Below are 144,179 nucleotides of genomic sequence, written 5' to 3'. Positions count from 1 at the left end.
GCATTTTCGCCGCGAAACATTCGCGGTCGGTGTGAAAGGACCCGTGATGAAAACCGGGGTTCGAAAAAAAATATTGATGCGCGAATTATTCGCACGAAAAATACGTCTCCGGTGTGAAAGGGCCTTTACTTCCAAATTAAATCTTACATTTGTGTCGTTCCATATATATGTTCAAATATGAGAACGTATTATATAAAAGTATACACATCCACATACATACCTCACACATATACTAATGATACAAACATACAGTTACTGAAAATGAATGCACTTTTACATGGGCAAAGCATATTTTCAATTGTTGCTATTTCAGATACAACAACATCGGCAAACAGACTGATTTTCATGTAAATATGGAGTGTGTTTTGTTGACATGTGTCTTTTGTAAAGAATAATACTCACATCTCCCTTCATCATGCGAACTTTAGCCAGCCACCAACCACAAGGCTCCTGATCATTGGCTCTGGAGAGGATCTACCAGGAGGGCACGCCGGCGTTAACACACAAGGAAGGAAAAGACGAAAGATTTTACCCATTACATTTTTACACCTGTATTGATACCTTCCTTTGTACATGTGTGAATATTTTTTTAATATATTCTTGGGGTTGTATAGGTACAGTCGTGTGCTTGGTTTTGCATTTCACTGCACTATATACAGTATCTATCTATCTAAAACAAAAAAGACAACATGATTGTCCTCCTCCTCCTCCTCTTTCTTCTCCTCACCTCCACCTCCTCGCCCTCTCCGATCTCCTTCTTGGCGTCGGCGGGCGGTGGCAACCTGACATCACTGAAGGGCACCTGGCGTTCTGGCTGCCAACTACAAAAACACAAATAAAAAAGGAGTCATTTCATTTGCAACCTTGTTAAAACATGTTTGTGTTTTTGAACGTGACATGTTTTATGACTGCAGAACTGGTGGAAGAGAAACGTACTTGTTCTCAAAGGCAATGGTGAGAGAGTCATCGTGGATATCTTTGACAAAGCCCTGCGGGACAGACGGAGGCACAGACACAGTGGTTAGCACTTATAATGAGCTACTTATTCAAGTTACACCGACTACACAGGACAGACAGGATACATAACGAGCTGACTTTTGTTCTTGAAGGAAAATATTATCTTCGTGGAGGACTTGCATACAAAACAACAACAATAATTTGCACACATACAGTGTGTGAGGTACAGAGCGGTGAGAGCTTCGAGTCCTCAGACTTAAATCTCAAAAATGTTGCACAACTGTTCCCCAGTATACCGAGCTATATTCATCTCAACATATGTTCTTGGCAATCTTGCTGTCGTCAGTTTCCTTATACGCACAATATCATATTCACTTTCACGTTACGTAGTTGACACAGAGACTTGTACACAAGACTGGGATGATTTTGTATCGTGTTGTTGATGATCAATTCATTTGATATTTGCCTGAAAAATAACTTTAAACATTCAACAGTTTGACATCTTTGTGTTTTGTAAATCTGACTTTTCAAAATGTGAGTACAGCAAAACTGTAATGAGTCTATAAAGTCCCTAATTATGAGAAAACCGGAAAATCCAAGACGCCGCCCTGATGATACACTGATGATACAATGTGTTTTAATTATCAAGAATATGAAAATATCTGAAAACATGTTCACTGGAGGAACAGAGCAGCAGCTAATGCAAGCATCGAGAGCACGTTTCAGTGCTGCAATGTAAAGTGCAGGCGACATATTGTCTCTTACTATACATTAATATTTGATAGTGGTCTGGGCCGATGTTTTACTTGTGGTAGACAACTAATTCTGTTGATTGAGTAACACAGATCATCATTTATCAATGGTTAGAGCAGCAAAAGTTAAGTCCCTATAAGAGACTTTAGAGGTAATGAAGTGCAAGCTACATGTAACATGTAGAAAGTGACTGAGCTGGTATTTCCAAAGTGATAGATAGATAGATAGATAGATAGATAGATAGATAGATAGATAGATAGATAGATAGATAGATAGATAGATAGATAGATAGATAGATAGATAGACAGGCTGAAAAGTGCGGAATAAAAACATAGGTTAAAATAATTAGTTAAAATAAAAACATTGCACAGGAGACAAGAAACCAGGACAGGCAGTCCAGTAATTCATCTTAACTAAAATCCACACACACACTTCTCATCAAACCACGGGTGAAAATAAAAACACAACAACCACTAAAAGTCAGTATTAACGTCATGCAAAAGTTTGGGCGCCCCTGGTCAAACTTTCTGTTAATGTGAAAAGTTAATCAAGTGGAAGATGAAACGATCTCCAAAAGGCATAAAGTTAAACATGAAACACTCCTTTTGCAATATTTTAATCAATATCTGTGTATTGTTTTAGTTTTCTACAACTTTACAGTGAAACGGGAAACAAAGCATAAGAATAGGAAACCCAGGAGACTTGAGCTCTCAGATAACTTTGACCAAGGTATCAGACAAGATATTTAGTATTTACACACTGTGATAGTTTCCAAAGGGGGGTTGGGTACACTGTGCAAACTATACTTCATGTCATTTTTGAATGTAAAAGATGAAAATAAAACATATACTATTTATTGCTAAAATGTAAAGGGAATGTGTCATCTGTAACTTTATGCCTTTTGGAGATCATTTCAACTTCCACTCCCTGAACTGTTCACATGAACAGACATATTATACCAGGGCAGGGTGCCCAAACTTTTGCCTGATGCCACCGTGTAACTCCGGCGTTTCAGCTCTGGGCAAGTGGCGGCCAGAGTTGTGGACAAAGTGACTCATGAGGGCTGAACTGACACAGAAAGAGGCAGGGAGGAGAGCAGCAGCAGAGGGGTGAGAAGCAGAGAGGAGGGAGAGGGAAGGGAAGGGAGGAAAGAAAAGGGGGGTGAAGCAAAGTGAATAGAAAGATGAAGAGGGGAAAAAAGAGACGGGGGGACTATTACCGTAGTTTAGGCAGCAAGTCTAGAAATAGCCCCTAAAGTGTGCGGTATCAGTGACCCTACCCTGACATGCCAGCTGGTCAGAGATTGACAAGGAACAGCTGGCTCACACACACATACACATACACATAGCTCAGGCATGATGAAGTATCAAATAATAGACAGCGACAGGCAGACGAACACGGTGCAGTTCAACAAGAAATCACTTATTATGTCCTATTTCTGTTCATTTATTTCATTCTTTTATCTATTTATTTGATTGGTCCTGTTATTTCATGTATCCGTGTTCCTTTACTCGATGTGTGTGTGTGTTATAAAAGCCCAATAAAAAAAACAACAAGGAATCACTGTCACAACTGACCACAGAGCCTCATAAACATAACATACTTTAACCAGACAGCTACACGGGTCAACGTCCAGAGTTATATAACACCGTAAAATGACAGCTACACCCCGCTCCTATCTATATCCACATAATGATGCACTTTGTTTTTATTTTCAGTTTCACTGTTTTCACTTTTAGCACCACATCTTTTTCTGACGTCACCTAGCAACTTAGCAACTGCTAACTTTTAGCTCGGACCGAGGTAAAAGCGAGACCAATAACAGCTTATATCGGTTATATATTCGGTTATCTCAGATCAGATCGTGTGTTTTCCACCCTGGGTGTACATTTAAAAGGCAGAAAGAAAAGAAAGAAAGTGGCACAAGGAGGCGAAGACTGGTCAGCGGTGCTAACTTAGCTTAGCTTAGCATGCTAACTCTGAGCTAACGGTGCTAATGCAGGCTGAAAGACAGACGGTTCACGGGTTTCGGAGCAAGTCTGAACATGTGGCCGGAGTCAGTGAGACTTCACCTAACCTACTTGATCTTACGGCAGCGTATCGAGTGTGATAAGCCGGTATTTACCTTGTAATAAGCCCCGTTGGAGCCACGGACCTCCACCGCCAGTTCTTCCATATTGGGACACGCAAAGGATGCTGGGACGACAGGTGCTCCTTAAAGCATCAGAGAGGCAGAGAGGAGTCTATAGGCAGGTGACAGGTGAGAGCTTAGGGGATCCCGTTACAATAGAAACGGGCTTAACTCTTATAAACAAAAAGTCAAAATGTTTCTTTTCTTTTTTTTGCTTTGTCAGTTAAAATAAGCATTAATCAATCTACTGGAGAGTTTGTTGGAAAAAGTGACTGTGTAGGTTTAGTGGAGTGAGGACACAGAAAGGGCTTGGAATTAAACATCTATTTTTATTATTTAAGTTCAACACATACTGCATACAGTTTGTGTAGAACCATACATTTTTCCTGTACTGTAGCTTCAGCTACATAAAGATAAATAAACATAAACCAGTCCCAGTCTGGTCAGATGCGTACATGAACTGATGAAGCCTCTTGGATGAGAGGTGAAACGTCTTCCTAGACAAATAACCAAGTCCAGTTGCCTTCGATTTAAAATTTCTTTGAGACATAAACATAAAATAGCAGGCAACACTACATGCAAACACACCACCAGAATGACATCCATATCCCAGGCCATGTCAGAGCCAAAACTGGCTGGAATTAAACATTTATAAGGTTATATTATATCATGTTACAGTTAGCATTAAATAGTTAGACATTGCCTATAAGTTTTCTGACTTTTTAACATTTCATCCTCTCAGTGTTTAGATCTGATAGAATCTAAATAACCTTTATTAGTAGAATACTTTTTTTTTTTTTTTTTAATCAAGTTACAGCATGCTACAGCAAGGCCCACAAGTACCATGAAAATGTAGGCTACATAGGAAACGGACATTGCTTCAGGCTCTGTGAAGAGTTCAGGTCGCTCTGCTCTGTTTTACAGGTGTGTGTGTGTGTGTGTGTGTGTGTGTGTGTGTGTGTGTGTGTGTGTGTGTGTGTGTGTGTGTGTGTGTGTGTGTGTGTGTGTGTGTGTGTGTGTGTGTGTGTGGATCCAGTCCAATGAATCCATTCTCTGTCACCGTGTGGTCGCTGTAAAATGCAGGTGAGCGCAAAGTCAAACAGAGTGATGACATTTGTCCTACGGTGAAGCGTTTCTGTCCTGATGAGAGTTCAGTCTTCCAGAATAATAACAGCAGGAACAGTATGGGTCCCTGAATGGACTGATGGGCATGAAAACAGTGGGAGAAGCATGTTGCATGGACATCCTGGTCACCTGATGCACCTGAACAGAAATCAAACTAAAACACAGAATAACAGTAATAATGATAGTATGAAACTTGTCTCAATAACCAACATCAAACACAATATCAAAACTCAAAGTTATGTTAAGTACCAACAACAAATGTAAAGTAAAAATACTTGACTATTATTTACAACTAAACAGCCTTGCAGAGAAAACGTTACTTATCAAAAGTAAAGAGAGAATAGAGTATCTGTGGGTGTTATAGTGCACTATTATGTCACATTAATGTTTTTTTATTATACAAGAATTCATGTTTATATAGTTGGGTGACCAATGATGGATTCTAATGTTTAGTTCCCTTATCCTTATCAATCTATAAACTGTTAATGGTAAGAGAACCTCATCAGGATTAGCTCAAATTGATGTCCTCAAATGTCTAAACCTCTAAATTACTATTCGAATTTGGTTAGTATTCTGACATTACACACACTATTAAGCTAATAAACAGTTGAGCTCACATTTTATTAAGCTACCAATGGGTGTTTTTTCTTTTCTTTTCTTTGTTTTGTAGTGAAAAAAAAAACTTAATTTGTAAAATTAGGTTTCTGTCAAATGAACTAAATCAAGTATAAAGTACGATATACTTCAGATGCTAGTAGCACACAGACCTGTATTAACTGTCCTGGATGCACTAATGCAATACAATGAAGAATCACCATGCTCACCTTTGTTAGCACAGCTGATGCACTGAAAGCAGTCAAATCTGCAGCTGGATGGATCTGACAGTAGTAAACTGGTCGCCGCTGCTCTGCAGGTCACGTTTTCTGTACTTTTAATCTTTTGTGACTTGGAAGAGCAACATATCACCACAAACATATCAACTGATGCCGTCTTTAATGTGCAGATTAGAGTTCTGTAACATGCTGCATGCATGCTAATGTTACTGTAGGGCCTATTTCTGTCTCAATTTACATTTTAAAACATATTGTAAAGTTGCACATCAGACTCTATTATTTTTTACCTGTTCAGAGGCGGAAAAATAACGTGATGCAGTGTGAAGGCTGTAAATGACAACAATAAGATTTGACATCCATCCTCGTACCTTTTAATATCAAATGTACTCTTATGTCTATAGTATAGTGTGCACTGCAGGAGATGGATGACTGAGGCCTTCATGCACCCTGTGATCCAGAGCTTTGTTACTGCTGAGCTTCAGGAGACAAACACATGCGCTGTGCAGTGTAGTAGTAAGTCAGTCAGTCAGACACGGAGCGGCTTTTAGAAACAGCCACTGTGACACCTAGTGGTCAACAGTTACTCTCCAGGGGGCTGCTCTATCTATCTGCTTCACTGAAGACATTTACTCCCATCTGGCACCACCATAAGACATCACTACAGCAAAGATTCATGTTGAAATAAACTGGGTATTCATTTTATCTTTATTTCTAAGGTTTAAATCAAATTCAGATCATTTTCATCAGCATCTTTCTTTGGTTACAAGAAATGTCTGAAGCAACATTCAATTTAGTCATTAATGGGTTAAAAAAAGAGTAGGGTTATGTCAGGTCAGAGTCAAATGCAAAAACTCATCACATCAATGGACTGTCAGTTTAAAAAAAAGTTTCCCTTTGTCCTTCAGAGTCGAAGTAGATTAGGATTGATCGATCCTCTCCTAGAGAAAAGCTCACGACAAATGAACACAAACATTTACATACAGTATGACTCCAGATTCATTTGACAGGTCTTTGGATTTCAAGATTGTTGCATGGCATTTACTAAATCTATAATGTTATTAATAGTATATTAATTGTGATAAGATGTCGACAGTTAACATTTACATTTCTACTGTAGTTATGATAAACTAAAACAACTTATTTCCCATCAATAACTCAAACCCTCTTAAACTGAATACACCTGTATCGCATTGTAATGTTGTTTAAGAGATCAACAGGTAAAGCATGTGTATTTCATCGTATTATTTTTATTAAAGGTACACTTGCTGTTGAGATATAATACGTGTTGTCTACATCAGATATCATTGTTTGCCACTGTCTCCATTATCACAGAGTTTTCTCAGACTTTATTCCACGATGACTTTTCACAGAGCTTCATGGTGTTGTGTCACACATTTAAGAAAATAAAACATAAACTGAGATCAAATAAACTGAGAGTGACATTTGCTGTCTCTGAATGTAATTAAATTAAATTACAATTAAGCAACAGAAGAAAAAGAAAGAGTACTCTGGTTATTATTTAATACCAAGAATACACTCTTACCAGAAGCATCGTGTAAAATAAAGACATTATTATGACAAGAATAAATAAATCAGTGACAATACAGGAGCAGCATGTGAGACGTTTCAGGCGTTCAGATTTACTGCAGTGGCTCCAGATGATAAATGTAATGAAAAAAATGAAACAATGCAAACAGCTGCACAATTAAATAAAGATAAATTATTGCACACAATAAAAAATACAAGACTTTCTGCGTGTTGAAGGACGTTTACAGGCGTTGTTGTTTGATGTTTTCTGACACTGTGATGAAGCAGAGATGCAGACGGCGCCGTGTGGTCTGTTGGCTGTGTGTGTGTGTGTGTGTGTAAGTGTGTGTGTGTGTAAGTGTGTGTGAAGCTCAGTGGTGAAAATATTCTGCTTGGTCTGAAGACATTACCACAGACCCTCACAGTCTGCCTGATAGTCCGTCCTCACGTTCTGATTTAAACCAGTTTACCAATTCCATTATGCTAAGCCCGAACACTGGTTGGGAAAATGATGAACGATTATGTGAAACACATAATCTCCCTGCTGCACCATCATTGCAATATGACAGCCAAATTTCATTCATCCTATCCAATTTCTTCCTTATTTAAGGAAAGAAAATTACTGGTCCCAGTAATCAGATATGTAGCGAGGCTGTGTGCAAGAGTTAAGCCCACTCCCATTAGGCTTTCTGCCTTTGCTCCTGCTGTACTCACACACACACACACACACATATACACACACAGGAAGACAGATACACATGTTCCACACGCCTGACCCTCCTCAGTTCTCACATCCCCTTTCACCCGTTTCAAGGACTATTATTTGGCCTTGATATATTCTCTACAACATCATGCGTTAGCGATGCCAGTTTGAAACACAGTGTCCCTTAAGTGGTTTAGAGAGCTGCAGACAGGCAGTAGTTCTCTCACACACACACACACATACATACACACACACTTCAAACTCTCCCCTCCTCATCTCTCTCTCTCTCGCTCTCTCTCTTTCCTGCGCAAATGTTCTTTCTCCAAACAACAACATCATTTTTTTTCTTTCTTTCAAAATTAGGCTGCATTTGATAAGAATGCAATTTTTGTCTCTCTGTCCGTGATTATCCCTCTAACAAAAATCAAACGTAATGATGAGACATTAGTTGGCACCGATATTCATTCATTCATTCATTCATTCGCCTTCTTTTCTCTCTGTGTATCTATCTACCAGCGAGTTGCTGCTGCTGCTGCTGCTGCTGCTTCTATATTAAACACCATGTAATTTATTGCTAATACACTCTTAGGAGGCTGCGGTGTCACAAACAGAGAGAGAGAGGTGTATTGAGCCTATGACTGTTTGTTCTCCTCTCCACACATGCCTCCTTTCTCTCTCCAATCGGGAATGCATTATAGGTGTAATTGAAAATTAGTAGTACATCTTTTTTTTTTTTTGTCGGGGGGTAATTTATGAGGCCTCATTGTTCCTGTGTGACACCTCCAGGGCCTGTTTCTAACAAGGAGCCTGGAGAGCAGCGAGAGGCTTTCTGCTTGCCCAGGCCCTGCAGCAGCACTCTTTTCCTGCTTTGTCACTAATTGTGGCCTCCCCTCTCCACTGAATTGTGATTTGGGTAAAAGAGCTTGTTGGCTCGATGCAATGAAGCTGCCAGTGACGCTCTCGCCATTATCAAAGATACTCTTGATCTTTTCAAAAGCAGGAAATAGATTTTTTTTTTTTTTTCCCCAAGCCCCTGTTCAATCACACGGAGGGGTTTGGGGGAGGAGGTGGAGGAGGGTGGTGGTGGTGGTGGTGAGAGGGGGGGGAGTAATTTGCAATGCGTCCATTAGTTCTTCATTAAAGCAAGATTAAATTGCACCTCAAATCACATCTGCCTTTTCTAGAGTAAAGGGTGACAGTTTTAGGGCCAAAACTAATTACTAGTGCCAATGAATGAGAGAGGAAAACAGGGCTGTTTTTACATGAGATAGTGTGGCCTGTCATTATATTCAGACTAATTCCACTCTGCCTGCTCTCTTAATGAGACCAGAACGTCCTCACATCTCTCGCTCCCTCTCTCCTTTCTCTCTCTCTTTCTCTGTATCTGCATGCGCTCCAAATGTATAATTTTGATAGCACTTGGAGTTTGCATTAATGAATTTTTCTGCGAAACCTGCTACAAGTGCCAAATCTGTGATGTTCTGCATTATCATTTAGAGAGAAAGAAAAAAGGGGCGAGAGGGAGAGACGGACAGACAGAGAGAGAGAGACAGAGAGACAGCGAGGGGCGAAGAGAGAGAAAGAGAGAGAGAGACAGTTTGGAGAATAAAAAGAGAGACAGGCTGCAAATGGACCAACTTTATATCAGCTCCAGTTCTGCATGTTGAATTAGAGCTGTAAATACGAGTTAGATATGAACGCACTGTTTCTTGTCTTGTATAGGCTAATAAACAGATACAGATCATAAAAATCATCATTTTGCTTTGTCCTTTGTGTGATTTTAGGATTTTTTTTTTGACTGTGGTGTAAAACTGTTGGAGGAAAATCTCAGGCCTCTTCTATGGAAACGTCATTATTACTTATTTGTTTAATAATGACAAGATCATTTTAAGATTCAGAGATGAAGACACAAGTGTTGTGATGCCCTGATAAACTTAATATCCTCTTACATAAAGTTATTTCTCTTTGCTTTCTGTAAGTTTGATGTGTGTTTCTGCATTTTGCACATGTACAGAGTCTCTCTTTTGAAAACCGAGCAGAGAAAATGATAAAATATTAATGATTGATTATTAGGCTGTAAACAGACAATTAATTCATACGTAATCAGATAATGTTTAGGTGTGGGTTTCAAAATGTACCTTTGTAATTGTTGTTTGTGTTATGATTCACTGATTGAACAGAAAAGAGTCTGCATATTAATCAGACAGTGAAAATAGTATAATACAGTGTTGTTTATAGAAAAGGCGACATGCAGGCGTCCTACAATAGCGACGACATCTTCTTTACCATAAGTCATGAAAGCCTCCAACAGCTGCATTCATGTCAGTTTCTTTCTTCTTTTTCTTCTGTTCGTTAGTGTGGTGACATTAACAACAGGTAACGCTCACAACACAGTCAATCATATCAATTACATCCGGATTGCCTGTCCACCTGCTGGCTTATACCAACATCCCTTTCTCTTTCTTTTATTTTTTAGTATGTTTTTATTTAAACTTGTATTATAAGTATTTTATTCTATTTATTGCACCCCACACTTTCTTTCTTTCTTCTTTCTTCTCTTGGATATGTTTGCCTTTGTTACTGTTTTATTGTATATTATGTACTGAGTATGGATGTTTTACATGTACTGTACATGGCAGCTGTTACAACTCCCTTCTCTGCCCAAGACAAATTTCCCCTGGTGGGACAAATAAAGTTTATTTGATTTTGATTTTGATTCGAACACAACACGTCAGGACTTTCTCACTGCAGAACAACTGTTGTGTTGTGTTGAAAGAGTGGAGTCAGTGGAAGAATCTGTGGATACATATTTTGTCATCATCTATTTTTCTTTTAGAGGATTTATTCTGCAAGACACACAGGTTATCATCTTAAAAACAGTTGTAAGTGCCCTTTTTGTAGTTGTTTGTTTTGTCAAGCTGCTTTATTTCAACTCGACGAAACATGGAAAGTATCACCGCACTTTTCTTTTGCTGTTCTCTTAAACTGATGGTTAAAAATCTGAACGGATCAACATCCCAGCTCCTTCCTTCCTCCTCCTTCCTCCTCTCCGATCGACAGACGCTCCTCTCCTCTCCTCTCCTTTCCTCTCCTCTGCTCTCCGGTGCTCGGAGGTTGAGGGTGGTTAGATTAGTCTAAGAGCTGAGAGCAGCCAAGTCTCACAAACAGGATTTAGCATGTTGTCTCACAGTGGCAGCACTGCCTGGGATCACATGGTACTGATGAGCCCTGGGGCATAACATGCTTATGGCAGATACACTGCGATTTAGGGAGACAGGAGAAGTGCAGAGTACACCAACTTAACATGTGTGCATTTGTTAACAGTGCACAAAGTTGAGATGTTGGCATCTTTAAATGAGTCAACAATGTTGCGAGGCTTTACCTCTGCGCTGTGTATAAATCTCTTAATGCACATTACAGGCTTTTCAGAGTTGCCAGCTGATTAGCCCCTCTCAAGACGATTTTTGCCATCCTTAAAATATTTTTTTTCTTACATACAGTGCATTTTTTTTCTCCTCACAAGGTACCAAACCTCCTTTCCTTGCAAAAAAATATATATGCACTAGCACTAATTTTTTAAGCAGAGGAATCACCCCACTGGTTTCTGCTGAAGTGAGATTTGGCTGCAGAGACCGCGTTGGTTCCAGAAATTCAAACCTCATACCATTCCAGCCCGGGCTTATCCTAAGCTTGTTAGTATGTGTGATGCCGGGACCGATAGGGACCTCTACATTACCATAACGCTGCTGAATTAACTATGATCTTCCTCTGCACCGGGAGAGAGAAAAAACTGGCCCACAGAAGTTTTTTTTTTTTGCAATATGCTGTGCAGGATATTATGATAACATGCTATAATAAATGTTTATAATCTACTTAGTGGAGGACCAGGGTTCAAATATGTTTCTATATTAGGCTTATTAATGCTCCCACAGATTTCCCCGTTCCACCGAGTGAAATATGCACACTTAACCAGAAAACGGAGAAATAAAAGGTCTCGGAGCGATGATTAATTAAAGCCTGAGATCGTGCGGAAAGTGCTTGCACCAAATACTGAGGACAGGTCCACGTTATTGTCTCTGAGTTTTACATCATCACACCTGGATTTACACCCATTCATATTATTTACAATAAATGAATCTTCCTTCTTCTGGCCGTGCCACACACTAGGCCAGCTGCTGAAGAAAATAAAGACAAACATGCAGATGTTTGTAAAGAAGCTGCACAAACAGGACGATGGTGTGTCACTGTTTCTAAAGTTGAACCGGAAACAAAAAAGTTTCTCTTTGTTGTTTTGTGGTTAGTTCCTCAACATTAAGTCTGTTCCCTCTTACGCAGCTTTAAGGTTACAGGGAATAAAAAAAACCCATCATGTATAATCTGTGTTGGTTTGTTCCATCTCTATAAAAAAAACTTTTAGAGGTTTCGTGCATCACTTTCTAGTATACTGTAGATTTTCCCCAAATCCAGTCGATCTTGCTCAATGATTTTTTGAAAGTGTTGGGATCTCCTCAAGAGTTTAGAATAAAACTTCTGCTCAGTTTGGATGAAGTTTGTGATGTTTAAAGGGACAGGTTGACTTTTTTTTCAAGTATTTTTGGGGACTTTTAGGCCTTTAATTGATACAACAGCTGTAGAGAGACAGGAAATGGGGAGACAGGGAGAGTGGGAATGTCATGCAGCAAGGGGCCGCTGGTGGAATCGAACCAGGGCCGCTGCAGCAAGGACTACAGCCTCTTTTATGGGGCACCAACTGGGTTGACTAGTTAGGAATCGATTTGCTACGTGAAGACATGAAGGTGGACTCTGAGGCTAACAGTTTCCATCTGTTTCCAGTGTTTGTGCTAAGCTACGCTAACTGGCTTCTTTGGTTCAGAATCAAACTGTGGCACTTATCTGAAACATCCCTTTGACTTTTCATCGCAAAGAGTCTCACTTTACCTCAGGATGTTTTTGTTTTGTCACCTGTAAATAAATGAAAAATCAATCACAACAGCAGCAGCGGCGGCGGCGGCTCAGCGTCGTCGTCCTCTGACCTGCTCTCTGTTAATCTGACTGCTGAATGTTTCTGTGGAAACACACCAAGCGGCTTCTCCAACTCACTGGAGACGCATTAGAGGATACGCACTCCTAAAGTATCCTTATTATGCCGCTCGTCTTATTTTTGATAAACAGTAATTTGGTGTCATGGAGGACAGCGAGGAGTGAATGGGACTTGTCTGTCTATCTGCCTCGGTGCCATTCACACCATTCCTCTGTTGGGTTAAGACTCCCCTCTCTCTCACTCTCTCTCTGCCTCTCTCTCTCTTTCTCTGTGTTGACACATATACATATCACACACCGGGATTAGCATGACGGTGACTGTAACAAACCTCTTTTTTGAAAAAAAAAAAAAAAAAAAAAAAAAGAAAGGGGGGAAAAAGCAGCCTATTCTATAGTGGAGGTGCCCAGCCAGAAAATAGCATACTTAGACAACAATGGCGTGGTAAGTACCTTAGCAAGGATCAGCGCTGGCAGAGTGAAACACATTACAAAACAATGGCTGACTGCCTGCCTGCTTGGCTGCTTGGCTGCCTGTCAGGAGCTGTGGAGCTGCCATGAGCTGCCATGCTGTTATTTGTCAGGGGAGAGAAAAGGAGACAGAGACACACATCATCATCTTGCTCCTCATCGCCATAAACACTGGTGTGAATGACTGGTCACAGCGAGTATAATCCCGCCTGCAGACATATCTCCCATGATCCCCCCCCTCCACCACCCCCCCAGCACACACACACACATTCTGCAAAGTGTGTGATGTTGTTCCACTACATGACAACAACATGGATGTGGATATGGAGGTGACGAGTGTAAGGATATAAAAGTGTGTCTCACTTGATCCTTGAGCTCAATATCCTGTTTGTCTGTTTTTTTTTTATTATACACGTGAGGTGAGTGATGATAATCTTGACCCCGTGGGTTTAAAAACATACACATTATTATATAATAAAGACTAAAATAGATGACAAACATGTGCAGATATTCATCGGTTAATCCGACTGACTCATTTAAATAATTTTCTCAGCGAGAAAATATCAAAATTTCAGCTAAAATTTAAAAATCTGCTGCTTTTCTTAGTTTTAAATCATTTAAAACTGAGTGTATTTTGGCTTTCTCATTCACCTGTGATGTTTTCCCCGCTTCGCTTACATCAAAGAATCCATTAATCGAAAGATTAATCAGAAAATAATCAATAACAAGAGCTAAATATGAATATATAAGACAAGAGTAATGTATATTTATTTTACAAATGGACAGAAACTGTTCAACTACGCTGAAGACACAGGTCTGGAAAAATGCTGACCATAAAAGATTAATAATCCAAAACAAATTAAAAATCACAATCCTAATTTAAAGAAGAGGAAGAAGAAGAAAAAAAGACAAATAATCCTGCCTGCTGTTAAATAATGCGAAAATAACACCGAGAATATCAAGCAATTATTAACCTCCATATCATAACGTTCAGAATTACACATTTACATTCCAATATTTTGATAGGATCTAAATCAGGAAGTCAAATATATTCCAGTTTTATTATTGGGCCAATAATGAGTAGAGATTGTTTAATGCCAGTTAAAAGAGGAAAAGGGCTTCTGTAAGTAGAAGAAGGAGGGGGTGGAGGGGGGCAGGGGGGGCGTTACTAATGATATAAGAGCGAATGTTGGAGCATCTCCTGGAAATCTGGCAGAAATCCTAATGTCGCTCCTGTCCCCCCTTTTAATGCAAACCAAATGAGCCTGCACTGTAATAAGAAGCTTCCCAGAATTAGTTTCCGTTTGCAGAAAATTGCAAGAAAAAAAAAAAACCCTAGTACTTTTATCTATGAATTTCACTCTAGCACAAGCAAAAAAAAAAAAAAGGCAGACCCTCCTCCGACATTATTTGGATGACGTTCCATCAGTAGCAGCAGCAAGAAATAACATTGTGCAAATTCTATGCATGTTAATGATAAATAGGAATCCACCTGCTCACAGATAAAATGAGTTTAATTTCCCCCCACCTCCCCGCTCCCCGCTCCTCCTCCTCCGACACCCTCGCCCATGTGCCTGCCTGGCCTTTTAGAAATTACTTATGCACAGCTATTATTAAAATAGGGCCAGAGCAAATGAGAAAGAAGTGCTATCTCTGGAGAGAGTGGCTGGGTTTAGACTCTTGCTGCTGCTGCTGCTGCTGCTGCTGCCAGGACTCTGCTTCACACAGTCAGCATTTCCTCCTCACACACACACATACACACATACATGCATGTGCACGTATGCAAACACACACCGGACAGGCGCTTGTGTGTGCACACACACCTCACACCACCTCCTCGCAGCTCCTGTGGCAGCTCTGACCCTGTGTTTACTAAATTAATCCAAATCCTTTTTTTTTTTTTTTTTGGTGGGAGTTTTACACTGTAATGGAATTTGCAAGCTTTGTGAGAACATCAATGTGTGTGTGTGTGTGTGTGTGCGTGTGCTAACATGCACGTGTCCATGTGTGTGTGTGTTCCAGTTTGTACACTTTGGGTGTGCACGCTTGTTTTGTATCCAAGCGTAATTTTGTTGTTGGAGGGAAATTTCCTTCGGGTGTACAATGTGCTTGTCCCTGCATCTTCAGAGTCGCTGAGGATGTAACAATTGAATGCTGAAGGCTTGGAAAGTATCAGTCATAAGTGGTGACTAGAATATTTAAATATGCATGGAGGGATGGAGGGGAAAATAAGAAGAAAAAGAAAAACTGGGGGAAGGAGAGAAAGAACACAGGCCTGGGATAAGACAGAGAAAAGGTCAGAGGAAGTGAGTGTTTTTGCAGACAGGACCGTGTGTGTGCTGCCTGTACCTCTGCTCCATTAGCAAATCAACAGATTCCCTCTCGTCTCTCTCACTTCGGCCATGAACACTTCCAGGACATTCATCCTTTTCATCCACACAAGCTGAAGGATGTTCTGATGTGGTGCTGCCTGCCTGCCTGCCTCTCTCCAAACCTGAACTCAATAATGAGTGTAGCAGGGAGAAAAAAAAAGGGTTACAACATCGCAAACTAGAACTCATTAGTGGAAAAAAAAAAATCCAAATTAGAAGTGAATTGAACACTCAAAGGTGGCGTCCTGACATTGTGTGAAATTAAAAGCTGCCTAGCTGCTGGGGAAAGACAGAAGACAGGGTCACACGCTGATAATAAGGCCGTCAAAACCATATGGCAAAATCAATGTTTTAAGCTTTACGCATTTTAGATTTAAAAAAAAAGAAGAAGAAAGAAACATCAGTACAGTGCATTCAGAGTGAGCGGCGGTGGTGAACACCAAATGCCCCCTCGTGAAATGAATAGAATTACACCAAACATTATGCCATTAGGCTGTGAGGAATAACTCAGAGGACACACGGAACAATGATGTGCAGACTTGTTTGCATTTTGTCTTGGGGCTCCCCCGCTGTGTGTGTGCTTTCTAATGACTGCTCGCTGGGAAGGGGAGAAAAAAAAAAAAGGCCCCCAGGGGATGTTAAGACTCTTAATAAATGAGGTTCGCTCTCCACTTCACGTTCTCTCAGAGCAGCAATTATGTCAAAACAGTGTTTATAGTTGTAACAGTAAAGAATATTTCTGTCCTGTGGAAACGGGGGCTCTGACAGGTTCTCTGAGGCTAAAATTGCTATGGCGCTTTGTGATGATGTCACCACATTATGTTTCTAAATGATATGCTCTGGTTTACAAATACTACGGGTATTATTATTATTATTATCATTATTATTATTACTACTACTGCACGTGTAAGCTGAACAAAAACCTTGAAGACGTACTAATGTGTTGACACGCTTCATTTGATGTCTTACACTATGTAGTTTAAACATGAGTGACGTACGTATGCAAAATACTGCATGCGTAGAGTGATGTCAGAACTGTAACTTTAAGGCAATTAATTCAGTAGTTGATTAAAATAAAAAGTAATTTTGATAATAAATTAATATTGAGTACATTTTTAAACAAAAAAGTGAGAAAAAAAAGTGAAAAAAAATACTGTGAACGCATCACATCTGGATTCGTGGAAACTATGATCACCGTGTTTCATTATTACTGAACCAACAAAGCAACAATTAACTGGAAAATAAGTGACACATTGATGGATAATGAAAATAATTGTTAGGTGCAGCTCTAATGGATTCACCGCATAAAAGACGGTGGGAATTAATACAGATTCACTGAGGAAAAGCATCTGTTCTAATGACACTAAAGGGCTTTGGGACATTGTCCTCTCTATGGACGTGGAGGTGCTCTCACTCGAAATTTTGAAAAATGACCCTGATGTGCACGTCGTCACTAAAAGAAGAAATAAATTACACAATCTCATGAACATAAAAAGATGGGAGAGAAAATGAGAGAGAGGGTGGTGGGAAGGGGAAATAAAGGAGAGAAACAAGAGTAGACATCGCGCCTTGACTGTAAACTGCAGAGCTATGTTGGTGTTTCATGTCCTCATTTATGTCAAAATTGTTTGATTTCTATATTTCCAGACTTTAAAAGTCCCAGTATACAGTATAAAGGTAGATGTTTGTATTAAAGCTCCATACGGTAGATGTTTGTATTAAAGCTCCATACAGTATAAAGGTAGATGTTTGTATTAAAGCTCCATACAGTATATTTTTGTATTAAAGCTCCATACGGTATAAAGCTTATCCATGTGTAGTGGCAGCCTGTATTCAGAAACTGAGCCTTTAAAAACCAGGGTAACACATTAGTTAAGCATTAAATACTGAATTAATCATTTATAACACATGAATACTCATTAGTATGAGTTTATAAACACAGTTAAAAATGTTTTACTCATCATTGATAACCACTAAATGCATTTATAAACTACATACTAACGAGTATTTGTGCATTATAAATGAAGAATTCAGTATTTATTAATGCTTAACTAATGCTTAATAGTGTGTACTTATTATAAAGTGTTACCAAAACCAGCCGTCACAACTTCCTGTAACATTGTGATGTCACAAGAAAGGCAGTCACCCAAAGCCCCGCCCACCACCACCTGGACCCCTCTGCAGGATTTAGTTTCTCTAGTGTTTCACCTGAAATCTGCTCAGTTTTATTCAATCACGCAAACAAAAACAGTCAGCCAATCAGAGGAGAGTCTCAGAGCTTTCTCTTTTCTGATTGGCTCTTTTGTTTTTTAAATTGGTTTTGTAAGCATGCACTCAAGTACTGAAACAAATAGTACCACATAGCACTATTGCTATAGATTGAAGCTAACATCTGTGCAGTTTGTATCTTGGCTGTTTAGTGTGAATACATAAAATGAAATAAAATCACAATCCAGCTCCAATTCACTTCACTTTTCCTTGTTATTGGCCAAGAAGATACCTCGTTCTCATTCTCCACTGCGTCTGTTTTGATGGGTCTTGATAGCTGAAGTGCCTTTCAGTCTAAACCCATGTAATAAAAGCGTGGCCTTGATGGTTGGAGGCTGGAGGGAGAATCACTCTGCCTGGTTAGTGATCCAGCCCCGCGGTTAAAGTCACAACACCACTGTAAGATAGCTACATGTACCTAGCTGTGTGCTGGATTAGCCGCCGCTGCTGCTGCTGCTGCCGTGGACCAGTTCTGGATGACTACAGAAATAATTTCAGGAAGTTTGAGTCTCTGTGGAGTATTGTGACAGCGCCGAGACGAGGGCCAGTGACAGCGACGGAGTGAGGGTCTGATTGAATGGCAGCAGAGGACCGTACATCTTTAAATTCCTCATTATCCACTAACACACAGACACCACGTCTGCTCCTATTCCATTACTTACTCCTCCGTATTGTCATGCTCCGAGAATTCAATGTAGTACCTTTTATTGTAGAAAATGAAAAATGTCATTTTCCCCCTTCTCTCTCTCTCCCCCTCTCCTAACACTAATTTAAAATGTCTCATCTCCCTCTGCGTGTTCAACAGTCTGATTGCCTCAGTGCTGAAGAAAGAGGCCTAAGAGGAGGAATCCCCTCTCTTTGTGAAAAGGAGTCCAGGTGGGAGCAGAGGAGGAGGAGGAGGAGGAGGAGGAGGAGGAGGAAAATGGAGTGGGATGATTCATGAAGGCGAGAATCTGCAGCTTCATCAGAGTCGGTCAAGCAGGACAGCTGCTGCCGCTGACCCCCCGAACCGGCGCCGAGACCCACACACCTTCAAGGACTAAAGGTCTTCTTATTCTTTTCCCTCCAGCAGTCACACCTCTCACCCTCCTTCTGTCCGTCTTTCTTTTCTTTCTCTGCCACTTTTTCACTCTCAGCTTATTGCAACAGTGCAGGGTCAGGACTTCAGGTCCCTGAGAAATAAAGTCCTTCAGGTCTGCAGAAAAGGACTGTGATGAGGTGGTGTCTCCGCAAGCTCCAGCACCGACACACGAATATCGCGCCCGTGTTGCGAGTTTGTGAATGCACGATGGAGGTGTGGTAAACAGTGAGATGACTGTGGCCGATTCCTCCAGGAAGCAAAAAGCAGCAACAAAAACTAAATATGGTTAAGTCTCTTTTTGGGAAAAGTGTTATTTTGCTTTCCTGCGCTTCATAATTTACACATTTGTCATTTACTCACATCTAAAATGCGGATAAATTGAATTCACACTGATTTACTCACTGTTAAATTCATATACAAGATGCTTTATGGAGCTATAACTGGTTTATTTCATTAAAATGTTCTGCCAAGCCATCATTAAAGCAAATATAACAAATCTTACACGATAGTTAACTTTGTGTTGTTTGGACAAAGGAGCTGAAAATGTCACCTTTGGCTCTGAGAAAGTGTGACGTACATTTTTCCACAATACTTTGACATTTTACTGACAATACGATTAATTCACTAATCAAGAAGATAATTATTAGTTGCAGGATTTCCTTTTTCTTTGCCTATCATTATGTTCGTACCTAATGTTCCTCAACATGTTGTTTTTGTACATATTTTTCATTTCATATTTTATCCTGGTTTATAAAAAAACTAAATAAATGACTAATTAAATGGATTTTCTTTCTTTTCTTTTTTTTTTTTTGCTTCTTTACAGGATTTAGTAATGGAATATATTTCTTCTTTTGTCTGTTTGTTTTTCACAATAAGATCTAAATCGTTTTTCCATTTTGTTGCATCCCCAACTTTCTAAAACAAACCTCATGAGTTTTAAATAAATCCGGGTGTTAGTCATAGACATCATATTGACTCAGTGCAGCTGATGAACTGATGAACAGTGTGTACGACAGCTGTTACTGATCCAGGGTCCCGAGTGAAGTGAAGTCTCAGGGACACAGATCTTCTAGCGGCGTCTCTGCTGTTGAGAGAAACCACAAGATGTTTCATAGATCAAAACATGTAAAACGATGATGTTTATAAAAAAAATGCATCTGTCTGTTTCTCGGGCTCATTCACAGATAAATCTCAATATATAAATCCTAAATAAAATACTACTATCCCTGGTTCAGACAAAGACAGACAGCTGCAGCAGTCGCCTACTACCATGTTCTCTGTCCTGAAACCTGCTGCTGCTGCTGCTGCTGCTGCTGGCGTCCACACACACAGTGTCCCACTGCCCTCCAGTGCAGCTCTGCAGAACTGCAGCTCTGATGCACCTGCACACAGCGGTGAGCAGTTTCTCATTTCTTCTGTAGCTCCACCTGGACTTGGAGAAACATCTTGTGAGAAACCAAAACCAAGTATTATCCATCCAGCTTCTTCCCTAAGGCTGTGAGGTTGATGAATTCCCTTCCATCATTACCTGCAACAAAGCACTGACTTGCACTTTAGTCCACACATACACTCTCTTGCACTGACTATTTGCCATTTTTTATGAATGTACTATCTTATCTTATTTATTTCTGTTTATAGAAATGTCTGTTTTTAGTTTGTGCCTGTTTTTTTAGATTGTGCACATTCCTTGCTTTTATATTTGTTTACTTTTTATCTGGGACCTGGGTACAGATTTCGTTCTGTCATGTTTAACATGTGGAATCAATTCAATTCAATTCAAACAACTTTATTAATCCCACAGGGGGCAATTCATTTGCACACACTTTGACTTTGATCCAGGGCGACGAGGTTGACATTGTTGACACCTATAAGTATTTAGGAACGGTGTTTGACTCTAAACTGAAGTTCGATGTAAACACTGAGAATATTATGAAGAAGGGCCGACAGAGGATCTACTTGTTACACTGCAAAAAACTCAAAATCTTTCCAAGAATATTTGTCTTATTTCTTGTCAAAATGTCTAATTTCTAGTCAAAACTAATCTCTTTTCACTTAAACTAAGACTCATCACCTAAAAATTAACTTGTTTTGAGATAATTTTCACTTTTTTCAAACAAATTTTCACTTGAAATAAGTAGAAAAATCTGCCAGTGAAAGCAAGTTTTTTGTGCTTGTAATAAGGAAGAAAAACTTGCTCCACTATCAGATTTTTCTACTTATTTCAAGTGAAAATCTGCTTGAAGGAAGTAATTAGTGTCTAAAAACAAGCTACTTTTTATGTGATGAGTCTTATTTTAAGTAGAATGAGATTTGTTTTGACTAGAAATGACATTTTTGACTTGAAATGAGACAAATATTCTTGGTAAGATTTTGAGTTTTTGCAGTGATAAGAAGGCTAAACTCTTTTAATGTCTGTAAGGAGATCCTGTGTGTGTTTTATCAGTCTTTTATTGAGTATTTTAACATTTTCTTTTATTTGTTGGTTTGGTGGTCTTTCTATCAAGGACAAGAATTGCCTCTATAATATCGTGAAGATGTGCATCCGCCAGAGAGACCTGAGTTCTCAGTGGGAGAGACAGGTGATCAAAAGAGCACGGGGAATAGTTTCCCAACACCACATCCTGTCCTCTGACTTTGTTTTAATGCCATCAGGCCGTTGCCTTGTCGCACCACTTGTTGGGACCAATCGTCGGGCGAAATCCTTTATTCCCTCTGCCATCAGGTTGTTAAACCTGGATGGTATGTGAAATGAAGAAGCACTTTATATTTATGGTATTTACTGTTGCTATTTATTTATGGTGCCATGTATCACTGTGTTATATATTTATTTACTGATGTGCTGTGAGAGTCTGTGCCACATACTGATTACCTGAGATGGATTTGTTTGTCTCCCTCTTCTTCCTTTTATCTGTCTTTTAATGAAACTAAAGTCTCCTGAACTGAATTGCCCCTCGGGGATAAATAAAGTTGTCTGAATCTGAATCTGAATCTGAATCTGAATCTGAATCTGGCAGCGCCGCTCACAACTGAAAAAAAAAACCCCAAAAAGCTTCAGCATTACTTGCATCTAAGAAAAATCAAATGTAAAAAACAAATAAAACACTTCCAGTATATAAGTAGATAAAACACAAGCATGGCCAATCACATGCATTCTCAGTAAATGCATCACCTGTGAAGATGGGTTTGACAATGTGGTCATGTGGCTTTGGACCAGTGGAAACTAACGGGGAAGAGGAGATCTGAATGTTTGTGAACTGAAGAGTGGCAACAGGAGGCAGTTTTAAAAGTGACTATTTAAAAAGTCATACAGAGAGAGCAATGTTAATAAAAAAAAACAGCAAGAAGTCAGACACACAATGGATGAATGCCACATTTCTGTAACTGAGGTTGTGTCATGGATTAGTTTGTCTCCAAGCATGCATGGTTTTAAAAAATGACCAACAGGTGCTTTGTTGTAAAGATTTACACGTATGTGCAGCACAAAAGCAAAAAACAGTTTTTCCAAAATAAGTATTTGCACTTTGACTTTGAGTGATAGTCAAGTAGTTGAGCATGTTGAACAGTGTATATTCAGTTGCATGATGTCCTACACAAATAAAGCTGCCTTTCTTACTGTCAATAAAGCGTCTAATCAGTAATCACTTAAGCGTCTAATCATTAATTCCACATCATGACAACAACCCCAAACACACAGCCAGAGTCTTCATGAGACACTGAAACTAAATGCTCAGAAGAACTGTATCAGTGTGTGGGATGGTTATACTGACTTTAATTAGATCAACTGGAAAGCAAAAAACTGTTTTAAAGATTATTATTAGATAATAATCCTCACTTTACTTATAATTTGTAGAAATCTTACACAGTTCGTATTGTAAATACAACTTAAAACAAGTCCAAACAGGCCGCCGATGTATCTGTCAGTCTGAGAAATGAGGAACAGTGGCGTCATTAGGCCTATTTTTGGGGGGCTGAAGCCACCCTAAAATATTCTAAAGCCCCCCCAAATAATTTGGTGTTCTTTTATTATGTGACATTTTTTTGTATATGTGACATATAGGCCTATTCTCCTTTTAAGAACCTCAGGTGTCACCGCATTTGTCTCTTGTTATTTCTGATTTGTTTAATTTAATTAGTTAATTAGTTTGTTGTTAAAACCTAGTGACGACCCTGATGAGGAATCAATATGATCAATATGGAGAGATTCATAGACCCATGGCTGAAGTGTCCTACTCAACATGTTGCACTTATTCTAGAGTAAATGTCAAGTTCAGCAGCTTCACTTAAGCGGATGTGCAGCATAAATGATTAAAACCAGAGTTAAATATTAATTTGATGCAGGATCAATTATAAAGTTCCTGTTTTTCTTTTATATATATGCAGTATATAGTATATCTACTGTACTAGACACTTGTTCATCATGGGTTCAAGATTTGCTTTTCTTCGACTGAAGAAAATCTAACAACCTGAATTATTGAAAGTGTGAGCGTGAAATCAGACTGCAATACTTACGCCAGGACTTTGTAGGATGCACAATGGCGCCAGAATAATCCATGTGCTCAGGGGTGCGACCGAAAAGTCCTCCAGTGCTTCTTAACAGGTCTAATGATGACGACCCGCAGAGACACTGCAGCATCTCCCGGAGCCAGAATTCATACAGATTAAGACATCAGGCGCCTGAGACAGGAAGGAAGGAAGGAAGGAAGGACAGGATCAGGAGTGTGTGTGTGTGTGTAAGTGTGTGTGTGTGTGTGTGTGTGTACAGTATTAGATGAAGAGGCGTCTCTGCTGCCTCTATATTAGTGGCTCATCTGCCCTAACAAGATAGAGTGCGACGTGAAGCCTCTCTGCTGCATCACTGATGATGGGACCAGTAATGATTGAGGAGGAAAGCGAGAGGTAGTCAGCTAGCTAAGCCCAAAGTAATCTACTTTGGCACACGGATGGTCGCACGTCCACTGGAGTGTGTGTGTGTGTGTGTGTGTGTGTGTCCAGTTATTAAATCAAACATGTGACACCAAGTAGCTTAAAGCACCAACAAGCCACAAGGCCGTGTTGGTTTTAATTTGCTATAAGTTGAAGGATGAGGGGCAATGTTTCTCTGCACATCCAGGACCTAAACTCCACTGATGTTTTACCATTCAGATAAAAACATGTATCTTTAATGTGATGAAAGAGATAAAAATGATCTTATCTCAAGGCCCTCATACTGATTTTTCTGTAACTTTCCTGAAAGCACTTGAAAAAAATGAAAAATGAAAAAAAAAAAGATGGACATTTTGAAGATGCGCATCACTTTTCAGGGCAACAAAGCAAGATTCCTCTGATGATTCAGATCTTGTGCTATTACCAAGGTTACCAATGATGTTTTCCCACTCTCACATTAAAAGCCATGCCAATAACTTTGGCTTTCACATACAAAAAACATAAAATGAAAATAAAAATCAAACAAATATCTACAATACATTATTATCTAATAATAAATTCAACAGCATGAAAACACATTAAAATAATGACAGCATGCTAATGTTTGTTTATTGATTTGCAAAAAAAAAAAGTGGAGCTGAGGCTGCAGGAAAGCTCATTGGTTTTGCAGATCAATTAATTTGATTATTAGAAAGTTTGGCCCAAAGACGGTGTTGCATAAAAAGGTCAGAGGGTCAAACAAAGGTATCATCCTCATTAGTTGTTACCTTGGCAACAGTAATATGAATGTGTACAGTGTTCCAAAGTGTGATGATGACACAAAAACTATTTAAAATTTAAAAATCAACATTTTGACAACTTTGACAGCTGTTCTGGTGAGTGGCCCTTCCTTTCTCATGTGAAACTGATAAATGTAACTTACCATGATGTTCAGTTAAAGGAGCATTATCGCAAATACAGCAGTAATAGCAATTTAAAAAACTGAAATATGCAATAAATAGGTCGAGGGGAGCCATAACTACATACAAAATATAGCCAACAGTGTAGTGTCTGCAGAATTTATTTTTGTTATGAGACTAAATCCCTCCAACTTCAGGCCTACCGCAATTCGGAGGGACACAGCTCCTTGTAACACATTTATAAACAAAAAACTGTCTGTTACAATATTATGTTATGAAAAAAAAGGTCCAGGGATAAGAATTTAACAGTAGGCTACTACTTATTAAATGCAATTAAAGATATTTTTCATAATTTATAATTTAGAGACAGCAACATCCCAGTGACACAATGGTGATCCATAGGGCCGTTGCTAGGAATTCTGGGCCCCCCCTTAAAGAACACTAAAGTGGGCCCCTCCCCCTAACTTTTCCTTTTTTTTTCTTAGACTACGTATGTATTATCGTTTTTTATTTAGCCTTCTTTGTTTTGATGCTAATGCAGCATTACACTGCAAAAACTCAAGTATCTTAGTAAGAATATTTGTCTTATTTCTAGTCAAAATGTAATTTCTAGTCAAAACAAATCTCATTATACTTAAAATAAGACACATCATATTAAAAGTAGCTTGTTTTTAGACACTTTTTTTGACTTCTTTCAAGCATATTTTCACTTGGAATAAGTAGAAAAAATCTGATAGTGGAGCAAGTTTTTCTTCCTTATTACAAGCACAAAAAACTTACTTTCACTGGCAGATTTTTCTATTTATTGTGAATTTAAGTGAAAATTATCTAAAAACAAGTTAATTTTTAGGTAATGAGTCTTATTTTAAGTGGAAAGAGATTAGTTTTGACTAGAAATGAGACATTTGGACAAGAAATAAGACAAATATTCTTGGAAAGATGTTGAGTTTTTACAGTGTACTATGAGTATTAGTCAGGGTCTTACGCAGAATAAATCAGTCATACAAAGATTAGACTACTGGGGTTTTTTATGGGCCCTACTGGGCGCTGGGCCCCTAGAATTATCATCACCTTTCTCCCCTATACAACGGCCCTGGTGATCCACCAACTGTCTGTCTCGTGTCCTCTTCTTGTCCTCCCTCCAGATCATGACTAAGTGCAAAGAACAGAGTCAGGAGTGGAAAGAGCAGAAGGGAGAGCGGCTGCTCTACCCGGACGTGGTCCCGGTGGTCTGGGGTCTTAAACAGACCACAGAACCCCGGAGGTTGTGCCTAAGACTGACGTGTGGCCCATATCCTTACACTTGTCTAATTCAAGGTTCAGTGTTTATCTGTTGTCATTCTAGACATGCTCTCACATGTAGAGAATATAATGTGTGTTATACAGATGATGATTGTTATTATGCTATTGATTATTGCTCCATCTATCATTCTAGACACGCTCAAATGGAAGCTTATTAATTAGGGAAGTTTTCTATGTTAGGCATAGATATTCTCCATAAAGTGCTGAAAAATAATAATTTTCATGAGAATTTGTCAGGTGAACAGTACTTTTTTTTGTCTTTTTGGGATGTTGAGGGTGATATCTTAAAATCGAGTTGCAACAAACCCTAGAATCTTTTTTTCATGCCTCCCCCTATATGTCAAGATACTCTCTGCCAAATGTTATAGTTGTATGACTATTTATGCCATTGTAGTACCTAAATATTTGCATTTACATAATTTCGCCAGCAAAATTACCCAAGAAGAGGGGTTTTGGCCCCCTGTAGCTTTCCAGCAGCTCGTTGACCGGGTTGTCCACCCAGGTTTTAATCCTTGAAGTTCCTAGATATAATTTCTGGTGTCAAACCTTTTACATTTACAACGCTCCATGTCTGTTTTTTTGCTTTGCCCCCTGGGTACATGTAGAGAATATAATGTGTGTTATACAGATGATGATTGTTATTATGCTATTGATTATTGCTCCATCTCCTCATAAACCATATGATCGAATTAATATGTGACCTTTGACCTTAACCTCTTCTTAATCCACGTGGCTGAGGAGCTCGTCGGTGCTGGTCATTGTGCTCCATGCTGTGCTGATGTACATGTACCCACCACATCTGTACATGCCCGCCCACTTACAGGTCAAAAACTTGCATTAATTGTTGGAACAACACTTTCACTTCTGCCACTTAAACCCCATTAAACACAGTTCACACCAGTGTCTGTTCGCCAGACACCTGATGTGAGTCTGTCAAAGTCTCCATCTGTATTGTTGCATTTTGCCATTAAAAAGCATGTCATGATTTTATATTTTTGTTTCCAGATTATGCAGCAATTGAGCCGAATCAGTTTGTCCTTCTTCCTGCTGGAGATGACCATCAAGCTGCTGGCCCTGGGACTCTCCGGCCCCAACAGTTTCAGCAGCAACGACTGGAACTTGATGGACGTCGTGATATACTGTGGAGAGTCAGTACCACACTGCTGTTGTCTGCTTATGGACAACAGCAGTGTATTGTATCTATTTCTCATATATTTATTTATTAACTTTGCCTTCTACTATTTCATTATACAGGTGCATCTCAATAAATTAGAATATCATGGAAAAGTTAAATTTCCAGTAGTTCTAGTCAGGCAGCCTTAACCAAGTATTGAGTGCATATGGACATACTTTTCAGAAGGCTACATTTCTGTGTTAAAAATGCTTTTTTAAATTTGTCTTTTGTAATATTTACATTTTTTTGAGATACTGATTTTTATAGGTCTTCATTAAATGTAAATTAAATAAATAAAAGCATGAAATGTTTCATTCCATGTGTAATGGATCTATATAATGTATTAGTTTCACTTTTTGAATTGAATTACTGATATGAACTTTTCCATGATATTCCAATTTATTCAGATGCACCTGTATTTAGGGTTTTTAGGACTTCGTACTCACTCTGAAAACTGCATATTCACATTTTTTGGTGATGTCTTCCCTCTTTCCTGGCTGCAACTGTCCCTACAGGTTCATCAGTTACCTTACAACTGACGTTCTTCCTGGTGTCAACACTCCTCTCTATTGGATGTTCTGGATGTTTCGGTTGTTGGCGAGAATACCACGTACCTGTGTCATGCCAAGGTGCTTATCCCCGACAGGAAGTGTTCCCCATGAAGGTGGAACTGTAACTATGATAGATGTGCTTGATTTCATCTAAATAAAATGAAACTACGTACATTAGAGTTGTTTGATTCATCGTTTTTAGTGTTCTAGTTTTATCAGCGAGGTTTTGCAAAGTGGCTCGTCTATCAAAATAAATTATTTAATCTTTAGGATATGTGTTATTCAATGCACTATTCACTACACTGAATTGAGAACGTACTGAAAAATCGAGGCAAGCACATACTTGTGTTACTATAACTTGACATATAATGTGCTACAGTAGGCCTATGCACAATTTGTTGAATAAAATAAACTCCCCTTTTCAAAATCAAGATCGCTGTAATTATTTGCTGGCCTCAATTGGATTTGTTTCCTCTTTTCCATTCAAAGATACAGGGTTCTGACTATCAAATCATTTACTCTGTGTAGGCTATTACTCAGACCATTTTAATGAGCAAGTTTCCTCAATTCAGTGTAGTAAATAGGCCTAATGTGTTGAATAACACATACAGATTTACTTAAAATGGTCTAAGTAATAGGCTACACAAAATAAATGACTTGGTGGTCAGACTTCACCAGTCCACCACAGGGGGGGATATGTTGACAGGTGGAAAAGACAGTCTGAAATTATTTGTTTCCCCTGTAACATTGGCTGTCTAAGAGGAAACATGCTCATATTCACCAAGGTTACCTAAAATGGTCTGAGTAATACACAGAATAAATGACTTGGTGGTCAGACTTCACCAGTCCACCATGGGGAGGGATACATTTCATGGCAGGCAGAAAAGACAGTCTGAAATCATTTGTTTCCCCCTGTAACTTTGGCTGTCTAAGAGGAAACATGTTCATATTCACCAAGGTTACTTAAAATGGTAAAAAAAAGTAATACACAGAATAAATGATGCTGGACATCGACCTGCTGGGCCTCCTCCTCCACAGAGAGGAACACTGCACTTTTAAAACCTCCCTCTGTCGTTGGTTTCCTGAGGACTGACCAGATTTTTTGGCTGGCCCTAATACTACACTCCTGCAAATGGAAAAATAAATCCCCATCAATAGTGTGGTTTTTTTTTAAAGAGCTTAACACAAATATATCACTCACTTCTGCTTTAACAAATATTTTAGTTCCTTAGGTTTACTGGCAGATGGAAATGATACAATTAATGGTATGGTGGAAACTGAAATCCCAACGAGTTACAGTGCCTTCAATTTGTGTTATACCTTTTATTTCATTTATTTTCTATATTTAAAAAAAGAATGCAATGTGTTCCTACTGAGAGTGTATGTAAATTTAAAGATTTTTTTTGGGGAAAAACTGGGTCGTGGGCAAGTGGGAAATAACAATGTCGATGTTTGATACTGTAGTAGTAGCCTACGCTTGTAACGTTACTTGTTGTAACTTATTATTTTAGAGGGAAACCCCTTTTATATACAGTCTATGGGGAAAACAGGTGATTAGAAGAGTAACTTACCGTACAGTACGTGCTAGTAGCATAGACTGTAAGGCTGTGAGACATCCACGGCTCTTATTTTGAAAAGCGGAAATGGTGCCGTAAGCGGCTGATCGTGTTTGTTGTAAAAAGTTAACTGAGTCGTCTTTGTTTGAGAGACGCCTGATCAGAAACTGTTGACTAAAATGTAAAAAGAAAAAATGTAGAAAATGTTATATATTATATCGACATTAGATTCACAGTTTGTTGGGTACTGGTACTCATGGTACTGGCCTTGTGGCGGAACTGAAGTGAGGGAGCGAGACGAACACGGAGGAAATAAACGGTGACACCAGCTGAAAGTCTCTGCAGCTCCTGTCTGAGTGACCCCGAGGAGGAAAATAAAATAAACACTTTACTGGAGAATGAAGGTCTCGTCCTGAAACAGAGGTAACTGTACAGGTTATTTCATAGTGATGTGGTTTATTATATCACGAGGTTTCAAGTTGTGCGACGTTTAACGTTATCCGTTAATTTAGCAATGTATGTGTGTGTGTGTGTGTGTTTGTGTCTGTGTGAGAGAGAGCTCAGAGTGTTAACCTTAACCCATCATTTTCAAAAAATATTGCATTTTATGTACTTTGTGTTGTTTTTGTGTTATTTTCAGTAAAATGTGGCATTTACATTTTTTGCAAATCATCAAATTCTTTGTAGGCTACGTTTTACAGAACATCCCAACTTTAAAGTGAACTGGATATGTTTGGGTTTTTAACTGTTGGTCAAATAAAACAACCAACAAGTGATTTTTCACCATTTCTAACCATTTCTTAAGCAAATTATTGATTGAGAAAATAATGTGGCGATGTATCATTAATTAAAACAATCACCAGTCCATCAGTTTCTGCTTTTCATTTGTCTTTTGTTCTTTTTTTATCTTTTTTTTTATCTTAATACATTAGTCTTTATCTATCCTGCCCAACCTGACCTCTGTTTTGTTTTTCAGATGATCTCTGTCATATTTAGAAGAAGCACCTTAGCAGCCCAGAAGGTAAAGGACTAATATCCTAGCTTCCAAAGCACCAATGTTACATGTAACATCTCCAAAAAAGAAATAAAAGACAATTTATATTCTAACATCAATGTTTTTTTTGTTTTGTCCTCTCAGGTGATTCTCAGGGCAGGTCCTCCACAAAGATGCTGGACATCGACCTGCTGGGCCTCCTCCTCCTCCACAGAGAGGAACACTGCTCTTCTAAAACCTCCCTCTGTCGTCGGTTTCCTGAGGACTGAGCTCCTCCTGAGGAATCAAACCTGCGTCCAACCTCCGTTTCTAGCGAGGAACCAACATTTTCACTCCTCTGCCGTGCGGTTGAAGAAGCGTCTGCAGCCCGAGCCTCCTCCCAGAGAGCTGGACCTGCTGCGCTACGACATGAGGGACTTGTGGAAGAGTCCCAAACCCGCCTTGTACCTGGGCTTTGCGGGTTTGATCCCCTTCGCGGCGCCGACCCTGCTCATGGCCGTGTCCGACGTCTACTTCCCAGAACTGGCCTTTGCTCAGGTGGCCTACGGCGCCTCCATCGTGTCCTTCCTGGGCGGAGCGCGCTGGGGGTTCGCTCTTCCCGAGAGCAGCCCGGCCAAACCGGACTGGATAAACTTGGCCAACAGCGTGGTCCCTTCCCTGTTGGCCTGGGTTGCCATGGTGATGAGCGACAGCATCGTCCCCGCAGGCACCATGGTCATCATGGGTCTGGGAATCTCGCTGCATTATGATCTGTCTCTGCTGCCCACTTACCCCAGCTGGTTCAAAGCCCTGCGCTCCATCCTGACCGCCGTGGCGTTTTTCTCTCTCGTCGGGACGCTGGTGATGCAGGGACTCTACCCGGAGAAGAAGCTGCTTTCAGATTAAATACTGTAAACATTTTTATCCACATTAACTGTCTTAATCAGAGTCCCGTCAGGTTGAAAGTATCATGCCACAAACCGACCTCTAGAAAAACAGCACAGAAAAAATGGTTTCATGTGTCCAGCCTTCACAAATGACATCCAATGACATAGGCTAATGTTTCTTCTTTTCTCATCTGCCACATCCAGACATTATGGTAAAGCCTGAATGTGAGGTATAAATGTGAATATGAGTGTATGATCTTTCACACCATTCAGAGGGAAAGTGCTTGTCTGTAATTTTGAATCCGGCCACTAGAGGCCACCAAAGTCAAAGAATCTCAATAATAAAAACAAACAAGTCCACATTAAAGAATATAAAATAAAGCACTTGTATATCTTAGCAGATGTTCTATTCTTTGACTAAGTGACATTCTACATTCAATCAATATTATTTCAGAGTTTATCAAGTTGGTTACAAATTGATTCTTTAAATTTGGACACCCAGAAGAGTTCAGTCTACAGCAGGGATGTCAAATATCCGGCCCACCAGAGGGTCCAATCCAGCCCGCAGGATGAATTTGCCAAGAGTGATAATTACATAGAAGCCAGAAGAACAACAATATTGTTCAAATATCAAGTATTTTTCTCAAGAAATTTCAGTTTGTTCATAACATGTTTTGTAAAAGGAGGGTTCATTTGCACTAAATCAAAGGGAATATTGAGAGTTCTTGGTATTTATAGGTTATTGTACTATTATTTCACTGGTCCGGCCCACTTGAGATCAAATTGTGCTATAAAATCAGTTTGACACCCCTGGTCTACTGTCTATAAAAAAGAAACATTAAACAATTTTTAACAAGTAAACGGTTTATGGTTTAACTCAGCAATTATAATTTGGAAATTTGAGAGTTTTATCATTTTTAAGTTGTACAGCAGGATCTTTTCCAGCTGGAAAGCAATCCTTTTCTCTCAGTCCCTTTGTCAGTGTAGTATTACAAATTAGCAGCGCCACTCTCTCACTGTGTCCTTTTACATGCTTAGGATCAGACAGCTAAAGTCAGGAGCACTGACATCACAGGGGAAAAGGGTGTTACATAAGATCTGAACTGGAGTAATCTGTACTTTAAGCCTCATGGGCGACTGCACACCATCCAACGGCACAACACACACACACACACACACACACACACACACACACACACACACACACACACACACACACACACACACACACACAGCTCCAGTGAAGGCTCATGCTCACTTCAGAATAGATTAAGGTTAAAATTCACACTTTAAGATGAAAATAAATGCACTCAAATCTTACTTTTTGTGTATTCAAATGTTTTTTATTACTGTAAACACCAGAGTCTAATGAGCCAAATATTGGAAAGAAAGGCAAGAAAGAGGGAGGGAGGGGTGGGTGGGAAGTCCACAGACAACTGAGAGAAATCCAATAAGGCACATTACTCCCCTGTTCACCAACCTCACTGAAAAGGTGCCATACAGAAACACATGAGTGAAATCCATTCTCAACAAGATTAATACGTGTGTGTACATACATTATTGCACTTCAAAAGTTTCCTCAGATTTCTTATACAACTTCCAGGGGAGCTGCATGAAGCTGGAACAGTGTCTGGGATTACATGAACAATGGGACGTATCAACTTTGGACTACTTTTGATAATCACAGAGAAGAGACAGCAAAATGATCTTACTCCACTTCTCCGACAGGTGATCGCTTGGATTTCCCACCAGAATCAAAACTGGTACAATAAGGTGCTTCTTGGTCAAATATTAGAGATAAAATGTGACACATATATAGTGACGTGACATCAACAGGACCCAAACTTAAAACGAGTTATATAAAAATATTGATATTTACTTAACTACTCAAAGCAACATTTAAACCAAACAAAAAAATGTCTTTGAAATCAAAAAACATAACCTCATCAAGTGTTTTGTGTTTTCAAAAAAGTCTTGATATTCACTTCTTTGGTTGGTTGATTAAATGGAAAGTCAGTTGACCCCAACTCTCGCGCCTGAGACGCACAGTGCATCATAATCACAAGACCTGGACCAACTCCATACAGATGGAAACACTGTAGGAGTTTCATTTATCATCATCAGTGCTGCAGGACTTTTTATAAACAGCGTATTTTTTTGTGGTGGCTCGACAGTCCTGCAGTCACTTTAAAACTTCTACAGTGGCTCCACCTGCAGCTGCTGGGTCCAGATGTTGGTGACCTACAGGTAAACAAGTTCTTTACATGACAGTTTCTCCTGATACGTAAGAAAGGAAGTAGTTTTTTTTGTTTTGTTTTAGAAATACGACGTCATTTTACGCTCTGGTGGTCACAGACGACTCTGCTGCCGCTGCCTACTTCTGGATCCCGAGGCCTGAACGCATGTACTCGTACACCACGTAGCTGATGCTGACGGCCGGTATGACCTTCATGAAATTGGGCAGGATGCCACGGTAAAGTCCAAAGAATCCTTCCTTTTCCAAAATCTTCTTCACCATCAGGTTCATGGGCAGCTGCTCCGAGCCCTCCACTGAAGCTGAGAGAGAGAGAGAGTTCAAATCAGACAATAAGCTTCTCACATTTCGGTTTCTGGTCATGCTAATTTATTGTAAATACATATATTTGGACAATGATATATCTAGTTTTTGTTTATCTCCTTGTTGCAGCATAACTGAATTTAACAAACTGTCTTTCAGCTGTAGTTTTTTTTTTTTTGAAACAGGACTATTCAGATTCAGTCAGATGGATTAAATAGTCAGCTCCCATCTTATTACTTTATTACTCATTACTTTGCAAATCCAATGTTTCTAAATCAACAGAAAAAACTGTAGAAGTCTTTCGGATGAGAGGTGAAACATCTGCACTGTCCTGGAGTCTGACTGAAAAAGCACAATCTATAACTTTTATCAAAATTTATGAGCTGTCTTTGAACCCATCTTGAAGTCAAAATGTTCACATTTTTTCCTTAGCTACACCTGCTTTTCCAAGACTATTACCTGCTGTGGATGTGCTTAAAAGGATAGTTCAACATTTTGGCAAATTGGCCCATTGGCCCATTGCCATAATGCCTATAGTTTTAGAAGTAGGTTTGTTACCTTTAATTATCAGTCCAAGCTATTTTTAGAACGGAGGAGCAGAGCCGCGAGCTGCTGCAGAGGCTCATGAAATGTCTTGGTTTCCCTCATCAAACTCATCAAATACACAATCCAACAACTCCAAAACGCTCTGGTGGACAAGTTGTGACCTGCACATTCACCACGCTATGAGATAATAAGAGAACGTTACGAGACAGAGTTGTTTTCGAGGCAAATACAGAGACTGCTTGCTGAAAAACTGCCCCCGACGGGAACACGCATCAGCGGTTTTGCATGAATTTACCTCTAAAACATTTTGTTACGTTCCGTTATTATCTCATAGCGTGGTGAATATGCAGGTCACAACTTGTCCACCAGAGCATTTTGGAGTTGTTGGACTGTGCCGTTCTAAAAATAGCTTGCACTGACAATTAAAGGTAACAAACCTACTCCTAAAATCCCTATAGGATTATGGCAATGGGCTAATTTGCCAAAATGTTGAACTATCCCTTTAATAAGATGAAACATTTATACAGTATTTTATAATGTTTGTATCTTTTTAATTTTTTGTTAATATCTAGATGAAATTGTGGCAGCACTGGCTGTCTTTTAGTTTGTCGTACCTTGCGCCTGCATCCTGGTGCGAATCAGAGCCAGGGGGTAGCTGGCCAACTGGCCACACGTGCTGGACATGGTACCACAGCCGAGCAGCACCAGAATACCTGGGTTCGCTGTGTCTTTAGCGTAGTGGGACAACCAGAAGTTCTTCAAGGTCTGTGGATGGAAACACAGTATGTTGTGTGTGTAAGAAGACAGATGTGAATCAAAGGCAGATGTTTGTATCGTTCAACACCACGCACCTCGTACACAGCGAGATCTATGCCAGCGTAGGGGATGATGCCCAGAATATTGGGAACGTAGCCCTTGTAAAACGCCTTCACTCCCTCCTTCTTCAGGATTTTCTTGGCACAGTCGAACATTCCCGAATACTGTCCAGTCTTCCTCAGAGTCAGACGGGTTTTCATCACCTGAATAGACAAAAAGATCGTCAATATTCTTCACAAAGACAGCACATGAGTTTGAGAAATAAAGGCACTGGAATAATGTTTCTTCAAGGGGAAAATATCTGTATTATTTGTCAACATACAAACTTCTTTAAGCTGAATAATTATATCACAAGTCAACGGAACAGACAAATAGAAATATATAATTCTTATAAATGATGCCTCTTTGACAATGCAAACTATGCATCATACTCAATATAATGTATGTGACCCCAGACGTTTATTACTACACCAAGAATACACAGACACACAAACGCTGCCACGTGTCTCTGCTGTTTAAGCCTCATCTCCACTCACCTCCATGGGGTAGATGGCAGTTTGCGCCGAGGCTCCAGCCAGTGACCCAGCCATGAACCTCTCGTGGGTCTTGACCTTCCCTGGCTCACTGGACAGCAGCTTCTTATACTGGTGTTGATACACAGTGAACACTCAATTAGAGTCTAATCAAGATCATCTAACACGGACTTGGTAATGTTATATAAACAGACCTGAGACGTGTTCTGCCATCAGTGAAATGAATTTACCTGCTCATATGCCATAAACTTGATGGCCGTCTCGGGGGCGATCTTCAGGACATTAATGCCATTTCCTCTCCACAGGGACGCCACACCTCCTTCTTTTAACATCTGTTTGAAACCACCGGCCAGGCTGATTTTGTTGCTCTTCGTTGCATGTACCTGTAGATACATACACACACAAATAAAACATTAAACTGAATGCCATAGCTTTCAAGGGGGAAATGCCTACACAGGGATGAGAGGTTTCTACATGAATAAGGAATTTATTGTCACTTTCGTTATTTCCTTCCTTCCTTTTCCAAAGTAGTTCAGCAAATGACACAATTTAAATGCTGTAAACAACCAATAGAAAGTAAAAGTCCTATCACACACCTGCATGAAGACCTTCATCCTGTCCAGCGGGGCGGTTCCTGTTCGGGACACAGCACCGGCCACGGCTCCTGCCGACAGCTGCTTCCACCACAAACCGGTGGTCTTCTCCTCCTCTGTGAACTCATCTGGGATGGTGAGGCTGTCACCGATGTCCAGCACCTGCACACAACAACAAAACACAAGTAAATACACCTGTCAATCTATTGATATGGATAGAGGAGCCACACTAATATCAATCTGATGGTCAAAATGGACACCAAAATATACACTTACCATTTTAGCTGTCATCTCTTTCTGTACACAGTCTGAACCATCATTTTAAAATATATTCTTTAAGTGTTAACGTTACACTAAATAGCCAATTATGATTATTTGTAACTCTGTAATTCTGGCAACTTATTTTTGATTTAGTTTCATTATTTTACTGTTTTGATGAAAATATGCTTTAGACACTGTTATTTTAAATCTAGATTTCGTCAGTAACATATTCGTCAACTTTTCTCTTTTACTTTCATTTTTAAAGCTACAGCTGTCGCCATCTTGGCGCTACCATGGTTACAGTACTAGGCTCACCTCGGTAAATCCCGTTAGCATTTTAAACCCTTAGCATCCAAGCCTAGAAGGACTTTCTAAACCGCCTTTGCTAGCATCACTGTGGCTACCTGTGCGGCTGCCGCCTAAAATATTATAGATTTGCGGTTTTATTTCGAGTGGAGGCCCTGTTTGTTTAACTAACATCCAGGAGGAAGTTAAAGAGACGGGAGAGACGTGAAGCTAAAAGTTAGCCTAGCTTATCTTTTGTGGTTGTGCAGCCTGCATGTTTATATGCAGTAGTTTTCCCCAGACTTTCTCCCCTCTTGTCTAAGTAATTCCCAGGTGATTTGGGATGCAAACAGTTTCTTATTAGGTTGAGCAACAGCTCAAGCAGCTAAATCTGAAAAATGAATAGGTGATTTGTTATTTATATGAGTATCCACTTGTGTATTTAGGTGAGTATGCATGCATGTACATATTTTTTTGTATAGATACTATTTTAAATTCAATATATGTCTATATGTTTTGTTTTCAAACATATCAATTTACAATTTGTCATGTAATTATTCCTTACTGTCGTCCTCGTCTTAATAATAACATAGGCTATGTCATCTTCCAGTTTATCCTTATCCAACTGAAGGTAGGCCTAATATTTTTATGTCTCTGGATGACAAAGTCACCCATTCCTGTACATGGAAATTGTACACAGACATTGCACAAAGATTTAGACTCACAGGCTGCCTAAAAAAACTTGGGCCTTTGCTGTTGTTGAACATTTGACTGATTGTGAATTATATATCTGATGTTATAGTAGTGCACTTCAGCACAGGTGACTCACAGAATCACCTTGAATTTAAACACTACACTGGGCAGGACCAGACACACACACACACCAAGTCCTCATCCAAAATCTTGCATAACTTAGTAGTGTCCTTTCTGAGAGATTTATTACATCACTACAGGGTGTTTTAGAAAAACAGTCGTTTTGACTGTGTCATGAAACAAGTTCAAACTGAAAAATGTGTGAACAAAATCTTCTCATGAGGACACCGTTGTTGATCTAGCCTAATTCTTACATGATTTTCATGGCGAGGGAGGACAAAATAGAGAGTGGTAGGGCACCTTATACATTAGTGAGTCCAACCCAATAGCTACACTTGCATAAAGATGAACACCTTGCAACAAAATTTTAATTTCTAAATTACTTAAGAAATATCTCTGTAACACAGTTTCTTGTCATTTACTGGCTGAAACATACTCCAATACATAAACACACACACAGTATTCATGTTTAGTTATAACTATAATTGGCCGATACATTGATCCCACAGCTTTATTGTAAAGACAGTTTGCTTGGATTAACGGCCAGGTGGAAAATCAAGACTAAAGAGGTCAATACACCAACCTACCATGTCCACCTCCACTTCATAGATCGCCCCATCATCTTCAAAGTCGATGAAAAACCAGTTATTCTGGTGCTGCTGCTGCTGAGGTTGCAGCAGAGCCATGGCCATCTCACGCCTCAGGTGAAGCTGATCCAGCCCTAAATGGTCCCGGTATCGGACGGTAACCGCTCTAAACCGATCTGGACCCTGTCAGGTGTCTGGTGAGGTGCAGGGGGTCTGCAGCTCTAATCCAGCCTGAGGTGAGAAACTTTGACCATCGGCGTGAACGCTGGAGGCGATGGGAAGCTCTCACTGCCATAGATGTTTCTAACCACTGTTGCGGTGTCGCCGATGCCTCATCTCTCCCTCTCAGTTTTTTTTTTTTCCTGTTCTCGACTCCCTTCCTCTCGCGTCAACCTGTCCCAATCCCACTGACGAGCTAATCCACCCCCCACAGGTCAGACTTAAATTAGCTTATCTCGGCTAAGCTTAGCAGCCACAGGTTTATTTAACCTCTGAGGTTGTGCCAGTGAACAGAGGCAGCCAACGTCAGAGATTAGCCATTGACTAGAACTGGCATGCAACAATTGTAAATGTCACAGTATATTGATTCCACATAGCCAATGATCTACACTGGGTCTTCATGAAATGTGAAGCCATAATCATTAAAAATTAAATAAATAAAGACATAAAATGTTTCGTGGATCTATATAATGTATTATTCACTTGTTGAATTGAATTACTGACATAAATAAAGTTTTCCATGATATTCTAATTCATTGAGATGCACCTGTACATCTTAACGTGGTCACATCTGCAGTCACTGGGCAAGGCAAGGCAATTTTATTTGTATAGCCCGTTTTTACAAACAGTTTGTCTCAAAGGGCTTTACATGGCATCGTAACAACATCCTCTGTCCTTAGACCCTCACATCGACTGAGGAAAAACTCCGTGGAAAACCCTTTTAACAGGGGAAAATTGGAGAAACCTCAGGGTGAGCAACACTATTGTGTCAAAGGTCATGAAGATTTTTAAAAAATCAAGTTAAGCTTCTTCTGCAGTGTGAATCTCTTATTTCATCCCAGTAGAAACTTGGTCACATTCAGTGGATACAAACTACATGGTGCTCTTTCTCCACCTCTCTCCTCCTTTTCTCACCTCTCTCTTGGAAATGAATGGACCTAATCTTTTGACGCAGAGGTGCTGACCTGCCGCCAAAGTCCTCGGCCAAATCCTCTATCAGGTGACAACTCTCTTTCACAACTTTCCCCTTTAGTGCTGGACTGGATCTCAAAGTGAGGCCTGAGACACACAAAGGACACTGAAGGCACAGGTTGGCTGGTTTAACCACTTCACCACCTGCCCGGATTAACTTTGGCTCCTGGGCAAAACTGACTAATTTGTTTTTTCTTGGCTTTAATCACACCTATTATTCACACCTATTCATTGAAGATTATGTGTGGTTGCAAAATGGCTTGACTTGACTTGATTGTGGAACATGATACCTTTTCAACTAAAAGAAATACCTGCTCACCTGCACAACAACCATTCATGCTATCATGATCAAGACAAAGGAGATATAAACAGAAAGTCTCTCTCTGTCAATCAAACTTCCATTGGAAAGAGAATAATTTACAATTTATTTCATCTTTGCTTTTATTCAAGTGGCCGTTCTTTTTTTCTCTGTGTTTTATGGTTGTTATGTTAGGGAGTTACTGAGTCGTGCACGCCTCTTACCGTGGAGTGTTTCCAGAAGTAGATGATTTCCTGCAGGTTGGTGGCGGGGTTAAACAGGAAGTGATCCCTCCATTCATTCCAGTCCACAGACATGGTGCCGTCAATATCGATACTGTAGAAGAACAAAGATAAACAGACATTTTACATCTGGTTTAAGCTTTAGACTTTAGGCTGATAAACAGAGGTGTGTTCATCAAAAATGTTTCATTTGAAAATCTGAACTCAAGGACCAATTATTTCACACTGCTGGAGCTGGAACCAAACATGTGAAGGGAAACAATGGATTATGAGCACACAAAGCAAAACTACATTTGTAAAACTGTAAAATATTATGTAAATTTAGAGTGGAGCTGACAAGAGAGAAGACAGTTACAGCAAAGTTTCCTTGTTCTTAGATGTTGTAATTATGGTTACACCTCAAACCCTGAGGCCCCATTTTTTATTTTCTCATTAACGACATTGAATTATAAACAAACTAAGAGTTGTAAGTGACTGAAACCTCAATCCACACAGTTCAAAGTCTGCAGGAGAATCATAAAGCACAAGAAAAGTAAAGACAGGCCTTCATTTATATTTAAAAAAAACTGAGATGAAAGTGAGTTTATCTTCAAGTTTGTATGCTTCAGCTCATACCAAACACCTCTCTACTGAAGGAAACACATATACTCCATTTACATTTTACACCAGTTACGTTGCTCTTTTGCTTTCGCTCATTCATTCAAATTGGGAGAGAGAGATTTGCCTAATGCCAACAGAGCATGGTGAGAGAGCATGCAAACAGGAATTAGGCCACGAGTCGTTTAGAGCAAAGTCGTGCAAATTACCACAGAGACAAAGCGGACTCACATAAAGTCCTATTGCATAATAAACTGTCATATAAAAAGGAACAAGTCGTGTATTTCTAAACTTATTCTGTATGTTTTGAAACATAAACAAATGGAAACCGAGTCACTGCTCCACTTCTCCTTTGGTCACCGTGCTGTACCAGTGATGTCTGTCCTCAGCTGCCTCCACTGTAGATCTTTGATTTCCTTCCTCTGAGTCACTTCACATGAGTGACACAGACACACTCATCAATTACTATGTGGTTTACAGACAAATCTTTCAGACTGTCTCATCGTCACATACATCCTGCTTTACTTCTCTTTTTCACTGTGACGTGTGCAACTCTAAACTTTGTATATATGCAAATACATCAGCTCGTTTGTACATCAGCTTGCAGAGGAACAAACAGAATGAAGTTGTGAACTTTCTTGTCTGTTTCTTTACATTATTATTAGACTTTCATAAATACCCGTTTTCTTTTTTAGAAACTGATGTGGTTTTGCACAGAACTAACTGCGTGACACAGACACACTCATCAATTACTCTGTGGCTTTCAGACAAATCTTTCAGTCTGTCACGTCACATACATCCTGCCTCCTCTTTTTCACTGTGACGTGTGCAACTCCAAACTTTGTATACATGCAAATACATCAGCTCGCTGCATAAACCTGCAAACAACAAACAGAATGAAGTTGTGTACTTTCTATTATTGTCTGTTTCTTTACATTATTATTAGACTTTCATAAAAAACCTGTTTGCATTTTTGGAAACTGACGTAGTTTTGCACAGAATTAACTGATTTCAGGACGAATGGCGGCTGTCAGAGATCAAGTCTATGTTTCCCTGTGTCCACATGTAATTAAACATTATCAAGAAAACAGTTAATTCACCTTGTGGGAGAGCACATGGTTGGTCTCCCCTAAAGCAACAGGATCTGACCGACCACTTTGGTCAACAAGCCACATGATTGGATGAAGGAAACATCAGTTAAAGGAGAGCAATATTTTATCTAGCACAATTAGAAATACAGTTAGGATACTGTGAAAATACTTTAAGCCTTTATAAGCAGTCTGCAAACACTTATGACACACTGTGGCTGTAAGATACATCAGGGTCGGCCCAATAAACACAAACTTAGCTGACTGAATGACTGAGTGATGACGTTACACCATTGGTCGTTGCTCAATTTAAACACTCAATTAATGTTTAATGCCAAAAAAAGAAGTAATTCCTCTGGTTATGATGATGATGATCGATTAGCAAGTATCAATCAGTATTTATCTAAATAAATAAATAATATAAAAAGATATACGCTACATTTTGCCAATAATTCATAAACACAACTGCAGTCATTTCTAAACTGATCCCTTGACTGATGGAGGAAGTCTGTGGACGTCATCACACATTATTTGCACAAACAGCAGGGAAGTGAATTAGTATATTGACAAAAACCATGTGATTGATCACTATTAATCAAAGTGTCTTCATCAGCATTTGCAGTATTTACATATATGAGAGTTTAAGCATTCCCTGTCTGGCAGTAGTCCTGTAACATACACATCACTGAATCGTCTGCACATTAACAAACTGTCTCCAGCTCAGTCAGGCTTCTTTATCATGCACCATGTACACACTGAACCTGTTATCAGTCCTTCACACTGGTCACCACCTCAAACATTGTGAGCTCCAAACTGCTTTCTTTCACTTTTAGTGTCAGACCATGGGGTCTTTCTGCTATGATCCACAACAGACAGGAACATTATTATCAAAACCCAAGTTAAATACATTTTACCTAATTTGTAAGCACCTACAAAACAAACAGAAATACCTTTTAAGGATCTTTTCTGCATCGCCCTTGGTGATTTCTATTCCCAGATCAGCAAGCGACTGCTTTATCTCCATGAAGTCTATTCGACCTGTTGACAAATAAAAACACAGCAGCAGCTTCAAGTCATGTTTCAACATTAATTCAAATACAATTGAATGTTTATTTTTTTTTAAAAAGAAGAGGTTTTCAGGAAAACTAAATGACATCATACCATCCTTGTTTTTGTCCAAGCTCTTGAAGGTCAGCCGTAATTTCTTCTCATGCTCCTTCAGGTACTTGGTGAACTCATTAAAATCAATCCCTTCATCATTGTCTTGGTCTGCAGAGGAAATGATTTTCTGGAGAGAGAAAAAGCAGAATATATATAATAACAGTCAAGTTTCTTCACGTGATACAGTATCTCTCTACATCTGTCCACTGCTGCGTGTCCTGACCTGCTCACCGAGTGAAGGCAGAGGTTTTAATTCAGATGTGCCATGAGGCCGGTCTGCCATGTAATCCTCAAACAGCAGCTGCTCTGTTCTGCCAGTTGGTGGCAAAATAACAGAGAGAGACGCTTCTTTATTTCATCAGAACTCACTTCCTGTGTGGGAGCTCCATGACTTGGCCTAATTATCTGTCATTATCTAGCCCCTCCATGGCTTGTGTTCTGCTGCCTTAGGACTTATTTCTACTAATTTATCTCTGACTTTTGCTCTGTAAATAAAGATTGTTTGTTGACCTGGGACAATCCCAGATCAAGACAGTTTCCTTTAGTTGTCCTGCTTTGCTGTTTGTTGCACAAAAACGTGCTGATTCAGGATCAGTTCCTCAAGTGACAAGCTGAAACATTAATCTTTGTCCCTATTGAACTGTTTCACAACATTCATTAGGCAATAAGGTGATAATTATTGTGTGTAGGCTTACTACCGGCCTATCATATCACTGTGTCATAGCTGCGTGGACAGGGAGAGCTCCTGTTTTATTGCAGCTGGTCACATGCAGCTGTGACCTCCTCTTACCTTATCTCCTGAATCACAGGTAAGGTAACTTACTCACTATACTCACTAATGAGGGTGAGGAATGCAGGACTGTTTGATTAGTAAAGGTGGGACCATCCCTTCAAAGTCACGGCCCATAATAAAATAAAAAAGGTTCACCTACACATAACGGTTTGACCTTTAATACAGTTTGAGAAATTTTGCTGCACCTTTTTTTTTTTTATCACCCATTCTGCTCTGAACCAACTTACTGTTATCTTATTTATTAGGGGGAACCAGATCACTGTGATATATTCATGGTTCTGGTGATTTATTATCATGAGGGAGAAAAAATAAAGACATATGATCATGGATCGGGTCATTCCTGGGTTTATAATGGCCCTAAGTGGGTTTTTTGTTGTTGTTTCTGTTTCATCTTACAAACCTTTTTGTGTCTTTTCTATTTGCTTTATTTACAGGAAATTGACAAGAGGTTCTATAAAAACAAAAACATGAAGTGAAACAACATGTGTGAAAATAGAAGACTTGTCAGTATTCAGGGATGCAAACGGGTCAGGACCAAAAAAGAGAGGAATTGTCGTGGGGGGGGGGGGGGGGGGGGGCTCACCATTAACAATATCACAGAAAAGTCTATTTCCAGTAGTTCAACCCCAACCAAGTATTGAGTGCATATAGATGGACAGTTTTCAGAAGGCCAACATTTCTATATTAAAAATGCTTTAAAAAAATAAAAACCATTGCAATATTTCCATTTTGGAGATACTGATTTTTAGGTCTTCACTGAATGTTAGTCATAATTATTACTATTAAAATGAACTGAAGAAATAAAGACATGGGATTTAACATCCCATTCAGTGTGTAATGGACATATAGGCCTATATAATGTGTTAGTTTCACTTTAATTGAACACATTCTACATCGCGGAGGCGACGTCTCTCCTTCACCTCTGAAACGGGGCAGAGCTCCGTGGGAGACACCTGCCTGACACAGCAACGGACATGCACGGGGGGGGGGGGGGGGGGGGAAACGGCGGCGCCGTCGCACCGAATGCACGCGGATACGCGCCGCTTTGGGTAACGAGCGCGCACGTCGCGTCTACATTGGAGGTGAATAGGAAGGCTCTGGGACTGATTGACTGTGGACCACCACCAGTCTGATCAGGTCCATCACAGCACAGCAGCTGCAGCTCTGCCCCGCTGTCACATGACGCATATCAGCGCAATCTGTTTACATTAAACCGACATCAGGAGAATAATGAGAATTATGATTAAAAAAAATATATATTTGTTTCGAATTTTGGCCCCTGGATCATGATTTTTTTGGGCGCATTCTTGGTAAAAAAAAAAAATCCTCTAAAAAAAAAGACAGTTGGGATGCATAATGTGTCTCATAACAGTATACTGTGCGTCACGTTATCGCCTCAACCATGGTTGGTGAGAGCAGAAATGTTGTTGTAGGCCTGTGCATATTCTCATTTGTCCAGGTCATAGTATTTCAAAGGAGGTTAAATCGAAAGCAACTGGACTTATACTGAGTCTCCACACCAGATAGTTGGACCAGTCCCAGCCTGGTCAGATGCTACATGAACTGATGAAGCCTCTTGGATGAGAGGTGAAACGTCTTCCTATACTTTTTTTTTTCAAAGGAGGTTAAATCGAAAGCAACTGGACTTAGTTATAATAAGTAAATAACTAAGTCCAGTTGCTTTCGATTTAACCTCCTTTGAAAAAGAAAAAAAAAAAAAAAATTGTTGTAGTGAAATTTTTTTTTTGAAACGAGTGAAAACGAGCGCTAAATCGCGTATCTCGCGTATCTCGCGTTTGGTTGCGCGTAAAAGCTCGCGCGAAAAAAAAGCGTTCCTCGTGTTTGAGTGGGAAGCCCCTTTGGGTCTTCCCACCAAACACGATGAAATAGACGAAGACGCGAGGGTCCCGTCGCCATAAAAGAATCGGGTGTATTGCGTCGCAAAAAAAAAAAGTCGCGTCTACCGCGTCTCGCGCCTAATCGCGTCTTTGCGTCACGGCCTTTTACACCGCGGACGTAACGAATAAACGGTGACGGTGTGAACCAACAACATAGAACAGGACCAGACGTGGCGTTGTTTCCTCTTTTCACCGACAGCTCCACTCTCCCTTACTTACACTAACTACTGTTATTGTGGAGGCCAGAGAATTGTGGGATTTGTAGTTTTTGACCAATCGCAGGTTGTGCTCTTTCTTTTTTGTGATTTTCCTGGTTAACACATGTTTTTTTTTTTTTAGGGGCAAATGCGAGCGAAATGCTCGCCCATGGTGGGCATACGAAAATTTAAGAGCTGTCTTATTTAAGTCTTGAACACAATAATTCAACAAATTTAAGACATTTTAAGGCCTAAAAGTGTGTAATGGACATATAGGCCTATATAATGTGTTAGTTTCACTTTAATTGAACACATTCTACATCGCGGAGGCGACTTCTCTCCTTCACCCCTGAAACGGGGCAGAGCTCCGTGGGAAACACCTGCCTGACACAGCAACGGACATGCACGGGGAAAAACGACCGAATGCACGCGGATACCACGCGGATACGTCGCGCGTCAACATTGGAGGTCGGCAGTTATCAGTATAACCAGAGACAACCATGTATGAGTTCGCCTCAGTTTCACGTGATTGTCACTGTCAGCCTGTTAGAAAAACATTTTACTGACCCCAGCTGAGACCCCCCGCCCCCTCCCAAAAACAAAAACTCTTCGGATCTGAACGATTCACACAAGTCACCTAATTGGTCATGAAAAAAGCGAGTTTCGCTTTTCGGCGCGCTGTTTGCATCCCTGCAGTATGAGAACATCCTCTCATGGGTTTAGTTTATAACTGGCCGAACAAATACTCCTATAGTCTCTTTTTATTTTATTTACCTAACAACAACAGGAAATAACACAATTGCACAGTGACAAACTGAACCTGCTAGTCAGTTTGACACTATTACTGTAAGATACTTGCTGGTGCAGTTTGGGGACTAAGTGCCTTGCTCGAGGGCACAGGTCTTTAAGGTATTACTGCAGCGGGGAAAATTCCTAAACTGAGATACAATCTAATAATTGATATAACAAGCTTGACCTGCTTAAAAATGAAGACCATGTGATACAGTGGGAAAGCTCCAGAGCACATACTAAATGGATGTTCTCAATCTTAGTTTGGACATTAAAAAGCTCTCTCTTATATCTTATTCTTTAGTAGTCTGAATTAGTGACTCAGCTTTTTACTGGAAACCATATTTGGAGTAACTCAATGTGAGTGGTCAGAGTTTAGAACAACTGGGTTATTGTTTTGTTGTTCAACTAGGCTACTAGAAATAGAAAACTGAAGAGAGAGTGTGTTAATGAACTGAGGCCTGTGATTATGAGCTGGAGCTGACACTGAGGAACCAGCCTGTTCACTTCATCCAGGAATGCAGTGTTGCACTAAGTGTTTGTGTCAACTGTTTTTCTTTCTCCCGACACCACGACAGGCTTTGGCTACTGTCCACATCCGTGTCTCTCTCTGTTTCCTACCTGAGCGGCTCCTTTCTGGGTTTTGATGCCCATGGCAGCCAGACCCGCCCTCAGCTCGGACACATCCACCTTCCCATCCTTGTTGGTGTCCAGCTTGGCGAACAGATCCTCGTACAGTTTGGACGCATCTGCTGCGCACTGGCAGTCCGTGAAAAACAGCTTCCTTACGACCTGATACATGATGGTTGAAGAGGGGGAAAAACTACGCAGGCCTCCTTCTCATGCACACAAGTTGGGAAACTGGACTGGACTGCACACAGACACTCACATACACACAAACCAATTCCTGCGGTTGGCACTTCTGGTTTCAAGCAGCTGGACGGTCGCCCGGTTTGTTTCAAAGGGATTTCCGCAGCGCAGGTTGGGAAAGAAACGGTAGAAAAGTCCGGTGTGAGGAGTAATCCGGTAAATTAGCGATAAAAATGTAGGTTTCCAGGGCGCTGATGGCGGATGAGGTAGGTTAGTAGTGGTAGCTCAGAGAAAAAAGGGTGGAGAGACTCGGTCCAGGCTGCCTGAGAAGACCTCCTCCTTTACTGCGCACACACACATACACGCACACTGGGACACACCCTTCTGCAATAACACACACGGAGCTGTTACTATAAGTGTATTGTTTCATGGGGAAACTTTTATTTTGAAGTTTCCTCCTTCATGCATTGATTGAAGCTTCTACTTTCTGCCTTTTTTCTTTATTTCTTTCTTTTCTTTTTTTAAGTTGTTGTTATGGTGTTGCTACAACACACACACCCACACACATTCACGAGCGGATAAACTATACGCGGAGAGGCTTCAGATCATGTATTCGTAGTATAATCCCTGCTCCCTTAATATAAGTGGGCTGAGCTCCACGGTACAAAGTTAATGTGAGTATATCTGTTTCTGGTTCAGTGAGTCATATTCGCAGGAATCTGGCAGCTGGTCCAAAAAAAAACATGTCCAGAAGGTTTTAATTGGGGGGGACCTTTACTTTGAAGGAGAGAGATATAGAAAAGTGGATCTATTGATTGATTCAACTGGTATTTTCCCGTTAATCATCTATTTGTGCAAATCACTAAGTCTTAAAATCCTATGATGGATTTAAAAGTTTCCTAATGCAAAATTACTTATGCATATATTATGATTATGATTATGGTTATGATGATTATTATTATTATCATTTTTAATGTGCGGTGTGTGTCAGTGTCAGGAAAAGGGGTAGATAAATAAGTGACGGGTGGCTTTTGAAATAGTAGGCCTAATAAAAAACAAACACACACAATTTAAAATGTGTAAAATATTTGTCTTCACAAGTGCATCTCACAGCAGAGGCTGCATTTTACCACAAGGTGGTGACAAATGTTTGTGTGACAGCAGCTGGTTTCACTTTGTTGTTATTATTGCTGCAGAGGTCGTGACTGACCGTCAGGGGGCGATAGACGGGGGAGGCGGCGTCACTGAGCTGTTGTCAAGGCAACAGCTGACACCACGGTACATCCGGTAGATTAATGCTTTCTTCAAAATAAAAGCACATCTATGCAATAGAAAAAACAAGTCATCTTTATCTAAACTTTTTTTTTTTTGCTGTTGTTATCATTTTGTGACATGAAACATTTGTGTTTCTCAAACCTGGATCACTTGGAAGATGAAAATGTGGTAGAAGGAGGTTTTTCTTTTCTTTCTTGCATACAGTAACTCTGAGCTGAGGCGTTTGTCACAGCTGTTTATCCTGAGTCTTTACTAAACTTTTAATTTGCTCAACTTCTCACACCACAATGTAAGTAAGAGTCCTTTTACGTTTAGTTCATTATTTATGTATTTTAACTTTTTTCATCTATTTTGTCCGTGAAGGTTCTCAGTTATCCAGGTCATCTTATTCTTGTGGAGTTTTAGTGGAGTTTCATCTATTTTGTTTTCAACGTATTCACTGCTCCCTGTCATCCTAACATGTGTCACAGTTATATTACACTGGCATTTTTATGGAGTATGTATTTTCTGATTTTGAACCACAATCGGTTAGTTTGATCACTGTCCATGTCTTTGTGTCCTGTGTTGTTTAAGCGTAATTTTGTTTTGTCTTTTTTTAAAAAGGTGATGCCCTCCTTTCGCAAAACAAATCTACCTACAGGTGTTAATACAATTATCTAACCTGACCTCAAGAAGTAGGACATGAACATAATGAGGCGTCTTGTTAATTAGTCTGTCTAGAGAGCTATCTAGCTTTTAACAGGTGTCCTCCAGTTTTCATAAATTATTTTATTTTGAAAACCCCATACAGGAAGTAGCAGTCCTTCCTCGCCTCATCAACGTGACCGTTCTCAGCGGCAGCAGCAGCTTCACCATCCTCCTCCCACAACACAACACAACACTACACTTACCCTGTATCTGTGCCACCACAACACAATGGGGCTGTAATGTCAGCGGCGACGGGCGAGATCGAAGCATCTTCATCTCTACACCACCACTGAGCCCTGTGTATGGATTTAATGATGATGAAGAAAAAGAAATTCAAGTTCAAGGTGGATTTCCAGCTGGACGAGCTCTCCTCGATCCCCTTTGTCAACGGTGTCCTCTTCTGTAAAGTCAGGCTGCTGGACGGCGGCTTCTCCGAGGAGTCCTCCCGGTGAGTGAGCAGCTTTGGGGGTTTTAATAACCGGTTTATAAAAAAAAAAAAAAACCCAACAGGAGCTGTGTGCAGTTACTCAGCCATTGGGCTCAGTAACTGTTGCTAACCACGTATATAATATCTATGGTTGCTAACGACCATAGCACACGACACCATTAAACTAACGTTAACCCATCCAACGGTTGTCAGTTACCGTCTGACACTAACGTTTTTCTCTTAAACGTTTATTCAAATTCAAACAGTGGGCTACCGTTCAGTCGAAGCTATTTTAACGAGTGGAGACGTTGGATATAGGCTACTAAAATATACATTACAATACATTGACTGAATAAGATATAGGCTAACGTAAACCTTTTCTGAATGTATGAACTAATGGTCAAAAATGTCCGTTAATTAGTCGTGTTCAAGTGGACGAGACGACGTCTGGTCGTGTCGTGGTTTTTCACGAGCGAACTTCCTCGCGGGGTTGTGGAATCGATTGATTGATTGACTTGACAGTCACGTGACTGCCATGAAGCTGAATGTGACTCCTGTAACTCAATCAGTGCTGTGTCTAACAGGGCCGGTGCAAGTCTCTATGGGGACCCTAAGCAACATTTTTTATATTGGGACCCATTACTGCCAGTAAGACTTATTATTGAGCCACACCTGCTACAAACTTATTTCATTTTTTCTAATCTGTCATTACGAATCGTCATCATCATCCTAGCCTGGCATTTACCCATCTATGGTTTTCAATCTGAAATGGTACCAGTATCCCACCACCTACAGTCATCTAGGCCTAGGCTATTAAAACTAATAATAAACTAATAGACAATGCATTTTCTGTAAGCAGGTTTTAAATTAACTACAACAATTATATATGAAGGGTTTTTGTAATTATGCAGGATTTCTGTAGGGGTTGACAGAAGTTACGCACTATAGATTTTATAAAAGTGAATAGCTCTTTGGGGCTGTAAGCTAGTGCTTCGTTCGCTTCATGGACGTAGGTGGGAGAAGAAGGACGGTGTTTGCTTTATCTACCTGTTGTTGATCATAAGTGATCATGTCATGTGACATGTCAATAATGGACATGAAAGTGCATAGCTGTATAGCCCCAAAAGTAACTTACAGTAGAACAAGATGGATAGTGTAAATGAATGACAAGTGTAAAGTGCTGCAACTGACGATTGTAGTCTTTATCGATCAGGTTCTAGTAATTGTTTTGCAATACAGTACAAGATTGATAAATAAGTAAGCATGTGCATTATAATTCCCCGCTGACCGAGGTTAAATATCCTCAAACGTCAGTGCGTTTGATAAAGTCAAGAATCAGCTTCGAGAAGCAAGAAAAAGTTAATATTTAATTCAGTTTTCAGAATAAAGCAGATAGATTTTTCTCCTTATCTAATAATCAATAAATCCATACATTTTTGCAGCTCTGGTAGAGCGTGTTTCCAGCTTAGGGAGAAGTGAAACTATAAATGTATTGTCTCAGGGGCCTGCAAGGTGTTTGACATGAAATGAAATATGACTTGTACAGTGTCATCCTGGGGTTTAACAGCAGTGTCATCAACTGACTGACAACTAACACCCACAAATGACCCATTATAGATAAATATGTAGCACTGCAACAAACTATTTTCAATTTTGATACATTTACAGATTATTTTCTCAGTAAATCAGTGAATCATTTGATTTATATGTGTAAAGTGACCATTACAGATTTATAAAACCTCACAGCATAAGACACAGGAAAGCTGCAAACCCACACACAACTAAGAGGCTGAGACTGAACAATAACTATTGTCGTGAACTCCCTGCTATTTCAGGCCGGTTGTACATGATGTGTCATTTTCCTGCCAGTCAGTCACTGGAAAACTGAGACAAGTGGCAAAGTCGAGCTGGCTTCGTAAAGCTAATGCATAAAGAAACATCCAGTGTCTGATACAGTGAGTGGTTCTAGGACAAAACTAAACTAAACATGGGCAATTACAAGATCAATATGTCTTGTATGAGGAAATATAATGTGTAATTATTTGTTATTTAATGCAAAAATGAATTGTGTCCAGTTACTAATTGGTTAACAAAAAGATGACAGGTGGTGCTGAGGGTGTGTCAAACAGGAAAGATCTGTGGTGCTTCACAAACTACAGGCTATAAAAAAAGAAAAGAAAAAAGAAGAGCTGTTAATGAGAAGAGAGATAATTAGCAATGAAAGGAAATTACTATATGATAATTCAGTGTCACCCTGGGGGCAACAGCAGTGTTGTAATAATGCTATTACTGCTGTCAAGGGGAGACAAAGACGTAACAGTCCTCTCTCCTCTGTAACCTGTTGGTGCTTTGACTCAGAAATGAGACCATTTTTCTCACAGTGGACAAAGGGGAAAGCATTGTTTTGGGAGGGAGGTTGTGGGGATTAGATGGCTTCACCCCGATTATATAACAACTGGCCTTCTGTTTGGTACAGTAAGTAGCTCTTATAAAATGCCCTAAACCAGAAAGGTCCAGTGTGAGCCGGAGTCGGACCTTGTGAATCAGGATGCATCTAAGGTCATGGCATTTAAAATAGCTCTGGTTTTCTTTCTCCGTATATTTCTGTGAGCAGCCTCTGCAGCTAAATCAAATCAAGGCAGATTATAAGAGGTTCTTTTAATCCCATAACCCAGACAGTGAAGTTCAGACTCTAATGAAAACATCCTGCTCTGCCTCTGTCGTGTTTCACGCTCCAGTCTTTTGTTTTTATGTCTCTGCCTATAGATTCTGCTTTGAAGAAGAAGATCACAAATCGGAGAGTTGTTGAATCACATTTTTCTGCAGCGTTTTGATTTATTAGACACCCTGAACTAGATTTCCTCTGACACCATTTGAGTCATCCCAACTGTGAGTGTGAGGGAAGTTCAGATTGTTGTTTTATTAGCCCTTTTTTCCCTTTGGTGTGGTGGCTTGTCATCAGGGCTGTGCCATTGTTTCAGCCTCAAACACGTTTTTCTTGTTATATAAGTTTACTTCTTTGGAAATATAACATTTTATGAACAAATTCAGACTTGTTGTTTCATTGCAGCCTTGCACTTACCTCAAATCTTATCTCAAAATCACAGATTTGTTTTCTGTTTGTTGTGACAGTTAATGCTTAGTGCTACTTGCACTACCGCCTTCTTCTGGTTTTACAGTATATTTTCTTTTTCTTTCTAGTTTAGTTTTATATGCCCTGGCTATATCTAGATTTGTAGATTGTTTTAAATGTTTATTGTCTGCACCAAAGGTCTGAGAGAAACGCAATTTCGGTCCACTGACTATGACTTTGACTAATGTGTAAGTGTGACCGCAGCTGCCTTTTTTAAAAGGAAAACATCTGTATTTTAACAAGATATGTGACCCATGTAGAGAGATGAGAGTGACGACTTCAGCTTGTGCCTTAAAACTAGACTTACTCACACTCACTAATAGGATTTTGCTGTGCTGAGAAGTGCTGCGAGCTACAGTTCATGTAATCAAGCCTGAATTCCTGAAGCACAGAGTGTCCAGCTGGCTGGGAGTTCCCTCTCCGACTCTGGGAGTTCACTCTGATATTTCTCGGCCTCAGGATGAAGTCAGCGTTTGCAAAGCTATGATCACATGTCTGCTGCTTCTTTTTTTTTCTGTGTAAAATCAACCTGTATATATAACATACGGTCAATCTCAACCATCTGAACAGCATTGTTGAAGTCTTATGTCATCAACAGTCCTTGCACTATTTCTCTACATGTCTCCATCAGTTTTTTGTCTCTACTTCAGATGAATACACTTGTCAGATTTGTCCTTCTTGTATTGAAATCCAGCAGAGTCGATCAAAATGAATGGCGTGTGGGCCGTCTCAGCAGAAGGGAGATGGTTAGGTGAGTGGGAGAGAAGACGATGCCAGTGAAAGGGAGGCCATCTGGGCTATCGTAATGCTGCCCACGCACGTCTCTCTCTCCCTCTCTCTTTCTCTCTCTCTCTCTTTCACTTCATCACATCACATCTTCTCACTCAGAAAAAGCTACAGCTACATCTCACAATCATTTTAACTCCTGGCTGCCAGAGGATGATGTGCATTTGTCTATTTCCCCTTATATTAATGCCGATAGAAACCACACCCACCCACCCACCGCTATAACCTTTAGATCAGCCAGTTACATTAATCAATAGGTGAAAATGGGACCAGAGTTAATTAGATCATTTATTAAGTGGCCGGAGAAAATCTAAGGATAAGCACATAACCTTCTATTGGCAGTTTGAATCCATAGTCTTTAACAAGAGGAGCCTGAGGACGGTTAATCCGGTGGTCATTCAACTCGAGTGGTTTTCATTGTTATGTAATAGTGATATTAAATTGGAAAAATGACATTGTGTGTGGTAGTGGTAGTGGATAGTGCTGCATGAGTTAGACTGTGTGTCTCTCTTTAAACCTCCTGATACTATTGTGAATACAATACTTTTTGTTCTGGAACAGATACAAAACGTTTCTTTGAACAACCAGCTTGTAAGAACATGAACTTTTCTTTCCATTTTACAAAAGTGTGAAGAGAGTATTTAAATAAGCAGCAATATAATACTACATTTTGATACTTTCCAGCACTGAGAGTCTCAAATACCCTGTTCTATAGAGGCTTTTCAGTCACAAGCAAAAGGGTTTAAAGTTTGATTGCAGATATTAGTGTGATTTCAGGTACAATGGTTATTTTTGAATTTTATTTTACTGGAAGAAAATGTGTCCAGATAAATATGTTCATATATGTCTGCAGAAGATGATTTGTTATACACTTTTAGCTCAAACAATGCGCAACAAAGTTGTGAGATATTTTACCTTTTATCAGAAAATATTGCAGCTCCTGTGATTTGGATATTACACTTGGCTAAATTGCTTCCCGATAGCAATACACGATGCATTATGATTCTGATACTGTGCCAAACAGTTAATCAGTGGTTATAGTGGGAATTTTCCAAACCGCGAAAGGAAAGGAAGCAGTTTTTCTGTTGTACAGTGAAATGCTTTAATGACTGAGGTCCATGGAGAATGAAATCCTGTTGTTGCTCTGAGTTTGTGACTCTTTTCCATGTGTTTTTCTCAAAGCTGCTTGTCTAAAATGTGTGATATCCACACAACGCTCAATCCATGCTCTATATAATTTCACCTGAACATGTGTCGAGTGAAGTGTTTGTGATTTCCTCTTACAGGGAGCCAGTGCAGGCCAACTGTGTTCGATGGAGGAAGCAGTTCTCCTTCCCCTGCAAGATGAGCGCTAACGCGGGGACAGGTGTACTGGACCCCTGTGTGTGTCGTGTGTCTGTCAGAAAGGTACAGTATGAGGCTGCTGAGCTGTATGAGATGCAGTGAGCAAAGTTAAATCTACCAAAAAAACTGGACGTCAGTGTAAAAATAAAATTGGTGTTGGTTACATTCAGTTTTCTGTGGCAAACTGAAGGGTGAAACCTGAGCTCTGTAACTGCAGTTAGCAAGCACAGCGTTGTGAAGAAAACAGACTCATCAATGTGAAATCTTCTCCCTCTTATACCCTTCACTTCTCATAGTTTGTCCTTGACATCCTGTAAAACAGCAGTAAGATGTAGAAACAAATGAGTCTGAACAGGTTTTCCTGGTGAATTTCAATGCATATTGTTTGTCCACATTGTCTCTCAAAATGAATCAGAGTCTGTGGAGATGCATGACTAAAAACTCTGACAGAATTATGCACATAGATTATTTTTGTTTTAAAGCTGCATGTATGCCTGGTTCATTTAGTAAATCTCATGGAATCAAACACACAAGCCTCTTTTCCACCTTAAATGGACACAGAAATGCTTTTTTTGTTTTTATCGTTGTAACCGGGTCAAAATGGACCCTAACAACACAAATGTCATAATTTTAACCAGAGCACTTTAGAATTTTGTGGAAAAAGTCAAAAAGTCTTGATACAATAAACAAATGTATGTGGTACTTTTATGCATTTTAAACCTGAAAAGCCCTTCACATTTCACAAGAGGAAGGTTAATGATCCTGCTGTCACATCAGAGCAGCTCCCAACCATTGTGATTTACAGCCCTGACACCATTCATTTATCTGTCAACATCTCATTCATCACCATGATTGAAAAACACCTTAACAAAGTGTTTTACGTCACATCTATCATCTTATTCCTCATCATTTTAACCACAACTGGCTCTAGAAAACTGCATGCATGAGATATGCACACTGTCACATCCCATTATTGTTTTATAAATAACATTTCATGTGTTGAAATGTTGGTGCACATGCATTGTCTATTCTATATTCTCATCTTTTTTTTTTTTTTTAAATTTGGTGCCATAAAGTCTAACTTCCTACCAATTATTTTAGAATTAGGTTAGCTCTCAAACACATGTAACAGGAAGATGGTAATGGCTCATCGCTTTAATTAAATTTTTGATATAATGAAGTTTTAAAGTTCAGTGTTTAATATTTATCTTTCTCCTCTTCTCCAGGAGCTGAAGGGTGGGAAGGCTTATGCAAAGGTAACATGCTCACATACTCGTGCTTTCCAACCCCCATACCCGAACCCTCACCTACATTTACAGTAATCATCCATATTGATGTAGTTAGCCTTGTGAGCCCATAGCAAACAGATGGCCTTCGCTGCCTGCAGGTCGGCTCGTTATCTCATATGTTCTCTCTTTCACTGTTTGCAAGTTATTACCGTATGTTTATAATTATTATATTCCCCCAAATGTGAAAATTGCAGAATGTTTCTTCAGCTTGTCATGACATTTCTAAAGATGTGTCAAGTTGACATAGTTTCTCTCACTTTGAGTTGTGTCTTTCCACATCTCTAGATTGTCACATTGTTGACTTAGCGAAAGATCAGTCTCCTGAGAGAAAACAAAGTTCACCTCATGTCACTCTTTTCTCCTTCAGCTCGGTTTTGCAGATCTGAATTTAGCAGAGTTTGCCGGCTCAGGGAATACAACCCGCAGATGTCTGCTCGAAGGCTATGATACCAAAAATACTCGCCAGGACAACTCCATTCTCAAGGTAACATTGAGGCGCCGCCAGGAAAGCACCTGATTTGCCTTCTTCAAGAGAATACCCCGCTGTTTTGAATATAAGCATGGTATTTTTCTCAACCGGCAAGGAGGCAGGGGAAAGGTTTTTGCATAAACATCTCGCATTGCCGGTGGCCAGGTGCCCAGGTAGTCCATTTATCTGTAGCCAGAGATAAAAACGGCATAAAGAAGAGCAGTGTGATCTGTGAAAATAACTGGCAGATGTTGAATTGTGTGTGACAAACCTCTGCAGAAGAAAATACAGTCAGAAATCCTCATGTGATATTTTCAATTCTTCAATGGGTGCCGGTTTTTCTATGGCTTTTTAAGATTAGTGGAATAATGCACAGTTTTCCTGTGACTTTTGAACTATTAACAGTGTGAATTTTAACATGAATCTTTCTCTTGTCGTAGGTTATCATCAGTACACATCTCATGTCAGGAGATCCTTGTTTTAAAACGTAAGTGAAAGTCACATTTTTCTGCCCTTTTTTTTTAATATGGTGATGAACCGTCTTGGCTCAGTCGGGGTCGGTGTCATTTGTCAGACTTGTTGTTGTCTTAGTTGAAATTCTTGGACGACAACGAACCTTCCCAAATGTGGATATGTTTGGTGCCTCTGAGAAACCAGATTACTTCATGTTACTCCGTCTTTACGAGAGACCTTTTAAAAACAAATCTCTGTTTGAGGGCTGTTTATGAAGCTGTGGTTGTCATGGCTGTTAACACTGTGATGGGAACGCTTCATGTAAAACAAACAATACAGGATGATGCAAGTGTAAGTAACTGTTAGATAATCAAGATAATAACTCTTGAAAGTACCAGTTCCTCCAATAGAAACTGGTTTCAGTCAAAGTATCAGTACAGAGAGAAATGCTGCTTTATTCATTTGACCTAAAAATTATTCAGTCATCTGTTATCTGTGTCAAAACCTGAACGCTCCTCTCTTTGAATATTTTCTCCTTATTTCCCAGTTTTTGCCTTCATCTCTTGGCTTTTGCCTTTTCCCTCGGATTGATTTTAGGAACTGACACGCTGAAATACAAGAAGGCAAAATAAAGCGTCATCGTCTTTCCTCTGTCCTTTAGGCCTCCCTCCACAGCCACAGTGATCGGGATCCAGGGTGACGGAGAGAGCCTGCTGGAGGAGAGGAGAGGAGGAGACTCGCAGAAAGGCTGCTCTGGTGAGACTGGCCACAACACGTTACATTACACTGCTCTGCTCTGCTTAGTCATGCCATTTGCTTTTCCAAACATTTACAGAGAGAGACCTGGTGAAAGAGCACTGGTATAATTTAGATGTACACGGAAATGAAAAAATGAATTTCCAACCAACTTGCCTTGCAGCCTCAAAATATAAAATACTCCTCCCCCAACCACATATTGTATATAAAGACAGTTTCTTCTTCTTTATACACAGTGTATGCTCATTGCTCCTAGCGTTTTGGATTGTGTCACAAGGCTGAAATAGGATAGATCCCATCTGCACAGTCATACACTGTAGACAGGCCCAGAGTCAGCAGCACACTGTAGAGACTAGAGAGAGCTCACTGTGCAAGACTAGATTTCCCCAGCATTACATCATCGCTTAACTTCGGTTTCTGTTCTATGAAGCTGTGTAGGTGTCAGGTCTAGCCACTGATGATGAAGACATTACACTTCTTTTTTTTCTCTATATATTATATTTAATTTCTTTCTAATAATCATTATAGGACAATATGATAAAAATGACAAGGGGTAGGATTATATAAGTTTTTTACTTCTTCCTACTCCCTTTCAAGCATGTTTAGGCTGTTGATGAATATAATTAATGAATTGTATTTGTTTTCCATTACTATTTGTTTTGTTTTTTTGTTGTCTGCTTTGTCTTCTGTCAGTCTCTTTTTACACTACCTTACCTGTTTGAAATAAAGGCATAATAAATAAATAAATAAATAAACATTTCAGTCATAATTCAAGATTCAAGAGGCATAATTTACTTACGTATTACCTTCAGGGAGAAACTATTGCTTATTAATTACCTTTTAACATTAATTATAACACAACCTCTGACTCCTTGATATATTGCAGCCCATACTTGTGTTACTACCAAGTCTGGAAGCAAATTAAGTCCTTAGTGGTAATACAAACTGAGCACTACCTGCTGCTGCTGCTGCTCTACAGTATTTAAAGTTTTATATGGGTAAATGACTGGAAGGCTTTTATTGTGAAGCAGCCACAAGAGGGAAAGCCTCACTAGCTAACATTAAAATCTACATTAAATCTGATGAAAACCTTTTTTTTTTGGCAGGTATTTTAGACAATCTGCTGATATTAATCTTATAACCCATATACGTTAAGAATCTTTCCATGGGGGTGTGTGTGTGTGTGTGTGTGTGTGTGAGTGTAATGCATTTCCGGTTCATGTCACCGGCAGCCGCTCTTTATCCCCCATCCACTATTATGAAAATATTTCTCTTGCAGCTGTCCCTTTCTGCTACATTTGTCTCCCTTGTTTCACCCTCTCTCTCTCTCTTTAGCTTTTTGTGTGAGCTCATGTGTGAACGCATCAGAGTGTTGAACGCCTGCTCGTTCCTCCTGGAAGCTTCAGAGTGTAGTGCAGCTCTTTCATGTATAATTTAAACACGCTCTCTTCTAGATTAACAACAATCTGCTCTGACCCTTTAGGCTCTTACATGGTTAAAAATAGGACTTGTGTGCAAGTCTGTGTCTGCTGGGGTTGTGTGTGTGTTTGCATGTGCACACTACATGTGTATTTGTCTGCTGTACACGTTGCTCCTTCCTGTCAGCATCACCGTGTCTCTGTTGCTGCCTGTTCAGTGTGTGTGCAGGTGTACTGTGCTGTGTTGTTTCGTGTGTGATCAGATCTTAGTTTGAGATCATTTCATGTCTCCTCCTCAAACAGGAGCAAGACATTTTATTTTTTTAAATCATGCAGATGCAGAGGCTCATTTCAAATTACACTCCTCCATAAGTGGGTCAAAGATAACTCCCATTAGAATCACTATTTTTCGTAATAATAAATGTTCTCCTCATAATTTTGCATAAAATCCTTATTAAAGTCTACACAGGAGTAAATGATTCGTAAAGTTGACATAAGAGTGTGATTTAGTATTTACTTGGGGAGATGCCAAATATTTAGTTCCAACATATTGGGGGTAAATCAGTATCCTGGTCATGTTTGACCCGTCTCTGTAGACGTTTGAACTCTGAAATCTTTCTGACAGCTCAGTCTCTTGACATTAAAACGATGGCACATGTGTTCCTCTTGCTGCACATGTTTAAAAAAAAAAAAAGCAGCAGTGAAACTGAAAGCGTCCAGTCAAGTCCACTGAGCGGTTCCAACACAAGGCAACGTAACGTAATGTAAACATGTGCATTTAATGTGTTTGCTCATCGAGATGAACACTGGTGAGAACGTACAGTGATTAGTTATTTGTAACAACTGGTGAAGAACGTGAGTCAATATTGACGGCTGGTTAAGATGTCACTGACATTAAAAAAAAAAAAAAGATGTTGCTAACATTAAAGCTGCTGCGTTCATTTAATTAGTCTTCTGTTGGAGTGATTTGGCCTAAAACACACAAGAACATACACTCCTCTTTTTATACAGGCACTCTCTCTCTCTCTCTCTCTCTCTCTCTCTCTCCATTGATGGCACCAAAATCAGGTGCTTAATAAGAGTATTGGAGTTTAAGATGCACAAATACTACACAGGTATTATATTTAGTAAGCATATCAGTACATCACAATTATTGATTGTTCATTTGCAAACACGTCCTTTTAATATAGCAATTTAATACGGCAAAACACCGTATTAGATTACTCGATTAATCGATAATAAAATAATAGGTAGAATACTTGATAACAAAAATAATCAATTGCTGCAGCCCTAATACACACTGTTCCTCCTCAGCTGGCAGATACTGTGTTGTAACAGGATGAGACTATTTCCACTGTGTTGCAGGTGATTTCCTGAGCTCTTATACGTAGTCGTTATCATGGGCCAAATATCGTGTTGATGGCATCACATCAGAGTCACCCTGTGATTCCCGGCTGCTCTTCTGAATGTGATTATTTCTGCCTGAGGAGAAGTGATGTGGAGTCTACACACACATTCGCCAACTGTGGTCACTCACTCGCTCATTAAGCTCAGGGAGGTTGAACTGAGGGAAAGTGTGTGTGTGGGAGGCAGAGAGGGGAGTTTTCTCTGTTGTTCTGCCGCTGACAGCAATAAGCTGCACATAGATGAGGTCCAGGCTGCGCAGGACAGATCATCATGTTCTCCACATGAGTTTGTGTTTGTTGTTTAAATCGAAAAGTCGTCAGACCGAGACAGACAGACGGACCGGAGCGCAGCGGAGCTCATTTATATGAACAACATGCTCACAGTTTTGTTTCTGGTTGTGTCAGTCCAACTTGAAAAGTGTGTTGACACATATAATTGACATTTTGCAAACACAACACATGGTGTGAGGTGATTGGTTGTGTTTTCATGTTTTGATTGTGTTGCTGTTTTTATTTTTGCTTAGCAACAGTCGACCACAAATGTTTCACTTTAGACACGGTTTGGATCGTTTTGTTCAGCTGAGGGTCGCCAGGTTTCGTTTTTACTTTGCTCTACTTTCTCTCTGTGCAGGGAAGAGAAATTTTTGCTGAAATGATAAATTGTTTTGTACAGTAGAACAGACAGAGTGTTTATTCCCCTCTCTCTGTTTCCTCCTGTGTTCAGCAGAGAGTCGAGAAGGGAAGTGTCCGGTTGTCTCTGATGATCTGGCGGGCTGCGGCCACTCACGTACGTCCAGCTACGCCAGCCAGCAGTCCAAACTTTCAGGTAAGGAGACAAGGTGTCCGAAAAAGCAAAACATATTTAGTTAACCTTTATTTTTTAAATTGTTTTGATAAACTTAAAACTATTTGCTTCCAACTTTAGCTACATGACAAATTATTACATATATAATCACTTTTTACTGGAGGAAATGTGTGTCTAAGATCAAACTAAAGGAAACCCTTTCACTAAGCAGGAGGGAAGTGATAAAATTATTTTTCCAGTGACACTTCAGCAGAGCAGTTCAGACCCGAGGCTCGAGTTTCCATTAGAGTCAGATCAGATGACTGTAATAAAAGATCACAGGAAGTGGAGATGCAGTGAGAACAGCTCTAATGGCCCTCTAATTCTGAGTCTGAAAACCAGCTTCCTGCCTCAAGTAACTCTTGATAGATTTATCTGAACCTCGTCTCAGCGAGAGTGAAGTTTTCTCTTTCACGGCCGTGATGAACTGGTTTTCTGAGACCTGTACTTGCTCTAGACGCTTCACTGCAGACACGAAGAGCACGTGAGTGTGTGGGTGTCACCGCAGCTCCACTGAACCGCTAAATCATTAAACACACTGCAAGTTGCAGTAAGTTGCAAGGTCTACAGGACATCGAAATGGGTTTGATCTGAACTGAAAAACTTGAATTGCTGATCATTGATTCATGAAGTAGTATTTTAATTTTGTTGTTTTAGTAAATCTGTATCATTTTCTACATTTGCCGTCGATTAATGAACCAATAAGTGGACTTTTATGTGCATATGACATCAAATTTATCTTCTTTTTATCACTACAGATCTGAGTAGGGCTGCAACTAACGATTATTTTCATTATCGATGAATCTGTCGATTATTTAAGCAATTAATCGATTAGTTGTTTGGTCAATAAAATGTTATAAATGTCAATCATTGTTTCCCAAACCACAAGATGATGTCCTCATATGTCTTGTTTTGTCCTCAAACTAAAGAGATACTCAGTTTATTGTCATAAAGGAACAAAGAAACCAGAAATATTCATATTTAAGAAGCTGAAAAAAGAAAATATTGACTTTTTTTTCTTGAAAAACTACTCAAACCGATTATTCAACTATCAGAATAGTTCACGATTAATTTAATAATCGATTATTGTGAGATTAATCGGTTAATTGTTGCAGCTCTAGATCTGAGCACTGCTGCTGTTACCACATAAATGTCTTATATTACCAAAGCTACATTAAAACTACAGTTACTCAACAAAACTGACGATCAGTTTCATTAGGCTGGTGGAAGTAGCTAAAGAGGAAATGTCAGATCAGTTAAACCTGAAAATGTCAAGTCACTCCAGAAGTAAGTTTTTAATTTAAGAGAACTGCTATAAACTATATTGTTTTGTAATTCCTGTCCATCCTTCACAGGCTACAGCACAGGTCACTCCCGCTCCTCCAGCATGTCCGAGTTCAGCCACCGGAGAAACCACTCGGTGGGCAGCGCCTCAACGGGCATCGGCAGCATCCCAGAACCCAGCGAGGACCGAGACAGAGAGTCCAGACCGTGTCCTGCGCTGCCTGAACACCCGGTCTCCTCAAACACCACCAACGCCACCTCCACCACCACCACTAGCAACCCACAAGGCACACCAGTACGCAGCGCCTCATCCTGTGAACGGCTCAACAGGTTAGTTTGTCAAGTAAATTCTGCTCATTGTGGCGTTTAAAAGGGACACTGCGGTGTAAATTTAACTCATTGTCTATCGCACCGTGAGATGGAGAAGAACACCCGCCTGAAGAGATGAAGTTTACCGACCGCAAACTTCTCTAGTTAGAGCAACTTCAGCACGGACAGCCAGACAACAAAACACAGCCGTCTATGGAGCCACGAGCCCAACAGCCATCAAAAAAGCCACTAATAATGCTCAGAACGGCACCAAACTTCATCAAAAGTACAAACAGGGTCCCAGCACATAATACGAGGAATCTTTCTTTCTATTGAAAAGAGGCGAAAACAGAACTCAATCACTCTACTTCAGCCGCTTACTACGAATGCAGAAGCGCTAAGAAGTCGATTAGTAAGGAGTCCAGTGATGTTTAGATCCAAAAATGCAGCATGCTTTGTTGACTGTGATAGTTTGAACTCATCTCAACTCTGTTCATTTCCCTGTCAACACTCGCTAGTTGTTGTTAGAAAGAGATAGGGAAGACGGATAGGACCACTGATGGGTTCAGTAATCGACTTTTTAGGACTTCTGCATTAGTAGGAAGCTGCTGGAAGAGACAGTGGGTGCGTTGTGTTTTTGTTTCAAAAGAAACCAGGCAAAGCCAGCAGGTGTTTGATGCCTCGTATTATGTGCTGGGACCCTGTTTGTACTGTTGATTAAGTTTGGTGATGTTCTGAGCATTATTTGTGGCTATGAGAGACTTTTTTGATGGTGGTTGGCTCCACAGACAGCAGTGTTTTGCTATTTGGCTGTCTGTGCTGAAGTCGCTACAACCAGAGAAGTTTGCGGTCGGCAAACTTGATCTCTCAAGCAGCCAGTGAACTAATATTTGTTAAAGATAATAATCATGAGTGCAAAATGAGGGGAAGTTATTGTCAACAAGTTTAAACTATCAACATAAATCACACCTGAGGCCTGTGAGAGATTTCAGGAAGCAGCTGTCCTGCAGTGAAATGGTGCGACGCAGAGCAGCGGAAGAGTATTTGTGGTTTCATCATGCGGCGACAATAGGGCTCTTATTTATATATGAAGAAGAGAAAAAAGGTTGCTCATTGTGTTTGTGAGCAGCAGCTTCAGTGCTCACTAAGTGTCGATGTACTGGTTTCGGAGCTCTTCGGTGGCCGGGAGGTGCAAACCAACATTACAAAATGTGAAACACTTCTACAGAGCTTGAGACAAATTTACATTTTGGAAAACATTTTTACATATCATAACAGAAAATGACATTACACAGTACCAAAACACATTTACATTTCAGAAAACAACTTAACAAGATGCAAAACACTTTTACAAGTGGCAAAAAGTCCTGAAAAAAAATCCACAAATGACATCAACCGGAAAGGGAAGATACCAAATCCAGGTTTGACCCTGAAGTGATAACGAGAGCGGCCAATTCGAGTTTTTGTGGTCAATCAAGAGTGATGTTTTGCCAGTTTTATAGCAGAAACTTACTTGGGGCCACCAGATCAGATCACATCGATCGCTGTCCATCGTGTCACCATAAACTCGATTGGCAACATCAACTCTTAGTGGCTGCTGCCGATATCACTTCCTGGTCAACCACGGATTTGGTAAATTCCCTTTCCGGTTGATGTCATTTGTAAAAGTGTTTGGTGTCTTGTTTTTTGTTTTCTGAAATGTAAATGTGTTATGGTAATGTCATTTTTTATTATATGTAAAAATGTTTTCCAAAATGTGTTTGACATTTTGTGATTTTGGTTTGCACCTCCCAGCCACCGTAGAGTCCAATATACAATCATCTATGAGTGTGTAGCATGATTTAAACATGAGGAGCTATTTCACAGTTTGATTAATGTAAGTGGGAGCAGATCTGTTTCTCTAAGCATTAGCAGCACTAAGTAGATGATCTGTCAAGTGTGTGGCTGCTACCAAAGCACTTGATAACAATGGGTCAAGTTAAATATCCATCATATCATATCCAGAGTCACATGGTTCCCTGGTCGACCACTTCCCAGATTGGCATAAAAAATAAAAACGTAAATTTCAGGAAACAAAGAGAATTTCTATTTGCAGTGGAAACCATCAGTGGTCAAATTGAGTAGTTTGTTTACATGGACACAAATAATCGGAATAAAATAGGAATAAATGCTGAATCCGAACGTGATTGGAAAATTTTGACCTGAACGGGCTCATTCGGAAAGAAATTTCTCTTCCTCTGACCTTCATCCATAGGCTCCTGTTTTGTCAATGAACCGTTGCTATTATGTGAGGGTCCTGATGTAGCCAGCCCCCTCACATACTGTACATCACAGGAGAAGTAGAAACTGTTGTGCTGTTTTGCAGCACACAATATACTGTACTGTAGATCCATTTTGATTGGAGGAGGCAACAGGCACGTACGAGAGAGAAGGTAAACATGGGGAGAAGAGCGAGCGAAGGAGCAATTTGACAGTGTTTGTTTACGGAAGGAAAAGCTTCTTCTTCTACTGTTTTCAACTAATTTGACCTGCAAAACTTCACTGCGCATGTCACAGTGAATTAATTCTGATTAATTGTTTTGATGCATGTACACGCACGTTTCAATTGGATCAATTTTGTCCCTCGTGTTCCCGTCAGACACCCGGTGAAACAAGACTCCATGGAGTCTCAGCTGAAGAGGATGGACGACACGCGGGTGGATGCAGACGATGTTGTGGAAAAGATTCTTCAGAGTCAAGATTTCACGCCCAGTCTGCTGGACTCGAGCGCTGAAGGTGAATTATGAATCGCACACACACATTAAAAAAAACAAAAACGCAGACTAGAATCTTTTTATATCATCTGGAATCACCGTGTCTGTAGTTTGGTTTCATTTCGACAGTCTACTGTTACCCCATCATGAGTCAGTCTGCGCACTTTGTTTCCTATCCAAGGTCTCATCCTGCTCAAAGCTCGGGGAAAGAAAGCTGCTGTCAATATGCAATTATTTATAGATCGCCTAGCAACAGGGCTCTCCTCACGACAAGGATTATACAGGAGGAGGATGCTGGTGCTCTCTCTGTACTGACTGTGTGTTACTACAACTGCTTCTGTTTCAGAGGAAGGCCTGCGTCTGTTCGTCGGGCCCGGGGGAAGCACGGCCCTCGGAAGCCATCACCTCCCCACCAGGTGAGCCTCGCCCTCGCCTCGCAACACGAGCCTCGAGATACTCACTGACCTGGAGCCACGCTGTTACATGATCTGGGAAATGGGTCATTAGCGGTAGATCCAAATGAGAGTAAAGAGCGCTTATCTAGGGGAGTATTTTCAGCCGTGGATGATACAAATGAGTATTTGTGGCAGAACAGTGTTGAGGTTTGTCTAAAAATAAATACACACATTCATTATAATGAGAGGATAAGTCACATATTGTAAAGGTGTGGCTGTAAGATTTGTGGTTTTAATAGTTTTTGGACAAAAATGGAGCTTTGTGGCACAGGAGAAGAAGCTATAGTATATTGGGACATGAATATACAAATAATAGGATAAAATCATAGCTGGTTTTGCTCTTTGCTTTAGATAGATAGATAGATAGATAGATAGATAGATAGATAGATAGATAGATAGATAGATAGATAGATAGATAGATAGATAGATAGATAGATAGATAGATAGATAGATAGATAGATAGATAGATACATCAAAACATAGATAGATAGATAGATAGATAGATAGATAGATAGATAGATAGATAGATAGATAGATAGATAGATAGATAGATAGATAGATAGATAGATAGATAGATAAATGCATCGATAGATAGATAAGACAGACAGATAGATGCATCAAAACATAGATTGAAAGACAGATAGATAGAAAGACAGATAGATAGATAGATAGATAGATAGATAGATAGATAGATAGATAGATAGATAGATAGATAGATAGATAGATAGATAGATAGATAGATAGATAGATAGATAGATAGATAGATAGAGATAGATATAGACACAGACAGATAAATGCATCAAAAGATAGACAGATGCATCAATAGATAAATAGATAAGACAGGCGGACAGATAGATGCATCAAAAGATATATAGATAGATGCATCAAAACATAGATTGATTGATAGACAGAAAGACAGACAGATAGACACAGACAGCTAAATGCATCAAAAGATAGATAGATACAGACAGATAGATAGATAAATGCATCGATAGATAGATAATCCACCCAATGTCTGGCTGTGTAATCACATACGGCTGCTAATTGTGTCCCGTCTTGTGCTCACAGGGTCGGAGCGGGGGCGTACGAGCAGGTGGTGATGAAGCGTTAGACCTGCGGCCTCCTCCTTTTACTGACGGACTGACACCGCTCACATCCACAAACTGGAAACAGGGCTGTGTCCATTTTTAATCTCCATTCCTACAGCTCGTTACCTGATCAGCACCGTGTCCGAGACGTGATCGCTCAGTGAACCGTTGACAACAGCGCCCTCCTGTGTTCATATCCTGCTACTTGACACAGGAGCTTCCTGATTAGTAGATTTTTTTAAAAACAAGCAAAGAGGAGGATGGTTGTCATCTCAATGTCAACACATACAGCTGTGAATTCAGAAAAAAAAAAAACAAACATCATCAAACGTGTACAAGAACTGCCAACACCTCCTCGCTCTCTGGGTGTGGACTCTGTTTCTGAGGTAAAACATTGTCGCCCAGCATCCAAACCCCACGTCAAAACTGTTTTTGTGACTGGAAGAAAACGATCAACCTTTCATCTCCAATGCAGCACAGGAGGACGGGCTCTGTCTGTGTGCATCGTCTAAAAACAAACGGAAACCTACACTGAAGAGGAGTATGCCATATGTTTTCAATACATTCCTTTTGTCTCAGTGTTCGTCTTATGGACGTCCTCCAACAGGACGTTCCTCTTTTACTAATTCGCCTATAAGCTGCAGTTGTTGGTGCTCTGACGACTGTCGGTGTTTTGAAGCTGAGATTATTTTGCTACGAAGGCGCCAGAGACTCGAGCTGTTGGATGATGTGTGAACGTGGCCTGTGTGTGTGTGTTTGTTGTGTGCTGAGTCGACTTGTATTAGTAGTGACACAGTGTTTCCCCTCCTCTGACTCTAACAGCAGCTGTAACCGCAGGAGACGTGCGACAGCTCTCAGGACTTCCCTCCCTCCCCGTCATTAGCAGCAGAGCTGTTACACTGATATTTTGGCTCCCGATTTCACACGTCTGCGGGTTGACGTTTGGTTTTTAAAAAGATTTATATCAGTTGGGGAAAAAAAAGCTTTTATTGCACTTAACAAGATGTCAACCTGCATTTCTTCCACACACACACACCCAGTCGAGTCAGTGTTGGGGGAAACACTGAGTCACAGTTTTTCTGTTATCTGGATGAATGAAGAGATTTATGTTGGTACTTTGAAAGAGAGAATGGGAGATTATGACTTTTTGCTTTCTTGTCATAATAACCGAGGCCCCTGTTTGCTCTGATCCGCTGAGGACTGTTGTAGGAAAACCCTCCTGGACTAATCTGCCCAACAGAGGCAAAAAGCAGCAACAGTGTATTTGGTTAAAAAAAAAATCAGATGAAACCCAAATCTGTACAAACAAACAATACTGTAGGAATTATAGATTTTTTTAAAGCATTTTAAATTGAACTACAAACCAGAGTTTAACGCTGAACACAGGAGCCATTTAGACACTGCACTCTGTAGTTATTATACTTTTGTTTGCTTTCTATCACTGACAGTCTATGAAGCTAAAGCAATGCAGCTACGTATATATGAAAGCTAGCTGGGGGACAAAGCCAAACCTGGCCTTAAGTTTAACTAATCCAACTTATCCGTTAACAAAAAGCATCGCGTTTGATGAACTAATATGTTAGTCTTTCAGTTTGTTATTATTAAATTTAAACTAATTAAACGAGGCAGAAATGACAGAGAAAAACAAACTTCTACTTACAGTAAGTTAGCAGACCTTAGTGGCTTCCATTATGTAATATTACATTTATTTTAATTATGAATTTAGTTTCATAGATACAGAATAGATTCCTACAAGCTATATACTATAAATAATCTAAATGAAATTTATTTTCTTGAATAAACTTATCTTCAAAAGCGCTAAAAGACCACAGTTTGTCGATCCATCCTGTGTCGTCGTGACACATTCCCTAACATTATCCAAATGCAGAGTGCAGAATCTATAGCGATGGCTTTTGAGGTAGAAAAATAATCAGGCTAAACAGAATAAAGTTTTTAAGTATTGCAACAAGCCAGCCTCAAAACTTCTAACCCATTTTATCTTCACTGTTCCTGTAAATTACCGCTCTCTGCCTTTGTGGGGCACTAAACGCTGAACAGAATAGGAGCTCTAATGGTAATTCTGCTTTAAAGGGTTTATATATAAATATAAATATATATATATATATATTATATTATTACAACCCAGTGTTTTCAGATGCGTATCTATCGTGTAAAAAACCCCACGCTCTTCAGCTACACCTCTCAGAGAGCTCGCCCGTTGACCGGGAGGCTTAACGTCAAGTGAACAAAAACAAAAAAAAATCAAAGCTCCTGCTATGCATCAAACAATTTAACGTGCAACTGACGTACTCTTCAGTATACAGCAGCACAGTGAAGGACTAGTTGAAGTTACCCACTGCCATGAAGAAGAAAACACTAAAAAAAACAGCTGTAGCAGCATATCAACAGGCGATTATTAATTAATCTGATCATATTGAGATCCTGACGTAGATTTATTTGCATTTTAAAGCCTAATAGGGGATTCATGTACAACTTCTTAGACGAGAGAGCAAATTAGCCAAAGTACAACAGCAACACACTGATAACTACCTGGGACTTTCTCAGGCCTATGCATATGCACCTGTAACGACAATATTAGACAAATTAGCCTATATCTAGTGAACAGACTATACATTATCTGCAATCCTCGTTTTGCGGGACACACATCTCTTCTTAGATTAAACTATATACGTGTTATATCAATAATATCTGCACATGCATCATCATCATCATCATCAGTGTACGTCGTACGGTGTTTTAACTTTACATCAGTGTTACATCTGTTTTTATGTTTTTATGTGTTCTGCATGATTCAGATGTTTTTTCTGTCGGCGTGCAGAGCCTGACATGTCATCTTTTTGTTATGTTTTGTTATCGTGCCATCTTTTAATCTCACTCTATTTCCACACTTGACGAAGAAGGATCGACTTTTCGCTTCAGCCCCGCTCACAGCATGTGAAGAGTTACTTTGTCGTCATTACTTAAGCATATATCTGCACACAATTGTCAGTGTATAACTGTTAATCAATGTTCTCATTTTGTATGTGTGTGTGCGTTTATTTTTATTTGTCTGTTTTTTATGTTCAGCATGGTTTAAATGTCCTGTGTTGAAAAATCACATCTGTAAGATTATGGTTGTCTTTGTTTGAAAATCTTTCATTGCGGATATTGTGCCATATTTTAGCTAAATATTTTATGGTTTAGGGGGGTAAAAAAAAAAAAAAAATCATTAGCACTACATAGTTAATACAGTATTAAGTGTGTGGCTACCAAATGTCAACTATTCGGGGATTTTGTTTTTGTCTTTTTGGATAAAAAAAAAAAAAAAAATCCACTTGTTTTACCTGTGCGACACAGGTGTGTTCATCTTGGTACCTAACATGTTGTTACAAACATGGTTGCTTCTTCTCTTCTGTGAAGCTGTTGTCTATATAAAAACTGTAAAATCGTACTCGACTCCTGTAAAGTGATTGATTGTTCTGCGCTGTTCTGACACTGTCCAGTGTTAAACTGTTAGACTTTGTTCTTTCGACCAACATTTTTGCTTCCTTTAACAAGTGTACTGGATGCTTCAGATGTGTACCTTGCACTGAATAAAAAAAAAACTGTTCAAAAACCTCGGTAAAATACACAGATCCTCCTTTTTTTTTTTACTTTAACTGTTTTATTGTGATTTGTACATTTTATCCAAGTGGCATTCAATTGATACACTGATATGAAACTGACCGACACTCCACACACTCAAAACACAACATTGTAGTCCCAAACAAGTCATTGACAAACTCAAAAACCAAGTGCATCATGGGATTTGTGAGTTCAACTTGCACTGGACTGTCTCTGTGTCTGGTTATTGATAATCTGCCCCGAACAAATCAACTCTACTTAACCTGAAAACAAAGCTCCGTCCCCCAGATCGATCAGTCGTTGGTCTCCCAGTCCTCTGGTTCAGCTGTACGGCTGCTGCTGCTGCTGCTGCTGTGTTGCCTCGACTCTGTGTAACCACTGTCCTCCAGATCATTAGGACCCTCCTCCTCTTCCTCTTCTTCCTCCTCTTCATCGGCTGACAACACAAAGTATTAAGTACAGTAAACACATTCACAGGTTAATGATGATAAATCCTTTTTATAAGCAAATGTTGGCTGTGGGCACTGAGCTTCATGACCCATTAAAGGAGACATATCATGGAAACATCGCTTCTTAAAGGCTCTTTAACATGTTTTTCGGTGTTTGACTCCAGCCCCCCACGAAATGTAAGAACTGAGAAAAAAATCTAATTTTTTGGCCTCCTGAGATTGAAATCATGTGGTTTTACGAGCTGTTCCCTCAGTTGTCATCCAAAGATGTCATTAGTTTTTGAATTTGCATAATACCACCTGTGAGTACCTGTAAAGGGGGCGGGGCAAGCTGTGGTTCATTTGCATTTAAAGCAATTCTTACCGATCTGGCATTTCACTCAGCACAGCACAAACATTTGAAAATCAACAGCTCCACCTCCCTCACAAGTCCCACCCACCTCTCACTCCTGCCGCATCTCCACAAGCCCCCTCCCTTCCTGCTGCATGCGTTGGCATGGCAAAGGTAAACAGAACATGAACGCGAGTGAAACGGGAACAACACAGTCAAACACAACACCGGAGTTTTAAACCGTATAAACGGACTCAGTGATGATGACTGATGAGTTTTATAATAAACTGTTGCTAGGCTACTGCTACTGGAGACGCAGGGGAAGTGATTGTTACAGATTACGCCTGGGATCCACTGGCATTTGTTGCGTCCTCCGCGACGCGGCTGCCTGTTCATTTTCTATGGGACGCGTCAAACCGTTAATGACGCCCCCGCAAAGCATTCTGGGTAGGCGGCGCGTCCGTTCGAGCAGTTGCGGACCTTCTTTCTAGTGTATGTTGTGACTCTAGTCTCCTCTGCTCTCTGTGTCCTGCTAATGCTCTGGTGTCAATAAAGTTAGGTTTTTTTTAAGCGTTTAAGCGGGGGGCACAAAGTGATTACATATTAAGTAGGTTCGGTCGCTCGTCAAATCTTATTAATCGGACCGAATAATATTATTGGTCAGACTTTTCTCAGAATTATATGAGAATGAAAAAATGATGAGTTTTTAACCCTGTTGGGTTTCTCTTACATTTTAATGTATCATCAGATTATTAATAGCATTTTAACTTAGACAAAGAAATGTGCAAAAGTTCCAGAAAGGTAAGAATAGCTTTAGAAAGGGACAGATACTGAAACCAGCTGTTTTGATATATAATGTTATCTATGGCTCTATTGATTGATTTCATGCCAGGCTTCGTCGTAAACAAATGCACATGGAGGGTTAGCAAAACAGAGGAAAAGCGACTGCGGACTTGCATAGTTCCGTTTTAAGACACCTGGGAACTATTTTAATTTATGGAAAAGGGGCATAATATGTCTCCTATAAATAATCTAAACAGCACCATAATTTTTTTTTTTTTTTTTACATTTAATGTTACCAAAACAGTGTTTATTATGTTTGAGGTCTGATAAACATGTACAATGAATTTCTAAAAAAAACTCTACGCAAATTTTCAATCCAGTATCAACATCCATCTTTACAAATCCGCTGCACATCTGAGCATGTTGCCACCACGGATCAGTGAATAGCGCGCTACCATTGGTCTGATTGAGCATTACTATGACCTCACTAGCAGAAAGGAAACATTCACACCACCACACGTTTTAAACCTTTTAAAAAAAGAAAAGAAAAAAAGACTCAACACAATGGATGTGACGTCACCAGTACCTTCCTCCTGGTAGCTGACGAGCACAGCGGCTCCGTCCTGACTCAGTTTGACCCCGGGGTCGTCCATCAGGAGACGTCGGAGGTTACCGACACTTCCACTCAGGGCGCTGACCTTGGGGCAGCAGGACCACAGCACATCCAGAGGAACAGACACACACCTGGGCACAGACAAAGGAGAGAGGTTACCAGCTGAGGCACATCTGGTTTAATACTTATTAATTTAAAACGTATTAATCTTAATATGAAGAGTAAAATGTAAAGACCAGTTTTAACATCAACATTAATAAACTCACCTGCGAACTGTGCAGGGAACGTGTCGTCTGTGGTTGTAAGTCCAAAATACGCCCTCATCCTCTTCCTCCTGATCCATTGACAAACCATTCCCACACTGCTCAACCAGACTTCTCATCTCAGCTCCGCACACTGGAGGTGAGAGAGACGTGACTGGATTAGTAAAGAGCCTGAAAATGTGTATTTTAAATGTGCATAATTAATCAAGTTAGTCAGAAACATGCACTACCAGTCAAAAGTTTGGACACACCTTCTCATTCAATGTGTTTAATTTAATTTTTTTTATTACTTTCTACATTGTAGATTCATACTGAAGAGTAAAACTATGAAGGAAAACATATGGAGTTATGTTGTCAACACAAAAGTGTTGATTAAAGGTCCAGTGTGTAATAATTGGCAAGGTTTACTGGCAAAATCTGAGTGTATAATTGCTATAAAATAAGATTTGTTTGTTTTTTAGAGTGTTATAATTATTCTTTTATATCTACATATAACAAGGGTCTTCAACATCTTGCTCTGCCATGTTTGTATGGCAGCCCCAACGGAAAATCCAGCCAACCAGAGAGCATGTTTTACCAGTTTCACATTCATAAATAAACCAACATAGAAGAAGGCGCAGGGAAAGAAGGAGTAGGAAACAGCAGACATATCGTAAAATGGTTTAGATCTTCACCTCATTGCTCCATGCTCCTGAAATACTCCCGGTCATCCTAGTCGATGTAAACAAGTTTTTTTGTCCTCGGGGGCCACCGTCACTTTGCCAACGGGAGGAGTGAGTGCGAGCGAGCGCTGCAAACTACAATCTGAACGCTAGATATCACTGTTTTACCCTCATTTTTACACACTGGACCTTTTTAATAAATTAAAATGACACGCAAAAGGAACTTCTGAGGAACGGACACTGGTTTTGTGGACAAGTGTCCGTAGAGTTATCCTCATCTGCACACCCAAGAAACTTACATGTACACGGTTTATAGGTAAAAAAGACTTTACAAAAACAAAGGGTGAAGAATCTAAAATATAAAACACATTCTGCTTTGTTCAACATCGTTTTGTTTCCTACATAACTCCATATGTGTTCCTTCATAGTTTTGTCGCTTCAATATGAATTTACAATGTAGGAAGTAATAAAAATAAAGAAAAAACACTGAATGAGACGGTGTGTCCAAACTTTTTACTGGTAGTGAGTGTACTTCTGCAGGCGTTGAGAGCTGCTGTTAGATACTCGCCTGTCTGCTCCTCTTCGGTCTGCTCCTCCTCCGTCTGCACACCTCGCTGTGTGACACCTCCTGCTGTCTCTGTCTGAGTCAGAGCATCAGCAGCGTTCGTCTCCTCCATCCCTCCGCTCCTCAGCTTCTCTGCCCAGTACAACACCTCGGTGGCCAGGACCCTCCGCAGGGTGTTGTTGTCGCGCAGGCTGGGGTAGTTTATGCTGTACAGCTGATGTAGCAACAAAATAAAGGAAGCAGATCAATAAGAGTTTGATCAGTGGGACATTTACAAGATGGAGCAAATCACATTTTCATTGAGGGTTCAAAAACTTGTCTTTTTTAAACGATGGAAACCTGTTTTAGTTCTTTTAATACAATGGGTCTACTCTGTACACACACACACAGAGCAAAACAAAAACATGGACTTGCACAATTTGCACTAATATATTCTCCATGTTATTACTCTCCCTGGATTTAATTTTTTTCTTAATTTTCTTTTTTAAATGTTTTGATCTTATCATATATATATATATTTAGTTATGTATATTATTTATCCCTGTTGCAGTTAAAAGGTTCAACACAATGAGATAGTGGAAGATTGTATTTTTTTATTGGCTGTGCCTGTATCCCTTTCTATTTTTATTGACTTTAACTTATTGTCTGTCTTTTATCTGCTGCAAATCAATTTCCTTCAGGACATAATAATAAACTGAACTGAACTGAACTGAACTATTTATGCTGTTTTCTTACACGATTCTTGAATATAAGAATTAAGATTATGTGCAGCTGTAAAAGGTAAAAGATGTAAATGAAAGGAAATACATATGAGAAAAAAAATTAAGTAAAAAAAACAGCTTGATCAGATTGAACTTTCTTACATCATTTTTTTTTTCTAAATAATATATGAAATAGATCTGCAAAGTGAGGACTGTTGAATCGACTGTTTAGATCATTGGTGTCTTTTATTACACTATTTAATCATCTATCTTTTATTAAACTTTGTGACTTGTGTATGAATCACAGGTTTCCATTCTTTATTTGATGCTGCAGCTTCATTGTTGTTCATAGGAGCCTCCAGCAGAGGACAGTAAAGCCTCTAAATTACACCTAAAGCTGCTCATTTAGTCATATCTCATCAATTTATGTTAACTGCATAATTCCCTTTGTGTACATAAAAAAAGAGAGACAATTATTTTTCCCTTTATCGTCACACAGATGTTCATCTCTCCTCCAGGGTTTCATTTCTCCACCATTATGAGCTCAGATTTAATTGAACCGTTTCCCTTCATGTCGACACAACAGTTTCATATCATCTGTGAGAATATTCAGCGGCTCATATCCTCCCTCGAATCCCCCGTGAGGAGGAAGTAAAGTTATAAAGAGGAGGGGGCTAGTATAAAAATTAAAACATAACTCACCAGCGTGTATGAAAAAACATCCTCTGTGTCATTCGGCGGCGTGTTGCAGCGATCTCTGACCCCGAGCCGGCGAAACACCCCGATCTGGGAGCAGAAGCCGACTCTCTCCTGCTGGCCGGGCGGAGCCTCTCCGACGCCGGTGAACTCCACCTCGTAACCAAACGCCACACACACCTTCAGAGCCCTGAGGAGAGTTATTAATTAATTAAACAAAATTAAGTTCACATTATGCAACACATACATCAGAAGACTTTGAAAAGATTTGGAAAAGACTCTTGGAAAACTATCATCTCACTCCTGCTCACAAGTTTTTAGAGCTTTTTTCCACAGCGTAGTCTCAGAGTGAGATTTCACAAAGACTGTGAATCTTGCACTATTTACAAGACGACAACTAGATTCTTTAAGCAATTTTTCCCATCATGCTCTTAGTGGAAACTTACAAAGTTTCTGGTTTTGTTACAGCTCATCTATTGGTTGTTGATTGTGTCACTGCAAAGACTTGTGATAATATCAAACACATGTGATATTGTCGTAAGGCCAAGACTAGGAAAAAACTATCTAAACTAATCTAAAACAGCTCAGATTACCACCTTATACTTAACGACTGTGAAAATCTTTTGGTGTTAAGCCCAGTTGTTTTATTCAATTGATCTATAAATACTTTCTGTGAACGTGGATCTTTAAAGGGATATTTCACCATTTTGGCAAATTGGCCCATTGCTATACTCCCTATACAGTAGTCATACTGTAGCAGTAGGTTCGTTACTTTTAATTGTCGGTGCAAGCTATTTTTAGAACGGTGGAGCAGAGCCGCGAGCTGCTCAGAGCAACGCTACGGAGGCTAATGGGATTTCTTGGTTTCCCTCATCAAACTCATCAACGGGAACGTGCATCAGCGGTTTTGCATGAATTTACCTCTAAAACAACTCTGTGTGGTAACGTTGTGTTATTATCTCATAGCGTGGTGAATGTGCAGGTCACAACTTGTCCACCAGAGCGTTTTGGAGTTGTTGGATTGTGTATTTGATGAGTTTGATGAGGGAAACCAAGAAATCCCATGAGCCTCCGTAGCGTAGCTCTGAGCAGCTCGCGGCTCTGCTCCGCCGTTCTAAAAATAGCTTGCACCGACAATTAAAGGTAACGAACCTACTGCTATGACTGTAGGGATTATGGCAATGGGCCAATTTGCCAAAATGTTGAACTATCCCTTTGAAAAAAAATGGCATACTACTGTACCTACCAGCATCTGAACTCTGCTCTCGTCCACTCAAACTTGTGGTCTCGGTGCCTGAACCCCTCCAGCCCGCTGAGGAGCGGGTTGAAGTCAGAGTTCGGGGTGGAGACGATGACGGCAGCCGGAGCCATGTAGCCAAACAGAACCTCGGAGAAACTGTCCACATCTGGAAGAGTGAGGTGCTCTATGCTGGAGACAAATAGGACTCATATGATGATGATACTGAGTCTGACTGGTGCTTTTTTAGACATTTAACACTTTATATTTCACAGACGGCCACTTACAGCTCTATACTGGTCACCAGGTCAAATCCTCTGAGTCTGGCGTCTCTCTGTGTGACCGAGCCCTGGTACAGCTCGATGCACAGCTGATCGAAACCGGGCTGCAGATAGTCGGTCGATATCGGAGCTAATTCGTGCCTGATGGAGGATAAAAGCAGAGTGGAGACATTATCGGTCCACAGCACAAGAACACAATCACTTGATGTTATCCACTATGAGTTCACAAACTAATTTCACTTCTTACAGGACACAAATGGAAATAATTTAACTTCCTAGGGTTGACAATAGATGTTTAGGTCTATATATTTCATGTTGTTTGGTGTCAGCACTTTAATAACTTTTGGAAACTTTGCATCTGAATCCAGCTCTTTAGGCCAAGTTTGTGAACTGGTTTCTACATGCAGTCCAGATTGATCTCTCAGGTAACTAATGTCCTGGTAATACAACAACGCAATAATCCAGCGATCATCACATTTTCATATTGCGTTAAAACATTTGCTTGACATTGTTTTCTTTTAAATTTAAGTTGTGACTAGTTAATCAGTCACTATTAAAATACGTAACAATGCTTATACAAGGAACAAGGAAAGACAAAGTCTTTGTCTGTTTGCTGCATGTGGCTGGATTTTCAATACAAAGTGTTTAATAGTGTTGTAGTCAAGACCACCTAACCCAAACCGAGTCAAGACCAAGACCAAGTCCAGGCAAGATAAACACAACAACAGACACACAACACATACAATAAAATAGAATAAAGCTATATACAGGGATGCAAACGGGTCAGGACCAAAAAAGAGAGGAATTGTCGTGTGGGGGGGGGGGCTCACCATTAACAATATCACAGAAAAGTCTATTTCCAGTAGTTCAACCCCAACCAAGTATTGAGTGCATATAGATGGACAGTTTTCAGAAGGCCAACATTTCTATATTAAAAATGCTTTAAAAAAATAAAAACCATTGCAATATTTCCATTTTGGAGATACTGATTTTTAGGTCTTCACTGAATGTTAGTCATAATTATTACTATTAAAATGAACTGAAGAAATAAAGACATGGGATTTAACATCCCATTCAGTGTGTAATGGACATATAGGCCTATATAATGTGTTAGTTTCACTTTAATTGAACACATTCTACATCGCGGAGGCGACGTCTCTCCTTCACCTCTGAAACGGGGCAGAGCTCCGTGGGAGACACCTGCCTGACACAGCAACGGACATGCACGGGGGGGGGGGGGGGTAACGAGCGCGCACGTCGCGTCTACATTGGAGGTGAATAGGAAGGCTCTGGGACTGATTGACTGTGGACCACCACCAGTCTGATCAGGTCCATCACAGCACAGCAGCTGCAGCTCTGCCCCGCTGTCACATGACGCATATCAGCGCAATCTGTTTACATTAAACCGACATCAGGAGAATAATGAGAATTATGATTAAAAAAAAAATATATTTGTTTCGAATTTTGGCCCCTGGATCATGATTTTTTTGGGCGCATTCTTGGTAAAAAAAAAAATCCTCTAAAAAAAAAGACAGTTGGGATGCATAATGTGTCTCATAACAGTATACTGTGCGTCACGTTATCGCCTCAACCATGGTTGGTGAGAGCAGAAATGTTGTTGTAGGCCTGTGCATATTCTCATTTGTCCAGGTCATAGTATTTCAAAGGAGGTTAAATCGAAAGCAACTGGACTTATACTGAGTCTCCACACCAGATAGTTGGACCAGTCCCAGCCTGGTCAGATGCTACATGAACTGATGAAGCCTCTTGGATGAGAGGTGAAACGTCTTCCTATACTTTTTTTTTTCAAAGGAGGTTAAATCGAAAGCAACTGGACTTAGTTATAATAAGTAAATAACTAAGTCCAGTTGCTTTCGATTTAACCTCCTTTGAAAAAGAAAAAAAAAAAAAAAAAATTGTTGTAGTGAAATTTTTTTTTTTGAAACGAGTGAAAACGAGCGCTAAATCGCGTATCTCGCGTATCTCGCGTTTGGTTGCGCGTAAAAGCTCGCGCGAAAAAAAAGCGTTCCTCGTGTTTGAGTGGGAAGCCCCTTTGGGTCTTCCCACCAAACACGATGAAATAGACGAAGACGCGAGGGTCCCGTCGCCATAAAACAATCGGGTGTAGCGTCGCAAAAAAAAAAAGTCGCGTCTACCGCGTCTCGCGCCTAATCGCGTCTTTGCGTCACGGCCTTTTACACCGCGGACGTAACGAATAAACGGTGACGGTGTGAACCAACAACATAGAACAGGACCAGACGTGGCGTTGTTTCCTCTTTTCACCGACAGCTCCACTCTCCCTTACTTACACTAACTACTGTTATTGTGGAGGCCAGAGAATTGTGGGATTTGTAGTTTTTGACCAATCGTGTGCTCTTTCTTTTTTGTGATTTTCCTGGTTAACACATGTTTTTTTTTTTTTAGGGGCAAATGCGAGCGAAATGCTCGCCCATGGTGGGCATACGAAAATTTAAGAGCTGTCTTATTTAAGTCTTGAACACAATAATTCAACAAATTTAAGACATTTTAAGGCCTAAAAGTGTGTAATGGACATATAGGCCTATATAATGTGTTAGTTTCACTTTAATTGAACACATTCTACATCGCGGAGGCGACTTCTCTCCTTCACCCCTGAAACGGGGCAGAGCTCCGTGGGAAACACCTGCCTGACACAGCAACGGACATGCACGGGGAAAAACGACCGAATGCACGCGGATACGTCGCGCGTCAACATTGGAGGTCGGCAGTTATCAGTATAACCAGAGACAACCATGTATGAGTTCGCCTCAGTTTCACGTGATTGTCACTGTCAGCCTGTTAGAAAAACATTTTACTGACCCCAGCTGAGACCCCCCCCCCCCCCCCCCTCCCAAAAACAAAAACTCTTCGGATCTGAACGATTCACACAAGTCACCTAATTGGTCATGAAAAAAGCGAGTTTCGCTTTTCGGCGCGCTGTTTGCATCCCTGTATATAAAAAAAAATAATAATAAATAAAATAAAAAGTTTCAATTACTAGAAAGTTAAGTGTCTCCAGAACAGAGATTAATACCTGATGGAGCTACTGTTGATGCTGGTCAAACTATATGATAATTATAAGGTTTTTTGAGTACAGTTTTAAGGGTGTTGACTTGAGCGTTTACATAATAATCATATGGCTTGATATTTACATTATTCCTCAGCTAAAAAGAAAAGATCGTTTTATATTAAATCTTGAAACAAAGTTTGGATTGAACAGAATAACACTCCCACTTTTGACACCGGTGCGTGCATGTACAGTCTTTGGGTGCAACCAAAGTCAGATGGTTACACAAGACTCTACTTTTATAGAACAATTTTAACTATCCTAAAGTTATTGAATTACATCACATAAAAATGAGCGAGCAGCAGATGTCACTGCAGCTGTGGTCTTGAGAAAAAACCCTGAGTCCAGCTCAACCAAGATAGAGACAAGACCAAGACCATGAAAATGTGGACTCCAATACCACAACACTAGTGTTTAAATGTAGTTTATAGGTCAGTGACAAATAAGGGTTGGCAAGAGGCTTCAGAAATTGTCTTAAAAACATGCATCAAATATGTACTGAAATGAAATTTGAACCATTTTTAACAAAGGTCAGACTGAAAGCACTGAAAATGTCAAGGTATAACCACAAAAGAATGATAAATATTACATATTTTATCCATCTACAGTGGATTTAAGTGTACTTATAAAAATATATATAGCCTACTTTCTTCTGAAAACATTAAATTAAAATAGTTTTTACACGTATTCCTCATTTGAGTCCAGATTTATACGGTAGTCAGATTTTTATGAAAAAAATACTGGTTACACCACTTGAGTCGACATTGCACTTTGCATCATGTAATTGACCCTTACGTTACGTATATTATTAATTTAATAAAACCTAAAGATAAATCATTTTTTAATGAAACTTTAATATACTTTTGATGATGAAGCAGTCACGTCTGTATTTACTTACATCTTCTTTTTGACCACGGAGCCGTCGATGTCAACTCCGACCAGAAGTTCAACTACGCGGTGAAAGCGGAGCTGCTTCAGGAGGCGACACTCACAGCAGCCCAGGTCCACCACCTGAGGACGGAGGACGGAGGATGGGACAGGTGAGAGGTTTAAATCAGTAGCAGCAGCAGTAAACTTTTATCTCCTGGGACCAAAGATGTTGTTTAAAAAAGTTATCAACACGACAAAAACGCAAACCCTCGCAGGGACCCGTAGATGCTAACGTTAGCTGCGGTGGTTAACTTCTCCACGCTCGGATAAACGTCGGTGTTGCAATGAAAGTCATTTAAAAATAATAATAATAATGATAATAGATGTATGTGTATATTTAAGACGTGTGCTACCTTTTTAGGTTTGTTCCTCATGACAAAATCGATGACAAATTCGTGTCTCTGCCTGTGAAGCGGCGGACTGAACATGCTGACGCTAAGCTAGCAGGTGTAGTACCTCCGCCCGACCTCAGGGGGGCGCTGCTGTATGTAGGCGTGTGGTGGCACAGCACAGGTGCATTACAGGTGCTTTTTTTTTTTTTTTTTTTGCCTCATTGACACATAGAGGATGGGTAAGTTTGACATTGATTAGCCTATTAGTTCTTCTTAATCCAATATCAGGTCAAAATATATAAATTAATTTCTCAATTAAGGAGTCAAGAGCCTTTTGTCTATGTGGTTTTGACCTGCCTATGGTTGATTTTCTGACTGAGCAACTACAAAGAGACACAAACAACAGAGATGCATAAACCTACTACAAAAAGATGCTATATAACTGCATGGTTGCACAAAACAAGTACAAACAGGCAAAAAAAAAGACCATAGAGATACAAAACAAATGCAATCTTTATAATCTGATTTTTTGTCATTGTTGCCATTTTTCATAGTTTTGACTTTTTTTTATATGAAGTTTACTGACTGAGCAACTACAAAGAGACACAAAAGAACAACAGAGATGCATAAACCTACTACAGTACAAAAAAAGATGCTAAATAACTGCATGGTGGCACAAAACAAAGTACAAAGAGGCAAAAAAATATCCACAAAGAGATAAAAACTATTAAAAACCAACAACCCCACCATAGACCATGGAGATACAAAACAAATACAATCTTCATGTTTATTCGTCATGTCTACACTTTCACACAGTCATGATTCAGTTTTTTTTCTTCTAAATCTGCCGTCTCTACTTAACAGCACTGACTCACCACCGATATATCTATCATTACAGATGTGCGCAGATGTGTGTGGGCGATTGCAGAGCCAATGACCTCCTTTTTCGTTTTTTTCCCTTCTTTTTTTGGCATGTTGTCATCAGTCCACAGGTACAGATACAGCAGCAGTATAAGGAGAGGAAACATCTGAGCACATTTAGTTTCATTTGAAAGAGGAGCAGGCAGAGAGTGAGAGAGAGTGGTGCAAGTCAAAGGTCAACAGGGACAAAGTACCAGTGAAAACACACAAAACACACATGTATGCACACACACACACAAACACACACACATACACAGTGGCCTCCTGCAAATTTATAGTTTCAGAGCCAATCAACTCTATTTTATGTGGTGTATTTTGTGGGTAATATGTGTGTGCATGTGTGTGTGTGTGGCCTGAGGAAGGAGGACGTTTTTTTAGTTCATCTCCTCAAATGCTCTTTATCTCTCTTTCTCTTTCTCTCTTTCTTTCTGATGGCGATTGTTGTATTGACTCTGCAGGTAGGAGGGCAAACAAAAAAGCAAACATTTACTCTCCTTTTACCGACTGAGCGTCATGTGTGTGTGTGTGTGTGCTTTGTGCCCTCCTGTCCCCTCTCTCCCTCTGTGTGTGTGTGTGTGTGTCATCATCTTTCTCAGGATTCCCACCTACGGTTTCGGGGAGAACTTCAGTCAGTCGTCCATCCCTGTGCGGAGAGGAGTCGAGTTTCTCTCCCCTCGGCAGGATCGGCAGGCAGCAGGACTCCACCGTCACAGACTGTGAGTACCGTCCGTCCGGATCACCAAACTTTATTATGCAGCAGCCCTAAAAACATGTAAACTTATTTCTGGGCCACAAAGGAGGAATTTGAGATCAATCGATCCACGTGACACAGTCGGAAGGAGTTCGGAGGAAGGTCGCTTGGACGTTACTTCAATAAAAAATGCAGCTAAAAGTTCAACTGGTGTGATTTTTCTTTCTTTTCTTCTTTTTTTTTTGCTTTTTTTTTCTGTGCTTTTGTTTTTACCAGAGCAGAGCGAATCAGAGCGTCACATCGAGATCGCACCATGAGGAGTGGAGTGGGCCTGTGCGTGCTGGGCCTGCTGTGCCTCCACAGCTCAGTGTTTGGGCAGGTGAGCACACAACATACTTTACTTTATCAGACTGATACTAAGCAGAAGTGAAAGTAGCAACACTACAAAACACCACAATTATGTTTTAAAATGTAAAGTTTCAAGAATAAAACAACCAATAAGGCAATACGACAGCTTTAAGTATGTTATATAATCGATTTGATATTATTTAAGCAGCATTTTAGTGGTGTATCTTGCTGCAGTGCGTCTAAATACACACCTACTTGTGGATAAAAATGCTAATATATTTGACATAATGCAAATTAACCAAAGTATCAGAGCTTAAAATACTGTGTTTCCCCTCTGACATGTGGAGGATCAACACAAAACCAAGTGATTTAGAAGAACTTGCAAGTAAATGTGCTTGTTGTTTCCACTTCCTTTTTGATATTGGATTAGAAGCATTTGGATCATTATGTAAATCCTGACTAACTCCTGCTTACAGTGTCGGTCATGTTGATTTTCCATGTTCACGATTTTCCTCTGAAAAGCTGCTTAGGAAAAGGAGCAGTAAAAGTAGAAGAAATGGAAATAATCAGTGAGACAAGTGCAAAAAAAAAAACACTTGAATAAATGTAATTAGATACTGTATATGCTACTTTGAAACAGTTTAGTTATGTTTCACTTGATTTCATAAAAGGCCTGTAGAGGGTAGTCTTTCATATCACCACAAAGCAAAGACTGCAGAAAAAGTGAAGTACCACATACAGTATTTTCCTTTTCACAGGTCTGTTGTAGTTGATTGTTGCCAGTCGTCTTTTTTTCTTTCTTTACTGATGAACTTCTCTCTCTTTCTTTCTCTCTCTTTATTTCTTTTTTGCAAATTCTTCGTCCGATTCTCGTCCAGCAGCAAGTGGACGTCCAACCGGGCGTCTTGGTCTTCTGCGATGACCCCACTGTAGACAAAGCCGTCACCAGCGCCGTGCACAAGTTCAACGAGAGGTTGACCACCGGATACATGCTGGCCCTCTATCGGATACTGACGGCCAGCAAGGTACAGCGATAACAGAGCAGGCCTGACTGTCTGCATGTTTATTTATCTTATCTGGCAACTTTAAGACAAAAAGTACTTAAACTTGATATATTCCTGTAATATTCATAAAAATGTAAAGATTACCCGTGAGTGACAATGTATTTTTAGTCTTAAAAGTGCTTTAATCTTACTGGTGTTGCATTATGGTGGCACATATCTGTACTGTTTTTTTGTTTTTTTTTACTGTTGTATCTGCACAAACTTGTTCATATTCAGCTGCTATCAAAACTGTAAAAAGTGGGAAATAATATGCAGAAACAGACAGAAAAACAGTTAATTTGCTTTAACTGTCAGTGCTCTGCATGAGAAAGTTTATTATCACTTAATGGAAACCTTAAACAGTCACTACAACTCATGCAGAAATTAAGTTTTAATGCATGGTATTTAATTCCTGGCTGCATTTTAAATTCATTAGAAATTAAATTAATTGTTTGATTTTTTAAAGATATATATTTGAGCTTTTGTTGCCAGGGCAGTATTAGAGATAGGAAATCAGGAGAGTGATAAAGAGAGAGATGACGTGACCATACAGTTCGTTTCAGAGCTGAAACTTTGAGGCGATGACACACAAGGAACCAAAGCTGTGGGATAATGGCCGAGAAATTCTTGGAAAACACTTCGACCTCTGATACACACACACACCAACCGACCAACTGACTGACTCTCTGTGTGTGTTTGTGTGTGTGTGTGTGTGTGTGTCTCTCTCCACAGTCGGAGAACGGCTCAGACTCGGTGTACTCGCTGCAGTTCACCAGCAGGAGGAGCAACTGTCCTGTCGGGAGCAACAAACCCTGGACGGACTGTGACTATCTGCCCTCTGGACGGAAGGTAGAGACGATGATGATGATGATGATGATGATGATGATGATGGGCTGCAGATCCTCATCATATTCTCCAGTCACTTCTGCAGACTGGAGCATTGAAAGCATTTAGAGCAGGTTATAACTTCTTAAAGGGACAGTTCAACATTTTGGCAAATTCTCCTATCGCCATAATCCCTATAGTCATAGCAGTAGGTTCATGTTGTTTTGAGATCAGCGGGGCAGAGACGTGAGCTGCTCAGTGAACACAATGGAGGTGAACGGTACAGGTCCCCTGTCCCTCATCAAACTCATCAAATACACAATCCAACAACTCCAAAACGCTCTCATGGACAAGTTGTGACCTGCACATTCACCACGCTATGAGATAATCATGTTACATTATGATCAAGTTGTTTTTGAGGCAAATGCAGCTGGAGCTACATCCCAAGAGGGATTTCAAAAGCAAAAGTAGTTCTGAGTGTTTGCTTCATGTGTCGTAATGTCACATAATTATACATGATTATCTCATAGCGTGGTGAATGTGCAGGTCACAACTTGTCCATCAGAGCGTTGTGGAGTTGTTGGATTGTGTATTTGATGAGTTTGATGAAGGACAGGCGACCTGTACCGTTCACCTCCATTGTGTTCACTGAGCAGCTCACGTCTCTGCCCCGCCGATCTCAAAACAACATGCACCAATAATTAAAAGGTAATGAACCTACTGCTACGACTATAGGGGTTATGGCAATAGGAGAATTTGCCAAAATGTTGAACTACCCCTTTAAAGTTGGTGATCAATCTTCTGTCGTGTTGTTCCTGCAGGAGCCGATGTCGTGCAACGCCACGGTCTACGTGTCGGAGACGGAAGCGGACACTAAGCAGGTGGATTGTGTGCTCGGTGAGCGACAGGATGTGTCACATGATTAGACGTAGATCTCACTGTTTATCACATGTTCCTCATTCAGAAAACAGTGAGTCATAGAGGAACATGGACAGTGGTGGTGGTGGGCGCACACGGGGGATCCACAGGGGAGGATGGTTGTTGTGTAATATATCAACATGGGCTGCAGATAGGGAAAGCACATTATTAACTCATCGCACCGTAAGAGGCCGTGGCCTGGTCTAGACTTTAATCTGTTTGTCCAAGCAGCTCACTGTGTGCTCTCTGCTGCTTCCAACATGTTTTGCAAGTTTAAAATGGCAAAGCTTGGGGAATTTCTATTTGTCTTAAACAGGACACAATAATACAAACATGATTATATCTGATCAATATAGTATAGGGCAGTGCTTCTCAACCTTTTGTACATCAAGGACCCCTAAATTGACACAAATTAGACCACGGACCCCCATTGGACCAAATTTAGAAGTAAATACCAGAAATACACAAATATTTGTTCTGAGACTGAGTTACTTTTTTATACTTTTAAATTAGGGCCAATGGCGTGAATTTTTGGAAATATTATAGAGAAATTTCTGGAAAAAAGTGGTCCAATTTCTCCAAAAACATTTAAACATTTCTAGGAAGAAGTGGTAAAATTTCTCTAAAAAATGTTCAAAATAAAAAAGTAAAAATTTTCTAGAACAAAGTGGTAAAATTTCTAAAACAAAAAAGTTTTTAAAAAAAATCTAGAAAAAGTGGTAAAATAATAATAAAAAAAACTTCTAGAAAAAAATGGTAAAATTTCTCGTAAAAAAAAAATTTCAAAATAAGAAAGTACATTTTTCTAGAAAAAAGTGGTAAAATTTCTAAAACAAAAAAGTAAAAAAAAATCTAGAAAAAGTGGTAAAATTAAAAAAAAAAAAAAAAAAAAATCCAGAAAAGAGTGGTTAATTTTCAAGAAATAAATTGGGGACCCCCTTCAGATCTCTCAAGGACCCCTAGGGGTCTCCGGACCCCAGGTTGAGAACCACTGGTATAGGGGGCTCATACATTTTTGATTTGCTTTAGAGACAAAAGTATTTTTAACGTCACTCAGACGCACGTCCACACAGTGGATGTCGATCATCGAGAAACTTCACCTTCTGCTCCAAACATTAAATTTTCATTTCGTCCATCTGTTCTTTTTATAAACCTGCTGCTCTCACCTCGGTGCTGCTGCAGAGAGCACATCACTCAAAATATCTCAAACACAGTTTCACTCAATACGCATTTTAAAAAAAAGTCAATATCCTGCTCAATTATGATCATAATTTGATTGTGTTGTGGAAAGATAAAGTCATTATATTAATTGAATACCGGCTATTATTTGAGGGAATACGGTCTATTCGTGTGTCAGCTGCAAAGCCGAGCTCCTACAGTATGTTCAGTCTCGCTCTAGTGTCTGTCAATTATTATAACATGACAAAAACAATTGTCTAAATATTCCTCAACAGTTCTTGTGCTGATATCACTAGTTGACATAATATATTTTCGAGATCACGGGCTATGATATTGCTCAGATGCACGTGATGCAAAACGCTGTCAGAGCTGACAGACTCGAGTGTGAAATTAATTTCAGTGCAAAATAATTAGGTCAAAAACGATTTAATATGAAGCTGAAATTTAGTGATTAAATTATTATTGGAAAAATAGGCATGGACTTGTTCATATACAATTCTTGCCATGATCTTGCTCAGCACTGGTAACAGACTTATATATATCAACTATTAGATTCAGAAAATGGCAACTTTTTGTTTTTGGGTATTGGGATTATTTTCGATATTTTCCAAGCTTTTGGACAAACATTTTCACCAAATGCTTGATTAATAATATGAGTAATCTCTGGAGCATTGCCATCAACATTAAATCAACTTTGGGAACACTAACTTTCTTCAATTCAAAACTACAGTCTTTGTTTTCCATTATGTGGTGTATTAAAGTATAAGATAATTATTTATTCCTTCTTTAAATAGGAACTATGCAATATTTGTAGCTTAACTATGCTACATTTTTACCTTAATTAAACAGCTTTGGAGTAATTGATATTTATATTGTATATGTACATCGTATATGATATGTAACGTTGTGTAACGCTCTGTTGATTGCATTCTCGCCAAATGCACATGGCCGAGAGGAGGGTTAGCAAAACAGAGGAAAAGAGACCGGACTTGCATAGTTCCCCTTTAAATTTCAGATACGTTCAGAGACCCTAATGCTTTAAAATCATCCACTTGTAAATTACTGAGCAGCATCTTTTTAAAGATAAAGGGGAAATCCAAAAGTTTCTTCACATTAAGACTTTGCAGACATTTTGCAAACTGCTTATCTTTGTTAATTGTTTTCATCTGTTTGTTATATTTTACTTATATTCTTATTCGAGAGCTTTTATAAATCTGTGCTAATCGGTATCGCAGCAGAAAAATCAACGACTCTTTCATGATCTCTCCCCCTTCTCCTCCAGACAACTTCATCGTCCCAGAGAAGGCGACCTGTCTGGGCTGCCCCCAGGAGATCTACGAGTACTCGGAGGAGCTTCGAGTCCCCATGTCCGTCTCCATCTCCAAGTATAACTCCATCTCCGACTCGACTCACCTGTTCACCCTGAACACCATCACGCACGCCAGCAGACAGGTAGAGAGAGGAGAGCCAGGAGGAGCATAGTATGAACTGAAGGAGGAGATGTGACGATGATGAGGTGGGAAAAGTCTTTGTTTTCTTAAACCTCTTGTGTTTTTTGTTTTAATTTTTGTGTCCTTGCAGGTGGTCGCAGGTTTCAGGTACAAGGTGAAATTTGATATGCAGAAAACCACCTGCGCCAAGGCCGAACACAAAGACCTCAATGAACTGTGTGACCCTGATGAAAAGGATATGGTAAATATACAGTATATATATATATATATATATGAATAAAAAGACTTGTAACCGTTTACTTTATTTGATCTTTTTTGGCTTATTTAACCTGATTATCATGTGTTTGCAGGAGTTTGTAAACTGTAACTCGACAGTGGACGTGGCCCCGTGGAGACTCGAGCCCCCGGAGGCCCAGTTAAACTGTGAACCAGGTGCACTGCCTACGGTAAGACCCCGCTTTGTTATTACTCTGTAGTTGGTTAACCTGACACACAAAGACAGTAGCTTCTTTTAGTGCAGATGAACATTTAAAAACAATGATAGTCAGGACTTTGGTTTTGAAAAAGTTCCAAAAATAAAAACTCTTTAGATGTGGGGACAGTTGTTTGGTGGAGAGACGAGATGTGGACGTCTATTTAACTACATTTATGTTTTAAAATGCATTTGTTTTGCTGCGTTTTGCATTTGGAGCTCTGTACATTTCCAAAACGTGTGTTATAGTCCAGGGCTCCAGACTTACGTTTTTCACTAGGAGCACAGTGGCCCCTAACTTAAAATTTTAGGAGCGCAAGCTGAAAAATTTGGGAGTGCACACTGTAAATCAACTTCCAAAGCAAATATTCACATTTCCTTTTCTTTCATGATCCTCACACACATTGGCCTGACTGACACTTGTAATGACAGATACCACATTCTTCCCCTTCCGCGTTTCACAAGAAAAAAAAACAAAACAGGGTTACCCTTTAATTTACAGGCCGCTAATTACGTGATAATGTCAAGAAATAGCCTAGAAATAACAAGTAATGGCGTCATAATGTCTAGAAATAGGCTAGAAACAATTTCATAGTAATGTCGAGAAATATAGCAAAGAAATAACAATTGATTGCGTAGAAATAGCCCAGAAATAATTGATTGTAATTATTGTAATGACATGGTGGAGAAAATTTCTGGCCTTTCCCAAAAAATTCAAAGCATGAAAAGCATGTGTAATAGCCTTTATGAAAACCATGACATTACAATGAAATTAACCGTTATTATAGGCTATTTCTTGACATTACTATGCAATTAATTGTTGTTATTTCTTGGCTATTTCTTGACATTATCATGTAATAAGCGGCCTTTAAATTAAAGGATTACCAAAAACAGCAAGTAGATGAAAATTTTACTTGCACTGTCTCAAATTTTATTTTTGATTGTATGCACCAAAGGCCCCTCCTCTTTGCCCATTTTGGGATTAGCCAGGAAGTGGGCGGAGTCAAATACTGCCAAGATGGCGACTACAGAGCAGCCCAGTCTGAGCTTCTTCTACCACTAAACCAAAGTGACAATTACCACACAAGTAAAGGGGAACTATGCAAGTCTGGCCATGTGCATTTGTTTACAACAAAGTCGGGGAGAAATCAATCAATAGAGCGGTGCATGGCGTTATATATCAGATACTCACATGTTACACCTCACCTCTTTCTTTCCTCAGTTCTTCACCCGGCGCCGTCCCCCCGGCTGGTCTCCACTCAGGAACATCCTGTACGAAGTCCCCGCCACCGCCGCCGCCGCCGCCTCGGCTGCGGCCTCGCCGACCCCACCGGCCCCGTCCAAGGCCGCAGACGCCGCAGCCAAGGAGGAGTCGTCAGAGGAGGACGTGACGGCCGTCAAACCGGCCGGCGTCCCCGTCGTGGCCTCGGACGCCGTGAACGACAGCCCCTTCCACTGCCCGTCCAAGGCCTGGAAACCTTTCAACCCCGTGGCCGACGCCGATGCTGCTGCAGCCGCTCCCACTGAGGCCGAACCCGCGGCGGCAGTGGAGGGATTCAGCGATAAAGACCTGCTGGGATAAAACAAACCAAAAATCTCCACATTTGTATTCAAAAATAATTTTCACACTCTCCCAACAGATTTTGTATTTGTTTGTTTTTTAGACTAGACTAGTTGCACTGCAGGGAGTTCTGCTGCAGAGACGAGGGTTGAGTTCATACAGTAAAAGAAAAGCAGTTTATTTGGATCCTGCAGTTCCTCAGAAAGCACTGGAAACATACGGACTGAAGCGACGACAGAGCTCTCTAGTGTTACCTATATATAAATGACGAGGAGTCGGTGTCCTTTGAGTAGAAAATCAAAGTTATAAACGAGTCATTAAACAGCCTCGGTGTCAATTTCTAAGGCGTAAGAGAGAGAGAGAGAGAAAAATCTGCAAGAAAAGTGAAATAAAACTTTGTTCTTTGTGCTGGTTTTTGTCTTGAGTGTTAATGCACGTACACTTTAAAACTTTATTTTCCTTTTTATGTGACATTAGCAGGAAAAAACAACTAATTCTTGAGTTTTGTTCTTGAATATTTATGATTTAAGATCACAAAATCAAGAATATAGCAAACAAAACTGAACACTATTGAATAAAAGCAAGGTTTTTTCACGGGTGGAAGCAGCAGCAGCAGAAGAGCAAACACAGCCGGGTGAATGTTTAACAAATTTATTTGTACATCTTCACAGAACACTCAGGTGACCAGTCCGTCAGTCAGTCGGTCAGTCAGGGTACAAACCTTTAACTCTGTGACCAGGCAGCCGAAACAAAACAAACACAATTTTACACTTATAAATAAAAAAAAAACGCAGGTTATTGTGAGAATGAACGTGTCCTAGAAATTGTTCCTACAGGGAGCAAAACTTAAGGCATTAATTCATCATAAAAATCTGTGTGGCTGCCGAGCAGACTAAAATAATAATAATTATAATAAAAAAAACCAAACGCAAACAGGAAGAATATTCATCTTTACCCAATCTCATGCAGGTATAGGCTGTGGAAAAACAATACATTGGCCCGTTGTACATTCATTCATAGTATAGGTTAAGGTTCTGACAGCATGGTAATATGCAATGGAAATATATCAGAGACAAACTGTAATGTAGTTTACAGAGAAGAAATGAAACCACAGACTGTTCACGTCAATGTTCCTGTTTGATAATGAGGACGTGGGACATTTGAGACGCAGACTAACTGATCACAAATGATCAATAATCTGGATTATTTAACATATTTGCTTTCTTTTTTCCCGCCTGTAGACAGATTTGTTCTGTTTAAAGCCCATTCAGAGGCTTTTTTGAGCAGAGTTTGATCCACAGAAACACAGAATCAGTCCCTCAGGGGAACAAACAGGAACAGTGACATAAAACACGTTAGAATAAAAACATTTGTCTCGTCTTAAAGTCACAAAAATGACACTGTAAGCATCTCAGAAACGTAGAATTCACTACGTGGATATTGCATTGAATTGCGTTAGATTTTCTGGGTGTTCATGTTATTTTGTCCACGGTTTTTCGTCTTGCAATCACAGGCCAGGCCAGGGGCCAAACTGAAGAGTGAAGTGAGGTTTTCAATCCTTTTGTCACTCAGAACTGGTAGAAAAAAAAACAGCAGGTACAACAACGATGATGATGATGACCCATCATGATGTGATAATACACTGAAGAGCCAAAATACGGGCTTTTTGTTTTCATTGTCGAGCAGCGGAGATAAAGAACAGGTGCTGTCAAAGCTTTTTCTTTTGTGTCGCTTGAGGGAGGGAAAAGTACGAGTGCAACGATTATTGCAGGAAGAAACAGTTTGCCTGCTGGGCCTCGTTTGTTCACTTGACTCTGAGGCTAAAAAAATGATTAAAAAAAAAAAAAAAAAGGCAAAGATGATTGATTGAATCAAACTCTTCATCACAGTTCTTCGCTTCGCTGCACCTGATCTTTAGAAATAAAGAAATGTGGACTTTTTCAGTTCAGCTCGACCGTCAAAGTCGCTTCATTCAGTTCAGGAGATATTTAAATACGATAAATCCATCATCCTCAACTCTGAACTGTAGGATCAATAACATTCACTACCTGTATCAAACAAACAGCCTGTACACGCACACACACACACGTTTCAACCTCTGCTGCTTATTAACAGCACAACACACACACACACACACACTCACAATCAATACTAAATATCTACTGCACCCTATCAACTCCAAACCAGCAAAGCCGTGGTTTTTCTGATTCATTTTTCAAGTAAAACATTTACAAGTGACGGATGAAAAAAGTTTCCCTTCTTTTCCTGTTTCCTTCATCCTGAAGCTTATTTTGTTTTTTCTTTTCTTTTCCACAAAAGCTTCAAACAAGTTTGTTTTTGTCTTTTTCTTCTTCTTCTCTGGCAAAGCAGCAGCCAGTGGGAAAAAAAAAGAAAGGCTTACAAAACATTTAGAGACACCTTCACACTTCACAGCAACAGCTCAGTGTCGTCTCACTCACACACACACACACTCACACACACACATAGATAGTGTGGGTTTTCATTGGGGCCAGCCAATGAAGCTCTGCAACCTGTACAGAAAGACAATTAATGCAAATGGACACACACATACACACACACACTCATTCACACACACTATCAATCATACAGTATATGGCAAAAAAAAAGGATATTAAAGAGAACAACGCTACAGGTTTGTCACACATGAAGCCGACCATAGAAAAAGAGGTTAGACTGTAACTGTACATGGATTAATTCACTGCTGAACGCTGCTTCAACGTGTGTAGGCCGACTGTACGTCATCAAACTGGTTATTACGCTGCGTGAGAAGAAACATGCACACTAGTCTACTCTCTCGTCTTTCAGTCCTTTTCAAACAGTATTGAATGAGAACATGTTTAGTTTTTTTTTAATATAAGTGCATACCCCGACTTTTTCCTTTTTTTTTTTTTTTTTTTGATCATTTTCAAAGTCTCCAGGATCAGGTGACTCCAGCGTTGGCTTTCAACAGGCTGCATCAGTCGCCTGGTTTGGCACATTGAGAAAAAACACAAAGGACTAGTGAACAAGAGATGGTACAGTAACGTCGTCCCCTCTATCTGTCTGTTCAGAGAAAAACACACGATTTGATGCGAGAACATAAAGAGATGAAGTGCAGGTTCGGTCCTCGTCATACGTAGCAGGTAAATACATTCTAGCTCAGTTATCAATGCTGCAGTAATAATACGACGCCACACGTGCGTCACGCCAGAACAGACCACAACTTTTGGCTTTTCAATATACAATCAATAACAGCTGAAGTGGCAAAAGTGCAGATTTTTCCTCTCTGAAGTTTCATATTTGTCGGGTTACTACGATAAGATAATTTGGTAACACTTTATAATACAGTAAGTACACACTATTAAGCGTTAGTTAAAGGGACACTGTGTAGGAATTACTCCCATCTAGCGTTGTGGTTGTATATCGCACGCAACTCAATCATATTTTTCATGCTGCATTCACCTGAAATTGGGCAGACAGCAGACGGACGACAGCCGCTCCACGTAACGGCATAAACAAGCCTCTATGTAAACAAGTGGTCCGTCAGCACAAGGCAAAACAATTCAGGTATTGTTTACCTGACCCACGTTTTACCGGCTTCTGTGACTAAAATGACATCTGGTTTGTTACCGACGGCCGTCTGCCCGACTGCAGGTGAATGCAGCATCAGTGTAACGCTCCATTCCTCCTCACTGCGTTACCACGGTGACTTTTCACAGACGCCACCTCGACCTGAGCCGATGGGGAGGGGGGGGGGGGGGGGGGGGGGTGATTACTGATTAATGAAAAACAGACTTTTGAACGAAATAATCGATTTTCGTGAATAGATAACAGGAGAAGTTACACAATGTCCCTTTAAGCATTAATAAATACTGAATTTTCATTTATAACGCATGAATACTCATTACTATATAGTTTATAAATACAGTTAGTGCTTATCAATGATGAGTAAAACATTTTTAACTGTGTTTATAAACTACAAACTAATGAGTATTCATGCGTTATAAATGATGAATTCAGTATTTAATGCTTAACTAATGCTTAATAGTGTCTACTTATTATAAAGTGTTACGTGGGCTTAACTGTGGAGGCACCTTCTCCTGTCCAACAACTACATTCACTCCTCAGCAGAGCAACAACACGGGAAACCAGGACATTCATGGTTCTTCTGCACCAGAAACACATCTGAAGACAGGGAAACAACAAGAAGAAGTTCATTTTCAGGCTGTGGCAACGACATCAAAATCCCTCCTCTCTCTGTAAAACGTTTCATCGTCTCAGTCCGGCTTCACACTGGACGAATCTTCAAATCTTAGACCGATTTTAAAAACAGTAGGACAATCTCAGCTCACTGACTAGACAATTCAAACACTTCCCTGTCTGCAGCAAAATAATCTCACTGGCACAACAGTGACTTGAGGATTATTTGGACGGATAAGAGTTTGCAACAAGCCTCGAATTACAAACAACAAAACTCTGGCCTCAGATTGTCCACCGTGTGTAGCCAGCGACAACTTCATCCAAAGAAAAGTGACTGTGACGATCAGCTGCCTCCATGTGCATTTAGATATCAGCATATATTAACACATTATAATAAGTTCACACTATTAAGCATTAGTTAAGCATCAATAAATACTGTATTCTTCATTTATAACGCATGAATACTCTAATACTAGTAGTTTATAAATACAGTTAGTGCTTATCAATTATGAGTAAAACATTTCTGTTTATAAACTACATACTAATGAGTATTCATGTGTTATAAATTATGAATTCAGTATTTAATGCTTAACTACCAATGCTTAATAGTGTGGACTTATTATAAAGTTTTACTGATAACCATTTCACCGTGACTTCATTTGATATAATGGAAGAAAAAAGAATAAAAAACCGCAGGGAAAGCTTTATAAAAACTATTTTCTAACACAAAGGTGCAGAGCATGGCTTTAACTGTGCCTGGCAGCAGAAGGCATGGCTCAAAAAATACTGCCAGAGTTATAGGCTCAGAGGAAGTTGTTCTGGATAATAAAATATCCACCGAAAAGTTCACAATGCACTTTGTCCGTAAGTCGACATCTTAAACACATTCATCGCGGGGGGGACACATGCTAAACAAAGACCCGACGGGAACTAGAAACATAAATAACACACAGTGAGGATCAAATCGAGCATTAACAGAATAAAACACTGCCATGCTTGTCGTGTCGATGGTGCTGTCGTGTTTTGTGTACTACAGTTTGCGTAGGCAGAGTGTGCAGCAGGGTTGTGGGGTTGTTGTGCTGTGACGCCAAGGCATTTTATATCAACAGGAAGACGTGACATTCCCCTGTGCCTCTGCTCGCCGACAGGACGGCAGCTCCAGAGGCGTAAAATAAAACAGGTCCCGTTAATTCACCAAAATGTGAGCAAGACCGGCACTTTCACTCTCGCCGTTTTGCTTCAGCAGCAGCAGCAGAGCGGCCGACGAGCCGCACTGACACTAACCGGGGCCACCGACACGCGGACGTCGAAACTGAAAAAAGTGACTAAAGCGAAAAAATAAAAAAAGAATCAGCAGTCTGAATATACCATCATGAGCACAACTCGCCTCGTCGTCCTGAGAACGGGGGAAAGTGGTTGCGCTCGTGGGTTTTGTTTTGTTTTTCGCAGAAGAAGCTGCAAATAGTTCAACACACACACGAAAATAAAAAAATAAAAATAAAAACTCCAAACATATTTACAGAAACCACGGTGTGTGTGTGTGTGTGTGTGTTTCTGGAGAGTCAAGAGTCCTGCCTGTGTAGAGACTGAAAGAAACTAGATACATAAATACGTTTAAAAAGTCATATCATAATAAATCTGTATATTACTCCCACATCTCTAAGTGCTGCAGCTTTTTTCTTTTTCTTCTTTTTCTTTATCTTTTGATGGAGAGGCATCATCACCCTGAAAGTTTATGCACGAGTCAAAAAGCTGCACCAACAACAATAAACGTTCCCAAGTGTGGAGTGCTGCTTCATTGAGGCCATGGGAAACTGCAGAGCTGTGCAATAAAACACACACACACACATTCACACACTCTTTCTCTCCTGCAGTGCAGTTTTTGAGCTTTGAAATTTCCTCACAAAACAAAAAAACGTAGATAACAAGGTGGGAAACTGACAACAGGTCAGCTCAGAGGAGGCGACGTCACCACGGAGACGGTGGAAGACTGTGCAGCAGCAAATCCTGCACGAGCACGATGCAAAGAGCTTGAGGTGAACAAGGTGATTCAGACGGTTTCCTTGTGCCTCCGCCATCTTCTTCTCAGCAGTGATGATATTGATGATGAGTTTGAAAAAGAACAAAAGTTTTCCCAAGCACCTCCTCCTCTTCTTCCTCCTCCTCCTCCTCCTCCTCCTCCTCTTCCTCTTCCTCGATGCAGCACGACTACAGCAGAGGGAGCAGCAGAAAGGTGAACTCCCCTTTGTGGCTACATTTACAGCTTGGCAGATGAATCCGAGTCCAATTTGTGTTTGTTTTGTTTTTCCTCCGAGAGCAGCAGATTGGGCGGGGGGGGTAAAATCTCCTTGGTTACCCATGATTCAGTCAGTCAGGCAAAAAAAAAAAAAAAAAACAGAAAAACGGAGGAAGCATCTTCACCAGGGAAACTCTCTCACAGAGGGGAGTGTGAGAGCGTCACCGTGATCACGTATGATGATGTAAAGAGAACGAGAACCTTGTTTAAACAAACACAAATGGTAAAAAAAACACAAAAAAGAAACATCAAGTGGAGACCGTCAGTCGTCAGTGAGCCGTTTGTGGCGTCCGCTGCTGTAACAGAACTGAAAGAATAATGCTGCGCCCGGCGGACAGAAGTTAATACTCCATGGTGGGATTGGGGTTTGTTTTGTTTTGTTTGTGTGCAGGAGATCAGTTTAGTGCATGCTGTCTGATTGTGTGGAATATCCAGTCCATCTTAGTGGTCCATCCTCCATGGTGAGCGTCGTTCATCTGTTTCATGAAGTAGTCCAACGCCTCCTGTATGTGACAGAACATAAACTCATCAGTAGATGGAAATAAGGACGGATAAGAACAGAACAGAGACATCAACTGTGTTTCCATCACAGATTTTCACCAAATAAAAGTGATAGGTAGCCTGCGTATACCCATGCTGCCTTGTGTGCAATTTTATTTGCTCTGCAAGTCAGCCTGGAAACCATGGACCAAATTTTTCCCTCAACGAGGGAGCCAATCACAGAACGGGGGAGGGGGCTGCAAGACGATGACGACACACCGAAGCCACTTTGTTGATAGCTTGTCGAGCCAACATGGCGGCAGATGCTTTACCTTTCGATGCAGCATTAGAAAGTGGTTTAAGTAGTTTAGACCGCAAGTTTATTTTGAAAAAGGAGTAACGTTTAGCATTTTTTCCCTCATTGGATTTCTGTCGCTCTACATACGTCATCAGGTATGATTGATACGATTGGCTATAAACTACGTACAGACGCATTTGATAGACATTCGTAGCGCCCAATAAACAGCTCTGGGCTTTCGTAAACCACGCCTCAAAGACGAAAAAATTAACCTCACGCATTTGTTTATTTATTATTAAAATAATCCCATAAAATCACGACCTGTGAGACACAATTTTAAGGAAGATGGATGTTCAAAACATTGGGAAATGGAAGAAATTCCCAACGGGATCGTATCTGATCAGACCTGGAGTGATGTGTAAAACTTTTGTGATGCACTTTGATATCGACACGTCTGAAAATCCACCTAAAAATGTTTTGGCGATATTTGAGCGTTTTTTTGAAACAAAGGTGTTTCCATTACCGTTTACGTTTTTTTTATTGTGATATTTAGGTTTTAAGCATTTCCAAAAAGGGGTAATGGAAACACAGCTACAGAGAAAAGGCCTTGGTACTGTACATGTACCTGCTCACTCTTCTCCAGAGCCAGAGTCTTCCTGATGTAGGCGATGTCATCGAACGACTGCAGCTCGGGCATCCCGGAGCCCAGCATCATGGAGAACAGGTTGATGAAGAGGTTAGCATGCTGCCGGATGGCGAGGTACGCTTTATAGCACATCTCCTGGAACCTGGAGACAGAACAAGCATTTATTTATATTTGCTCACGTCACAGTTGTGTTTTTTTTTATCTTTTTTTCTTTTCAAGTTTAGTTTGGTGAGTTGTTTCTGGTTGTTGTTGCTTTATTGATGCATGTTCCATCTGGCTTGCTCGGTTCAGGATAACTGTCTTTGTTAAATATTTGAGCATGTTAAGTGTATATTTATATCTATGTATATGTGTATATTCAGATTCTGAATAGAGTATGAATGAATGAATAAATCAATTAATTTATTTCAAACTAACATTGTCTAAAATGAAAAAATAAAATAAAATAAAAAAAATAAAAATAAACATAAGTATCATCAAATCATAATATGCACAAGTTCGAAAAAGGAGCAGGGAGAAGTATGCACTTTAAAAAAAAAAAATTCCCACCCCTTTCCACTCATCATGGTTTATACTGTGTATAGTATCTATCTACTACATTAATATCCATATCTATGTATGTATACTACATAAATATCCAGATCAATTAACATATATACTATATCCATAAAAATATATAAAACATATATAGCTACTACATAAATGTTCATATCAACTTATAATATCCCATATGTTTAGCAATTTATTTGTATACCTCATCTTCTGTATACCTATTTAGAAACCATTCTTTATATGAATTTTTTTTTTTTTTTTAATATTGTATCTGTTAAATATTTGAGCATCTATGTGTATATTTATATGTACGTGTATGCCTTATTTATTTGATAAATTAAGATTAAGTTTTTTCTTTTTACTTTTGTGACTGGACCCCAGGAAGAGGCAGTGACTAATGGGGATCTATAATCAACAAATAAGCAAAATTAACAGCAGCAGCAACAAGAGATTAAAGACATTTTTAAACAAAGCAAGAACCTGCCTCGCCTTGATTAGTAAAAAAAATGCTGAAATAGGCGCAAGAATAAATTTTCTCACGATGCAAATTTTTGTAAAGACGTGCTGACAGGACAGGAAGGAAGCTGTCCAATCACCACAAGTCTTTTGTAACTATCCGAGTGTTGAAAGAGGTTCTTGTGCTTGAGTGTTGTTTGGGTAAGCTGAGTGGAAACTTGCTCAACTGAAGGAGGTGAAGCGACACAAATGCACCGAGCTGATTAACAGATTCAGATCTCTTCTTCACTAGAATGAAAAACCAGTGTTGCTGACCACCAGTCTGATCATAACAGAGATAATAGACACATCTGATGACACAAAAAAAGGTGAATGAAACAATGATGAGAGAAGTTAAGATGTGAAATTCTGCAGCACCTCTCAAACTCTTTGGTCTTTGTGCACTCCGGTGATCCCTTGCTGATGACGATGAGGAAGTCTTGTGTCAGGACGAAGGGCACTCGCTCTCTCTTGTAGCCAAACTTCTTCTTCTTATGATCCAGGAAATGGCCAAAGTCTATATGAAACAGCTGCAGGAGGAGAGCACAACACTCATGAGTCTTATAATATTATTCTACTGTAAAACTTCTACAAGGTGCTTGCTCTACTTCTAAATAAAAAATCCAGACTTTTTCAAAACTAATCATTGTGTTTTTAAGACCTCAACTTCAGGCAGTTTTGAGCTCGATTACATACTGTTTTTGTCAAGATTGTACCTTTTCTGTCTAGTGGAAAAGTTAATTTTAATAAATTAATGAATGCAGGCTTCGGTAAATCAAGTTTTATTGTTTTATTATCTAATTTTGCCGAAAATTGGCACACTGAGGCCCCATGAAAACGTAGCTTCACCCAAAACGATCTTTTTCTTGTTCGTTTTGGAAAAGTTTCCCATAAACACGGCATCGTTTCAAGAAATATCTGCGTAGACACACGGATTCACTGAAAACGACTGAAAACACTGACGTACATAGCGTGTATGGCGCTGTACTGTAATGCTGCCACACATCAACACCAAAACCAGAGAAGACAGAAAGTTCCCCCGCTGTATTCAAACTCCAAACATTATAGGTCGATTAAATGTCACTGGGATTCGTGTTGGAGCAAATATGACGATCAATGATGATTTATCGGGCGAGATTCAGCCCCAGTGTTGTTGTTGTCATGGTTATGTCCATACAATGTGTACGTTGAGAGGTGTGGCTCAGTGATATTTAACATATTTCCAGCACACCTATTCTATTTTTAAATATGAGCTGGAAAATAACAAACAAACAAAAAACAAGGAAGTTTTGAACATTTATGGAAATATCTAAAACCAGATTCTACAGGGTAAAGGGGAAACAAATACGTACAAAAAGTGCATGTGCAGAATGAGTGTGAATCGTGTGTGCGTGTTTGTGTAGTTATTAAACATTACCTGTCCATCATCCTTGACCATGATGTTGCTGTTGTGCCTGTCTCCTATCCCGAGGATAAATGTAGCTACACAGTAGCCAGCGCAGGACCTGGTGAACAGATCTACAGCCAAGTCGTACCTGCACAGGAAGAACAAGTGAGCAGTGACGATACTGTAAAATTAACGACAAGTAAATATTTTAAAAACTGTGAGATAAATTAGTTAAACCGAAGTGGAGACTGATGTAACTCTAAATAATCCAAGACTCCAGACACTTTTCTACTAATGGACTGTGTTTCATCTCTGTCACACTGGGCTGCTAATGATGCAGGGATGCTGTTAAAATCATACGAGGAGAGAAAGAGAGTGAAAGAGAGGAGGCGCTCACATCTCGCCCTTGTTCTTGTCCTTGAGCCACTGATGCAGAGTGTTTGAGTTGAACTGCAGAGCTCCCTTCAGGCCGCCTTTACACTGGATCTGCATGATGGTGTGGGAGCTGCGAACCACCTCAATGAGGCCCACGCAGTCTCCTAATGACAGACAGCCGTAGGGAAGCATCCTACACACACACACACACACACACACACACACACACACAACAAAATGAGTGAGGGAGTGAAGAAATTCAAGTAGAAACGGATCAGACAGAAAGACAAATATAGACTGAGATGAAAATACCGTAAATCCAGTCCCTGATTCTGCCAAATATTCTCCATGATTTTAATAATCTGCAACGTCAGCATATCCTGGCGCAAGTCTACAACACAAACACACACACACACACACACACACACACAGAGTTACAGTTAATAACACCGTGGGATAATGACAGATCAGACACATACACAGCATAAGGAGCAGTGGGAATGATTCAAGCAGCGACGATGAAGCTCCGTAGCCTCTAATCAGAGTTATTTACAGTCTGTGTGTCGCCGTTTGAGGCTGTAGCTGGGAAATATGCTGCTTCACGTTATAGTTTTATGGCACAAATGAGTGAACAGTTGCTGCCGTGCAAACGCTGCTAAAGAGTCTCTCACACTAACATAAGGGAGTAGGAGTGAGGAAGCTCTGTCAGTGTGTGTTAACGGTGATGGTTGTAGTATTCATTCACTGTATTGACTGTCCTTGAATAACTGAATGATTCATCTCAGATATTCCTTAACAATGTGAAATACAATGGTGATGCTGATTTTAGCTTTTTCACATCCAGAACAAACTATCTGGGGATCTCAGAGCGGAGCACATCTGTTTGCCTTGGCTTTTAATTACATCTTAGAGCTGCACTTTAATCCCTTCTAATGCTGTTTATTTATCCCACTATGGCTTTATGTCGAGTGAACAAGACCACACTCTGCAGAAAGATTCCCCATTTTCTCCAGTATTTAGGTTTATCGTTTATCACGTCGTAAAGGGTAAAGACATATTTATATAACATCTGTTTTAGACACAATATTTTTGGAGTTGTGGCTGAAGGCTGATTTCTAACAGGTCTGTAAAGAGGGCAGGAAACATTTCAGGAATAATGCGTAGTGTAGCAGAGATAAAAGGAAGGTTTAAAGGGATAGTTCAACATTTTGGCAAATTGGCCCATTGCCATAATCCCTATAGTCTTAGCAGTAGGTTTGTTACCTTTAATTGTCGGTGCAAGATATTTTTAGAACGGCGGAGCAGAGCCGTGAGCTGCTCAGAGCTACGATACAGAGGCTCATGGGATTTCTGGGTTTCCCTCATCAAACTCATCAAATACACAATCCAACAACTCCAAAACGCTCTGGTGGACAAGTTGTGACCTGCACATTCACCACGCTATGAGATAATAACAGAACGTTTTGAGTTTGATGAGGAAAACCAAGAAATCCCATTAGCCTCCATAGCGTAGCTCTGAGCAGCTCGCGGCTCTGCTCTGCCGATCTAAAAATAGTTTGCACCGACAAATAAAGGTAACGAACCTACTGCTATGACTATAAGGATTATGGCAATGGGCCAATTTGCCAAAATGTTGAACTACCCCTTTAACAGGTCATGTGTGTCTGTGTGTCTGTGTGTCTGTGTTACCGTCTCCGTTTTTGAAGATAATCTCGTTGTTCTGAAACAGGAGCTCAGACATGATGTCAGGATTCTCCCAGTTCAGCCAAAGCGGCCTCTTTGCTGATGACATGATCCTGCATTCATCCAGCCTGTGCACAAATTAGTTAAACAATGTCAATTTAATGTTCCCAACCTTACTGCTGCATATACACAACACTGAATACACACGCACACACACACACATAACACTTCATTCTCTATGGTCTCTAACCTCAGGTTTCCCAGCTGATGTGCCGGGTTCAGGGGAGAGGTGAAGTTCTGCAGGGCGTCCATGTAGTCCGGTCTCTTCATCTGGTCCACGAGGAACCGCATCTGGACCTGCACAAGAGAAACACACACAGACGCACACGATCACAATACCGTTCACATGTGCATATAAATGTACACACACACATTCACACAACCACACAGAAATCTTCTACAACCAAACCTTGTTTAAATAAGTAACATAACACAAGGGTTTCCGCTATTCACATTTACAGTAGATGTGGCGACTCGCTACCACTTTATTATCAGGTCAGAGCAGATGCACAATAATAATCTACTGGTTACCGTTCCTTTGTAAACTTCCTCAAGTGTCTCGATCCGCTGGACGGTGCTCGGTTTATCAATTAACAACGTCAATGAGGTTATTATATTTTTTTATTATTATATAGCCTTTTGGCTAATTCTGGCATGTTTACATTTATTAAAATGTTTTGTATTAATGTGCATTGTCCCTGATTTTTAAACCTTTAAATAAATAAATAAAATATAATTATATACAGTATATTATTATATAATCTCCTCTCTCCAGCACTGACGTTCTCACTACACGCTGCACCTCAAATAATCCGACGTTCAATTGAGGTGTTTTCTTATTGCTCTGGTGTGTGTGTGTGTGTTTGTGTCGCGGGAGGTGGTGTGTGTGGTCCTGCCGCCACATCTTAAAAAAACCCTAGAGGAAACGCTGTAACACAGATGACACGTTACACAATCAAATATAATAACCGTGCAATTTATAAATATTTGGTGATGAAAATGAAACCTGGCTGGATTGTGAAACCTTATTCATCACCACAGCACTGATGATATGTATTTTAAACATCATAGTGAGCATCAATAAATAACTCCCTGTTATTACTGTATACGTGGGCGTACGTATTGCGAGCGGAGTCACAGCCGCCACTTGTGCGTTAGTATTCGATACCGTAAGTGACAGCGGCACAGACAGGGGAGGTCTGTGAGCTCACTGACATGTTGCATCAACAAACACGGCAGGAGGAGTCTGCTCCTCTGCCCACATGACGTCTATGGAGCTGCAGCATCAGACATCAGATTATAATAGATTATATTATAGATAGAGTAGAGACTATAAATAGAGACCAAGTAGAAATTTCAAGGCACTTGTTTGCATGATCCAGAAAAATGCCAAAATCTCATCACATCACAGTTTGTTCCACCGAAGACACTGAAAATCATATGTACCTATGTGCGTATGTGCAGGTGCATGTTTGTGTGTGTGTGTGTGTGTGTGTGTGTGTTGCCGCCCCTCGATACCTTCTGCGTCTCATCCTTCTTCTCCTGCTTCAGGATGTCAGTGAGGTTTATGAGCTTCTCCATGGCCTCCACCTGCCTGCTCAGGTGTTTGAGGTACATGCCACAGGCCCTGCAGTACGCCTCCAACAGCAGCCCGAACCTCTGGCTCACCGTCTTGTTGTGCATTTCTGACCTGTGAGGAAGACACACACACACACACACACACAGAAGAAAGAGAGAGGTGCAGTTTTCAGTTTTCTGCAAAGACAGAGAGAGGAAAAGTACTTCGACAAAGAAAAAGCAGTGGGTTGTGACTCACTTGAGATGCCAGAAGAAGAAATGTCCTATCCTCTGATTGGTCAGGGCCTTTTTGAGGAGGAAGCGTGCCAGGGGATTGTCAAGATACTGCTCATATTTTAATACCTAGAAGAAGAGGAGAGAGAGAAAGAGAGAAAGAGAGAGAAGCTGAGATGAGGTTCAGATTAGTCATTTCTCACTTTGTCTCAGTGCCCTGCAGTCTCTGTTCACCCGACACCGTCCTACATCACAGACTGGAAAGTCTCCAACACACGGGGACGAGCCAAACAGAAGCTGATCTCCAGCAGATAAAGACCAGGGCCAGACGGATACGGATTTAATGAATCGTTTCGTCCAGACAGAAATTGTGTTTTTTTGGGGGGGGGGGCGAAAACTGAGAGGGAAAATCTGAAAACGCCGCCCCAGTGTTTTCATGTAGACACCCACAACAGATCTTCTCTGAAACGATGATGTCATACCCCCCACTGCTCTAACCTGTAACCTGAGACACACCGCTAGACGTATATACAGTCTGTGGACGTAACGTAACTCCGACACTGCGGCTGAATCATGCCCGTTAAATCATCACCGATCGTCATATTTACACTGACACGACTCCCAGTCAACATTTTATCTACTTATAATGTTTGGAGTTTGAATACAGCGGGGGAACTTTCCATCTTCTTCTCTTTTTTTGGTGTTTACGCTCCACACAGGCCTGGAGTACAACAGCGTTTTGAGTCGTTTTCAGTGGATCCGTGTGTACACAGATATTTCTTGAAACGATGAAACGTGTTTACGCAGATTTTTTTCCAAAACGAACAAGAAAAAAAGATTGTTTTGGGTGAAGCTCCATTTTCGTGTGGACAAGGCCAAAGACTGGCAGCCGAGGACAGGAAGGTGCTCCACACTCAGCCCAGTACAATCAGCCCCCTTGAACTGTGTTAAACCCACCTGCACCAGTTGGATCAGGTACTGGGACAGTTTGTCATCAGTCAGGTATTTGTCGAGGCAGCGAACAGCGAAGTGTCTGACCATGGGGTCTGGGTAGTTACAGTCCAGCAGCTCCATGGCCTGCTCAGGACGGATGGACGGCCACTCCTTCAACAGACAGTACATCTGGGAAACAAACAAACCAAGACATATAGATTAATACTCAGGGTTGTTAAATACAGATTTAAAGTAGACATATACATTTTGGAATATGAATGCCACCACTGTGATGGGCAGTTGCAATTTCATTGTATTTTAATGCAGTGACAATAAAGGCCTCTTACTTACTTACATACTTACTTATAAATGTCTTTTGTATTACAGAGCTGAGTCTGTACTTATTTATTATATGTACAGAAGTGTTTTTATATTCCAGATTTTTTTTAATGTAATTTAGATATTTATATTTTAGACCATTTTAACCTTGGGCTGTTGTATGAGACTGCTGGAGAATTCAGTTTTGTTGTATCTTATGTGCAATGATAATAAAGTATCTGTCTATCTATGAAAATTACTTTGTAAGATATTAGCAACGGAGTAATCTTTACTGTTCTTAAATTTTGGTCATAAAACCAGAAATCTCTCTCTCTGTTTTCCGTTTTCAAAATACATCTGAGAGTATTTTGTGTAACATCTGAGATTTGTTTCTTTCTTTAAGTCTGTTACTTCTCATTCATTGAAAACAGTTTAAATATACAGGAGTGTATATAACAGGCAGCACCTGTGCTACTTCATCTCTGGAGTTCCACTTGACAGCGAGAAGGATCTTGGGAAGGATCTCTGGGATGTTCATGCAGTAGTGCCTGGAAGAGAAGGACAGAGGCACGTGTTACATCCCACCCAGTGTTGAATAAATTTTACCTCTAACTACTCCTGCTTTTAACTACACGTATGTATTCAAGTTATGCTTATGTATGTTTGTTATGTCTGAATATTTATGTATGGCTCAATTGTTTTGTCTTCTGTCTTTATATGTTCTGTGTTTCATCTCGGCTATATTGTAAATGAGGTTGCTCCTCAATATATCTCCGAGTTTAAATAAAGGTTATGAATGAATGAAAATGCATCTCATGTCTGAGGTGTTAACCTACAGGAATATACAATTAGAACAATGTAAAGATACAAGCAGCTACATGTGATTGTGAGATACCATGCCGTGTAATCTATAGCACATGAACTGGTGCTTAGACTGTACAGTACAGTGTCTTGTTACTGTAAGTGGGAGGTCACCTGTGTCTCCAGAGGAAGTCTTTCTCCTGCTCAGTGATTTCTGACAGAGGGTCTCTGTTAGTCAGCTGTCTGAGCTGCTCAGTGTCGCTGTCTGTCAGGGCGTGATCTCTGGCCACACGATTGCTCTGAGACACAACAGAGAAAAAATATTTATGTTGCTTTATTATCACATTTTGAAGGTTACACTTCTACCTCTAGTTCTGAAATCTACTGACATCTACACTGGAGGAAAATAAAATAAAATCTTATTAACCTAGACCTTCGACTCTGTCATTCTGAGCTATTATGTCACTTCCCGTCAGACTGAAGTTGGATCATCTGCCTTCATATCTAACTTCTATGTAAGTTTGACCACTGAGCCACTTTACACAAAGACTAATAACTGGTTCATCCTCCAGAGTTTATTCTGAGCTTGGTAGAACTGCTCTTCCACCATCCAACTACAACATTATTCATGTATTGTATTTATCTTCTTTAATACAGAGAATATTTTAAAACAACTCAAGTTTATCAGTAAAGGTTATTAGCTTAAAATTAAGTCATATTTACAGGCCGCTAATTACGTGATAATGTCAAGAAATAACAAGTAATTCTGTCATAATGTCTAGACATAGCCTAGAAATAACCGCCAATTTCATAGTAATGTCGAGAAATATAGCCAAGAAATAACGATTGATTGCGTAGAAATAGCCCAGAAATAACAGTCAATTGCAAGGACTTGGTGGAGAAAAATACTGTCCTTTTCCCCAAAAATTCAAAGAGCATGTGTAATCTTTTGCTTTTATGGAAAACACGACATTACTATGAAATTGACCGTTATTTCTAGGCTGTTTCTTGACATTACTACGCAATTACTTGCTATTTCTTGTCATTATTATGTAATTATCATGTAATTAGCGGCCTGTTAATTAAAGGGTTACCATAATTTATTCTTCGATACAAAACATCATCTAACCCTACTTTAACATCTAATACATGGCTTGTAAAATGCAAAAGTTTTCCAATTATTTTATTATTTAGGGGTGTAGGGATCTTAATAAATGTGAAATTGGACAGCAATAAAGAGGCAGCTGCACATTTCCACTCTTCTTACATTACAATGATAAGTAAAATGATGAAAAATGTGTATTTTTTGTTATCAATCTCCTCATCTTGTCAAGGCATTTGAAACCATTTAGATCCATCATCAGTTCGCTGGATGTGGCCACTTCCTAGTCATTGTGAGCAACAGATTCAGTCAAACTCATTAACTGTTGGGGAAGCTTATCAAACTCAAGTTACAGATAAAGGAATTACGATACGCCACATTACGCTATAGTCATGAATAAATCAGCACCGTGTGGTCCACCTGTCCTGCATCGCACAGTATCTGATGGAACAACAACATGACACTAAAGCGTCACATTGTCCTTCTGCAAGTTAATCTGCTCTAAATCCCAGCATTTACCAGATCCCAGCCTCTGTGTTACCATTTTATCTATTCAACCATGTCCACCCTAGTTCTGCTCAAGTTAACAACAGCTTTTAATCAGGCTACTTGGTTGGTTCACAATGTTCACATGAAGAAGGAAAGAGCTAGTTTTTCTCATAGTGAGTTATTTCCCATATTGCAGTTTCTGATGCTCTGTGAAATTCACTTTAAATGTAATTTTCCTTCTTTTAAATGATTTAAAATAAATGATTTCAATGATGAATTTCATTTGTTTTCTGGCTACATATTCTGCAAAACTATTTTTCATGCGTTTCCTGAGAGAAAAAGACAAATAAATCAGTTTCACAGCATTTGCTTTTACAATAATGTTCTCTTTTTACATATCTCTCTCTTTGCTGTGAGACAATTCAGACAAGCAAGAAATCTGATTATGCACTGGGCTCATAAATATAACGCTGACCAGGAATACATCATTTAATTTAAAAAATGAGTGATGGGTAACGGCAAAGAAGGTGTAAAAATTACAGAATACTTGTTGTTCAGTTTGATAAAGCCAAAAATGATCCATTACCACGTCTGAATGAGCCGTAAATGTGTATTTATCCTTGTAAAGCACAACACTCCTAACTCTATTATAAATGTGGCAGCAGAATAACAGCAGTGCTGCTTCTGAATCGCTTCCAACTGATGTTAAAACCGTGACAGAGCTGTGACAGAGCTGGAGCCGAGCCCTCACATCCTGAATGTGAACCTTTTCCCTACAGGCTGCATCACTTTGAGAAGCTAAAAGCACTAAAAATCTGTGGTAAAGCTCATCTGTTCCTGCCACAATCAGCCTCCTTAACAGAACCACTGACTTCTGACTGTATGAATATGATTATGTAGATTTGAATTAAACAATTTCCTGCTTAAGAATAAATGGGATGATATTACTGTATTCTTATCACATCTGATGCACACATCATGAATAACTTAACACGTCGTCTGACACTGTTCACACACACACACACAGCCACATGTCACATTATCACAGCAGAAGTCATGGCTCTCATATCACACATCATCTCATCTAGAAATCTGATAAGACAGATCATGAATAACTGAACACAGGAACTGTTGTGTCACACCGAAGTGTCAGGACCAACTCAATGAAGAAGGTGCATGTCAATGAGTTTACAACTGGAAATCAATCTTGCGGATCAAATTATTTATGAATGTGAATATTTTTAATTTATAAGATTGAAAATAAACTGGAAAGAGTCATAAAAGCCCATAATGGTTAATGCTTCCACTCTTTAATTACCACTACTGCTACTTGGCGCATATTTGAATTGTTTTTTCAAAATTAATCAGCTTTTTCAGCGAGAATATGGATGTAAAGATGTATTTAATCATGATTTTTAATGCTGGTACTTCATAACATGACTTCATTTCCACATGTCTATTAACTGTGTTTAATTCATTTGGTTATTTAAAGGTGCACACCCTCCTGCTCAGGTTGTTATCATACATGGCCCAGGTGTCTGACAATGACAACACCTCACACCAGTTAGGTGAAAACAAATGTTTCTCAAGTTTTCAAGTAAGTTAGGTGAAGTGAGGTGTGCATATTTACATGTAATTAACTACATTCTTAAAAGCTTTAGCTGATGAACTCTAGTTAGGAGCGGGTAAGCAGGTTGTTACCTGTCCAGAGAGGTTGTAGTTGAACCCCAGTTCCCTGGAGATGGTCCAGTTTGCATGATCCTCTACTGCATTCATATCTGGGTATTTGACCTGACTGCTAAAGTGGTCAAACTCCAGCTCCAAACATGGTGTTTCCTGGACAACAGGGATCAGAAGAAAGTGATTCAACGGTGTAAATTAAAGTCTCATAAAATAGTCCAGACTCTCAGTGAAACATGGAAAACCTGTTACTTTCTCATGCTTTATTTCAAGTAGGTAGGAAGCTGAATAATTAATACCTTATTTGGGTTGGATCCAGTGACTCCTATGGCGTTGAGGAGGTCTTCAAGGCCGTGAGGGACTGGCCAGAGGTTCAGAGCCAGCTTGTTAGCCACGAGCGTGTGAGTGTAGTCAAACAAGTTGACATTACCCCAAGCTAATGGACAGTGCTCCTAAAAAGAGAGATAAAAAGGGGAATCAAAGAGGCATTTAACACCAATGTATTATGGGACTCACAGAGGTAAAACATGAGCGGTCTTAAAAGGACAGTTTAACATTTTGGCAAATTCTCCTATTGCCATAATCCCTATAGTCATAGCAGTAGGTTCATTACCTTTAATTATACACAATCCAACAACTCCAAAATGCTCTGGTGGACAAGTTGTGACCTGCACATTCACCATGTTATGAAATAATAATGTAACATCATGAGACAGAGTTGTTTTCAAGGCAAATGAGTAGCCGGAACTACATCCCAGATACGGCTGCGAGTAGTATTTGCTTCATGTGTCGTAATGTTACATAATTGGAGTTGTTGGATTGTGTATTTGATGAGTTTGATGAGGGACAGGGGACTATGTACCGTTCACCTCCATTGTGTTCACTGAGCAGCTCACGTCTCCCGCCGATCTCAAAACAGCATGCACCGATAATTAAAGGTAAGGAACCTATTGCTATGACTATAGGGATTATGGCAATAGGAGAATTTGCCAAAAATGTTGAACTATCCCTTTAAGGTTTGAAGAGAGTTAAGATTTTCTTCTATTACGGGCGGATTAAAAGCACCGACTCAGAATAAAGTCCATATCAATTATAACATAATACACGACACTGAGACCATTTAAAATAAATGAAGAAGGCTCCAGCCAAGTGAAAGCACAGACAAGATTTCCACAGGTGGGAAATCTGTGCAGTCCAGTCACACCACAGTCACAGAAAGAATATTTGTTAAACTGACCATCCATGTCAATTACAGTAATGTGAATGTTTTATTTTATGGCAGTCAATACTGTAGACAGAAAATAGTTCACTTAGCTGGGCCTCTGAATGTTAGTAGAGTAAAACGTTATGTATAAAGCAATGTTAATAAACTCTCTGAACATATGGACTGCTGCTCATGAACATGCATTACAGTTTCATCCTGATTTATAATAAAGGTTTTCAAACAATGTACTTTAACTGCTTGATTTCAAAGAGCGACAATATCAGCCTTCACAAAGGCTGCAGAAATGTTTTAGATAAGATCTGGTTCTTCAGAGTGAGTCTTCACTAAGGGGCAGCGATGGAACAAGGTGAGCTTGACAGAGTTACACGCAGACGGCCAGTCACAACGCACCTATTTATAGTAAGTGCTGGAACAAAGAGCTGCCGTAGAGAAGTGTTTATCTTTAATTCAGGTGGCGCATGAAAGAGCATCCGCTAACCCGACCCGAACCTAGTGTGGCGCAGCAGGGGACACGACTCACCCCGGGTGTCTGTTACAATATCCATGTCTGGCATTCATTGATACACTCACACACTCTCACACACACCTCGCCATCTTCCAGCTTTTCCACCAGACTGAAGAGAAAGATGCAAAAAGAATTGATTGGCGTGGGTGTCTGTTACGAGTATGAGACACACTGGAAGAGTTTTACACTTCGTGGTTTCTAACCTCAGAGAGGAAAATGCACACACTCCTTGAAACAAAGTACTGAGTGCTTATGAGATGGACTAGTGGTTTTTTTCTTTCTCTTCTGGTTCTGTTCTTTTATTTTTTGGACTGCATGTGTATTCATTTAGATTATTTTGTTCCTCTTCTGACCAAATGAGTTGATTTGTTTACTGAGACAGATAACATGGACTGATGGCTGTAAATTGAACTTTTATTTTCTATTAGTATTATATGAATGAATGATCTGTAATTATCTGTAACTTCAGTTTGATATTATGAATTATATGAATATGAATAGGGGAAGGACTAGAAAAGCTTTCAACTTCTTCTTTCCCCTTTTGAACATGACAGGTATCTTCTTTTGAGATGATGATTCTTAACATGTGTTGATTATGATACAGAGGATTGTGGTTTATTGTTTCTTTATTTTTATTTTTTTATTTTAGCATTGCTTCTATGCTTTTAATTATTAATATTATTATTTTATTCTTGACATGTCCAATACAATTGATTGATTCATACAACACAAATGATTATTGGATGATACCAAAACAGTATTAAAGTTTCTTTTTCATATATTTTTTTAATTTTTATATTAAATGTACTAATTTGCTAACTTTACAGTTGTAATTCTGATTTTGCTCCATCCAGGCGTTGTGTTTTTCAGCTGTCAGATACTTTGATGCGAGTCTGATGGAGAACAATTAGCCTCATTCACAACATGCCCACAGTGCCAATTTACCCAAGCGATATTCTCACATGAACGGAAAAGTCCCTTCTGCTGATCGAGTTTCTGCTGATGTTTTCTGCCATCGCAGTGCCCATGGCTGATTAGTAATTAAACAGAGCCAAAAGACGATACCACTGCTCCAACTCACTGTGGACACATACACTCACACACACAGTGCAGGTTCATTTGCCAACACACACACACACACACACACACATTCACTGGAGGCACCGATACATATACATCCCCCCAGGATGGGTGAGCATGCCATCGTTTTGACACATGAAGGTCATCTGTTCTCTGCTATCTTTAGGGTGTGACAACTGTCTGCCGATCTGTTATTCTGTGTGGCATATGCAGGTGTTGGATTTGTATGATCACACCATTTGTTTCCTTTGGCTGAAATGATGAGTTTATACTCTGTTTGTTGTTTGTTGTTCCCGGCTACAGATTGTTTTTGTGTGATTCCCTGCACTGCTCTCCGTCGTCCTACCTCCTTGGCTCCCTTCCTGCCCTTGACAGAGCAAATGGAGAGGCAGAGTCTGGCAGCGCGGGGGATGTCTGGGATGTACATATCGTAGGTGAGCCACTCATTCCACCTGCAGGGTTGGAATAACGAACAGAAAAAAAGATGAATAAAACGACAAAGATATTTTAATCTGTAGACATAAAGCTCAAAGTACTACCTCTAACAATGGGCCTAAAGTAAGAGCTTTTCTAACCAAACTGCTGATTTGATCGTATACTTCTACGTAGCACACAACATTTATTCATGTATAAAGGCCACATATGTTCCCCCAGGTACTGTGTATGTCTGGGTGCCATTTCTGTCAGGTGAGGGCCAAGACTAGGGTTTAACAGTAATGTGATACGGCAGTTTAGTGTTACCAGCCAGCACTAAACTGTTTATCCTGCTTTACTGCTCAAAGTAAATTAGCAGATTAGTAGATGGTCTAAAAGGAGAATTCTGGTGAAAGTTTTCTAACTAACATTGAGGAAAGATCTCTATATATAAAGTTATTGTTGTTACTGTTAAAGGGATAGTTCAACATTTTGGCAAATTGGCCCATTGCCATAATCCATATAGTTTTAGGAGTAGGTTTGTTACCTTTATTTTTAGAAACTCAAACTCATCAAATACACAATCCAACAACTCCAAAATGCTCTGGTGGACAAGTTGTGACCTGCACATTCACCACGCTGTGAGATAATAACCGAACGTTACGAGACAGAGCTGTTTTCAAGGTAAATTCATGCAAAACCGCTGATGCACGTTCCCGTCGGAGGCAGTTTTTCGGCAAGCAGTCTCTGCATTTGCCTCGAAAACAACGTTCCGTTATTATCTCATAGCGTGGTGAATGTGCAGGTCACACCTTGTCCACCAGAGCGTTCTGGAGTTGTTGGATTGTGTATTTGATGAGTTTGATGAGGAAAACCAAGAAATCCCATTAGCCTCTGTAGCGTAGCTCTGAGCAGCTCGCGGCTCTGCTCCGCCGTTCTAAAAATAGCTTGCACCGACAATTCAGGTAACAAACCTACTGCTATGACTATAGGGATTATGGCAATGGGCCAATTTACCAAAATGTTAAAATATCCCTTTAAGAAGTCTTGCATTTAAGGGCTACAGTCATGAATGAACATGTTTACATTTTACCTGGGGTTGGAGCAGGGTACCCTCTGTGTGTTGACATTGTCACACATCTGTTCACCTCCATGGTAAATGCCGGTCCTCACATAAATCTACAAGCAGAGAGAAAGGAGAAGCAACTTTGACCGAGGAGAAGATTTAAGGGAAGAACAAACAGCAGCAACCATAATTAAAAAAAAAAAAAAAATCATATGACCGTATGGATTATTGTCCTGTAACAAGCTGTCGAGCTCAGCTGTCATTACACATCAAGGTTGGCTACCAGGCATTACTTTTCCCCCTGGTGAAGGTCTGTGTTCACATCAGACTTGGACAATGACAGTTTGTTTCCACAGGATGTGAGGGAGTGGGAAGGTGGGACACTCTGCACCACTGGAACAACCGTCACTTTATCCAGCTCCAAAACAAATCTAAATTTAAAGTCCTCAATTCGAGTCATCATTCTTATTCGACCAATTCTGGCGTATTCCCACCAGTGTTAAGTGTTCACTAAGATGTTGGACTCATGATTCTTGTTTAGGAGGTTCGTTTGATTTGACTGATGAGCCCAAGCTCAGTTAAAGTGGGTACGGAAAGTATTCATACCCCTTCAATTATTCGTTATTTGTTATTTTGCAGCTTATGTTATTGTAAAATCACTTTTTTTCTCATTATTCTACACTCACCAACCCATCATGACGGCACAAACCCAGAACTTGAGAATTCTTTGTAAATTAATTACAAAAGAAGAACTGAAATATCACCTGAACATACTGTAAGCATTCATCCCTTTGCTGTGACACTCATGTAGGTCATACAGGTGCCGTCAATTTCTTTTATTCCTCTTTGAGATGGTTCTACACCTTCATTAGAGTCCAGCTATGTTGAATTAAATAGTTTGGACACACCTGAGTGTAGATTGATGAGAAAAAAAAAAGTTTTTTTTAAAAATTATTTTAATATAAAGCTGCAAAATAACAAATAGTGAAAAACTGAAGGGGGTATGAATACTTTCCGCACCAACTGTATATTCCCTGTTAACACTGGACGTTCCCACCTTGTCTATGTCCCGGATATTGACGTTAACGTAGGTGGCACAGAGGACCCGTATCCGCAGAGTGCCGTTGATGGTCCACAGCGACTTGGCAGCTGCCTCGCCGTTCATATAGGACGTTGCCGTGGAGATACGTCGAGAGTAGGACGGCATCACAAAGTTGTCTGTAGGCAACTGGGTGTACAGGCTGTCCTTGGCCATTAGCATCAGGTTAGGCATCCTGCCCAGCATGATGCAACTACGGATATACTAGAGGGACAGACAAGAGGGAGAGGGAGAGGGAGAGGGGGAAGAGAGACACAGAGTTAAAACGAGTGCATGCGGAGCTGATAGAGTTACACCCTGCGTAGGTCTTGCCAGTGATGTCAACTGGTCATTTTCTAGGAGCTGACTGTGGAGGAAAGAGTGACACCGTGAGCATCTTTTACTTTGATGTGGCTCGGAGGGAATTTCTCCGGGTTCAGAGCTCCAGCTCACAGCGCTGTGACAGGGGACGAGTCGAGGTTCCAGCGTTTTAATGAGAGCCAGTGGAGCTGAAACATGTCTGGGCTGGGAGCCTGAAAGGTTTCTTCCACATACGCGTTAAAAAAAAATCCCAGCTACACCTGATACATCTCTCTTTTCTTTCTTTCTTTGTTCGGTCCAAGGTAATTTATGACTTTTCCAAAATAAACATACCAAAACACAATACTTTCCTATTCCATGGTTGGAAAGGAGCAGGGAGAAGATACGTATCTCTTTAATTTCCTGTACCTCACTCAATTTATAATTGTACTGAAATAATCTGTCAGTCACTGAGCAACAGTTTTACAGTGAAAAAAAGAAAACAAACAGAAACATAACAAACAAAGATTCAATCTGACACTTTCGCACTAATAAAGACCGTTTGTGAGTTATTAATTACTTGTCGTGTCATAAGTTCTTATTGTTATTTCTTTTAGCATTTTCTTGAATTGGAGCATGTTTGTACAGGTCTTAAGATCATTACACCGAGAATTTCACTGTTTGACTCCAACTACTTCAACTCCAACTTTTAACATTTTTCATCTCATAAGAACAACAGGAGGGGGAAAAACTATGAAGTCATGGGAGGATCAATAGGTCAGTGCAAAGTTGCCTGATGTAAAAAGACATATCATGTTACATACAAATCTTCTGGATCTGTCTCACTGGTAAAATAAAACACAATTTTTCCCATCGAGACGTATGGAGTTATTTATCTGTTCTATAAGTATTATACAATATTGATGGAGTGCAGCAGTAAGAGTGAAGGCTTTTTTCTTTTCTTGCTCCCAACATAATCTTTCAAAGATAGTGTAGATATCATCTGTGTTTACTCCATCAGAAATGTGTCTGAGTGATGTGAGTGTTATATTGATATTAGAACCTAGGGTTTATTTTAAGATTGTTGCTACAGCCTGATGGAAGAACAAGTCATCAAGGATCAACAATCATTTCTCCACTTTCCCTCCAGCAGGATTAGCCGAGCAGCAGTTTGTTTAGACGTCTGTTCGGGAGCGATAAAAATAAGCGAATCAATAGAAGTCTCTCCAGGTTCGGGTTGTTGGTGGAGGACGACGACTGTATTTCACAAACATGCGTGTCCAGCCCAACGTCCTGCTCTTTTTTCCCCACATATTTCACATCTGCAGTGTTTATATTCACTGATGTGATGCTGTGGTACAATTTCCTTATCTCTCATAAGCAGTGTTTCCCAAGTTGTAAACATCAATGATAATATGAACAATTGGCAGGATTAAATATACAGATCAGTTTTCTTTTGTTTCTGATAAATTACTCAGGTATGATTTAGTATTGGAGGTCTTTATTTCCACTAATCTGATGCTTTGATGCTTGAATGTTTGCTCTCCAGTCTCTTACCTTGTACTGGCTGATGGGGTACTTTTCCAGCAGGTACTCATCACAGCCACAGACCTTGAGGATGTATTTACCCTGGTATTCCTGAACACACATCTTCAGCTGCTCTGGGGACAGCAGCATGCTGCGTGTCTTCTTACGAATGGCCTCTGCGATCACCTTTTAGCACACAGACACAAAGAGGATGCGAAGAAGGCACCATTCATTACTGGCTTGTTTCCTGTCTCTTTTCCTTCTTGCTGATAAATGAACAGCTTTAAAAATGACTGATTAACTGTCTGTTCACCCCACCTGCTCCGGCACACAGTCATGATTGATCTTCAGTGTATACTTTTGTTTGTCATTGTTCGGAGAAACAATCACCCAAATCACGACAATAATCTGACCTGTGAAAAGAAACAGACAGAAAAAACAGTCGGACAATTGATCAATAATTCAAATTTCACTCGGACAGCAACAAAGGAACAAAACCCGCCATTAATTATTCAGAGGAATGAGTCTATTGTATTGAATCTTGTGCTTTCATTTTTACTGTTTCACTACAATAGCATCACACTAGCAGCATTTCAATCAATGCATTCATTGCCAGGCTCATTAGTACAGTTCCTATGCATTGTAAGGCTAGGCCAGTGGTTATTAAGTATTGATGGGAGGCTAAAATGTTCACTGGTTTCCCCTCTGATCCTCCTGTTGTCTTAAGGTGCTTTTCTTTTTTTTAAATAATTGCCACAAAATCATGGGTTTGATTAGACAACCAAAACAAAGATTTATTATTTCTGCCTTTAAAAACATCCTGTGATATTACCGTTACCTCAGTTCGGTCAATTTAAGCCGCCGCCTACCTTTGTCCAGTTTGCTATAGATGTGTTTGGGAAGTTCCTGTGTGGATTCAATGTTGGGTGGGTAAACATACAGCGCTCTACTGTGAGGCCCGCTGGCATCTCTCAGCTCCACGGAGTCTTTACAGACATTCAGGATGTTTCTCCTGAAGTCCTGAACCTCGGGGTCCTTCACAAGGTCAAACTCGCACACAGGCATACCAATGGCAAAACCTGACGGGACACAAAACAGAGCAGGAGTTGTCTTTGGGGCTTTGGGGGGAATTCAAACAAGATTGGTTCACAGATAAAGTAAAATAATGTTTTACTCCAATATCTTTTTACATACACAAAAATATACAGAACAGTAATCCAAAACAACTGAATTAGCAATAGTGCATTTAATCTGTTTATTTTGTCAAGTTCAGAATTAGTCTAATAATGTAGTTCAGGCAGGTTTTTTCACCTTTTTTCACCATTATTTGCCTATAATCCATTTAATAAAAAACAGCAATTATTTAGATTAAAGCAGAAGTGAGTGATCCGGTCGTTTTCGCTAATGTTGCGTTCCAGGCAGGCTTTTGAAATCATAAATTACAGCTTCAAGTCACAATTTACGACTTTGTAGCGTTCCAGGCAACCCACTCGTGTTTTTCCGACCTGTTTTACCGGTGAAACTCACTATAACGGCCACTCGTAACTTCTGACCTGTGAAATCGTACCAGTACGTCTTTTTGTACAGTCTATGTACCAGATCGAACTGGTACGACTTCACAGGTCGGAAAAAAACGAGTTTCCTTGAACGCACCATAACAGTCCTCGTCCCTACGTCGCCACATTCACGGCGTCCCTTGGCTGCACACACAGCCCTGCATGCCGTTCTCTCTCCTCATTGGATAAAAACTGTAGGATACGATAAATGTTTTCTCCTCGGCTCAGAGCAGAGCAGAGGGACTGACAGACCCGTGTTTCAGACCAAACACTCTATGTAAGTGATTGCTGTCGGAAGATATAACTATTTAAGACTTATATTAACACAAATATATCACTCACTTCTGCTTTAACTATAATGAAGGATCTAACAAAATTAAAGAATAATGCATTTGTTCCAAACTATAGATCGATCCATATTTTTGAACTAACCAAAGTAATAAAACAAAAACAAACCATGGCTACAACAAAACCAAGGGAGGAGCATCTCACCAATCTCTCTGTTGAGGATCTTTTCCTCTCTGTTGCCAACTGGTTCAATGACCTTGAGGAAAGGCTGGAAGAGTCGGAGATCACACAGCCTCCGAGTCTCATCGTAGAACTCCTCACGCTCTGCTTCCTGCATGCAGAATAATTAAAAAATAAATGAATAAACCTATGTAAACCTTTCGTCATTCATACTTTCATTGGTGGAGTGAATACCTCATCGTACCTGTGTAACACTGACAAAGATGTAGGACGTCTCCTCCTGTAGGAGGTGATGGAGGGGGTATTTGCGGGCCTCTTTGAACAGCTCGTGTTTGATGGTGATGAGCGTGGCCTCACGTAGACACTCCATTGTCAGGATCATCCCATTGGGCAGCAGGCAGTCCACCAGGATCCTGCAGACACACAACCGCCATTATTATTACACAATGTAAACATCACTCTCTACTTTTCATTTACCAGGCTTTCACTGGACATTTTACACTGTGAATTATTTATTTATATTCAACAGACAATATACAGTAGATGGATAGTAACAATAACAGCTCAACAGGTAATAACAATAAATACACAGGTATATGAATGTAGGAGATGATTTAATTGCAGTAACATGAAATTAAAGTGTGTCCAAGCTAATTTCCGTCAGTACGATAAATAGTAATGTTGTGACAGTTTGTATAAATTAAATTCAACCTTTATTTCCACACTGTACGGCCTACCCATGACACGATACATACAGTACGTTTAGTAAAGGGCCCATTCAATAATGTTATGTATTAATGTCAAATATATAATGAAAGTCTACTGAGTGGAAACACTTTAGCTTAAAATTGGGTCTAAAATAAATAGTAGTGCATAGAGAGAATCCAGTGTGTTATACCTGGGAGGCATGAGGTGGATGCCCCATAGCTCCCCTGAGGACGGCCTGGGAGGCATCTTCTTCTTCTCGGTCTCCCAGCTCAGTCACACAGTCAAGCTACAACCTGAAAGACAGCAACGTTTAAAAGCAACTTCCGACCCTCATAGTGTGAAACATTAAACCTCAATAAAACCAATAAAGTTAGTGACACTAAATGCAAAGAAAAAGAAGAGTAGTATACTCAAAGCTTCTTTTCACACTATGCATAAAATCTCAGAAAGTAGCTGTAGTTGGACTTATGAGTTGATTAATGGCCAGAGCACAGTGCAGCTGACCTTTGGGATGTAAAATGTCATTTTAATCCTGTCAGACATTTTGCGTGAAATCTTCTCATCATTAGCATCATCATGACTTTTTCACATAAGATGCTTCGTGGGGTCACAAGTGAATGTTTGTGCCAAATCTGAAGCGATTCCCTCGAGGCCTGACTGAGATGTAGCGTACAAGAGAGTGGGACAGATGGATGGATCGCCCTAAAGAGTAAACGCCTCAGGCCATCGCAACTGTTACCAGCACCGAGTCGTACCAGACATGTTAAGTCAACCAGGAGCAAGACGATGGTGTGTGTGTGTCAAACTGAAATGGTTTACTTGTTTACAGCCTGTCATGTTTTATTTAGTGCAGATTTGACTCATATTTCATTCAAAAACATTACTCCAGATACACATCACTCATAAATGCACAGACATGCATGTTTGTCTCCAAAGTGAAATCAGTGTGAAACATCAAAGAAACCGTTTTACACCTCTATGTTGTTAAACATTAACTTTAATACTAGAATGAAAGTTACTGTACCGCTCCTGGACAATGAACTGAAGCTCACTCACCCTGGATCGTGTGCATTGATCCAAATGTCTGTCTTTGAGCGGCTGACATTTAGTTTGAGGCGTTGCCGGCCGCCTCTCATGTGAAATGTTCTGTGACACTGTTTGCATACTGGCTTCAGTACAACTAAAAACCTGTCCCAGACGATCCGCCTCACATGCAAAACACCTCCATGTGTCCGTCTGTGCTGGTGGGAACTGTTGCCGCACCTGCACTCGCTGTAAACTACATGTTGCTATTGTCTCCTGTGTCCCCATCTGAAGCACTGACAGGGTTTTTTATCTGTCCTCGTCAGTCACAGAAATCACTGCTTTAATTACCTACAACATCTATTGTATCTTCAATACCTGTGGTACTGTAGAAAAACAAGCACTAACATTGTTTTCATAACTATGGTTCTGACTAGGGTCCGAAGTTTCAGCTCTTGTGACATACTGACAAGGTCAAATGTGGCATCCTTGACATGTTAAACTTTAATTTTGAGGCTAATTTTATATTTATAAGATTATAATTACACAATGAGCCAATTATTGTCAAATGAAATAGAAAAAATTATACTGTTTCTTTCCTTTCTTACTTCTTCTTGTTACTTCCCTGTGCTTTCACCAGTCAATATTAGCTCATCAGCTCATATTTACATTTACATACACTTTTTTTTTTTTTTTTTTTTTTTTACATATGCACTGTTACATTTTTTATTGGTTGCCATTGCACTCTCAATGATAATAATTTATTACACTGGCTGCCATTAATACCGACGTCCTCCTTTAGTTATTTGCACTTAGTTTATTGTATTAAATTCTAAATCTATTCTATTGTTTTTAAATATTTCATTTTATATTCTTGTACTTTTATTTTCTTTATGCAATGACCAAAAGGTACATCAGAATTTCACTATTATTACTTGTAATTATGTGTGACAAATAAAGTAAACTTGAACTTGAACTATATATAATACACTTTAGGGGCATATTTTGTCTAATATTTTCTGTATATATTCATCTTTATGCACTTCAGATTCTCTACTCTTGGAGCAACTGCAATGTAACAACGTAATTTCCCTCTGGAGATCAATAAAGTTTCTGAGTCAACCCACTGTCATCAAGCTCTGGGAAATCAGGGGTCTTTGGGGATGTCAGTGACATTCAGGCAGATTTCTCAGGTCCAACACTCACAAAAACCAAACAAACAGAGTGAGTCAACTGCTGTAACTGATTGTAACACAGCGATGGGAAACTATGTGTTTGTGTGGGCTTTAAGGAAATTACAACATTATGCCTTAAGTTAAGATGAAGTCAGCTAATAGCCACAGATCATGAAAAGAACAACTAAAACTGAGAAGAAAGGCAAGTATTGTATTGCTTAACATTCATCAAGCCGATAGCTATCTTTAATTTCTGATGCACTGTCTGGTTTGCATGGGCTATTTAGAGAACATTGGCTGATTAAGTACAACAAGTTATTTAGAGCAGTAATACGCACTGTGAACAATACAGAAGACAAAATACTTCCTCTCAAAAGCAACATTGTGCTGTTTTTTAATCTTCTTTGCGTTTCCTCATTGGACTTGTGTTGTCTCACTGCATAATGGAACTGTACTGACATGAAGCAATGGCTCAAAACATTACATGAGAGACCAAGTTCATCTGGTCATCACATACGTACACAGTGCTGTGAAATTTGCCCTCTTCCTGGTTGCTTACTTTTTTGCATATTTGTCACACTTAGCTAAATGTTTAAGATTATTAAACAAATTGTGATATTAGATGTAGATAACCCAAGTTTATATAAAATGCAGTTTTTAAATTATTATTTCATTTATTAAAGGGAAAACAAAAACCTACCTGGACCTGTGTGAAAAAGTAATTGCCTCCCTTGGTAAATCATGAACTAACTGTGATAAACCAATTTAGCAATTAAACTTGTAGCTAACACCTTTAAGTGTGACAAATATGCAAAAAAGTAAGAAATCATGAAGGGGCAAATACTTTTTCACAACACTGTATATGTCCAACTAATCATGCCTTGGTTTTTAAATGCTTTGAAACCCCATTACTTATTACTTATTGTTTATACTGGGGGAATTCATTAACGAAGAGCATGAGGCTGTCGTGGCCAAGCAGGTGGAAGCCTTTACTGTTCATATTAATCAGCTTGAGCACTCAAACGTGTAAAGGTGATTCTACCACTTAGTTTTAGTGCAGCTTTGCTTTCCAGAACAATAAAATGACTAAAACTTCACATGATATTATCTTGTCTCACTTTTTCAACATGAATTTCACTTTCATATTCTCCTGCTCAAACAGGAATCTAATAACCCAACAACATTTCCCATTTGATCCTAGATCATTGGGAGGAGTATTACAGGCCCGTGGCAGGATGTTCTCCTCCACCAACCTCTGGATATGTTTTCAGGGGGTTGGGTAACTAAGGGAGACATCACATGTTGTCTAGATGTTAGGTTAGATATGGCAACAGCTTTTAGATCTGCTTAAGCAAACACTCCTGACATGAAATGGCAAATGAAGTTTGTTTATCAGGTGAGGAGCAGCCGGGGATCCCCCAGAGGGAGCCCCAATGAGCTGGAGGAAGCTGGGGGGGAAAGGACAATGCCTGGCCAGCTCTGCGTTTGCCCTGCTGCCAAAACAATCCTGACCAGGATAAGCATCCAGTTGCTGAATGGATGAAGGACTAAAACGAATCGCAAAAGATTGAGACAACAAGTTAGAGAGTGTAAACCCTCCGAATTTCTGACAATAATGCCCCCGGCTGATGGGAAAGCTGCCCGCCCCAGTTAAAGTTTAGAGTTAAAACTGAGAATAAAAAACACAGAAAAAACATTCTAAAAAAAAATCTTGCTTTGAATATGTACAAAAACAAGCTTAAAAAAGAAAACCCTGAGTTAGAACAAAACACCCATTGAGTAGTCCTGCGATCTGTGACCCTGATCAGGATGCAGCTAAGCACTTTAGGACAAAAGAGGAAGCTTCCTCACAACACAGGATGTGGGGAGTGGGAAAACACTGGCCTGGAGAGACAGGCTCGCTTTGAATACTGAAACACAACTGCACGATCAGTTGTGTCGGAAAAGCAATGGTTGTCTGGTTAGATCAGACACACGCTTGCTCTCTACGTGTTTGTGGTTGACAGGAGGCTGGTCAGTTGCACCACTACTACACAAAAAGATGTGGGGGGGGGGTTTTCAAGGCGAGCACTTGTGATTCATAATTACAGTAGCGTTTGTCCAAACAAAGAAAAGTTTCAAATTGTTGCACTGTTTACTTTTGGAGTGGGTCATGTTAAATAAATGTGCATTAATGTACAGTAACTGATTTTTGGTCAATTTAAAGTAAACATGAATATTTTTAGGTTAGAGAGTTCCATCTTTGTACAATTTGCAACATTAGTTTTGTGAAAATCACTTTCATAACCAAGCAAGTTGGTATTAAAAGTGAAGTATCGAATCGAATAGGGACCTTGTGAATCGGAGTCAAATCAATTACGGATACCCAGCCCTAGTAAATACTAAGAATAGCTCCAACAATTACTTTTGGTTTCCTTTGTTTAATTACAGCAGCTTCGTGATTTCAAGTGACAGTCACAGGAAATAATAATATATGCTATGATTAAATGTCTTTGCCTTTGGACAGAGAAGGGGGGATATTGTGGGACAAGAGGAAGCTTCCTCACAACACAGGATGTGGGGAGAGTGGGAAAACACTGGCCTGGAGAGACAGGCTCGCTTTGAATACTGAAACACAACTGCACGATGAGTTGTGTCAGAAAAGCAATGGTTGTCTGGTTAGATCAGACACACGCTTACGTAGTTTCTACAGTACATCACACTTGGTGTTTGTGGTTGACAGGAGGCTGGTCAGCTGCATCACTACTACACTAAGATGTGGTTTCAAGGCGAGCACTTGTGAAGCATAACTACTTTTCAATTTTGGTTTCCTTCATTGAATTACAGCAGCTTTGTGATTTCAGGTGACAGTCAAGATATAATTAAATGTCTTTGCCTTTGGGACAGAGAAGGGAGATATTGTAGGGGACATACCTAAGAGAGAAGAAGTCCTCTTATTTTAACGGTGGGACTCTTCTTCCGCCAGTCATCGTTCAATCAATCCATCTTCACACTGTCACTGAAATGAAATATGACACAGGAGGAGGAGATGAGATTAAAAACACACACAACTTGTGATGGTTTGGATAGCGTCAGCTGCCAGGATCACACTGAGGAACTGGAACTCACCCACACAACCAACATTGGGAGAGTGGAAACTCCTCGTGACAGAGACAGCAACATATGAAGTTGTGCCCAGCTCAACATCAGGATGTTGGAATAACTTTATGAGTCACCTTACTGCAAAGTAGCCGCCTGTATTATTATATTCATTCATTTCATTATTACTATTCTTTTATCTGTATCCCTAACTTATTTTTCCAGGACCACTGTGACTTCTCATGTTATTGTCTGACCTTAGCCTTTGTGTCTTCTGTATGTTGTACCATTTGAGTTGCTTTTGTCTTCTTCTTTTTTACTGTGTTTATAAATAAAAATGTAGATTACAAAAAATAAACCCAACACTGAGAGAGTGGAAACTCTTAATGACTGAGACAGCAGCATCAAATGAAGTTATGCTAACTAGAATGGGGGGTGAAAGGCTGGCTTACTGCTGTGGCCTGTACTATTATTATAATTATGAATAAACATTTAAATTACAAAAAAAAAAAACGAATGGCTGAGAGAGTGTACAGAATAAAAACAGGAAGTAACAGTGAACTGTCACCAGGGACATGGGTTGTTGTGGTTACTTACAAACATGAAGTGTTCTCCCCATAGATATAGTTTCTATATGGTTCTCCCACCTTTTCCTAAATGAGAAATACTTTGACATTAAGTTTGCTTTAGTGTTGTTGTGTTTTGAGATCATTATTTTTTCTTTTCTTTTTTTTTTAACCATCAAGGCCACTGTACTTTCTACTTCTGAGCAAAAATGTATTAAAACATTTATGTAAAGATAGTTTGAGTCACCTCACTGCTAAGTAGTAGTAGTCTGTACTACTATTATTATCAATAATAATAATACAAATTAAATTATATATATAAAAAACATAGAGGGAGTTGAAACTCTTTATGACTGAGACAGTATTATACAAAAAATAGAAAAAAAAACACAAAAAACATGACACAGAGTGACAGTCCAGTCCAGCTGTGCCCAGTGGTTCAGCAGCTGGTTAACAGCTGGATGACTAACCAACACTGGGTGTTTTGGGGGGATGACAGCACAACAAGAGATGACAGCTACACAACAGTATCGATGAGTTGATCTGTTAACATAGATATGTAAGGATGAAATAAATAACAGAGATTAACCAGAACCAAACCACATCATCACGTACAATTATTTATTATCTCGACTTTAAATGTCCACTAACGGTTTGAGGATGGGTAACGGTTAACGGTCGCTGCTAGCTCAGAAAGATAACGGCTAACTCCCAGCCTGTCATCCCTCCCTCCCCTGTCATGTTTGGATAATGTATAATTAATAAACAACAAAAGATATTTCTCCGATAAAAAGGCGAGCTGAAATATATTAAATGTATCATACTAACCTCCTCTTTGGAGTTGGCGACAACCTTGCAATCTCAATGCGTTGTGAGGAGGAGGATGCTGGTCCCCGAAAACCTCCAGCAGCAGCCTGAGCCTCTCCCCCAGTTAGCCGGTGAGCTAACCGTTAGTTAGCCTAGTTAGCTTAGCCCGCTGCTGCTGCTGCCCACCACCGCCGCTCCGCTCGGCTCCCAGCGGCCGGTCGGTGGCTCCCGGCGCCGGGGGAAGCAGAGGCAGCACTGCGGGGTGTTGGTATCCGCCTCTCCTCTGTCTAAGCCAGACAGATATCAGTCACCGTGACACTGTCTGTCTCTCAGCAGTCCGCACCGACAATAACAAATCCTCGTGTGTAGTTAGAGAGGTAAATAAAGGGAGGCAGCAGGCAGGCAGTCCCCGTGTGTGAGGAGAAGAAGCTGCTGCTGCTGGTGAGGTGGAGGTGGAGGACTGGACTAGTGGAGTTGTCTTGATGCGACAATGCAGCCACGCTGTCTGTCTGTCTGTCTGTCTGTCTGTCCGGGGCCCTCCTCCCTTCCTCTCTCACACACCCACCCACACAGTGTGAAACTGTGGTCGATTTATTATGTATATAACCCTGGCTGTCATATTAGTGGTTCAACACGCCGCCTTAACACATAGGAAGCTGCATGAGCTCACATACTGTAGTAGTATATAGCTACACAAGTGCACACATGATTACATGGCGGCAAGTAAATGCGTCAGTGTTTGTGGGTGTAACTTGTTTTATTTTCATGCTCATAATTTTATACAAGACTATGTTGATCACCAGGGAGGAAAATTCACACTTTACACAACACAAACACTACACAAAGGTTACAGAAAATACAATAAAATAAATGAATAATAATTGTAATTCATGATTTGATTCACAGACACACAAAAATAATAATCCGAGATGACAACTCAACTCCCCCAGCAGCCACCCTCTCATTCATGAACATTTACTGTTGCACTTTGCATTTCTTGCACTTTTTGTAGGCTATTGATGTTGTTGGTTTTAGCTATTTATTGTTTTATATCAATATATTCACAGAGCACAACATTTCAGGACATGGGGGTTAGAGTTCTTCACTGGATGTGTACAGGTGAGTTGGTGTTTCACTCTTTCTTGTTTGACTGTGTTGACATGTCAATGTATATCCGGAATGTGTTAGTTAGTATCAAGAATCACACCATACAAAGGTGCTTTGTTAAAATAAGTGCTTATATTTTCTCTGTAACTATGTTGTTTCTTGTCAGACTCAATGTAAAGTTTGTGAAAGGCTGAGAGAGTGCTCACAATAGAAACAGGAAGTGACAGTGAAGTGTCATCAGGGGACATGGGTTGTTGTGGTCACTTACCAACATGAAGTGTTGCTGCACCTTTTTCGTAATCAGAAATGCTTTGACATAAAATTTGCTTTAGTGACTAGTTTAGTTGGATTTTTTCCCTTCTTCTTTTTTTTTTTTTTTTTTACCATCAAGGCCACTGTACTGACTGTTATTATTATAGCTACACTATTGTTTATTATCCAGATAGTGTGTGAAAGCATAACATTGATAAAACAATCAGTTATAGTAATACAGCCTATAATGTATTAAAATTACATCTATGGAAATGTAAAATATGCATTCATATGGGTTATAATAAAGACAAATACTATATTACAACTAGCTATTTTAATTGTATTATTTTCACAAAGGCCTACTGGTATTATTATCATTATCATCATCATTATTATTATTTATAATATCATCAGCCTATCATCATCATCATAGACCCACCTGTTCCCAGGGGCTATAAATTCAGTAGCTTTTCTATTTTGTCCTCTTTTTCTCTCTCTCCATATAATATCAACACAGTCATTTCAGCATCAGACCGTCACCGGCTGTTTTCCCAGATGATTTCAGACTCAGAAATAGCCGGCTGATCTGAGTGTACCACAGAGGTGTAACATATTTGTACAATGTGTCATGATTGCCACCCATGCAAATCAGCAGCGGTGGCATCGGAAATGGACTGTACCAAGAGGGAGGTGCGGAGGAGGGGTGGTGGCGGCGCTGGAGTGACCTCGGCCAGTGTGTTTCTCCTTCAAAATAAAATCCCCCCAGAGGTGACAACATCTGTACGGAGATCTGACCGAGAAAACACACACCGAAATGTCTTTTAATTATGATTGATTGTCTTATTAGCGGCTCGGCTCTGTGGCGATCACCCCTCCGCTGGAAGCCGCCGCCGCCGTGTGTGTGAGAGCGAGTGGTACGGACTTTCTCATCATCCCCGCTAGTCGGCCGCCTGCTGGGTTTTCAGGAGAGAAGGAGAAGTTGGCGAAGGGATGTGAGTGACTGCGATGATGCAGCTGAAGACCGGGGATGCCGCGTACTACCACAGCGCTGAATACTGCAGAAATTACACCTCGCCGCCTGTCAGCTACGGTGACAGCAGCCATTACCTCGCCCGGTTGCCAGGTAAGGAGAGGCTTTCTCCCCTCTGACCGCCCAGCAGTCAGTATGTATCTATGCGTCTAATGTGCAGGGATGGAGAGAGAAAAAAAAAAACATCAGGAGAGACATTTATGGTAGGAAGGTGGATGCTGAAACCGGTTGCTCCGGTGCTGCTGACTGTCCTCCTCATCATAATGTCATGCACCACCAGCCATCATCATCCTGCTGCTCATCCTATATGGATAAGAGGAGAGAGCATGGATGCTGCGATGCAAAAAAAAAAAAAAAAAATCTGAGATACTCAAATGGTTTCTCTTCTTTGCACTGTAGGAGAAGCTCTGTATCTCATCATGCTTCAGGGTAAGACAGAGCTCATGTCTTCTGTCATTTGAAACAGCTACATAGCCTCAATGCAATGTCCACTCTCTCCTCAAGTCAGTCAGTCAGTCAGTCAAGTGGTCAAACTGAGGAAATAGAAATTGAATCAGTGTTTGCACAGCTGATGGTGACATGTAGCAGTTACACAATACAGTAGCTGGAGCCTGTGTCTCTCTGTGTCTTCATTGCACCTGCACAGTCGCTGCCAAAATGGGCTTCTCCTGATTTCAGGCACTTGAGGCCACTGTGATTGATCGATGCACCTGCCCTGGTCATTAAATCTCAACATCTATCATTATCAAGTGGAGCAGTGGATAGAAGTAATGGTAATTATGTGGATATTAAATGTACTATAAAAGCATATGTCCTGCAGAGATGGGATACCAACAATGACTTATTTTCATTCCTTATGAATGATCTAAGTCATTTATTAACACAAAATATTTTAGTTTAGCTTCTCAAATGTGACTCTTTGTGTGTCAAAATGCCAGTAGCAGTTGAAATACCTCTGCAATTTTTTTAGCATTCACCAAAATAAATCACATTTTTTACACAATTTTTTGCCTCAATGGGGAATTTTAAGGTGATATTTTGGACTTTTAACTTATTATTATAAGTCCTACAAGTCATGTAGCTTTTCAGATGTGTTTGCTGTCTATATATAAGGAGACATAATCAATATAGCAGCTTAATGCATATAGGCTACTCTCACATTATGTTAATTATTAAAGTTGAGCCCATGGTCAAGGGCATGCAGCTCCATTACCATGAATTAGAGCACAGTCTTTTACTCGATACTGTAACGATACGGGACGTAAATTGCAGAGGACAGTAAGACGCATCGAGTCTGTGCTGCTCTGTGCGCTCGCTCGTCCACTGCCCAGTGAAGCAGATGGAATAAGTGCAGGAGGCATGTGCTTCTCATTGCTCTATAATTGATGTGACACAACAAAGTACGGCAAGAGAAACTCTAGAGAAAAAGAACACTTGGCCTATTTAGAGATTCTCAGTGGAGGCCATGAGATTATCAGGCTCCAGGACAGAAGTTTTGCTGTGGCTTAGTTTGAAACCCAGGAACTTTTGAGTCAAGGTAACAAAAAATCTGATGTGAATTTGACATTTTATTTTCCCACCAACTGAGTCTGAGACGACAATATTTCACTGATAATATTATGACGAACGCTGCTCTTGTTGTCAGTCTATACAGATCATTTGGTGCCTTGCGCTTCAGCAACGTGACAGAAGCCTTTGTCAAATTTCACTTGCAGAGTCGACGACTGTGACAGCAGCAAAAAAAAAAGGAAAAAAAGATGCAAAGCGGTTGTTTGTTGACGTTGCAGCAGGTCCACAGCAGCTGCTGAATGTGTGTCTACGTGTGCTGCATCTCTGTAGACTGAAGAAGACTTTGTGGGGCCTGGATCTGGGTCTGTTGGAGACGTAGAGGAGGAGGAGGAGGCTGACCTTGGCCTATCTATCTATTCTCTCAGTGAAAGCTCACAGTAAAGTTATGAAGAAGGTATAAGTGTCCCAAAATGAGAATGCAAAAACAGGCATGTCTGGTTTTCTGACACCTCTGTCCTTGCATGTCCAAAAAGGAATTTAAATCAAGGTTTGAAATGTAAGAGAAACCAAAAATCTGGCTGGATAAGAAGGTGATGTTTGCTCTCTTACTTTGTCACCTGTGGGCCGACACTAATCCAGTTATGAACCATCGCTGCAAGAAATAGAAAATGCAAATAGGCTTTAAATAACCCCAAAAAAGAAAAGTAAATGTGATCAAAAGCGCATTTTAATTATCCCATTTCCTCCAGAACCAATCAATCACTGCTCACAATGCACATATCTTGAAATGTAGTTATAGTCGGTCTCAAATAAGTGTGTTTGTGTGATTCATTCGCTCCTTTATCTCTTACACTGCTTTCACAGAAGGAGGAATTAATTGAACTGAAAATGTCAGCAAGCACAAGGAGTCATTGGCAAAAAGAGAAGCTGTTTAATTTTTTTTTTTTTAGTTCAAAAACAGATTTACTGCAATGGTTTCAACATGTGACCATGTTTTCAGAGTTTACTCTAATGACAGAGTCTTTTCAAATGTGGGGCTTCTAGTCGGAGTTATAGGGTCTAAATAAAAGGGTCTGAATGGGATATGAATAAAAAATGAAGCTTATAATGAACTCAGCATTCAAAGTAAATGTGTGACACTTGCAAATGCATGGAAATGTACCTCTTTTCAAAAGAATATGCTGCTGAATGAGAATGTATTGATCACCATTGTGCAAAAAAAACAATATAGTTCAGTTCTTCTGCACACTAATGTCAACATTAAATCATAACCCAACGTTATTTTCCACATGAGTGTGACAAAAAGAAGAGATCAGGAAAGTAAATAGGCAGAATCTGCAGCTTATTCTATGTGATATATAATGAATGCATCATGCATGTGTAGTTAAACAGTTAAACAGTTGTGTGTAGTAGCTGCAGCACAGTGTGGTGTTCCTCTGAGCTGCTTAATGGATCATGTCAAGTAGAAAGGGGTCGGCGGTCCTGCAGTGAGGTCTCCAGACTGCTGTGCAGGCCGTCGCAGGCAGGACCAAGAGGTTTCTCCTGAGGCTGCTGGCAGAGAGAGATGGACGATGTGCCGCATGTGGAGCTTTAAAAGTGATTGTCGAGGAGTGAGGGAATGACGAGGCAGCGAAAAAAGGAGAACAATGAAAATTTGAAGCGCAGACTTATTGAAAATATCTTGAAAATGGCTCGATTTTCTTTTCAGCTTTTCGCCTCTATCTCCGTCATCACTGTGGTGTCTCTGTTTTGCATTTCCACACAGATCAGAAGTGTGTCCTGAAGTGCGGGCGTCTTTTTTATTTGGATTTCCTGTTGACGAAGCTCAAGCATCTGTTAGAGTTGCTGTTTTTTTTTTTTTTTTTTTGTCCACTTAGCCCTCGTTTTATTACAAATAAATAAATGCAGCTCCTCTCAAAAAGAGACTTGAGAGAGAACAGCAGCTGAAAGCTCTCATGAGCAGGGTATGTAAAAACACATAAAGTCTGTTAGCAGTGAAATTTATATCCGTTTAAATGGAAATAGTCAGGTTATGACTTAACTATACTATAAAGGCAGCACACACACACACACACACACACACACACACACACACCCCTCCACTCTGCTGCTGACTCTGTGACAGGCTCATCTTGCAGTTGACAGGACTGTAGTAAGGTCAGGGCCTTGTCCAGCATACCTTTCTGCTGAGGTCAGCCCGGCCAGGTGACAGACAGACAGACAGACAGGCAGCCAGACACACACACACACAGACACACACTCACACACACACACACCGGACAGACAGAGTGACAGAGAGCAGCAGTCGGAAACACAAACACCCCCGGGTGTTATTTTGGGTCCATGAATCATTCCCATTGGGCGTCCGATTGGATTCCAGATGAAAGCTTCCACCACAGTGAGTTTTGACACAGCTGTTGGCCTGCTACTGACCTGACAATATACGTGGTTACACACACACACACACACACACACATAGACACACACAGACACACACAGAAAAAGATAACACGAAATGGAGCATTAGAGTGGCACTAATACTAAATACATAGAAATGAGCGGAACACCATTCCTGATATCGCACTCACACTTTCTGTTTTTCCTTATGCACGCACACATGTCTACACACACACACATCTACACGCACACACACATGCTATTTCAGCCCATTGGAGCAGTCACACTTCAGGACTGTGATCTCTTCTGATCAGAGGGGGCTTGAGGATTTTATTGTCGCTGTCTCCGTTTGTGTGCGCACACATGCATGTGTATGCGATGTCCCGCATGCATGACTGCTGGCGCTGCAGGCTCAGCCTAATCTTCCTGATGCCCACTGGAGTGTGAACCTCCTCTGTCCGAGAATGTGTTTCCATTCGCCTGCCGTCTCTTTACATCCGGCGGCCGCCTCGGGGCTCCCAAGAAGTAAAATGTCTTCTCTCTTAGTGTCACTGCACATTGGTCATTGGGTTTTTGTAGTTTAGTTTTTAGTTTTCAGGGGTTCCTTCACCCATGATTTCAACATTTACTTCAATCTGCAGCATCACTGACAGTCCTTTGTGTTTATTATGTGATGTTAGGGTGCCTACAGTACACTCTTGTGCAGGATGTGACCAGTCTCCTGAAGATTACATCCATATGTTCAGCTGCTGCCCATTTGGAAGGACGCTTTCAATACAGTTTCAGAAATAATTGGTGCACAGATTGAAATTCTCCTGCGGCTTTATTTGGGATTTCTCCATCTACACTACAATTGACTAAAATGGAAAAAACGATGTACTCGCCTTTGTCACTCTCTGTTGGCGAGACATTTCATTTTGCTCCGATGGGAATCCTTGACGCCTCCCGCCCACGCTCTCTGGATTCAAGCCGTTTTGAACTGTGTAAAAAGAAAAACTGTGTAAAATTGGAAAAAGTTGAAATTCTTCTCCATTGATGCATGTTTTCACAACGCTTCGTGCGTGGTAGCACTTTCACCAAGCTGGATGGACGGTTGTAAAAGTAAACTCTGTAAAGTTATAAAGAAAGGACAGAATCCCAGTTCCTTTAGTAGGAAACACATTTACAGATTTGACTGGACTTTAGTGTAACGATAAGGAACATGGTCCTGGTTTCTAGATGCAGCACAACTGTTCTTCGATGTGTGTTTTGATGCAGACCCAGGTCGTGATGCTTGAACCAATTTTCATGGAAATCCATCCAGTAGTTTTGGAGACAAAAGTCATGAGGATCAATTTTCTGTGGACAATACAAGTTTTTTTTGGGCAAGCCAACCAAAGAGATGTTGGGATATTTCAGTCTGGACCAAAATGGTGGCCCAACCTGCACTGACTTTGCCATCCTTAGTGTTTTCTGTTACTGCATACATGTTTTGATATTTTAATGTAGGCCTACGGTGGCCCTGAGAGTTCAACACACTGCAGCTTGAAAAAACATATGCAAACACACCAACATGCTTTAACTTCACACAAAAAACTTGATTTAACAAGACACGCAGCACAAAAAACCAAACAACAGCAGAAGTGCAGACCTGGCAAATGACTAATGAAAATAGAAAGCTAACTGTGCTGAATCATGTGATATTGACGTTATAGTAAACCAAACATACCAACACAACCGAACAGGTAGACATCTTCTGAACTTCCAGAACTGGGTCCATCCCTTTTTTTTGTCCTGAGAAACACTTTTGTTGTCTTATGAGTATTTGCAGCGTTTTATGTTTGTAAGTGATTGTTTTTTGAGCTCTCAGGGCCACCGTACTAGCTTCCTTTAAATACAGGGATTCCCAAACTGTGGTGCATTCATTGCTGCTAGGGGGTGCGTGACATGAAAAGGATAATGGTGACGCTATGGTGTTATGTTTTTATTAATAATTAAATAACTCAGACATTATATTTAATTAGTTTTTCACAGTGTAAGTAGAAAAATCCAAGAAAGTCATTTGTTGACCTGAATTAAAGGGATACTTCACCCAAAATCGATAATTCACAAATCTTCTACTCACCGTCATGCCAGGGAAGGGTTCGGAGAACTTTCAGAGTCATCAAAAAGCTTTTGGAGATCCAGGGGGGGTCCGGCTGACAACGGATTTTCATATAATGGTGGTGGATAGAGTTCACTGTTGAATCGTCCAAAACACAAACTATGAAACATCCAGATACCTCCATACTGCTCGTCTGTACTGACCCAAGTGTCCTGAAGCCGCCACATGAAAAAGTTTTTCAGAAAAAAATAATTTGATCTCTGTTTTTAGCCTTGTTGTAGCAGTAGCTCCCAATGGCTGCACGAGACTTGCTGCGAGATTTGCTGTGAGATGTTCCTCCATGTTTTCATCATATATCCAAAGGTTATATCTTGCAGCAAATCTCAAACATCAACACAGCCACTGGGAGCTAGCCTACTACTACAACAAGGCTCCCCCTTGAACTCCAAAAGCGTTTTGATGACTCAGAAAGTTCTCCAAACCCTTCCTTGGCATGACGGTGAGTAGAAAATAGGTGAATTATTGATTTTGGGTATAGTATTCCTTTAATAATGTTGTAACAAATCATTGTGATAAAAAAGTCTACCCAAAATGCAATTGTTTTTTAATGTGTTGGGCACTGGGGGTGCGTCAGCTTAGTTGGAAGGTAGAAGGGGGTGCATGGCCTAAAAAGTTTAATATGTGTGGTTTCCACTGAGCTAATAATCTTGATAACATCTGATGTGCACAGGTCCAGAGATGTTGAAGCCTCCTCTGAGCCTCTTCAGTCACCCCCAGCAGCCTTTCCAGCACATGGACTCTCTGCACCAGCTGGGACCCCCACCAATGGCGCCTGTGCAGCACCTCGGCCCCCCACCCATCGCCCCTGCTCAGGCTCTCGGACCCCCGACCATGGCTCCGACCCAAACCCTAGGACCCCCTACCCACACGTTGAGGCCTCCCCACATCACTCCGCCACACAGCTTGGGCCCCCCCCCGCCGATGGGACCCCCGCCGATGCCACACACCCTGGGCCCCCCCCCACACGTAGATCACACACAAGCAATAGTGCCTCCAAACATGGACCTCACACAACCACTGGGGCCTCCACCGCTGAACCCTGCACAAGCGCTGGTGCCCCCGCCCGTGGTGGTGGCGCCCAGAGCTGGTGGCCACCGGTTCCCCCTGCCCCCCCCCAGCCCCCTGTCGTCCCCTCCCCACGCCCCCGCCCCGGGCCCAGACCCCTCACAGTTGCCCCCACGGCTCCCAGGACCGGCCCTCATCCTCCCCCCGGGGCACCTCCCTGCTCAGGCGGCGGCGGCGGCCCCCCCTCTGGCGGCGGGTGGCGAGCAGCCCCCCCAGGACGGGGGGCGGTCTCCGCTGGGGGGGGAGGGGGAGCAGGAGGACTCGCTGGGGCTGGAGGAACTGTGTAAACCGCTGTACTGTAAACTCTGCAACGTTACCCTCAACTCTGCCCAGCAGGCACAGGCTCACTACCAGGTCAATGAAACACACTACACAATATTAAAGGGATAGTTCAACATTAATGGCAAATTTGCCTATTGCCATAATCCCTATAGTCATAGCAGTGGGTTCATTACCTTTAATTAATGAAGCTAATGTTGTTTTGAGATCGGCGGGGCAGAGACGTGAGCTGCTCAGTGAACACAATGGAGGTGAATGGTACAAGTCCCCTGTCCCTCATCAAACTCATCAAATACACAATCCAACAACTCCAAAACCTTGTTGTGACCTGCACATTCACCACGCTGTGAGATAATCATGTATTATTATGAGACAGAGTTGTTTTAGAGGCAAATGCAGCCGGAACTACATCCCAGACACGGCAAAAGCGCAAGTAGTTCCGTAGATTTGCTTCATGTGTCGTAATGTTACATAAAAATACATGATTATCTCATAGCGTGGTGAATGTGCAGGTCACAACTTGTCCAACCAGAGCGTTTTGGAGTTGTTGGATTGTGTATTTGATGAGTTTGATGAGGGACAGGGGACAGGGGTCCTGTACCGTTCACCTCCATTGTGTTCACTGAGCAGCTCACGTCTCTGCCCCGCCGATCTCAAAACAACATGCACCGATAATTAAAGGTAATGAACCTACTGCTACAGTATGACTAAAGGGATTATGGCATTAGGGGAATTTGCCAAAATGTTGAACTATCCCTTTCAGCTATACTGCACGTTCATAAACACATGAATCCATCTTCCCCTTATCTCTCTGTGCAGGGGAAGAACCACAGTAAAAAGCTGAGAAACTTCTACGCCGGCAGTCAACAGCCACCAGCCATACGGATCCCAGAGGTCCTCGACGTGGCTGGACAGACGGCCCTGAGCTCAGGATCCAGCGACAGTGACGCAGGCAGACAGGTCAGGTCTCCAACCACCAGCCTATACCTGAATATTATACAGCTTTGTTGTTTTAGGAGGTGGGCGTACTGCTGCTGCTGCTGAAGAGGCCAGTCTGTTGATAAGAGGAGGTCGTTTCCCCTCCCAGGAGGAGGTGGTGGCGGGGAACTGCACAGTCACTCCGTGGAAACTCTGGAAACTCGTCTCACACTCACTGAACGATTTACTGTCTTCTCAGTTGGCACGATTGAATTTACCGAATAATTTAAAGGTGTAAAATGAGAGGAAACAGGACCGGCGAGTGTCTGTCGCACTGATAATCTGACCATTTTGGGGAGATTTCACTCCTGAATCAATAACTTTCCTCTCTCTGTGTTTGTCTTTCCATTTGAAAAGGAGAAGAAATTGTCGCTAAACGTTCCTTTCTTCTATTTCTCAGTGTTTAGCCTACTCCCTGATGCCTCTTCACCACAAACACTGCATTGCTTTGTCCATGTGTCAGCAGGCGCTGTATAAGGGGGCGACCCGGGTCATCCTGGCCACAGAGAACGACTATTGTAAGCTGTGCGACGCCTCCTTCAGTTCACCGGCGGTCGCTCAGGCCCACTACCAGGGCAAGAACCACGCCAAGAAGCTGCGGCTCGCCGAGGCCCAGCAGAACTCCATTAACATGTAGGTTTCTGTCTGCCTGCTGCAGCCTCCCTCTCCACCACCTCAGACATCATGTTTCACCCTGATGTGGTTATCTATACGATAATTAAAACACTCTGGACCAAACTGAAGTGGTGTTTTCTCAGCAGGGAAGGCAGCAACGACGCCGCGGCCCCAAGGAGAAACAGGAAAGACGGCAGCGAGTACCGACTGGTGAAAAACCGCCGCAGCCCACAGCTACCTGCCTCCATGCCAGGTAAACAGACCACAAATCACACTCAAATTACAAGTCAATGTTTAATTTGGAGACATAGATCATTAGTAGGGGTGAGGGGGAAGAAATCAATACAGCATAGTATTGTTATATTTTATGTGAACACCATTTATCGATCTTTTATATTTTATGTAAATTGCAAATACAAATTCTAAGACTGTAGTCCCGGAATACAGTACATGAATTACTATTTATGTCTTTGTTGGACAATCCCATTTTACAAAAATACAAATGATTTAAGTGATGATGACGATGATGAACTGCATCTGACAAAAAAGTCTGCAGTGTTTGCAGCGGCAAAAAGGTGATAATGTGTGTTCACATGTTTTTGCATGAACTCAGGATATCGCAAACAATTTTTCAAGTAGCAATAATATTGTATCATGACTTAAAGGGATAGTTCAACATTTTGGCAAATTGGCCCATTGCTATAATCCCTGTAGTTTTATGAGTAGGTTCGTTACTTTTAATTGTTGGTGCAAGCTATTTTTAGAACGGCAGAGGAGGGCCGAGAGCTGCTCAGAGCTACGCTACAGAGGCTAATGGGATTTCTTGGTTTCCCTCATCAAACTCATCAAATACACAATCCAACAACTCCAAAACGCTCTGGTGGACAAGTTGTGACGTGCACATTCACCACGCTATGAGATAATACTGTAACAGAACGTTAGGAGTCAGAGTTGTTTTCGAGGTAAATACAGAGACTGCTTGCTAAAAAACTGCCTCCGACAGGAACGCGCATCAGCGGTTTTGCATGAATTTACTTACTTCGAACTTGTCCATGAGAGCGTTGTGGAGTTGTTGGATTGTGTATTTGATGGGTTTGATGAGGGAAACCAAGAAATCCCATGAGCCTCCGTAGAGTAGCTCTGAGCAGCTCACAGCTCTGCTCCGCCGTTCTAAAAATAGCTTGCATCGACAAGTAAAGGTAACAAACCTACTGCTATGACTATAGGGATTCTGGCAGTGGGCCAATTTGCAAAAATGTTGAACTATCTCTTTAAGTATTATTGGTAATACTGCATCGAGGGGCCTCAAACTTGTCAGGGACACTGAAGTGAACCCACCTCAGTTGAGGTGTTAAAGCAGATATCAGTGGAATGTTTTTGTTAATATAAGTCCTAAATAGTCCTATTTTCCGTCAGCAATCACTTACATGAAGTATTTCAGCCTAAACACGAGTCTCTCCGTCACTCTGCTCTGCTGTAACCCGAGGAGAAAATTTTCCTTGTGGGATACAAGTGTTATCCAATGAGGAGAGAGAACGGCATGAAGGGCTGTGTGTGCAGCCAAGGGATGCGCGTGAATGTGGTGACGTAGCACGAGGACCAATTGATGCCTGACAAGGGCGGGGGCTGCTAACTCATGGTGCGTTCAAAGAAACTCGTACTTTGTGTTTTTCCTTCCTGTGAAGTCATACCAGTTCGATCTGGTACGAGTTCACGGGTCGGAAGTTACGAGTGGCCGTTATAGGGAACTTTCACAGACAACAGGATGGTAAAAACACGAGCTACGGGTTACCTGGAACGCTACCAAGTCGTAGTTGTGACTTGAAGCTGTAACTTACGGTTTCAAAAGCCTGCCTTGAACGCAGCATTAGCCGAAACGGCCGTGAAGCTGATATCTGCTTTAATGTGAAAATGTTTTTTTTTTTAAAGGCAAAACTATAAAAACCAGCAACATGATGATTTCTATATTTGCAAACACACACAATAACCCGGTAGTGACTTCACTTGTGCAGCTTTGTTAACTGAGCATTAATAACTGTGTCACTCCTGCCGGCCATATTCACATAATGATATCAGTTACAGTAAGACAGACGTGCTTCCTTCAACACAGTCAGCAGGCGACTCTCCCTCTGTCACTGTTGGCGCTGCTTGTTTCTTTTGGATCATCCTCAGAGAAGACAATAATGCTGAGTCGCTTCCTCTGCTGCACCACCAGGCCTCACTAAAAAACCTGTGCAGCAACAACGTTATTTTACCGTCAGAAATCTGATGTAATCCATTGTCATTAATCCATAATATGAATGAAATAGTCAGCATCACTTTACTGACTCAGCTTCTCTTTGCTGTATAAACATGACAGTGCAGAAAATGAGAAACTATATTATGAATATTGGATTTTTTTCACATAAAGCACCATCATGTGATTTTATGTTTTGATTTCTGACTCATCATTAATCTCCGGTGACGCTGTGAGAAAACTCACCCAGATTTGCACCGCTGTGTCACTGACAGCACACATGCAGCTTGTGTGTGTGTGTGTGTGTGACGTCAGACTTTGTGCTGGCGTCAAACCCTCTCTCACTGGATGTGTGTGTCTCATTCTGTCTCTTTGATCAGACTAAAACACATGGGCACCTCAGCTCAGCATAAAACAGGATAAATCATACAGCAGAGCCAGCTCCCTCTTTCTCATCCTCTCTCTCTCTCTCTCTCACACACACACACACACACACACACACACACACACACACACACACACACACACACACACACACACACACACACACACACACACACACACACATACATACCAATAGGGGGAACAGGGGACCTGTCGGGCCAAGCTGCCAAGAGGGGTCTTATGTTTACACTTATTTTGAAAAAACAAACATGGAATATAAAATTTACTTTTAAGGTGTTTTACCATAATATTACTGAAAATGTGACTTTTAATTGTTTTTAAAGAAATTGCCAAGAGGGGACTTGGATCTCTGAGCGACATTTACCTATCAAAGAGTGGACCTCCACATACTGCAGTGGAGCTGTCTGCACCCATTCATTCACCTAACGACCCATTCATTCACCTAATGAGTCCTTGTTCACAACAATGACTTTCTCAGTTTCTTTCAAAAATGGATAATATAACTTTAGAGTTATCATTACTTATTTTAAAGTCTCTGTAGTACAAATTGTATATAAATATATAATCATGGCCACATTTGAGAGTGAATATTTTTATTGAATTGCATGCAGTTCAGAAGTAGCATGACTGCATGCACTAATATCAAGTTCTGCAGTATAAGCAACAACATTTACTTTAAACCGGCTTTAATATAGATTAATTCTTTTTTCTTAACAAAGATAATTTGCTCGTCCGTCTTTACTCATCCATAAATGCGTTGCCTCTGTCATTCTTAGCAGTCCAAGAGGGGATCTACTATCATCTCAATTTTAAATGGTCAAAATGCTCTAGACGTTTGGTTTCAACCAATTAATAGGAAATAGGAATGCATTTTATTTATTGTTTTGCATTGCAGAAAAAGGTCCACACTTGGTTCATATGGAATGACAGGGGTCCACTGTTGGCTGGTACATAATGACACAGGTTCCCACTTAGTTAGCATGGAGTGACATACACACTCCATCATGTATGAATATGAAAGAAATAAGCAAAAGCGATCATTCATCAAAACTTAACACAAACATTTCTAATAAAGTAGCACCAATAATGTTATCATTATTTTTAAATGTAGGGTGTACTACTGCAACACACATTTCTACAGTCTATTAATTTTTCCCCTACAAGAGTTTTATACTCCTTGACTGCATTTTTGTTATAGGAAAAAATATTTGAATTAAAACTAAGGGTTTTAGGTCATTTTAATGTACTTACATCATGAATCTGTATTTATGAGGATGTATTTTATTTACTGTTTTACATTACAGAAAAAGGTCCACACTTGGTTTATATGGAATGACAGAGGTCCACTGTTGGTTGGTACGGAGTGACACACACACTCCAGCATGGGTGGATAAGCAGAAATGAGATAAATTGCTAAGTTTTAAGATACATTTTTAATCTAAATTTAATACAAACATTTGTAACTATTAATACACACAACACACACACACAAACACATGCAAACACACATATTTAAACTAAAGTAGCACTGGTGAAGTTGTCATTGTAGTTTTTTTTAAAACATGGGGTGTGCTGTGAAAACTCAATGGCAACCTATCAAGATACTTAAGGGAATATTTCAGTTATTGACATTTATGGCTCAACAATAAAACATGTATGGGAAAATAAAGGAGGCGCTGGGGGGTCATCTGTTTGTCTGAGATACAAGGGATAATTCTTCTAGAGGATGGATTAACCTCACTAAGTAATATACCACTGCAACACACCTTTCTACAGTCTGTCAAGTTTTTGACTTAATGAAGTTCCATACTCCTTGACTGCATTGTTGTCATGGGAAAACTACTTTAAATAACTAAACTCAGGATTCAACATGGTCTGATGGCCCAGAGCCACAAAGTGTTATTCTGTAGTCACCTAATGTCCCATATAGATGAAGCTCTGTGGTGGCCACCTATTGTCACTCTTCTACTTTTTAACAGCACATGGTTTCAATCAATTTTAATGTACTTGCATTCTAAATCTATATTAATAGGGATGCATTTTACTTATTGTTTTACATTGCAGAAAAAAAAGGTCCACACTTGGTTTATATGGAATGACAGGGGTCCACTCTTGGTTGGTGCATAATGATACAAGTGCCCACTTAGTTAGCATGGAGTGACATACACACTCCATCATGTATGAATAAGAAAGAAATAAGCAAAAGTGATCATCCGTAAGAGAAATGTTTCATCACAGCTCCACGTTACACTTGTTCCAGGCTCTGCCCGTCGTTTTTCTCTAGAA

General features: G+C 40.3%; 7 protein-coding genes across 15 annotated transcripts in view; 3 read left to right on the top strand and 4 right to left on the bottom strand.

Moving 5' to 3' along the window:
• Window positions 1–3,913, bottom strand: part of fxr1 (FMR1 autosomal homolog 1) — a 20,133-nt gene extending 16,220 nt beyond the window's left edge. For all 7 annotated transcript variants that reach the window (XM_083970714.1, XM_083970713.1, XM_083970718.1 and 4 more), the window contains exons 1-4: window positions 3,836–3,913; window positions 937–989; window positions 728–821; window positions 403–474 (exon numbers count right to left, since the gene is read on the bottom strand). In XM_083970714.1, coding sequence (XP_083826840.1) covers window positions 403–474; window positions 728–821; window positions 937–989; window positions 3,836–3,886 — 270 coding nt within the window. In that variant the 5' untranslated portion in view covers window positions 3,887–3,913. The remainder of the gene's footprint in view (window positions 1–402; window positions 475–727; window positions 822–936; window positions 990–3,835) is intronic.
• Window positions 1–32,273, top strand: part of LOC310985214 (transmembrane protein 69-like) — a 397,249-nt gene extending 364,976 nt beyond the window's left edge. The window contains exons 2-4 of the mRNA XM_083970741.1: window positions 30,005–30,086; window positions 30,640–30,684; window positions 30,802–32,273. Of these exons, the coding sequence (XP_083826867.1) occupies window positions 30,640–30,684; window positions 30,802–31,542 (786 nt within the window). The 5' untranslated portion in view covers window positions 30,005–30,086 and the 3' untranslated portion in view covers window positions 31,543–32,273. The remainder of the gene's footprint in view (window positions 1–30,004; window positions 30,087–30,639; window positions 30,685–30,801) is intronic.
• A 614-nt stretch (window positions 32,274–32,887) lies between these two features.
• Window positions 32,888–47,869, bottom strand: LOC310984310 (mitochondrial adenyl nucleotide antiporter SLC25A24-like). Its single transcript, XM_083969493.1, has 10 exons — window positions 47,390–47,869; window positions 43,092–43,218; window positions 42,881–42,968; window positions 40,228–40,339; window positions 36,572–36,730; window positions 36,206–36,358; window positions 35,979–36,086; window positions 35,478–35,645; window positions 35,241–35,391; window positions 32,888–34,079 (listed from the first exon to the last, which is right to left on the bottom strand). Exons 1-10 carry the CDS (start codon window positions 47,567–47,569, stop codon window positions 33,898–33,900), a joined length of 1,428 nt encoding a protein of 475 aa, XP_083825619.1. The 5' UTR covers window positions 47,570–47,869; the 3' UTR covers window positions 32,888–33,897.
• A 1,857-nt stretch (window positions 47,870–49,726) lies between these two features.
• On the top strand, window positions 49,727–71,338 carry fam102bb (family with sequence similarity 102 member Bb). Its single transcript, XM_083969678.1, has 11 exons — window positions 49,727–49,988; window positions 55,173–55,293; window positions 56,457–56,486; window positions 56,887–57,003; window positions 57,429–57,475; window positions 58,103–58,197; window positions 61,746–61,847; window positions 63,221–63,479; window positions 66,097–66,233; window positions 66,558–66,627; window positions 67,735–71,338. Exons 1-11 carry the CDS (start codon window positions 49,843–49,845, stop codon window positions 67,775–67,777), a joined length of 1,167 nt encoding a protein of 388 aa, XP_083825804.1. The 5' UTR covers window positions 49,727–49,842; the 3' UTR covers window positions 67,778–71,338.
• Window positions 71,339–71,409: 71 nt separating this feature from the next.
• Window positions 71,410–83,967, bottom strand: henmt1 (HEN methyltransferase 1). 2 transcript variants are annotated; one of them, XM_083970729.1, is made up of 9 exons: window positions 83,833–83,967; window positions 81,943–82,055; window positions 77,966–78,100; window positions 77,688–77,870; window positions 76,448–76,631; window positions 75,048–75,258; window positions 73,821–73,950; window positions 73,528–73,685; window positions 71,410–71,814 (listed from the first exon to the last, which is right to left on the bottom strand). In XM_083970729.1, coding segments are annotated over exons 2-9 (1,146 nt in total). In that variant the 5' UTR covers window positions 81,945–82,055; window positions 83,833–83,967; the 3' UTR covers window positions 71,410–71,671. The 2 variants fall into 2 exon arrangements, with proteins under 2 accessions (XP_083826855.1, XP_083826856.1); XM_083970730.1 differs by lacking the exon at window positions 83,833–83,967 and adding an exon at window positions 82,328–82,476.
• Window positions 83,264–92,123, top strand: kng1 (kininogen 1). 2 transcript variants are annotated; one of them, XM_083970725.1, is made up of 10 exons: window positions 83,264–83,298; window positions 83,824–83,943; window positions 84,195–84,297; window positions 85,148–85,291; window positions 86,042–86,158; window positions 86,956–87,031; window positions 89,514–89,683; window positions 89,813–89,923; window positions 90,033–90,128; window positions 91,377–92,123. In XM_083970725.1, exons 1-10 carry the CDS (start codon window positions 83,279–83,281, stop codon window positions 91,734–91,736), a joined length of 1,317 nt encoding a protein of 438 aa, XP_083826851.1. In that variant the 5' UTR covers window positions 83,264–83,278; the 3' UTR covers window positions 91,737–92,123. The 2 variants fall into 2 exon arrangements, with proteins under 2 accessions (XP_083826851.1, XP_083826852.1); XM_083970726.1 differs by lacking the exon at window positions 83,264–83,298 and having other exon boundaries at window positions 83,806–83,943; window positions 84,200–84,297.
• Window positions 92,124–98,296: 6,173 nt separating this feature from the next.
• Window positions 98,297–127,959, bottom strand: LOC310985278 (phosphatidylinositol 4,5-bisphosphate 3-kinase catalytic subunit alpha isoform-like). The gene is made up of 26 exons (XM_083970835.1): window positions 127,899–127,959; window positions 126,340–126,424; window positions 121,419–121,521; window positions 120,765–120,933; window positions 120,545–120,671; window positions 119,366–119,575; window positions 118,815–118,909; window positions 118,527–118,682; window positions 116,649–116,894; window positions 115,619–115,704; window positions 114,458–114,563; window positions 111,601–111,753; window positions 111,323–111,457; window positions 108,205–108,329; window positions 107,696–107,777; window positions 106,936–107,100; window positions 106,004–106,107; window positions 105,706–105,877; window positions 104,378–104,484; window positions 104,134–104,255; window positions 102,757–102,835; window positions 102,467–102,637; window positions 102,100–102,217; window positions 101,061–101,212; window positions 99,615–99,777; window positions 98,297–98,714 (listed from the first exon to the last, which is right to left on the bottom strand). Exons 3-26 carry the CDS (start codon window positions 121,472–121,474, stop codon window positions 98,607–98,609), a joined length of 3,207 nt encoding a protein of 1,068 aa, XP_083826961.1. The 5' UTR covers window positions 121,475–121,521; window positions 126,340–126,424; window positions 127,899–127,959; the 3' UTR covers window positions 98,297–98,606.
• Window positions 127,960–144,179: the final 16,220 nt, after the last annotated feature.

Source organism: Trachurus trachurus, assembly GCF_905171665.1.
Source record: "Trachurus trachurus genome assembly, chromosome: 4".
NCBI lineage: Eukaryota > Metazoa > Chordata > Actinopteri > Carangiformes > Carangidae > Trachurus > Trachurus trachurus.
This window is presented reverse-complemented; position numbering and strand designations above follow the sequence as displayed.

Coding starts and splice junctions, on each gene's coding strand:
- kng1 (XM_083970725.1), top strand. CDS start 83,279: ATGTTGTCATCAGTCCACAG. Junction 85,292..86,041: donor GGATACTGACGGCCAGCAAG/GTACAGCGATAA, acceptor CTCTCTCCACAG/TCGGAGAACGGCTCAGACTC. Junction 86,159..86,955: donor ATCTGCCCTCTGGACGGAAG/GTAGAGACGATG, acceptor TTGTTCCTGCAG/GAGCCGATGTCGTGCAACGC.
- LOC310985278 (XM_083970835.1), bottom strand. CDS start 121,474: ATGCCTCCCAGGCCGTCCTCAGGGGAGCTATGGGGCATCCACCTCATG. Junction 119,576..120,544: donor GATCCTCAACAGAGAGATTG/GTGAGATGCTCC, acceptor GTGTCCCGTCAG/GTTTTGCCATTGGTATGCCT. Junction 106,108..106,935: donor ACCTGATCCAACTGGTGCAG/GTGGGTTTAACA, acceptor CTCTTCTTCTAG/GTATTAAAATATGAGCAGTA.
- LOC310984310 (XM_083969493.1), bottom strand. CDS start 47,569: ATGTATCAGGTCGTAAGGAAGCTGTTTTTCACGGACTGCCAGTGCGCA. Junction 36,359..36,571: donor GGATGAAGGTCTTCATGCAG/GTGTGTGATAGG, acceptor ATGTATCTACAG/GTACATGCAACGAAGAGCAA. Junction 34,080..35,240: donor CACCAGGATGCAGGCGCAAG/GTACGACAAACT, acceptor TCTCTCTCTCAG/CTTCAGTGGAGGGCTCGGAG.
- fam102bb (XM_083969678.1), top strand. CDS start 49,843: ATGGATTTAATGATGATGAAGAAAAAGAAATTCAAGTTCAAGGTGGAT. Junction 55,294..56,456: donor GTCGTGTGTCTGTCAGAAAG/GTACAGTATGAG, acceptor CCTCTTCTCCAG/GAGCTGAAGGGTGGGAAGGC. Junction 66,628..67,734: donor AGCCATCACCTCCCCACCAG/GTGAGCCTCGCC, acceptor TTGTGCTCACAG/GGTCGGAGCGGGGGCGTACG.
- henmt1 (XM_083970730.1), bottom strand. CDS start 82,402: ATGTTCAGTCCGCCGCTTCACAGGCAGAGACACGAATTTGTCATCGAT. Junction 82,056..82,327: donor TGAGGAACAAACCTAAAAAG/GTAGCACACGTC, acceptor CTCCGTCCTCAG/GTGGTGGACCTGGGCTGCTG. Junction 75,259..76,447: donor ATGTTTTTTCATACACGCTG/GTGAGTTATGTT, acceptor TTGCTACATCAG/CTGTACAGCATAAACTACCC.